Source organism: Phyllostomus hastatus, unplaced genomic scaffold, assembly GCF_019186645.2.
Source record: "Phyllostomus hastatus isolate PE091 unplaced genomic scaffold, TTU_PhHast_1.1 phas_contig_17, whole genome shotgun sequence".
NCBI lineage: Eukaryota > Metazoa > Chordata > Mammalia > Chiroptera > Phyllostomidae > Phyllostomus > Phyllostomus hastatus.
The window spans coordinates 16,834,666-16,967,160 of NW_025333664.1; the positions used below are offsets into that span (position 1 = coordinate 16,834,666).

Below are 132,495 nucleotides of genomic sequence, written 5' to 3' on the forward strand. Positions count from 1 at the left end.
TGGGCCTCCTGGACCAAATGCTCTTATTTAACTCTCTCAATAGCGCCATGGGGAACCAGGTTCCTCCACTCACCCCATTTTACAGAAAAAAAGACTGAGGGGGAGAGGAGTGGCCTAGGATGTTTGGGGGGAAAGGACGAGGGCCCTGTGGGAACCCCTTTTCTTCAGCCCTACGCCCACACCTCCTTTGCGTGCACTCTCTCTCTCATATCTTCCTCTGTCCAAACAGACCTCTTGAAACCTCCTCTCTTGAAACCTTCCTACAGCTGCTGCTCGCTGCTGGCAGTGTCTCCCACTTCTGGTCACTTCTTGTCCCCCTCCAGCTGCCATCTTCCCTTCCTCTAAAAGAGGACCCAGGGAGCTGGATACAGGCCCAGGCTCTGCCCAGCTCTGCCATTCACTAGTTGGGGGCCTCATTTGCCATCTGCAAAGTGGGGGCGATCGTACCACGACCTAGGGGTGTTGTACAGAATAGCAGAGCTAGTCCAAGCAGAGTAGACACTGTCAAGGCCTACCCCAGACCCTTTTAACTCCTTATGTGTGTTCGGGCCCCACCGCCTTTGGGTTGTTGCTAATAAGCAACCCTAATTCAGACGCCTGAACTCAGCCTACAGCGTACCTGAAGTGCCTGGAAGCTTCTGTGCCCTGGAGTCACCCATAGCCAATGACTGACAGGTACAGGCGTGTGGGAGTCCAGCTCATTTGCTTCCAGGTAGGACAAACTCTGAGCCCCGTGGCATCATCTGGCTCGTTTAGCAGTGCCCTTACCTGGGCACACCTTAGTACATCTCCGGCTCAGGTATCTTGATCTCCAGGTCTGCTTCTGGGGACCCCAACCTAACCAACAAGTCAAGCTGTTTAGCATGAGCCTGGCTCAGAGTAAAGGCTCACTTCATGTTAGCTACTACCGCTTTATTTCTGGGCAACTGAAAAGAAGCCTGTGCCTTTCTAGGTCTCAACGTCCTCATCTGTAAAATGGGTACAATGAGACTTGCTCTGCATATATCTTCACTGAATAATGGAGTGAAGAAATAAGCAAATGAAGCCCTGGCTGGCGTAGCTCAGTGGATTGAGCGCAGGCTGTGAACCAAGTGTCGCAGGTTCGATTCCCAGTCAGGGCACACGCCTGGTTTGCAGGCCATGACCCCCAGCAACCGCACATTGATGTTTCTCTCTCTCTCTCTTTCTCCCTCCCTTCCCTCTCTAGAAATAAATAAATAAGATCTTAAAAAAATAATAATAATAAAGAAATAAGCAAATGCCCCACCTTAGCTGAGGGGTGGCCCTGGATGAAAGGACAGTTTCTGCCTTTCCTCACCCTCCCCACATCCAGCTGCCCTCCCAGTCTCAGCAGCTGTGAGTCCCCGCCTCTGCCGCCTCCACGATCCTCTGGCCCAGGGGAGGGAGGGCAGCCCTTAGGCTCCAGACACAAACGTTGACTTTGACGTTGATGTCAGCACAGCTCTCTTCCAACTCCAACAAAGGCCCTCCCAGCCCCAGCCCCTGCAACCTGTCCGCGTTCCAGAGGCCTGGGCCACCGCCCCGCCCCACCCCGCCCAGGGTGTGCTGGCCCCAGTGCTCACTGTGTCCTAAGAGGCAACTGTTAAATTTTCAGGAATTTGAAGCCCCTGGTTGTCAAACAGTCGGCAGCTGGAAAGCCGCTCTGGTGGAAATAACTGACGCCTGGAAACGGGCAGATGCTACCAAGGAGGCTTTTCTCCACAGAGCTGGCTCATCAGCACACGGCTGACCGCGTCTCTTCACTGGGTGCCTGCCTGGGCCTGTGCGGGCTGGGCTCAGAGAATTTATATATATGAAATATATATATATATATATTTCATTATCCCCTCCAGGACTGCCAGAGAATATATTCTTTTAACATGTATAATTAAGTTTAAAAAGGAAAATTACTTTGTTTTCTAAATGTGGTCTTTTCAAAGAGTTCTTTTCTGTGGGTAGTCACCTTAGGAACAACAACAAAAAAATGATTTCACATCCACCCCTTAGCACCTCTACCCCAAACTCCTCCATACAAAGACCCATCTTGACTTTCCTTTAAAAAACGTCTAGATAGCCCTGGCTGGTGTGGCTCAGTGGGTTGAGCGCTGGCCTGTGAACCAAAGGGGCGATGATTTGATTCCCGGTTGGGGCACATGCTGGGTTGCGGGCCAAGTCCCCAGTTGGGGGTTCACAAGAGGTAACCCACACTGATGTTTCTCTCACTCACTTTCCCCCTCCCTTCCCCTCTTTAAAAATAAATAAACAAAATCTTTTTTAAAAATTCCTAGATTCATAGGATCTTAGAAATGCAGAATCCCCGAAACTTCAAGGTCTGGATTCTGGAACCCCGAAACCTCTCACTCCTAGACGTTAGATTTGGGACACCCCAGTCAGTGGAGTCGCGTCTTATTCGGGGGTTTGACTCCAGACTTAGTGGGGAGCAGATACTCGACCTGGTGCAAACTTCTCCTCATAATCCTTCAGAGAGACCACCCGTCATCACCCAGCAAGTCCAGGGACGAGACGCATCTCTGCCTTTTCAATGGAGAGGAAGACCGGTTATATAAATGAGTAATTGCATAACAGTATGTACAATATTATAAATTATTTAAATACATACCTTATAGTTATAGAATTTAAATATATGAATTAGTAAGTATGTAATTAGTAAAATATGTATCTTTAACCCTGGAATTTTACTCAAGGTGGCGAGATAATACCCACGCTACCGTGAACAATACCTAGAGGGCAAGGCCAGTACCATTTCGTATTCTCATGGTAGATACAGAAACCACAGACCTCTCTCCCCACCCCCACCCCCCACCCCCAATCATAGCTGAAGTTGTGTATAGCCTTCAATCATGGTAAATTAAAATAATAGAAACTTGAGGTTGGACGAGACCTCACAGCCAGGGCCTTTCAGATGCTGAAATCTCCTTTGTGGCATCTTCCCCCGCCCCACCGCAGAAAAAAGGTCATGCAGCCTGTTTGAATTCCTTCAGTGGCAGGGAGCTCACCACCTTGCAAGACAGACTGGATCACTCCTGATGACCTTTGACTATACTGCGGGAAGAGCATGTGCCTTCCCTTACTTCAGACTGTCAGCAAACACCTCCGAGCCCCGCCCCCACAGGAGCTGGGACGCAGAGGAACTCGGGCATCGCTGGCTGGGGAGCCCTAGAGCGGCAGCGCTGAGACAGAAGTCGTGCTCTGGACATTCAGACAAGGACCAGTCACTGACGGACCTAGTGACCCCACGGACCACAGCCCAATTCTGCACATAATTTCTAGGTACTCGTGGACCCCTAAAGTCCCATGATCCCGCCCAAATCTGTTACAGGATAGATGACAACTTTGGAGCCAGGGGACAGAAGAGACTTCCCAAGATGAAGCTCACACAGGACCTAAGGGACAGGGTCAGGATTCAAACCTACATTTTCTGCCTCAGGTCCCGCGAACTCCCCCACCTGACTCCCACGTCAGGCCCTTTGTCCCAGCGAAGCCTAGAACCTAAACCCGTGCAGAGTGTGAGATCTGAGGCAGAGCCCCCCGCCCCCACCCCATCCATCCTTCCAGGCCGGCCCCACCCCCAGCACCGGGGTTGGAAAGTTGTTAGATCTTCCCAGCAAACCCCCCGCCGAGGTGCTTACCCAGGCCACTGAGGGGGCGGACAGCTGGGCTGGGTGATGGGTGGTTTTAATATTTAAACACAGTTTGCCGCTGCACAGCCAAAGGCGAAAGCAGCTGCCTCCTTTTTCTTCTCCTTCCTCTTTTTCCTTCCTTCCCTTTTTTTAAATCTTTAATGTCTCCCGCCAGCCGCCAGTGGGGGAGGCGTTGTTTGAGTGCCATATTTCAAAGGGTTGCCACAGCTGGAGGGGTATTCAGAGCACTTCGAGCCAATCCATTGTGTATAAATATATAGATATATATATATAGGTTTCATTATCCCCTTCAGGGCTGCCAGAGAATATATTCTTTTAATATGTATAATATATTTGAGCTGCTGCATGACTCGCAGCAGGGGAGGGCGGGCGGGTGGCCCAGGCCGACATTTCCGAGGCGTTTCCCGAGACAGGGAACGGCCGACTTCGGGGAAGGGCAGGGCTCCGCTCGGGCTCGGCCAAGGTGGGTCTCGGTGCCCGCCCGCAGGGCAAGGGGTTTGAGGCGCAATCCCCGCCCCGAGCCTGGGCCCGGCACTGGCATTTATTTGGTCCTTTGGGAGCGGTTCATCTGATCCGTTTGGTTATCCGCAGCTTTCCGCTGTGAAGTGGTCTTCGGCTATAACAAAGGATGAGGGGCAACGTTTACCCGGTCTGTGGCCGGCCTGGGAAGCTGGAGGCTGTGCGCTGGCTGTGTGGTCCTGGGCAAGCTGCTTCGACTGCCTGAACCTCAGTGCCTTCGGCCGCGAGGGAGAGAGCGGGCCTGCCTTGCAGAGGGAAAGCGGAGTGTGCGTGTGCATACGGAAAGGGAGTGTCACGGGGGTGCTCACGACGGGGGGCGTGACCCAGTTACATGCCCCTGGAGAAGGGACACCTGTGCTGAGACCGGAAAGATGACCCCAGATGAAGAGGGTCAGGGAGGGAGAGGGAGAGTGTTCCTTTGCCGCTGCTCAAGCCTGCTAAAGCAAGGGATGGGTCCAGAGTGAATTGGGCTGCCCCCTGCTGGCAGGCACAGCTTAAAGTGAGCCGAGGGTCCCTGTGGCCCTCAGGGCCTCAGCCCTGCCAGCCTTCACCTCGGCAAGTGCGCGGTGCCAGGACTGCAGCCTTGGGGCCCCGCCTTGCGTGCCAGGTGCTCTCAGGTGCTCCCGCAGCAACCTCCCGGGAAGGACATCATGTCTTCCTTGGTAGCGAGGCTTACTGATAAATGAGGTCAAAATGAAAAGGTGACTTGTTTTCTCCCTGGCATTTCTCAGCATCTCTGACTCTCCAGCAGCCTCTGCTCATTTGTCTCTCTCCGGTTCCCTCCTGACCCTCCTAACCCCGGCTCTTCCCTCACATGGGCCTGGCCACCTGGAAGAGGAGGACAGCGGTCACCAGGGACCTGGTGGGGACAGAAACCCTCCTCTGGGGCAGAAGGGGCTATGCAGGGTCCTCCTGAATCAGCACCACCAGGAGCTTCTGAGTCAGTAGATTTGGGGCTGGGGAATCCTATTTCCCAAGGTCCAGGGCGAGGCTGAGACAAGGCTGGGTTCAGGGGCCTTGATCCTGGAGCTCAGAACCACGACCCACCAGCAAAGGAAGGTGAATACAGAGCGGGGAGGCGGGGCCCTGTTGTGGGATCCCTAAACCTCTGCCAGGAGCTCAGTTCCGTGGCCTGCCTTCCTCACACTTTCCCCATCTCGGTAAAGGATGCTTCCAACGATCAAGTTTTTTAAGGCATCATCCCAGACTCCTCCCTGTCTCCTCCCTCTCATCTACCAGTGCAACCCATCACCCTCACTTTAAAACATATTCAGAACCCTTCACGTCCACAGCTACCACCCCGGTCTGAGCTACCAGCATCTTTCCCCTGAATTATTGCAACAATTACTATTGTCTGGTCGTCTGACTCCCCTCCATGCCCCGCGCCAGCCCATTCTCCACCCAGCAGCCAGAAGGATCTTTTAAAAATATAAATCCGATCATTTTCCTTGCCCTGGTTCACCCTCTCCACTTGCCTCGCCTCTGCATGGCTGGCTCCAGCTCATCTTTCAGCGCCCGGTTTCAGTGCGGCCTTATCAGAGAGCCCCCCCCTCCCCGCCCCCGCCGGCCCCCGTAGCTCCTGCTGGGAACGCCTCCCCTCCTCAGTTATTCGTCATCCCTGCGCTCTCTGGGCTTCCTTCACAGCACCATTGCAATCGGCAATTGTTTGTTTGTTGTTTACTTGTCCGACAAGCTGTCTCCCCCCTCTGGGTGGTGAGGTCCCTGGGGGCAGGCTTCATTTTTTTGCTTACTGCTCACCCGCCCTGACCCAAGGCAAGGCCTGGCGCACAGCTGGTGCGTGCCGGAAGCTTCCCAGAAGGGTGGGAGGGTGCTGTTTGGTGGAGGGGACTCACCATTTGACTCAGGCTGCTTAGGTAATGAAAGTGCATACTCTTTGGTTAGATGGCCATCTCATTATCCAAGGGAGCAGTGTCCAGGAATGAGTGGGGGTCTCTTCTGGAAGCAGCCGTGCCTGGGTGGTGCAAGAAGGGAGTCCTGAGGACACTGGCCCAGCCACCTCTTAAGCCTCCAGCCTGAACTAGGATGGAGCAGAAAGGAAGAGAAAGAACCAGAGGTGTCGCTTCCCTACATACCCGTTTTACGGTGAATAAACATTCTTTCAGAGCCCCCTCCTCACACTGGGAAACCTCCGGAGGGGCCAAGTCCCCAGGGTTGCCCTCTAGACCTCAGCCCGGCGCTCTCAGACTTCCCAGCAGCCGACGGAAGTCTTTGAGGGACTGAGAGGCCACGGAGTCCGTCCCTCCGGCCTAGAAGCACGTCTGAGCAGCCCAGTTAGAGAACACTACTCCCACCCTCTTTCCTACAGACCCCTCCATTAAAACTGGAGGTGGCGTGGCACGCTGGGTTGGGACGGAGATCTCAGTAGCATTCCTAACCCTTTCTAAACAACCAAAGGATCTTGAGGCTACGAGAGTCTCAAAACCGGCTGAGCGTGCTCTCTCGCAGTCCCGGTCAGCCCTCCGCCCCGCACCGGTGGCGAGTGCGGCGCTCCTCCATGGAGCACTGGCGCCACCTGCTGGACAATAGCGGGAGAGCAGCCCTGGTTCTCGCCGAGGCGGGTGCTGTCTTCAGATGTGGTTGGCTGTACCACCGGACTGGAGCCACAGATGGCGAGATTGACAAACACACAAATACCCGCCAGCCTCAGACGCTCCAGGCCCACCCTAAAACATGGACACAATACCACCCGGGCCCTTCTCAGGAGCCCAGAGGGGCATGGAAGGGGTGGCTGGTGGTGGAAGACCTGGGCAGACTTTGGACCCGAGGACGGCGACCCTCGTGGTGTGGGGCGGAGCGGTAAGAGACAGGCCTGCATAAACACTCCAGGAGGGAAAGGCACACCCAGTCACCCAGCGGCGGGAAAAGTGCCACTCGAAAGGGACAGGTCATGTCCTAAGGGAGAGGAGAGGAGGCCGACTCCCCTGTCACATGTCAGCGTCACAGGAAATCCCTCTCCTGTGGATTATTTCCTTCAAGGTTCAGAGTTTCCAGTCTCACAGGAGCCACAGCGGGAACCTGAGGCTGGGGAGGAGCGCCCGGGGGTCTCAGACCCCTGGCTTGGAGCTCCACCCTTCGGAAGTCAGCCTTGCTGGCATTTCACTCGCTCAGTGTGGACTTGCTGAGCGCCGCCTACAGGCCAGGTGCTTGCTGGGACCTGAGCCTCCAGTGGGGGGCAAAGTTCCCCCTTCTTGAAGGTTGGTGGGAAAGGTAGACCATTAATTTAAAAAAAAGGCAAATAGGAAATATGATGCCAGTTGATAATCTAGCAATTCCACTGCTGGGTGTACTCGAGAGAAGTGGAAGCGTATGTCCATCTGTCCACAGAAAGCCTTGCCCGTGGACATTCACAGCAGCTTTAGTCCTCACAGCTGAAAACTGGGAACAGCTCAGGTGCCCAGACAGCAGAGTGAAGAAACAATTCAAGATATGTCCGCACGACAGAACACAGCTCAGCAATAAGGCTGCATGATAACCAATACCCCCGACAACATGTATGATTCTAGGAAACACGAAGCTGAGCAAAAGAAATCAAACACCAAAGAGTACATGGCAAATTAATTATCCCATGGTGTGCAATTCTAGGAGAGGAAAAGCTAAGCTGCAGTGACAGCAAGCAGACCAGTGAATGCCTGGAGCAGGGCGGGAGCTCTCCAACTGAACCTTTCAGTGGCCAGAGGACACAGGGTGTGGCAGACACTGACAGTGCCACGGCCATCAGCCCCCACACACCACGGTGGCTTCCCGAGTCTCTCCGCCTAAGGGAGCCACCTGCCCACAGCCCTGAGCTTGGCTGGATGCAGAGGACAAGCCAGGAGTGTTCCACCTCAGGGGTGACCCTCAATCAATGAGGACCCGAAGTTAGAGGGTAAATACCCCATCTTCCTCCAGGGCCAGGGTGGCGGTGTAGAAGGGAGGTGCCGAGAGCTCAAAATTTGAGATCCTCACTCTCAGGGTTGTGCAAACGGAGAATCAGCACCTGAGAGTGGAGGCCTTCTGACATGTTTTTGTAACAGCTTTATTGAGATATAATTCACACATCATCAAGTTCACCCTCTTCAAGTGTACAATTCAATGGTTTTCAGTATATTCATAAAATTGTGCAACCATCACCGCTAATTCCAGAACATTTTCATCACCCCCACGTAAACCCTGTACCCCTTCCTTAACCAGCTACCATCTCACATTCCACCCCACCCCTGCCCCCAGCCCTAGATAACCACTAACCCACTTGCTGTCTCTATGGACTTGCCCAGTCCAGACATTGTTAGGCCGGGATCGCTCAAGAAACCAGGTGGACGCAGCGAGCTAAGGAGCAGGGTTTATTCGTGGGGAACAACAGGGAAAATGGAGCCAACCTGGGGAGGTTGGGGAGCCAACCAAGGGAGGATGGGACTCGCTCAGTTCTTAGGGCAGGGTTTTTAGGCTCGGAATCCCGCGAAGGGTAACTGGTTGGGGTGTCAGAGTCTGACTGCTAGAGCTGGTTGCTGGGTGCCATTTCTGCTGACCATTGTTCTCGATACCTCTTGTCAGGCTCGGGTTAAAGCTGCATCCTGTTGTGCCGGATCGGCTGGCCGACCCCAGGCCCCAGGCTTAGCCGGGCATCTGTTTGTCCTGGGCAGCGTTGGCAGGCAGTGTCCCAGGCTACAGTTTCCCACAGCACAGTTTTCCTGTTTGGTGACTTTCCATGACTCCCAGGCCTACCCAGGTCTGTCAGACATTCCACGGAAGTAGAATCATACACTTTGTGGTCTTTCGTGTCTGGCTTCTTTCACTTGGCATGTGCAGCCTGTATCAGCGCTTCGTTCCCTGATACAGCTGAGTAATAAATACTCCATTGTATGGAAAAGGCACATTTTTGTTTATCCGTTCTTCAGTTCATGGACATGTGGGTTGTCTCCACGTTTTGCCAGTTGTGAAAATGTTGCTATGAACATTTCTGTACAATCTGGTGAAGAAGTATGTTCATTTCTCTTGGGTGTGTACCTAGGAGCGGATTACTGGGTCACGTGGCAAGTCAACGTGTAACTTTTGGAGGAACTGCCAAACTGTCTTCACAGCCGCTGCTGACGGTCTATGAAGGCTTCAGTTTCTCCACATCCTCGCCAGCATTTGGCATTCTCTGTCTTTTTGATTACAGCCACCCAGAAGGTGCAAAGTGGTATCTCGTTGTGGTTTCTCCTTGGCTTCGCCGCCCTGGGCAGCACACTCGCCTCCCCCTCGTCCTGGCTCTGGCTGCCTCACCCCGCCGTGGGGCCTTTTTGACACGTCTCCACCTAGTTCCTCCGAGGGTTCCGTGGGGCCCGAGGCAGTGACGCCCCCACCATCCCCTGTGTTGGCTCTCTCTCCCCCGTCTCACTTCCCAGCTCCCACACAAGCTTCCTGTGATCGCTTTCTATACCAAATCCTGGTCTCGGAACCCAAGCTAAGGCACATTGCCTGAAGGGTCACAGTATGGAATTAAGAAACTCTTCGAGGAGCCGAGAGAGGGGCTTGAAGAATTTCAAGCAGAGGGCGATGGAGCCTGATCTCTCTTCTAGAAGATCACGCCGGCTTCCCTGCGGGAACAAGCTGTGGGGCACAGGGAGCAGGAGAGGGGAGCAGGGAGGCGCCGTTGCCACGGCCTGGCTGGACCGAACAGGGCCGCGAGGAGCGAATGGGCCAGCATAGCCTCTGCGACAAGGACCCGGTGTCTGCGAGCTGCTTGTGGGACCACATGGAACTGAGAAGGGGTGGGAAAACCTCTGGGTCATGGTGGCGCCTGGGACAGAATTTGACGGCGTGGTGAGATTTCAAGAGACAGAGTGGCACCCAGCGGGAGGGCAGAGTGTGAGCGAACACCCCGGGGCGGGATTCTAAAAGGAAAGAAAGGATGTGCGTTTGCCCCAGAGCCTTGGGGGCTGGGGGGCGGGGCAGAAAGAGGCAAACTGAAATGGTCAGGACGGGGAGTCCCTGCTTCCTGCAAACTTCTTGGAAGTTGCAATTACCAGACAGACCTTAGGTAATGGAAATGAGGCAGGGGCAGGAGCATGCACTTCAAGTCTCAGGACAGGGGAGGGTCAGGGTGAGGGGTAAGGTTGGAGCGGGACAGGGCTCGTCTTCTCACCATTTCAGGTGGTCTTTCACGGAGCGCAGTTTGTGATGGGGGCCAAACAGATGAGGCCGGATTTTCCTCCACGGGTCATGCTTTTGCTGCCCAATCTAAGATCTTTCTAGATCCTAAATATTTTCTCCTATTTTTTTCCTAAAAATCTTACAGTTTTCCATTTAAGTCCACAACACATTTTGAGTTAATTTTTGTGTAGTATGTGGGATTTAAGTTGATGGGCATGTTTGCATGCGTGTTTGCCTGTGGATCGCCAACCGTTCCAGCAACCGAGTTACCTTTCCTCCATTGAATTGCTTTTGCACCTTTGTCAAAAATCATTTGGGCACATTTATGTAGGTCAGGTTTTGGCTTCTCTATTCTCCTACATTGATCTATGTAGAAGGGTAGATTGCCCTTCTGCCAGTACCAAACAAGCCTAAATTTCTGTAGCTATATAGTAAATTTCATTATCAGGTAGAGTAATTCCTCCCATTTTATTTTTCTTATTCATAATTGTTTTACTGTTCTAGGGCTTATGCAAAACATATATTTATATTTTGCTAATGTGGTGGATATTACATTGATCGATTTTATGTCAAACCATCCTTGTACTACCTGGGCACAGTGTATAATCATTTAAAATGCTGCTTTTAATACTTGATTTGCTAGTATTTTGTTGAAGGTTTTTACGTCAGTGTTCATAAGGAAGGATGGTCTTTAGTTTTCTTTTGCTGTGTCCTCATCTGGCTTTGGTGTCAAGATGATGTATGGAATGAGTTTGAAGTGTCCCTTCTTCTTCAGTCCTGCTGGGTTTTATCGAATGCTTTTCTGCATCTGTTGATACAATCATGTGGTTATCATCTTTCATTTTGTTTATGTGGTGACCACAATTATTGATTTGTAGAGATTGTGCCAACCTTGCATCCCCAGAATAAATCCCACTTGACCCCAGTGTATGGCCTTTGCAGTGTATTGTGGGGTCCAGTTTGCTAATAAATTGTTGAGGAATTTAGCATCTATGTTCATTAGGGATATCAGCCTATAATTTTCTTTCTTTGCAGTGTCTTTATCTGGTTTTGGAGTTAGGATGATGCTGGCCTCAGAAAATGAGCTTGGGAGCCTTCCCTCCTCTTGAATTTTTTGTAATCATCTGGGAAGGATAGGTGTTAGTTCTTTGAATGTTTGGTAAAATTCACCTGTGAAGCCACCTGGTCCAGGACTTTTGTTTGTTGGAGTTTTTTTAAAAAATTACTAGTTCAGCCCTGGCTGGTGTGGCTCAGTGGATTGAGCGCTGGCCCAGGAACCCAGGGATTGCTGGTTCAATTCCCAGTCAGGGCACATGCCTGGGTTGCAGGCCAGGCCCCCGGTGTGGGGCACGCAGGAGTCAACCACACATTGATATTTCTCTCCCCCTCACCTCTCCCTTCTCGTCTAAAAATAAATAAAATCTTTAAAAAATTACTCCTTCAATTTTACTACTTGTAATATGTCTATTCAAATTCTCTGATTCTTCCTGAAATAGTTTTGGAAGATCATGTGTTTATCCATTTTGTCCAGATGGTCCAATTTGTTGGCATGTAGTTGTTCACAATATTTTGTTACAGTCCTTTGTATTTCTTTGGTGTCAGTTGCCACTTCTCCTCTTTCATGTCTGCTTTTATTTGAGTCCTCTTTTTCTTTCTTGATGAGTCTGGTTGAAGGTTTGTCAATCTTGTTAATCTTTTAGAAGAACCAGCTCTTGGTTTCATTGATCTTTTGTATTTATTTAGATTCTATTTCATTTATTTCTTTTCTGGTCTTTATTATTTCCTTCCTTCTACTCACTGTGGGTTGTTTGCTCTTCCTTTTCTTTTTTTTTTTTTAAAGATTTATTTATTTATTTTTATAGAGGGAAGGGAGAGAGAAAGAGAGAGAGAGAGAGAAACATCGATGTGCGGTTGCTGGGGGCCATGGCCTGCAACCCAGGCATGTACCCTGACTGGGAATCGAACCTGCGACACTTTGGTTCACAGCCCGCGCTCAATCCACTGAGCTATGCCAGCCAGGGCTGTTCTTCCTTTTCAAGTTCCTTTAAGTGTGGAGTTAAACTGTTTATTTGAGATTTTTCTTATTTTTGGGATAGGCCTGTAATGCTGAGAATTCCCCATTTAGACTTCTTTCCCTGTGTCCCACAGATTTGGGGTTGGTGTGTGTGTATGAGTGTGTGTGCGCACGCGCACATGTGTATTTTAATCAATGAATGAGTTGAAACAGGTAAGAACGAGTCCCCGGGCAGAACTTCAGGTTGCCGATCAAGAAACCATCCACTGTTTTTAAAAAACCTTTTCTCATATAAAAATAGGGTGAAACGATATTTTCACTGTCATTCTCCAGAGGCCAAAGATTGGTTATTTGTTGTTTTGTTTTGTTTTGTTTTAAGTATATTTTATTGATTATGGTATTAGTTTTCCCAATTGTCCCCCTTTAGCCCCCTCTGCCCTGCACCCCGCAACCCTCCATCATTCCCCCCACCCTTAGTTCATGTCCCTGGGCTGTACATAGAAGTTCTTTGAATTCTGTTTCCTATACCATTTTTGACCTCTCCTTGTCTATATTATGCCTACCAATTAAGCTTCTTCTTCCCTGTACCTTTTCCCTCCTATTCTTCCTTCCCCCTCCCCACTTAAAACCCTCCATGTGATCTCCATTTCTCTGATTCTGTTCCTGTTCTAGTCGTTTGCTTAGTTTTTGTTTTCATTGTTTTTTTTTTAGGTTCGTTTGTTCATAGTTTTTTATTTTCTTCCACTTCTTAGATAAGTCCCTTTAACATTTCATATAATGAGGGATTGGTAATGATGAACTCCTTTAAGTTGACCTTATCTGGGAAGCATTTTATCTGCCCTTCCATTGTAAATGAAAGCTTTGCTGGATAGAGGAACCTTGGATGTAGGTCCTTGCCTTTCATGACTTCAAATACTTCTTTCCAGTCCCTTCTTGCCTGCAAGATTTCTTTTGAGAAATAGGCTGATAGCCTTATGGGCACTCCTTTGTAAGTACCTGTCTCCTATTCTCTTGCTGCTTTTAAGATTCTGTCCTTATCTTTAATCTTGAGTAACTTAATGATGATGTGCCTTGGTGTATTCCTCTTTGGGTCCAACTTCCTTGAGAGTCTCTGGGCTTCCTGGACTTCCTGGAAGTCTATTTCCCTTGCCAGATTGGGGAAGTTTTCCTTCATTATTTGTTCAAATAAGCTTTCAACTTCTTGCTCTTGTTCTTCTTCTGGCACCCCTATAATTCGGATATTGGAACATTTAAAGTTGTCCCAGAGATTCCTCAGCCTCTCTTCATTTTTTTGAATTCTTGTTTCTTCATTCTGTTCCAGTTGAATATTTATTTCTTCCTTTTGTTCCATATTTGTTGATTTGAGTCTTGGTCTCCTTCCTGTCACTGTTGGTTTCCTGAATATTTTGCTTTATTTCACTTTGGGTATCTTTCCTTTGTTCTTTCATTTTTGACCAAGCTCAATCAGTTCCATGAACATTTTGATTAGCAGGCCTTTAAGCTCTCCATCAAAGAGGTTGGCACTCTCCTTATTGCTTAGCTCTCCTTCTGGAGTGTTGGTCAGTTCTTTCATTTGGGCCCTATTTCTTTGTCTCAGCACCCCTGTTAAGCTGTAAGGGGGTGGAGCCTTAGATATTGATCAGGGCACAGCAACCCTCCTTGCTGCATTGGGGTGCTGCCTGTGGGGGAGGGGTCAGAGATGGAACAATGCAGCTGGCCTGCTTGGCTCTAGCTCCAGTTTCCAATTAACTCTGTGTGAGACTGGGAGTCTCTCCCACTGTGGCAACCCCCACCACAGTCCACAGCCAGCTCTGAGTCTGTTTCCCCTTCAGTCAGCCCCACTCTCATGGTTGGCCGCCTTGCTGTGGGTTCTCTCCGTCTGCCTGTCTAACTGGTCTGGTTGGTCTGGTTGACTTTCCTTTAATTCCTTGGTTGTCAGAGTTCCATGCAGTTTGACACTTTCAGTTGTTTATTTATTTTCTATTGGTTTTATCCTCCTTTTAATTGTGCCAAGAAGTGAAGGGTTTCTACCTATGCCTCCAAAGATTAGTTATTTGACCTCAAGAATTTTTGAAATTGTATTCATCAGGTGAAGTAAATTTTCTGAAAGTCATTGTTCACATCCATGGGTCATATGTGTTGTGTTCTCCTTTTCATTTGTTTCGAGGTATCTTTTGATTTCTGCCTTGATCTCATTGTGAACCTATTCATTGTTTAGTAACATGTTCTTGAGTCTCCCTGTCATTGTGTATTTTTCAGTTCATTTCCTTGTGACTGATTTCTAGTTTCATACCATTATGGCCAGAGCAGATGCCTGATATGAGTTCAATCTTCTTAAATTTATTGAGACTTGTTTTGTATCCTACCATGTAAGCTAACCTAGAAAATGTTCCATGTGCACTTGAAGAGAATGTACATTCTGCTGCTTTGGAATGAAATGCTCTTAAGACATCAATTAAATCCATCTGATCTAGCATGTCATCTAAGGCTGCCATTTTCTTACTGATTTTCTGTCTGGAAGATTTATCCATTGATGTCAATAGGGTGTGAAAGTCCCCAACTATTACTGCATTACTGTCAGTGTCTCCCTTTATGTCTGGCAGGATTTGCTTTACACATTTAGGTGCTCTTATACCAGGTACATAAATGTTTACAAGGGTTACATCCTCTTGTTGGATTGCTCCCTTTACCATTATGTAGTGTCCTTCTTTGTCTCTTATTATGGCCTTTGTTTTTAAAGTCTATTTTGTCAGATATAATCATTGCTGCCCCAGCTTTTTTAAAATTTCCATTTTCATGAAATATCTACTCCCATCACTTTACTTTTAGTCTGTGTGTATCTTGTCCTAAAGTGGATCTCTTATAGACAGCATCAAGGTCTGTTGGGAAAAAGCCCAGCCATTGGTAATATAACAGGAATGGTTTGCATGACATGAATGTAATCTGGCAGCCAAGGAGAGTGGACTGGAATGCACATGCCAGAGCAATGACGACTTCACTGTTCTAGTCAGTGGGGGAGGCAGATGCCACTGAGTGAGCACATGAACCATGTGGCCATCCTATTCAAAATGACCGAGTACAGCAAAAAATCTGCATCAAATTTTGCATTAAGCTTGAACATTCCGCTACAGAAATTCTTCAGATGATTCAGAAGGCTCTCAGGGATAATGCCATGAGTGCAGCACAATCAAAGTGTGGCACAAACACTCCAAAGGTGGTCGAGAATCTGTTGAAAGTGATCCACTTTCTGGAAGATCTGCAACAAGCAGAACCCCTTAGAATGTTGAATGTGTAGGATCTGCAATCAACAAAGACTCCTGGATTTTCCCAAAACTAAAATCACCTTTGAAAGGGAAGAGATTTCAGACTGTTGATGAGATTCAGGAAAATACAACAGGGCAGCTTATGGCAATTCTAACAAAGGATATTGCAGTGTTTTGAACAGTGGAAGAAATGCTGGGAGAACTGTATGAGGTCCCAAAGGTGTCTACTTTGAAGGGGAATGAGGTGTCATTGTCCTACATACAATGTGCCTTGTGTATTCTTCAATAAATGTCTCTATTTGTCATAGTGCATCGCTGGCTGGATACTTTCTGGAAAATCCTCATCTATATGGGTCTTGTTTGTTTTTTTTGTAATCCATTCACTACCCTGTATCTTTTCATTGAAGCATTTAAGCTATTTACATTGAAAGTGATTACTGATAGGTATGTATTTATTGCCATTTTATTCCTTTCATTGTGTTCCTGTTTTTTGTTTATTTTTCTCCTTCTTCTAGCAGGCCCTTCAACATTTCCTGCAATACTGGTTTGGTGGTAAAAACTCATTTAGCTTTTTCTTGTCTAGGAAACTCTCTATTTCTCCTTTAATTTAAATGACAGCCCTGCTAGACAAAGTAGTCTTGGTTGTAGGTACTTGCTTTACTTCATTTTGAATATTTCATACCAATCCCTTCAGGCCTGAAATGTTCTGTTGAGAAAGCAGCTGATGGTCTTATGAAAGCACCCTTTGTAAGTAACTATCTTTCTCTTGCAGCTTTTAACATTCTCTTTGTCTTTAACCTTTGCCATTTTAATTATGATATGCCTTGGTGTGGGCTTCCTTGGGTTCATCTGGTTTGGGACTCTCTGCACTTCCTGTATTTGTGTCTGTCTTTCTCTCTTCTTCCTTCCTTCCTTCCTTCCTTCCTTCCTTCCTTCCTTCCTTCCTTCCTCTTTCTTTTAATCCTCAGCTGAGGATATGTTTATTGATTTTAGAGATGAAGGGGAAGGTGGAGGGAGAGAGACATTGGTGTAAGAAACATTGATCAGTTGCTCCTGTAAATGCCTCAACCAGGGCTTAGTCATTATTTCTTCAAATAGGTCCTGTCTCTTGCTCTATCTCTTCTTCTCCTGGTATCCCCATGACATGCATGTTGTTGTGCTTCATGTTGTCCCCAATACTGGGGCCATGGACTGGTTCTAGACCATGGCCTGTTAGGAACCAGGCCACACAGCAGGAGGCGAGCATGGGGTAAGCAAGTGAAGCATCACTTACATTACCTCCTGAGCACTGCCTCCTCTTTTACCCCTCCCCAACCTTCACCCCATCGTCCATGGAAAAACTGTCTTCCACAAAACCAGTCTCTGGTGCCAAGTAGGTTGGGACTGCTCCCCTAAAGTGTCCTCATTTATTCCCCTGGCTGGTGTGGCTCGATGGATTGAGTGGCTGTCCTGCAAATCAAAGGGCTGCAGGTTCAATTCCCAGTCAGGGCACATGCCTCAGTTGCAGGCCAGGTCCCCAGTAGGGGGCATATGTGAGGCAACCACACATTGATGTTTCTCTCCCTCTCTTCCTCCCTCCCTTCCCCCTCTCTAAAAATAAATAAGAAAAAAGTGTCCTCATTTTTAAAAATGCCTTTTTATTTTTGCTGTTCTGATTGGGTGTTTTTTTTTTTTTCAACCTTATTTTCTAAATCACTGATTCCATCCTCTGCTACATCTAATCTATGGTTTATTACTTCCAATGTATTCTTCATTCCTGACTGGTTCTTTTTCATGGTTTCTATGTCCTTTTTCATGGTCTTGAGCATCCTTACAACCATTGCTTTGAACTCAATCTGATAAACTTAATTTAGCTCTTTTTCTGGAGATTTCTCCAGTTCTTTTATCTGGGGCCTGTTTCTTTGTCTCTCCATTTTGGCTGCCTCTTTGTGTTTGTTTCTGTGTATCATCAGATAGATTTACTATGACTCCCAGTCTTCACGGGGTGGTCTCATATAGTAGATATCCTGTGGGGTCTAGTTTTGCAGTCTCCTTGGTTACCTGAGGTGTGTGCTCCAGGAATGTCCTTTGTGTGGGTTATGTGGACCCTCCTGTTGTAATTGAGAATTGATTGCTATGGGCACTCAATGTTCATGTGTAGGATCGACCCCCAGGCTGGCTGACTGTAAGGCTCAACCTTGACCACAGTGAGTGAGCTGCTGTGCAGGTGCAGACCACACAAAGTGGAATATGCCTCAGTATAGGGAACCGGTCTGCCTGCCAGTGGAGAATATAGCCCAGCCTCTGACTCAGGAAACTGGCTGGGGAGCAAGTTGGCACACAGGCCCCGGGCCCATGGATCGGTTTTCCCATTGGGAATCAGGTCTGCATTGTACCTAGGCTGCTATGAGGCTTGTTTTTTGCTAAAACTTCCTCACCCTGAATTGAGGCAGCAAATGTTTACTGCATATCTTTAAAGTAAATTCCTAAGGTCTGTGCTAAACCTCCCAAGCATGGAGTGCAACCAGTTCAACCACTTTCCCCCTTGCATCTGCCACATCCTTTTCTTTGAAGTAATGAGCAACATTCTTTCCTTTGTTATCTGTAAAAGGTAATCATCTAAAGCAAACCTGTGCATAGTAAATGAGGACCATCCTTCAAGTAATGTACCCAGAAAATCAATAAAAGCCTGTCCAGGCAGGGGTCGGGGACCCCTCTTAGAGAAAGGCCATGCTGTCCCTTTTCCTCCACAGGTCTTCTGTAGTCCATGTGAATTTGTTCATCACAGCTGCAACACACAGGCCACACAGGCCGGAGTGCGCATCACCTCAGCAGGGTTCGGTGCCTGCCAAGGACTCCCTTTAAATATGCTGCTTGTGAAGCTTATTGGAGCCCACTCTGTTGTCTGAAGTTGACCACTGGGTATATTGGTTCTGGGCCTCGTGGAAGGGACTCTGGTGCAGACCAGTGTCAGACCTGTTTGTCATGAGCCCTAGGTAACTTCTTTGGAGCTATCAGTGACCCACAGTTTGTGGCTGCCTCTGCTGGGCCTGAGTGCAAATGGGAAGAACCAAGCTGTGCTCCAAGGCCAGCTTTTACCAGCACCAGGCCCTGGGGCAGGTCAGCAAAAGTCCCAATCCATCTCAAGATCTACCTCCACCTACCTCTGCCTCCCAGCTGCATGTTAGGTTCAGTCACTGAAAGATCCTCTGGCTGTACTCCTCAGCAGAGCATAAGCACCACAGGTTGGAGAGGATACCAGAGCCTGGAGCTATTGCTTTCCCCCAGGCTGATGCCCCACAGAGGGGCTTGCTCCACCCAAGAATGACGGAGTCTGCAGTGCAGTAGAGTGACTCAGTACATGGTTGCTGGCAGCTGTCTCTTCAGCTCCATCCCCAGAGCCACAAACCCCAGAATCTCTTCACGTGACTCCAGTGTGCTCCACCATCCCTCTGGCAGAGCCCAGAGTGAGTGGCTGGAAATAAAATTTTGTGCAGTGGCTCTTTTTAAATAGAGTGTCTTTGTCTCTAGTAAGCTCCTACCTCTCCCAGGCAGATAGAAACTTCACTGCTTTTCACAGCCAGATGTTATGTGAGCACCTCTTCCTAGCTCTGGTGCTGTGGACTGGGGAGCCTGGCTTGAGGTTTAGACCCCATGCTTCTTGGAGGGAAGCCCCTCCATCTACAGCTGAGATAGCCCTCCAGAACCTCAGCCACTACCCACAGGATTGGGGCCAGTCCTTTTCACATCTCCACTCTTCCTACCAGTCTCCATGTGGCTTCTTCTGTAAATCCTTTGTTATAAGACTTTTTTTCATTTTGTTATTGATTATGCCATTACAGTTTTCCCAATTTTCCCTCTTTATCCCCTCTCCCCACATGCACTCCGCAACTCTCTAGCATTCCTCCCCCGCCCTTAGTTCATGTCCATGGGTTGTACATATAAGGTCTTTGAATTCTGTTTCCTACACCATTTTTTACTTCTGCCCCTCTATTTCTATGCCTACCAATTATGCTTCTTCTTCCCTGTACCTTCCCTCCCTTCCTCCTCTCCCCCTCCCCACTGAAAACCCTCCATGTGATCTCCATTTCTCTGATTCTGTTCCTATTCTAGTTGTTTGCTTAGTTTTTATTTTCATTGTTTTTCTTTATTTTTTAGATTCATTTGTTGATAGTTGTGAGTTTGTAGTTGTTTTACTGTTCATAGGTTTTGGTCTTGCATTTCTTAGATAAATCCCTTTAACATTTCATATAATTAGGGCTTGGTGACGATGAACTCCTTTAAGTTGACCTTATCTGAAAAGCACTTTATCTGCCCTTCCATTCTAAATGAAAGCTTTGCTGGATAGAGGAATCTTAGATGTAGGTCCTTGCCTTTCATGACTTCAAATACTTCTTTCCAGTCCCTTCTTGCCTGCAAGATTTCTTTTAAGAAATAGGCTGATAGCCTTATGGGCACTCCTTTGTAAGTACCTGTCTCCTATTCTCTTGCTGCTTTTAAGATTCTGTCCTTATCTTTAATCTTGAGTAACTTAATGATGATGTGCCTTGGTGTATTCCTCTTTGGGTCCAACTTCCTTGAGAGTCTCTGGGCTTCCTGGACTTCCTGGAAGTCTATTTCCCTTGCCAGATTGGGGAAGTTTTCCTTCATTATTTGTTCAAATAAGCTTTCAACTTCTTGCTCTTGTTCTTCTCCTTCTGGCACCCCTGTAATTTGGATATTGGAACATTTAAAGTTGTCCCAGAGGTTCCTCAGCCTCTCTTCATTTTTTTGAATTGTTTCTTCATTCTGTTCCAGTTGGATGTTTATTTCTTCTTTTTGTTCCAATTTGTTGATTTGAATCCTGGTTTCCTTCCTGTCACTGTTGGTTCCCTGAATATTTTGCTTTATTTCACTTTGGGTATCTTTTATTTGTTCTTTCATTTTTGACCAAGCTCAATCAGTTCCATGAACATTTTGATTAGCAGGCCTTTAAGCTCTCCATCAAAGAGGTTGGCACTCTCCTTATTGCTTAGCTCTCCTGGAGTGTTGGTCAGTTCTTTCATTTGGGCCCTATTTCTTTGTCTCAGCACCCCTGTTAAGTTGTAAGGGGGCAGAGCCTTAGGTATTGATCAGGGCAGGGCAACCCTCCTTGCTGCATTGGGGTGCTGCCTGTGGGGGAGGGGTCAGAGATGGAACAATGTAGCTGGCCTGCTGGGCTCTAGCCCCACTTTCCAATGAACCCTTGTGTGAGACTGGGAGCTTCTCCCACTGTGGCAAACCCTACCATAGTCCACAATCAGTTCTGAGTCTCAGCTGCCCGTTCAATCAGCCCCGCTGGTGGGGTCCGAGGCCTCGCTGCAGCCTGCCCCACCTGCACGGGAGTTCTCTCATCCAGCCCCACCCACATGGTCAGCTGCCTTGTCTTGGGTTCTCTCTATCCACCTGTCTTACTGGTCTGGTTGGTCTTGTTGACTGTTTCTCTAATTCCTTGGTTGTCGGAGTTCCATGCAGTTTGATTTTCTGGCACTTCTGGTTGTTTTAGATTGGTTGTTATCCTCCTTTTAGTTGTGCAAGGAAGCAAAGGGTTTCTCCCTACTCCTCCATCTTGGCTGCAACTCATAAGACTTTTCTTTAGCAAGTCTTCATTTGATTATTTCAGATGACTGTGTTATAATTTAGTTATAATTGCAGTTTGATCCTGGGAAAATGTGAGAGCAGCTTCTACTTACTCTGCCACCATCTTGGATCTTTGAAATTTCACCTTGTTGAAATCTAATGTATTTTTTTTTAATTCAGCAAAATCCCTAGTCAAAGTTTAGCTTCTAAAGTTCATTTTCAGTTTCAAAATTACAGAAAAGTCTAGACCCTCTGCCTCAGCAGTCTAAGCACAAGATATATTTCTAGGGGGGAAATTCGATTCTTATACAAAATAGACTACTTAATTGATAGGAAATTTCACAAAATATTCATATCTTCTCTTTGTAACTATCATGTCCAACCTCTCAATTTATTACTTTTTTTTACTTTTTATTGAATTTATTTTTGTGACATTGGTTAATATAATTATTAGGTTTCAGTTGTACAATTCTATAGTACTTCATCTTTATATTGTATTGTGTTCACCACTCTGAGTCAAGTCTCTTTCCATCACCATTTATCTCCCCCGTACCCTCTCTACCTCCCCCACCCCCTTTCCCTCTGGCAATCACCTTAGTGTTGTCTGTGTCTATGAGTTTTTCTTTTGCTTGCTTAATTCCTTCACCTTTTCACCCAGCTTCACAACCAACCCCCCTGCCCTCTGATAGTCTTTTCTCTATCTATGAGTCTGTTTCTATTTTATTAGTCTCTTCTGTTCATTAGATTCCACATGTGAGGGAAATCATACAACACTTGTCTTTCTCTGACTGGCTTATTTCACTTAGCATAATGCTCTCCAGGTCCATTCATGCCACAGCAAAGGGTAAGATTTCCTTTTTATTTATTTTTTATTTTTATTTTTTTACTACTGAGTAGTACTCCATTGTATAAATGCACCACAGTAAATGTATCAACTCATTTACTGATGAACACTTGGGCTGCATCCAAATCATGCCTATTATAAATAATGCTGCAATGAACACAGGGGAATATATATTCTTTTTTTTTTTAAAGATTTTATTTATTTATTTTTAGAGAGGGGAGGGAGGGAGGGAGGGAGGGAGGGAGGGAGAGAGAGAGAGAAAGAGAAAGACAGAGAGAGAGAAACATTAATGTATGGTTGCTGGGGGCCGTGGCCTGCAACCCAGGCATGTTTCCTGACTGGGAATTGAACCTGCGACACTTTGGTTCACAGCCCGTGCTCAATCCACTGAGCTATGCCAGCCAGGGCCGGGAATATATATTCTTTCGAATTAGTGTTTTGGATTTCTTCAGATAAATTCCCAGAAGTGGAATTGCAGGGGGTCATAAGGCAGTTTTATTTTTAATTTTTTGAGGTAACTCCATACTGCTGCCCACAGTGGCTGTACCAATCTGTATTCACACCAAGAGTACATGAGGATTCCCTTTTCTCCACACCCTTGCTGACACTTGTTGGTCGATTTATTAATGATGGCCATTCTAACAGGTGTGAGGTGATATCTCATTGTGGTTTTAATTTGCATTTCTCTGATAATTAGTGACACTGAGCATCTTTTCCTATTGGCCATCTGTATGTCCTGTTTGGAGAAGTGTCTGTTTGAAGTCCTTTGCCCAGTTTTTAATTGTGGTGTTTTTGTTTGTTTTTTTCTTTTTGGTATTGAGTTTTATAAGGTCTTTACACGTATCATTGGCAAATATGATCTCCCACTCAGTGTCTTGTCTTTTCATTTTGTTGATGTTTTCCTTTGCTGTACAAAAACTTTTTAGTTTGATGTAGTTCCATTTATTTTTTTCTTTTGTTTCCCTTTTCTAAGGAGATATAGCGTAAAAAGTATTGCTACAAGAAATGTTCAAGATATTACTGTCTATGCTTTCTTCTAGGATTTTTATGGTTTTGAGTCTTACATGTAAGCCTTTAATCCATTTTGAGTTTATTCTTTTGTATGATGTAAGAAGGTGGTCATTTTTTTTTCTTTGCATGTATCTGTCCAATATTCTCAACACCGTTTATTGAATAGACTGTCTTTACCCTAGTGTATGTTTTTGTGTCCTTTGTCAAAATTGACCATAAAGGCACGGGTTTATTTTTGGGCTATCTGTTCCATTGATCCATATGTGTTTTTATGCCAGTACCATGCTCTTTTGTGATTACTATGGCCTCATAGTATAGTTTGATATTGGGTAGCATGATTCCTCCAAATTTGTTCTTATTTGTCAAGATTGATGTGCCTATTCAGGGTCTTTTATGTTTCCATATACATTTTTGGAATAGTTGTTCTAGTTCTGTGAAATATGTCATTGGTATCTTGATGGGAATTGCACTGACTCTATAGATTGCTTTGGGTAGTATGAACATTTTAATGATGGTAATTTTCCCTATCTATGAACATGATATATGCTTCCACTTATTTGTATCTTCTTCAATTTTTCATGTCTTCTAATTTTCTGAGTATGGGTCTTTTATATCCTTGGTTAAATGTATTCCTAGTTTTGGGTTTGTTTGGTTTTTTTGATACAATTGTACGTGGAATTGTTTTCTTAGTTTCCCTTCCTGATAGTTCAGTATTGGTGTATAAAAATGCAGCTGATTTCTGAATATTTATTTTATATCCTGCTACTTTACTAAATTCAGTTGTCAGTTTTAATAGTTTCTTGGTGGATTTTTTAGGTCTCTCTATATACAGTATCATATCATATGCAAATAATGACAGTTTTACTTCTTCCTTTCTAATTTGAATGACTTTTATTTCTTCTTCTTGTCTGATTGCTGTGGATAGAACTTCCAATACTATGTTGAACAAGAGTGGTGAGACTGGACATCCTTGTCTTGTTCCCAGTCTTAAGGGAAGCACTTTTTGCCTGTTGAGTATGATGTTAGCTGTGGATTTGTCATAACATGGCCTTAATTATGTTGAGGTATGTTCCTTCCATTGCCACTTTGCTGAGAGTTTTTATCTTATTATAAATAGGTGCTGGATTTTATCAAATGCCTTTCCTGCATCTGTTCATATGACTGTGCTTTTTATCCTTCATTATGTTTATGTGGTGTATCATAATTATTGATTTGTGGATATTGTACCAAGCTTGCATCTCTGGAATAAATCCTACTTGTTCATGGTGTATGATCTTTTTAATGTATTGCTGGGTCCAGTTTGCTAATATTTTGTTGAGGATTTTAGCACCTATGTTCATCAGGGATGTTGACTTATAAGTTTCTTTCTTTGTAGTCTTCATCTGGTTTTGGAATTAAGATAATGCTAGCCTTGTAAAATAAGTTTGATAGTCTTCCCTCCTCTTGAATCTTTTGGAATAGTCTGGGGATAGGTGTTAGTTCTTTTAAGAATGAATTTTAGTCAGCCAGATGAGGTATCCTGGCAGTGGAAACAGAAGGTGCAAAGGCCCAGGGGCAGAAAGGGAGCCTCCTAGGTTCCTGCACTTGTCAAGCTTGCTTCTTCTATAGCCTCTCAATTCTGTGTGCCCCAAGATCCTGAAGATACATTTCCTTTTACACTTAAATTAGATGAAATTCCACTGCTTCCACCAATGGGATACTGTCTAAATACTCTTTGCATTTTAGACGGATTTTTGGCCACAGTCTGCACTCTTTTCTCAGGGTCACGTTAACCTGAATCTCTCAAATAAATTCCCACCTCAGTGGACCCGTTGGCTAGAAAGAAGTTTCTGTGCTAACGTATATGTGGACCCATCTGGTTTTTCTAAGGAAAGGTAAAGAGTGTCCTTTTGTACAACTAAGTATTGAAAAGCAATCTGGTTTCCTTTTTTCCTTTCGTTGGTTCTTCAGAATGAGTCATTGGCACTATTCTATCCACTGCCAGGGCAGCAAAGCCCAGCACTCTCTCTCAGCAACACTTCTGGCACTCACTCATCACCTCCTCCCCTCCCTGTGACAGCAGTAATCTCCCAGCATCATCTATGCTAAACAAAACAAAACAAAACAAAACAAAAAGACTTTCTGCCCTCCGAGGTAGATCTGAACTCAAGATAATCTCCCCAAGTTTGCTCTTCCCTCATTCTAATCCATTTCAGTAAATGCATCCATTTTCCAAGCCAATATCCCAAGAATCATCCTTGATTTCTTTCCTTAGCCCGTCACATTTAAGCAGTCGGGAAGTCCTGACAGCCCTGCCTCCACAACATGTCACACACTAGCCCACCTCCCTCTATCATCGCTGCCTCCACCCTCTACCAAGCCACTACCACCCAGACACTTGCCTTGGCCTCCTGTCTCCCCACTTCCTTGTCCTGCTCTTCAATGCATTTACTTCAGCTAGAACAATATTTTAAAAATTCAAATCTTCTGCTTAAAGCCTTCCAACGGCTCCCCAAACTCCTCAACTTGGCCGATAAGACCCCGTGTGGTATGTTCACAACAGAGGCCACTCCTCTCTCACCTTCAGACCCAGTCACACTGACCTGCCTGTGGTCTCTGGAACAGCCCTGGTCTCTCACCTCTGAGCTGTCTCAAATTCTATTCTCTGCCTATAATGCCGTCACCCATTCTCATGATCCAGAAAGTTTCCTTCTTCCTTTTCAGGGTTCAGGTTAAATGTCACCACCTTCAGGAAGCCTTCCTTGATGACCCCCAGACTAACTTAGGTCCCCTTGTTTATAGTTCTTGGCCATACAGTGACATGCTTATAATCTTGTGTTTCACGTCTGGCTCCTCTGCCATCAGTCTGTGAGCTCAGGGAAATCGCTCTCTTTCTTGCTCACCACTGTATCCCTAGAGCCTGACACGATGGCCAGCTTATATTTGGCACTCAGGAAGCGTCAGCTATGGAGATGATGAATGAGTGACAGCTGGGATTCTGGAATTGAGCTTCATCACGAGTCCTTGGCAGGATCCCATAATCTTCTCTAGGGACTTGGCCCTTGGAAGGAAAAGCTCCCTAGGTCCTAAATTTTCTAAGAGATACTGTGGAGTCATTCTATAGTTTATCTAAGCATGGGCTCTAATCCTTATTTATTCTAAAATAGCTATTAATTATAGGTATGTATGAGGCTGGAATTTAATCTTTGTGTTTCCCCAGTATGCATCCAGAAACCTGGCATAGAGGGGTTAAAAATGCAGATTTCTGGGGATTTAAACCCAGCTCTCTCACCTAGGCAAGTGACTTGTCTTCCTGATTCTTCAATAGAATCTGTTCTTTACAGAGTGAAATGGAAAGTTAACTAACAGCGTCCATGTAACACTCAGTGCCTGGCACACAGGAAGACCTTAATATACCATTATTGTCCATGTCAATAATAGGTTGATGACAGTTTAGTAAGAATTTTAGGCATTTCTTCATATTCCCACTAGGTGTCGGCACAGACTTGGTTAAAATGAGTCTACAAGCCCTAAGAACCCTGGAACAAAAGGGCCCTGGCGCTGGAGAAATTGAAGACAGAGTAGGGCAGAGACCTTACAAAGTCAAAAAAAGATCTGAACCCACTTGTCCTGCCTCCTTAGGATAGCAAACTCCAAAGCCATGGTCGGGAGGCCCTGGGCTAGGCTATTTTACTCACTCATAGTAATAAGTAGTTGTGAGTGCCAACTATGTGACGGGTGCTGTTTGAAGACCTGTGAAACAGGAACTCACTAACTTCCCAGAAACAACCATATGGGGTCGATCCTCATGTCTTTCTCATTTTACAAATGGGAAAAGCAAGGCACAGGGGAGTTAAGTAACTTGTTCGACGACACATAGAGGAGACAGAAAAGTCCTGAGGGGGATTTAGAAGGGATGGACGAGACGAGGAACGTGTGGAGTGGGAGAGCAGGATCCTAGCTAAGTTCAGATGGCAGGTGGGAGAGGCCTTGGCAGGAAGTCGAGATCGGCTGAGCAAAATTTTAGGGCAGAAAGACCTTCCAGGTCCCTGAAGTCAGAGCCCAGCTTTGGTGTCATTTCTACCACCTGAAAGTGGGCTTGCAGGGTGAAGCGGTCTTGAGGGCACAGAGGAAGGGAACCAGCAGGGCAAGAGTCAGCCTCATGTTAAAAGGCCCTGTCTCAGCCCTGGCTGGCATAGCTCAGTGGATTGAGTGTGGGCTGCAAACCAAAATGTCGCAGGTTCGATTCCCAGTCAGGGTACATGCCTGGGTTATAGGCCATGACCCCCAGCAACCGCACATTGATGTTTCTTTCTCTCTCTCTCTCTTTCTCCCTCCCTTCCCTCTCTAAAAATAAGTAAATAAAATCTTAAAAAAAAAAAAAAAAGGCCCTGTCTCATCTTTTCCAGTTTTCTGGGGCCCCAAAGAGGAGAGGGTTGGCCACTGAGGCCTTCTCAGTGCCCACACCTGGCTTTAAGGTTATAGGAAGGCAGAGTCCCTCCAAAACAGACCTTCTGATTCTTGCTCAACAGCCAAGGTCACAGGGCATAGGCTTGCAGAATCCCTTTCTCGCTTTTCTTACATTTTATTTTTCTTAAGAGTAGAACATACATAAAGTCCCTCAGCTTATGGTAGAGCTTGATGAATTTTTGCCCATTAATCTCCAACCAGATTAAGATACAGACCTTTTCCGGCACCCCAGAAAAGTTCCCCTTGCTCCTTTCCCATTTCTACTCCACCTCCAACCCAGATAACTATTCTGATGTCTATCATCGGAAATTAGTTTTGCATGCCCTTGAGCTTTATATGAATGAAATCATACAATAAGTACTATTTTCATGTTTGGATTCTTTTAGTCTACATACTGTACATGCGATTAGTCTGCGGTGTCACATATGTCAGTATTTTGTACTTTTAGATGCAAAGTATAGCCGTTGAATAAAAATGCCATAATTTGTTTATTAATTCCCCTGGTGGTGAACATGGAGCTATTTCCAGTTCGAGCTATGAATACATCTGCTGTGAAAATTCTTGCACAAGTCATTTTGTAGACATAGGCACTCATTTCTCTTGGAATGAATTCCTAGGAGTGGAAATTCTAGGTTATAGCATAGGTGTATGTTTAGATTTAGTACAAACTGCCAGTTTTCTCAAGTGGTTGTACCAATTTTCTCTCTCACTAGCAGTGTGCAAGAATTTCAGTTGTTCCACTTCCATGCCAACACTTAGCCCCTTCTCTTTTTCTAAACAAGAGTTTTCACTTGAAGACCCCTGTTCTCCTCCAGAGTTGAATATCGGGTGTGCGCAGCATAGGTACACTGATCCCTCAGCCCATAAGCATCAAGATAGTGAGAGGCCACATGCAGTTTGTTTGAGTCTCTGCTAGAGAAGAAATGGGCATCTTCTTGACATGGATGTAACCCTAGGAACTGCGATGGCCATCTTGTGGCCATGAACATGAAAACAACACGAAGACAGTAGAACAGAGATGGAATGGACCTGAGAGATAACATGGCCTTGATGACTTTGCCGAGCCACTCAATTAACCTGCCATTGAGTGGTAGGCTACTTTTTTTTTTTAGGCCAGTTCAGCTAGGATCTTTTTTTTCTTTTAGGAACTTGCAATATCAAGGAACTTGCGATTGTCAAGTCCATAAACCTTCCTTGTAACCAAACCCAGTGATGCCATTTCTGTCCTCACATAGTCAGCCCCACTGAGCACTCTCTTTCTTGAAACCTTCTCCCCGGGACCCCATGCTCCCCTGGTCTTCCTCCTCCTCCTCCACTGGTCACTATTCTCCGCCTCCTTTCTTAACTCCTCCTCTTCTGCCTACCATCCCATCTACCTTCCCTCCCTTCGGATGTCACGCAGCACCGCGATGTATCACTTGTGAGCAGATGTTACCCACATACATATTTCCAGTCCGGGTCTCTCTTCTGAGCCAGCCCCAATCTCATACAAAACTGCCCCTCTCCACCTAGATGCCACACAGGCACTTCAAACTTACCTTCTCAAAGCCAAACTCTTGACCTTCCCCCTCAATCTGATCCTTCTTCAGGCTTCACCACTTTAGTCAAGGGCTCTTTCACTCCTTCATACTCAAAACAAAAACCCAGGTGTTACTGCCAATACCTCAGTACCCAACCACATCCCATTTTACATCCTTTACATCTCTACCTTCCCAAGCCAACGCCCGGTCTGAGTCACCATTACTTTGCACCTGGATAGCTGCACAACAGCCTTCTAACTGGTCTCTACACGCCCACTTCCAGGCGCCTTTAGAAACCCAAACTTGGTATCATTCCCCTGAAGAAAATGGCCTCTCATTACTCTCTAGATAAAGCCCAAATTCATTAGGGAGCTCTGCCTGCACTACTCCTTGCTCACCTCTCCCTCTGCTTCCTCCCTCCTTCACCTCTAGGACAACTGGTTCTTTCTGCCCCAAACATTTCCCCTCTCACTTTGGTGCTGTACAACTCCTAATTGTCCTTGGTCTCTCGGCCTAAATGCCAGCTTCCCAACACCTCACATTAGGACTCCACTAATTTTTTATACTATCCCCCACAGTACTTCCCGTGATGCATTGGTTCAATTACAATTATTAACATACAGTATATGATGATTGTTCTTCTTCTCCCTTCCCCCAAGTCTTCCTCACTAGATTGGCAAGGCTTTGAGGTTAGATCAGCGCCTATCCTACCCTCCATTCTACCTCTTTGCCTTTAGCACTGCATTTACACATAGTAAGTACTTAAGAAATGTGCTTAATTACCTAATAATTGAATACACTGACTAATTCAACCTCCATAACAACCCTGTGAGGTAGGTATTTCATCAGACAAGGGGAAGCTGAGAGTCTGGGCAAGTGGTTTGCCCAAAGTACAGGGCAAGGGGAGGAGTCAGGTCTTGACGTCAAGTCCGGTGCTAAGTCCGGAGCCCGGATTTTTCCGCTCCCGAGCCTTGGCTCATTGGAGAAAGGGCCAGGAACCGAGCGGACTTTGAGCCCTGGTCATCCACGTGGACCAGAGGAGATAGGGGCTCACTTACTGAGACAGAGTTACGCCTCCGCTGATCTCACGAGTAAAAATCACAATCTGCTGCATATGCATGAGGGGACCATGGGTCCGTGATTCTGGACTGCCCAGGATGCGCCTGACTAAAAATTCTTCTGGCTTGAAGACTTTAGCGCCCCCAGAGTTCCGCACACGTACAAAAACACTCCTCAAAAGGTCATTTGGGGTGGATATTTGAGGGATATCGGGCAAGGGCGTCCTCAATTTGGATCTTATGATCAGGCATCTTTTATAGACAGCCAAGTCCCAAAAGGGGTCCTCGGCCGGCTGGACTAGAAGACGAAGGGGGCGTCTCCTCTGCTTCCTGAGACGTCTGTGGCGAGCTGAGGTGGAAGCAGGCTGCGACCGCGCAGGCGACAGTGGCGGCGGCGCCTAATGGCAGGGCTCTCAGGTACCGTGGTGTCGGCCTCCTGGGGGAGGGGTGAGAGGCCCCCAATGCGTCCGCGCCGCCATGTTGCCCCTTCGGGGTCACCTTAGGCGTCTCCTGTCCCTCTTTGGGGTTTTCTTTCCGCGCACCCTTTAGCCACCTATGTCGGGTGTCACGTGATTGCCCTGTCTGGCCCCAGCCGGGGCCTTGGGAGGTCCTTTTCCTGCCCGAGGGCGGGTTACGGGACTCCTGGGTTCTCATGGTGGCCTCCAAGGTCAGCACTTGCCTGTCCGCTCCCGGGATGGGGCAGGCAGAACGGAGGGAGCACAGGGTTGGGGGCGCGACCACCCCTCTTCAACCCCGGGTCCCATGGCAGGGGACCCGACATCTGGGAGGCCTGTCACTCTGTCCCCGCCACTTCAGTTGCATTTTTATGCCAGAAGGGTTGTGGGGTAGAGGATAAAAGGGTCTCCTGCCCTGGGCCCCTGCTTCAGTGTCTGGGGTGAGAGGTTGACTTAACTTCGAGTCTCGGGTCCTTTTTTTACACCCTTTAGCTTTATGTCGTCTGGACACCCGTTCCTTTTCCTCCATTATATATGGGGAGTGGCCCTCAAGGGCAGACGAAGGAACGGAATGCCTGGCACACTTACAGCCTGGAAAGAAGAATGGGGGATGGGGGACAGTTGCTTTTTCCTTACCTCTTCCAAATCTTTGCTTTTCTTCCAGGCCTCCGTGTCCCTTTTCAGTGCTAAATGTTGGGACAGATTGGGGTCTGTCCTAGGAAAGAAATGGTCTTTCTTATTTATAGGTTTGGATCGTGTTTTATCCCTTTCAGGGAACTGGTGTGTTGGGGACAGCTTCTGTTTGCCCTGCCTGACATGGTCCAACCATCCCCTCAGCCTTCTGGACAGCAACACCAAAGCCAGGACCAAAAAAAGTTCCAGCCTAAGTGCTAATGTCAAGTGTTAGATCGTGTTTATTTGTTTTAAATAAGAGACTAATTAACGTCAAGCAAATGTGTTAAAAGATTCAGAGCCCTTGCCGATTTCCAGTGACCATATCAATTCTGTATCTGAAACTGGTCTTGTTATAATTCCTGCCAAAAATAATTTAACCTTTTATGTGAAATATGTTGTTTCGAGGAGGAATCTGGAAGTCTGGGTTTGGCCACCTTTTTGTTGTTGTTCTCGAATATTTGAAACATTGAAACATATGCCTTCCATTTAAACCTGTGCTGTGTGATATACCAAGGACCACGTGTTGCCTGCCTCTCTGACTTGTGTCTGGGAATGCTCAGGAATCTGGGTCCTGCTGGGGTGTGGGCCCTGTGGGAAGGACAAGGGGATGAGGGGAGGGTGACATGTCTCTGGGGCGTATAGATGAAGTAAAAGGTCACCAGGGGGAAAAAAGAGACTTGTCAGATTAACCTTGCCTGTGTGTGCATGTATGCACCTGTGCTTATTTAAGTCCCTGGGGGGGGAACTAACTGCAAATTCAGACTCTCACTTTAGGGTGCTGGCTCCTGAGCAGGTACACGTTTGAAAGTAGATGTCTAGCAAACGGCTCACAGCTTCTCCCTCATCCAACACATGTGTAATAAACTGTTGCTGTTCCACAGCGGAAGCTCAAGAAACTTGTCCTCCCTGTCCCTTCCTTCAGTCACAATTCAAATACTCCACAGATAGAGGTAACAGTGTCACATAACGCCCCTGAGAGTCAGGGTACCCGAACTCCCCTGTGGCTTAACTGAAATTGGTTGGGTTAAGAAACTAACATTCTTCTTGGGGCAGTCTCACCTGTTGCTGCAGCTCCACACAGCCATCCCAGTTCTCTCCTGACTCATCTCCTCTATCCTTGGCCTTGTGGGGGTAACAGATAGTTTAGGGAAAGGGGAGGTCTGTGGACTTTTAGCCTTGTGCACTAAGGAATTTGCAATAAAACTCTAGTCATTTTCAATTCCTCCCATTGCTCTCTATCAGAATACAGTGTTTTAATGGTGTCACTGCTGGGGGGAAAATTATAAATAAGATGTGTTCAGATCAGACCTCTAGGCCTAGCACTGGAATAGAAAGTGAGCACACTCCTCCTGTCTTCTCTGTTGGGTTGTGTTTGCTGTCAAAGCATGAGGGTTTGGGAATGGGGGACCAAAGGAGGGCGTGGACATGTACATTCAAGCCCGCCCATGCGGGTGTAGGTCATCACAGCAGCACTTGTCTGGAAGTCTGTCATCTCACCATGCTCTGAGCCCTGCTGATGATGTATGGGTGGAGGAAGCCCCACAGGTGGGCTTTGCCAAGATCCTCTGGGAAGCCCTGGGGCTCCCAGCAGCCGCCTGCCTTTTAAAGATAGCGCAGGCGACTTAAGAGAGACCTGCTGTGTCCAGAGCAGCCAGACCCTTCCTTGCTGCTGCAGCCTGTCTCTCTGAACCCAGCTACCCTAAAACTGGGCTGAGGTTAGAGTATCTGGGGCAGTGGGCACACCCCTGGAAGGCTCTGAGGGGAGGGGCACCCTTCATTGAGAACACATGTTGAAATATGTTCATGGTTCTGGGTGTTTAGTGTGGAAAACTGCAGAAACTCCAGTCTTCAGACTTGCCAAGGGATGGGCTTCAGAAGGGAGGTGTGGGCATTGCCTACTCATGAGGCAAGAGGAGACCTGTTTTACCTTCAGGCTATGGTAAGAGCTGGAGCCACCCAGCCTAAGGAAGATGGAGTCTCAGATTGCACGTCCCCATTCCAGTCCCGTGAGTCTTGATTGCTATTTTGATAACAGAATGTCTCTAGTGTGTGAGAGTTCATTGGGATCTTAGCAGCCCTTTTACAGACAGGAACTAAAGATGAGGGTAAAGAAGTGACCTGGCCAGGTTCCCTGGGCTGATTAATGGCAAAGCCAATATCAGAACTGAGGTCTGCATCCTCCACCCCCATAATCCTGTGATGCTGGGCTGGTAGTTGGGTTGAGAAACACAAGGTACTTGCTGAGAGGAGGGAAACATTAGGCTCAAGAGAGCAGAGCGCTTTCTGTTCCAGAGTGTGTGTGACAACTCTGACTAAGCAATTTGAGGAAGTGGCAGAGAGAGAGACTTATGGCCCTCCAACTCCCTCCCTTTGGTGTTGACCCAGGAACAGGTGTGTGGTGACAGGGACATGTAAAGCTACAGACAAAGCGGAACAGACAGCAGGGCCAGTTGGTGAGGCAGTCAGCTGACCCCATGTGGAAGGAGTCCTGATTCACTGAGGAGTGGGAGAGGGGAGAGAAGTCAAGCTCAGCAGCCCACCCACCCACCCACCCTGACTTGATGGCAGGGGAGAGCCCAGGACCAGGGACCTGGTAAGCACCCCTAAAAATATGGAGGCTACTGCTAGAAGCATAGAACCCAGTACTGGGGAGAGTGAACTGGAGAGAGTTTGCGAGGGGTAGTGGAAGAGACCCTGGAGAGTAGCAAGACCAGGCAGGATACCTTTGTCGTGGTCCTGGTAGAGGTTGTAAGCTTGCAGGGGTGAGCTGGGTCAGGGAGGCACCGCAGCACACTGCTTATCCTGTGCCCATTGCCTGAGCCAGCGCCCACCCTGCCCAATTCTCATTTCCTTGGGGCTCCTGGATGGAGATAGGGCTTTGTGTTCTGAAGTTCTGATTACCCCCCCCATCTCCCCACTGGTTACCAGTACCCCATTTTGAAGGCCACTCCCACCATTTGCCTCCGCCCATCTTTCCCAGTGACTACCTGCCAAAACCAAGTTCCGATCACCCTCCCATTGGTCACTAGTACCCCATTTTGAAGGCCACTCCCACCATTTGCCTCCGCCCATCTTTCCCAGTGATCACCTGCCAAAACCAAGTTCTGATCACCCTCCCACTGGTTACCAGTACCCCATTTTGAAGGCCACTCCCACCATTTGCCTCCGCCCATCTTTCCCAGTGATCACCTGCCAAAACCAAGTTCTGATCACCCTCCCATTGGTCACTAGTACCCCATTTTGAAGGCCACTCCCACCATTTGCCTCCGCCCATCTTTCCCAGTGATCACCTGCCAAAACCAAGTTCTGATCACCCTCCCATTGGTCACTAGTACCCCATTTTGAAGGCCACTCCCACCATTTGCCTCCGCCCATCTATCCCAGTGATCACCTGCCAAAACCAAGTTCCGATCACCCTCCCATTGGTCACTAGTACCCCATTTTGAAGGCCACTCCCACCATTTGCCTCCGCCCATCTTTCCCGGTGATTACCTGCCAAGGCCCCTTTCCCAGGACAGGTGAAGGCACCCACTCCTCTGGGAGGGGGTAGTGATCTCTTATTCCGAGACCACTAGTGAGGACTTCTCTTAGGGGAAGGGGGTATGATCCTTCATCTCAGGACAGTGTTGAGATGGAACTGGCTGTGTGAGGGTCCCAATTTGTTACTGTTTTGTTGCCTCCCCCTCCTGCCCTCCCTCTCTGAAGGAGCCTGCTCACTCCACAATGGGCACCTAAACCCAGTCTTAAGATATATATATGGCGGCCACAAAAGAAACCACAAGAGAGAACTTTTTGGTGCACCTGCACCGCCCCGCAGGGTCCGAGGACACTGTGCGAGACGGGGGAGGTACTTTTTTTATTTTTTGTAGAGGTGGTCCCTGTCCTCCAGGAGCTTACAATCTAGCTGGGGAAACACAACTAATGCACACTTACACAATCATTACAATTAGCAATTACCACAATATTGACCACAATTGCGTGAGACCAGGGAAAAAGATCAGTGACAGGCTGGGGGATCGGAGAAGGTGTTTTAGTCAAGTTGGGATTCTTTTACTGGTTGAATAGGTCCGAATTGAGTGACACATTTTTTTAGGGTGGGGTGGGCTTGGGAGGCAGTGAGGGAGAATTGAGGGAGCAAAGGCAGCAGGGCTGGAATGCACATGCCATAGGCAAGGGACAGTGAGAGGGCCCCACTCTGTTTCTTAACCATCATCCTCCCTCACCCACGCCCTACAGTCCCGCCACACAGGCATGTAGTTGGCTCCTTGTCTGCTGCTCAGAGATTCAGGGCTTCAGCTGGTGGTGTTGGAAGGTCCATTCTGCTGGCCGGCGTGGTTGTCTGGATCTCTGTGGTGGGCCTGCTGGCATGGCCATGGCTGTGGGGCTGGATATCGCTGTTCCAGCTTGGTCCAGATCAGAATGCCTGTGCCCAAATCTCGGAGGTCTGCTCCCTCCATCCCCCCTCCTCCCTCTCCCCCGCCCCGCAGTGGGACGGGTGCAAAGGGGGCTCGGAAGGGATCTGGTATTGTCGTCATAGCGGTACTGCTTCTCCGGAGGCCTGCCAGCCCCTCACTGACCTTGGCAAGTGCTCCTCTGGCGCGAGAGCACAGGGGACCCCCCATCCCCGGGCAGCACTGGCTCCCATGCTGGGTGAGATGCACAGGAGCACCTGGTGACAAGGCCGCCCAGGGCTGGGGGCTGGGGCCTCAGTTGGGGGCCCGCCGGCGCTCTCCCAGCACCTGCCGCCCGGTCCTCGACACGGTGTACGCCAGCTTCTGCAGGGAGTACCTGAACACCTGTAGTGAGAGACCCAGGACCTGCCCTTAGTGGCCGGCACCCGCAGCCTATCTGCAGCGCTGCTGTGCCCGCCCCCGCCCCCCCCCCCGCGCTGCCCCGCCCGCCTGCCCTACTGGGAAAGGCGGCAGGGGCGCAGCCTGCCCACAAGTCGGGGCAGCTGGAGCTTTTCCAGCTGTGCTGAAGGCTGCATGGCGGCAAGCTGATTGGACCTACAACTTATGTATACCTCACTTCTTGCAATGGGCTGGGTCCCTGGATGATTTCGAAAAGGGAATCCTACCCAGTAAATGCAGCATTCCAGGAACACCTTGAAGGAAATATGCAATTCCTTTGGCAAAGAATTCCTTAGCAGGGAATTCTTCCTACAAAGGGTGTTTTTAGAGTAAATGATTTTATGGCAAAGTGCTTTCTTCTGGTTTTTTTCTTTTTAAACAAATCGCTTTGCCTCAATTTGATTTTTTTTAATAAAGCGAAATTGGATTTTTAGGAAGCGCTTTTTTCTTCCATTTTTCTGCAAAGAGCCTTTTCTTCTATTTTCCTCAAAGCGCTTTTATCTGATTCACTTTCTTGTTTGCTCCTTTGTCTAATTTTTTTCTGCAGTGCGCTTTTTATCTAATGTAATTTTTCTAAGTGTTTTTGTCTATTTTTCCTGCAATGCGCATTTTCTCAAATTCATTTTTTTCCCGTGAATTCCTTTTTTCTAATTTGTTGTGGGTTGGTTTTCGCTAAGTGCTTTGCATTTGTTTTTGAGAAGTGCCTTTTTCTAACTTATTTTTTGTCCCAACCCCGCAATCACTTTATTTTTTTAATGCAATTTCCCCGCAATGCGCAATTCTTTAAGGCAGAAAATTTTTGCTCTGCGAGTTGTAAAGTCTGTTTTCGCGAAACAGACGTGCCCCGCCTCCCTCCTGGGGTCGAGTCTGGGTATAGCGGGTTTTTCTTACCACGTTGGTCGCTAAGAGCCTCGGCGTTCCGTGGCGGCTGGCGCCCGCCGCGCCCCAACTCTTTGTTCCCGGCCGGGCGCGGGCGCACTGAGAAGGGTCTGCGCTAGGAGGAGGGCGCAGGGAACGGGTGGGGGCGCGTGGTGCCGGCCGCGGCACTCGGGCAGGCAGGGATCGCGGCAATCAGGATAGGACGGGTCGGGGAGGCGGCAATTACAACGTGGGCTTGCCGGTTTGGGGGCGCGTATCAGGACCCCTCTCCCACCCAGAACCGGGGCCCATTTACCTGCAGCAGCACGCGAAAAATGTACCAGCCGATGATGAGCAGTTCAGCCGATGCTACTGCCACTGCCGCCATGGTTCCGAGAGTGGGGCGTCGAGAGTGAGTGTGCCGAAGGCTGCGGGTTCGCCGAGGGCCGCTGGTCTGTCGGAGTCCGCTGTTGGGCGCACTGCCGCAGCCGCGGTGGCCGCGCCTTAAGTACCCGCCCGCCACCCAAGTGCGCATGTGCGTTTTCAGGGGTCTAATAGGGGGGGTAAGCCGGAGGCGCTCCTCATTCGCTACGAGAGGAAAAAATAATCCATCTGCTTTTTCCACACCGACCCCCGCCTCCCGAGTTTCATTTTAGCCCCTTTCCAGAAGATTCCGCCGTCCCCGCTTTTGAATTTTAGTGTAAAATGGAGGGGAACTGCAACTCTGTAGCACATAGCAGAAGGGTAGGGGGTGTGTGTCTCTTGGTGCGGACCTCCTCTCTTCGAGCCCAGTGTCCCGTGCCGTACGAGAACCCACCTTCGGCACAGATGGAATCCTAATTTAGAGGGACCGTTTACCCCACAGAGTAAAAAGGATGCCCCTTCCCGGAGTTTTAGCTTCACAGGCCCCTGTTCAGCACTCTTTTTCTAGTATTGGATGTGTTGTGAGCCAGGGTCCCCTGTTTCACAAGAGTGGGAGCGTGTAATCTTTCTGTGATCCAAGGAGTCTTCTTACGGTTGCCAGACCTACGGCGGTGGCGATTGTAGGAATCCTACAGTGCACTAAACTGTAGGCGGGAAAGTGGTAGTTACCAGGTATCTTTCCTTTACGGGAGGGATTGGCGCCTTTGTACGCACGGAAGGGATAGGATGAGCTCTCCCGTGGTGTGGTCAAATGCGCCCTGGGATAGCTGGCTTTTGCACAGGTCATTTCAACCTCTGTTTTCTGCTCCCCTCCCCCCCCATTCCCACCCCAGACCCCGGTAGGTCTTCCTCAGCCAGCAAGGTTCTTTGTACCCGTTGCGCTGGGCGGCTGGAGCGAGGTTTTGCTATCGCCACCAGAGGGTTGTGGCTACTGCAGCTCCGTTTCCAGGCGCAGCAGTTAGACCTTGCTGACCGCGGTCTGCGAGCGCAGTCACGGGGCACCAGTGGCCCACCTCTGGAAAGCACCTCTCTCCAGCACGCTGCCTGGCACAGGGGCCAACTGCCATTTGTCCCTATGTGGACAGAAAATAATTTTGATTAAAAACTCACAGAGATCAGGCTCTATACCGTGCCAGCAGCAGTTGGAGAGTGTAAATCATCCAAGCGAGGTCAGTTTGGATGAAGTAGCATTTTTTTTTCTATATTGACTTTCGAAGAAGTTGGCTGGTTTTGGCAAAATTATGCCAGGCTGTTTGAAAAAGGCAAGCTCGTCCCAGGCTGCCATCTTAAAACAAAATATTTGATGGTGCCGCCGCCGCTGCAGCTTCCCGAAGCTTGCGAGGATCCATTGCTTGCGATCTCCTCCGTGGGCAGTGCGTGCGCCGCTAACTGCTTTAACTCTACTCAGCACCTGCTGTGAGAGAGAACCCTGTGCTAATCCTGTGGGGCATGACCCTCCGGTGGCAACCACAGGGCGGTATTGTGAGGTCTGGACCCCTTGAGGACGGGCCGCAGCCCCAGGAGGCGATACATGATCTCTGCTGGGCAGGGCCCAGGCAAAGCCAGTCCACTGTTCGGGACCTGCGGGAAGAGCCCCGAAGAAGCCCAGGGGAGACACCCCAGGAGGCTTCCAGAAATGGTGACTCGGAGATGAATAGACTTCCACGGGTGGGCAGGGAGGCAAGGGCATTCACATTTATTGTTGTTAACCATGATCCATTTTCCCAAATAAGTATACATTCTGTTCCTGTTTTTTTTTTTTTTTTGTCTGTCTGTCTGTCTGTTTTTTGTCTGTTTGTCTGTTATGTTGACTTTTCTCTTCAGGATCCCTGCTGCCTTGGTGATCCCAGGCTGACAGCCAGAGAGCACAGCGGCTCAGCTCCTGGAGAGTGAGGGTTGAAGAAAGCGGAGGGCAGCCGCCCACGCCCGCTGGCTCCCATTAGGTCGGTTCCTGCAGCGGTGCCCAGCGGCCTTGGCGAAGGCCCTGCCTGACAGAGATCATGTATTGCCTCCAGTGGCTGCTGCCTGTCCTCCTCATCCCCAAGCCCCTCAACCCCGCCCTGTGGTTCAGCCACTCCATGTTCATGGGCTTCTACCTGCTCAGCTTCCTCCTGGAGCGGAAACCTTGCACAATTTGTGCCTTGGTTTTCCTGGCAGCCCTCTTCCTCATCTGCTATAGCTGCTGGGGAAATTGTTTCCTGTACCACTGCTCCGATTCCCCGCTTCCAGAATCGGCGCACGACCCCAGCGTTGTGGGCACCTAACGGCCTGCCTGTTTAGCTTTCCAAGGAAGCAGAAGACGGGAGGGGAGGCATTGACATAGGTCATAAAGCATTGGAGTTTCAAATCCCGCAGCCCGCGGGTTCCACATTCCTGACGGCGCCTTTTTGGCCTGTGATGTTTTATCCTTATAATGTGAATAATGGCACTGACCGGTGCTTTTATTGTAGAATCCTATAGTCGTGGGTGGTCTTGTGGTTGTGTGTTCTGTCCCCATCTTGGTCCCAGCTGGCAGGATGGCCACCCCCCTCGCCTCATTCCTGCGAGGAGTCTGCACCCATCCTGATTAACCACCCCAGCATGACCTGGGCTGATAAAATGCCAAGTCTCATTGTCACCTCTGTGACCCCTCATCAGGGTCTCCTCCTTTTCCAATATGTTCCCAACTCCTCAGTCCCTCCCTTTAGTTATCTTCTACCCCTTTCCTTTTTGGGGGGAGCATCTGTCAAAGACAGTGCTCATTTTTGCACTTATCTCGAATTTAAAGAGATTGCTGACGCCCGAGAGCCTCGCTTTTTTGCCCTTCTTTCCCTGGTCAGCAGGCTAGACAGAAACATGTCTTGACTGTTCGTTCACAAAATCTCCAGTATTTTTTCAACTTCATTTTTAAGAAAGAAGTAACAAATACACGTTACTCTTTCACCGGGGGGTTTGAGCTCATGCCCAGCCTCACTTCCTTTGCCCTTTCTCCTGCTTTCCTCAGCTGTCTCCAGGAGGGGGCGGGGGTGCCTCATTGTGTCCCCTGTGCATGCTCCGCAGGATTGAGGTGTAGCGTGTTCGTGTAGATCTAGACCTAGCAGTCCCCAGCCGAGTGAATGGAAGAATACTGTGTGTTTCGTAACAGCCACGATCCCCTTGATAGGTGTTTGGATATTTTTTGGTGTGCTGTACGTGTGTGTGTATGTGTACAAATACATGTGTATATTCCTTTTCAAGAAGCTTTATTGAACGTGTTCTGATTTTGAGATTTAGCAATAGCTAGCTATAGTGGGTGCGCTACAGTGTTTATTTAGCATGGGTATTGCAGAGTGACCAGCACACTGGACTCCGAGGTGGTTCAAACATGACAGAGAGGAGCAGTGGCCACCGTCCTCATGCCTGGAGCTCCTTCAGTCCTGCACACAGAGACTGTATATTTTGAAGAATACACAGGAAGACTTTGTGACTGTCACTTGCTTTTTTTTCTGTTTCTGCACTTCTGTAACAAGTGTCGGCAACAAGACTTTCTCCTGGCCCTTGCCCACTGGGGATCAGCATGGTTGTCCCTCCAGTCTGCACCATCTTTCTCTTGCCTGAGCAGTGAGGGAGGTGGGCCAGGCAGAGGACAGAACTGGAAGCAATCCATCTAGGGAATGGGACCGCAAGGCCACACTTGTGGAACATTTGGACTGCATCCTGGAGCTTTTACTTCTGGTGTGTTCGTTGCACAGCTGTTTGAAATGTTTAATAAAGCTTTATAAACTTTACTTTGTGGTTTTATGTGGCTGCAGTCCATTTGGGTCGTGGTGTTGGATTTCTGAGTTGGTGGGGGCCAAGGGTAGCATGGAGGGGCTGAGTCCTTGGCGCCAGAGTACCTTAGCCCGAAAATTTGATCTGCTCTCTGGAGAGCAGATGGTGGGGTTGGGGGTTATGGGGGGGAGCGGGGGGCAGGGGGGCAGGCCAGGCGGTGAACAGGAGGGAGTCTGAAAGTTTTCAGAGATGAGACACTTGAGTTTCTCGGCTCCCATGGCTTCTCGCCTGAAACTGTTTCCCTCCATAGGAGATTTGAGTAACCGATCCCCTGACAACTTAAGACAGCTGGAACCCTAATCATCAAGGATTTTTATGGTGCTGCTTTTGAAGTAAAAATAAAGTGAAACCCCTTATGGCATCTGAACTGGAAAAACAAATAAGGCTGGCTGTCCAACCAGGGGCCTTAGCTTAAAGCAATGGGTAGAAGCGCAACAGAGGTGTGCATTGGTGTCGACGTGCATGTACTCCCGTGGCTGTGACCTTTGAGACAACGCAGGACAGCTTGCCAGGGCCCTGTGCTGGGTGTCCACTTCTCGGTGTCTTCTAGAAGACCTAGCAGGAGCACTATGTGTCCAAGACGCCACTATTGTGAGGGTTTGCTGAGATAACAGTTGCGAAAGGTCTTTGGTAATTTCATAGTTCACCTGTTTTACCTAGGTTTTTAGTTTCTCGCTGTAGTTCTGTGTAGTTTTCTCCTGCCCTTTCAAATCTCCCTATTGTCAGTTTTCCTTTTTTTCTTTCCTACTGTTGCTTGTCAGTGTTTTCTCTTGATCAAAACTTGCCAAAGCCGTGGCTGGTGTGACTCATTTGGTTGGAGTGTCGTCCCGTAACTGAAAAGTTGTGGGTTCGATTCTCTGTCAAAGCATGTACCTAGGGTGCAGGTTTGATCCCTGGTCCAGGTGCAAGAGATAGTGGGTCTGGGCACAGAGGCAACCAATCGATACTCTTCTGTCTCTAAAAGCAATTTTTTAAAAAATATCCTCAGGTAAGGATTATAAATTTAAAAAAAAACTTGAAAAGATTTGTCCATTTTAAAGGTATTTTCAAAGAACCAAACTTTTATTGATTATATCTGCTGAGTAGTTTTCCTGAGTGATTTTCCAGTGCTTTTCTGTCTGAATTCTGGGTTTCAGGATATATTTCTTGGTTCAGAAAAGTCTTAAGCTGAGGAGCACACGTGTGGAAAGGAACGTTTGTTCAGCAAACATTGAGTCCCTGTATTATGCTTGCTGGGGATTTCAGGGGCAAGACCGGGGCCTGACTCCACAGGACCACATGATTCTAGCCTAGTGGGAAGACTAAGAAAATAGACAATTGCAAATTCCAAAAACAAAACAAACAAACAAAAAAGGCTTTTGTGGCCCCACTCTCCTGTGGAGGCACCTGGATGATAAATGAAGCCAAGATTATTGCTTATTTTGCTCTCCCTTAGAACCAGCTTTCTGTCATAGGTCAGGCTTGCTTAAAAGTCACAAATAGGCCTCCCTCTGAAAGATCTCTGACCCTTCCCAGCAGGGAGCCTGTAGCCCAGCCCCTCCCAAGGTGACTGCCAAATCAGCATTCTCTGCCCAACAGTACTCGCCACCTTACCACGGCAGCACCGGCAGCACCCTGCCCTCTCTTCCTGAAACACCTTTCAGGAAAAGGAAAAGTAGATGCCTCTTCTGGAACACAGCAGGAGCATGCTCTCCAGTTCTGCTGGTCTCTGGGCTCCTAGTGTGACATGGTACCTGCTGGACCCCATGGGGCCTAGGTCTGGGCTTCTTTAGGAACGTAGTCTGTGTCCTGCTCTGGGCCTTCGTGTCCTTATAGGTAAAGTGTAGTCTTTGGAGCAAACACAACCTTCCTAGCCCTAATATACAGGGAATCTTTTTTCCTAGGATCTTAGGATCCTCCTGGATACATTTGAGGAAGGTGACTAAGCTCTGGGAAGGTGGCAGTGCCCTTGCAGGGTAGCCTGCATATGCTTTATGCTTTAGCCAGTGAGCCCTGCTATGCCTCTGTCAGGAAGCCTTCCTGGATTTCTTCCCTCACCCTGGAGATCCACTTGCCTAAAGCACTTTGCCTAGCCCTCTGTTTAATGCTGGTGTCAGGGCTAGGCAACTTTCTTTTGTAATGATTGGGCTCCTCTTACCTTCTGAGGGGGCTTGAGTTGTTAGTATTCAATCATCAGGTCCTTATCAGACTCCCATGTAGGAAAGCAGGACTTTGGGCCACATAGTGGACAAGGTGGATAGTCCGTGACATCAAGGAATCGTCTGGATGTGTGTGTGTGTGTGTGTGTGTAAATAAATATATATGTATTGTGGTGGGTGCCGTAGGAGGAGTCTAAGAGGGAGCTAATGTAGGCTGGGGAGGACTGATGTTTGGGCTGAATAAATGTTTGAAACAGTGAAATAATAAATGAGATGCTAATTCCCACCATTTGATCAAGCACCTGACTGGGCTGAAAGTAAAATGAAGGACCACCAGTAGTACGTGGCTACTCTGCAGTCAGAACCCCAAAAGGCCTTTTGGCTTAGAGATCAGTCTACTTAAAGCTGGAGGACTGTGCTGGGAGGCACAGGAGGTGTCTAAGGCTGACGTGGTGGTGGCAGTCCCCAAAACTCAGCCCCAAGAACTCTTCAGTTTCCAACTGATTGGGACTATCACAGACAAGTATCTGATGGGAGTAAGGGTGACCCAGTCAGAACAGCATTCGAGGTGGGGTAGGTTTTTTGTTTGTTTGTTTGTTTTTTGTTTTTTGTTTTTCAGTAGGGAACAGGCTAGTGTTTGAGCAGTGAAAGCAGCAGGGCCATCAAGAAGGCCATTGCCCTTTCTAAGTCATTGGGAATGGGGAGACGTGGGGAAGGCAGAAGGCAGGCTGGGGAGGGAGGGGACAGAGAAAGATGAGAGCAGGAAAGCTGACTCCCATGGAATAGCTGCAGGAAAGGAGGCCAGAGGAGGACTGTGGGAACCCCGTCTCCGGCACCCAGTGCAGAGCTCACCCCTCACTCCCACCGCTCACCCCTCACTCCCACCGCCCCCCCCCATACTGGTGAAAAGGTCACTGCTCTGAAAAGAGGGAAAACTAAGGGGTGCTCACCTCAGCAAGTGATGGAAGCTGATTCTGACCGTGAGGGGCTTATCTGATCTCAGCCCAGGACAGCCCCCCTTCCCAGTGCCTTCCTGAAAGCCAGAGAGGGGGTAGGACTTGGTCTACCAGGCTTCTAAGGGAGAATTCCATATCTTGAGAAAAACTTCAATTAGGGAGTGGGCTCAAGGTGAAGGGAAGAAGCTGCCTAAGCAGCAGCTAGAGAGGCTTCAGGGAGAAGTCCTTGATCTCCTTTTGGGTTATCAGGGCTCAGACAGTGAGTCGGGGTGAACTTGGAAACGGTTTAGGACTAATGAACCTTGAGAGAAGAGGCCTCTGGGAGTCCCAGGCCCTATGCCCTTGCCTTTGTGCCTATGCCCCGCTGAGCCTCAGTTTCCTTACCTGTAGCATGGGTATCATAACATGCACCATGGCCTTGCTCAAGGTGAAGTCTTCACAATGTTATTTCCTCTCTTCGGTGGTCCCCCACCACCAACCATTCTTGAACTCAGGCACGGATGTGATCTGATCATCAGCTTTCCCATTCATTCATTCATGTAGGGAGGACTGAGCCTGATGCAGAATGAGTCCAGCCCCTCCTTGAGGGGCTCACCTCAGCAGGAGGGAGGGCAGCGGAAAGTCCTGTAAGCAGGTAATTTCAATGCCGTGTCTTTCAGGCTGTGGCAGAGTTAGCCGAGAGAAATTGTTTGAGAGACCATATGTCTCAGCATGAATTTCCTTATTTTTTACAAGCCCCCAGAGGACAGTATCCTAAAAGGGAGAGGATATCAAGGCATAGCTCTTTCCTGAGAGGCCAAAATCCCGGCTTTGCATCTCTGCTTGGCCGCCAGCTTGCTCAGGACCTTCGTGGATTTTCCCCACTCTTGGAGAGAAATCACTGCCTGTCCAGCCTCTTCCTCATGAGGAACCAGTGCCAGATGTGTTTGGGTGCTGTCAGAAGTGGGTTGCACATGACCCTTCTCCAAAGACTAATCCTTTGAGTGGTTCTAGCCTCTCACCACTTTTCTTCGGCAGTTTGGCAGTTTGTGGGAAGTCAGCACTTACATAGCTCACCACGTCTTCCAAACGTAAGCCCTCTGCCAATTCCCAGCCCCTGCACTGATAGTGGCTGCCCCAGGGGTGGGAGTGGGTGGGGAGAAACAGGGAGCTTAGGCTCTGGGCCCGATCCTCACTCACTGCCCATGCGGCCTTGCTCTGCTCTGCTCTGCGCACCCTTCTTCAGGGTGCTGGACCAGGAAGCTTAACATTTCTAAAGCCATCTTCTGTAAAACATGAGTGAACTTTACCCTTGCTACTTCAATCTTGGACATACTGTGTAAAAGAAAGTGTGTTAAGACAAGCAAGTGTTTAATCAAAAGATCTTTTGTGTTAAAGAATCAACTTTAAATCTCTTGGGTGCAGAACTGTCAAGAATCTTAGCTTAAAGTCAAGGCAGACTTGAAAGGATCTCTGAGGGAGGAAGACAAATAGCCCTTCAGTGGTTCCCTGTTACCTGTGGTCCCAACTTCTTAGCTTGGCCATCAAGACCCTGCACAGCCCTCGAGGGTATGGTGTAGTCTTTGTCCCTTGACCAGGCACAGTACCTGCCTGACCAGGCCTGGCACGGAACCTGTTGGTTGTCTGGCTGGCGGGGGGTGCAGGGGTAGATGGACAGATGGCTCAACCAATGCCTAGACTCCCCAAGGAATTAAGTACCTCATTCTTTCCTTTGGGTTTGTCTCCCAAGTCTCCTCTTGACATCTCCAAAGTGGAAGTATTTTCCAGTCTGCAGACTAATATTTTGCACACAGCTATCACGGACACTAATATCTCCCAAAAATACATGAGAAGAACCTCGTAAAAGGCTCCATAGCTTGGCGTCCTCCCTGTGGCAACAGCGGGCTGCGAGTCCCCTCCCCTCACTGGATCTCAGTTTCCCCACTTGTCAGATAAGGTGGTTGGACTAGGTAATTCTCGAGTTCCTTTCTAGCTCTAGCATCGCCCTCAGATGCCTTGGTACCTAGGGCAGCAATTGGACAGAGGCATGATGGCCCCAGGATCTGGGTCAAGTCCACCTCTTAGAGCATGGAGGAATCATGGTGATGGTTACAGCACCCTTGAAGATGAACTTGGCAGTAACTGGTGGAGAGGTTTTTCTGCTGATGGTGAAATGTCCTGGCAGAGTCTGTACAGGTAGGTTGACGCAGGTGAGGAGTGGGTATGGGCTCTCCTCTTATAATCCCTAAGTAATGTTTCCTTGCAAAATCAGAAACCTCAAGACTGGTCGCTACCAACTAGATTCAGCCATTAGTATTGGCAAAGTAGTGAACCATCTCTTCATACACTGTCCTGGCAGGGCTTCCAGAAAGGCTTTCTTCTCCTACCTCTTGAACGCCTCCCTGTATTCCATTGTCACTGTGCCTGAAAGCATACCTTCCCACAGCCTTGCAGTTGCCTGTCCAGGTGGTGTGTTCTCTGGGAAGGCCGTGGCCCCGATGCCATATCAGCAAGAAGTAGCTTAGCTCAGAGTCAGAGCCACAAGGGGAAGCCTTGTCCAATATTGGGGCCCTCACTATTGAAGGAAAAATAATAATTTATTTCCAATCTCACCTGAGAACACGTACCCAGATTCAAAAACTATTTTAAAAGATCAGTAAGGAACTATGTATCCACTAAAAACCAGGGAGGGAAGGAATTAGATATTTAACAAGTGTCTTAATGGGGGGTATCCACTAAGCTGAAAAGCAACAAAGTGACATCAAGAGAGTGAAGACCAACCAGTCTGACTACGTGAAAACTAAATATTTCCAAAGTCAACATCACCAGCAGAACCAAAAAGCAGAGAGGGTAAACTATTTGCAGATCCATAATGTATGGAAGGACACGCAAAAACATTAATAGTAAAAATGCAACAGATAAGTATGTAATTCACCTACAGAGTCCACAGAAGAAATAGAATTGACTAAAATTTTTTTCAAAAAAATATTTAATTTTATTAATAACTGAAGATCAACAATGAAGAATATTAAGGAAATAAAAGTTTTTATCAACAAACTAGGAAAAAAAGTTTAAGAATACCCATTGCTGATGCTGATGAGGATACAGTGGAACGGGCACTATTACTCAGTGCTAAGGCAAATGTGAATGGGTGTAAACTTTTTGGAAGGTAATGTGATGGTCGAAGGGATGGAGAGATGACAGTTTCACAAAGGGCAAATGGTCTGTGTATTTATACAACATTTATTGAATGTCTATTTGGTGTCAGGCATGGTGCTGGGCATTAAAATCGGAAGGTAAGATGTGGTGCCTGCTCAAAGAGCTAAGAAAGACACAGATACTAAAACGATACGTAGTAAGAAGATGGCCGGAGATATGCTTGGGACGTGGGCAAAGCATGGAGCCACTGGGGTGGGTGGTGCAAGTGTGAAGTTTTGTGGGAGCATCCAGGGGCGTTCCCAGAAGAGGCACCTGGATGAGTCGTTTCCAGGTATAGAGCAGAGACAAAAGTAAGAAGCATCATGGGTGAGCTTGTAGATAGTTCGGGCTTGCCAAAGCATGAAATAAGAGGCGGGGATGGAGAAGGCAGGACCAGATCACACAGTGCCACGTCTGTCCAACTGAAGGAAGAATGGGGTCTTTTTTCTTTTGACAAGGGAACCATGGGAGCATTTTGAGCAGGCAAGTGTTGTGGTGAGAAATCTGTTTTAGCTTGATTATTCTGGTTGCTTAAAGACATTTGGAAGTGCAAAAAGGCCAATGAGGAAATGATTGCCTTGGTCCAGGTAGAGAGGGTAAGGCCTGAATTAGGGTGGAGGCCAAGAGGATGGCAAGAAGGTAAAATTAGGAGAACCTGCAGACCAAGAGTGCCTTCTATGTTACGGGGTAGATGGGTTACAGGGTAGATGGGAGAATACCCAGGAGAAAGAACAGACTTTGGGGAATGGCTGGAGGAAGATTGTTCAACTCGATTTTGGACAAGTTGAGTAGAACATGGGTGTCCAGGTGGAGGTAAGTAGAGGGTTTGGATCCAACAGGAAATTTGAACAAAAGATTGGGGTGTGGTTAATGGCAATTATAGCCATGAGCTTTGGTGAGGTGGCCCTAGGAGAACGTGGCGGCGGAGAAGAGAAAGGGGGTCAGGGCAGAGGACCTATTCCCCTGTTTAAGGGGTGGATAGAAAGAAAGAGCCCATGAGGCAGAAAAGGAAGCTCGAGATGGGAAAGCACCTGGAGCCAGTGTTGGCATGGAAACCCCAGGGATGTGGAGCACTTCCAGGAAAGAATAATAGGCAGACAAAAGAGAAAAGCCAGTTAGATAAAGACTGAGAGCCCACTGGATGGAGCAATTAGGGGGGCCCTGAATCATCATGGAACACAAGGTGGGCAGAGGAGAATGAGAGGGGAAGGGGAAGCAGGCAGCATGGCTGCCTGTCCTGGGAGTTTGGAATCCTGGGGAGATCTGCTAGAGTTACGATTTGGGTCAGGGAGAATTTCTGAGCTGGCTTGAAAGGAAATAGGGAGAGACATGATAGAAGAGAGGGTGACAGAGCTGTCACATGAAGTCCTCCTGTCTGCATAAGTCAGAGGCAAGACCAGAGGACAAGGGTGGTAAGGAGGGAAAATGTTCACGGGTGACCTTGACTAGAGCTGTTGTCAAGTTGGAAAGTATATACACCAGTTTGGCGCTTGCAGAGGAAGTGCGGGCATGTCCCAAGGAAGATAGATGGAGAACTAGGGATAAGCTTAAAAGAGAAGGTGCAGGGTTCCTGGAGTAGGGCCAGACACTGAGCTGTCACTGGCATTTTTAGGGATGGATACAGGAAGAAGATCCTACTGAGGAGACTGAGCAGGAGGGGCCAGAGGAAAAGACCAAAAACCCAGGGAAGAGAGCATTTCCAGAGGTCAGAGTGGACACTGGTGGGTCAGATGCACAGGAGTCAGGGAGGTGAGGGCTTCTCCTGGGTCTGGTCTTTGGGGACCTTTCCCATGGCAACTTTGAGGGAGGGAGAAGCCCACCTGAGTGGTGAATGATCTGGCTAAGAAAGCAGAAGGGCAAAGGAGGAAGACCTTTGGGGGACAGTGGGGCCAGGGAAGGCGCTGTTTCTCACACGCTGCCATCTGAAGGGAGGAGGGCCATGTAAGCCTGGGTTTGAAGAGCAAGGACAGGTAATGAAAGGGGCCCTGGAGCACTGGGATTAAGTGCAGAGGTGAAGGGATTAGTTGTGTTGGCGGAAATGGACAAAATTGATTTATGTACATTTTACCAAGTCACCTGATCCTCATGTTCTTCTGGAGGCTTTTCCTCTGCCCTCTGGGTACTTAACGAGAGCTCTAATTAGCAGGAGTTTCATCCTGCCTGTGTCTGGGGCCATGTCTTATTCATTCTCTGTACCTTTAGGCACCTAGCAACAGGCAGCCAGCTAGGTAGGGGCAGAATAATTACTTTCTGCTTGAAATCAGATGTCTGAAATAGAGGTTCAGAATTTGTTTTACCACGGAGATTTTGTGACAATTCCCAGGTAATCAATGAACAAGGGGGATAAAAGGTCAAGGTTGAGGCTGTCTGGGTGTGAAGCTATCTGGATCTCAGGAAATACACTCTGCATTCCAGTTTGGATATAGCCCTTTCTAGTTTATGTGGTGGGGTCATGACCGTTGTCTCCTCTGGTCATCCCAACCCTGTCCTCCCACACCTAGTGGGCCACCTTAGTTCCATTTCACAGGTTAGGAAGCTGAGACCCAGAGAAGCAGGTCAGAGGAGCAGTGATGGGCAGTGAAGTGGGTGAGGACTTGGGACACAGTCTTAAATGCTACGTCTTAACCTCCACTACCTGGCAGTGGCTCCTAGACATCCAGTAATTCTACTTCTTTCACATTCGGACAGCAGTCAAGGTCAAGAGAGAGCCTTGGTCTGACTGGCTGAGCTCAGGCTTCATGCCACCCCCCAACAGGACCTGGAGGATGAAAGGCAGAACCTGGAGGATGCCCTCGCTGCTGTGGCTCAGTGGATTGAGCACCAGCCTGTGAACTGAAAGGTCGCTGGTTCGATTCTCAGTCAGGACACATGCCTGGCTTTCAGGCCAGGTCCCCGACTGGGGGTGTGTGAGAGGCAACTGGTATGTATCACACACTGCTGTTTCTCTCCCTCTGTCTGTCCCTACTTCCCCTCTCTCTAAAAGTAAATAAATAAAATCTTAAAAAAAGAGAGAGAGAACCTGGAGGAAGGGCCTCTGTGGCTTCTATGTGAGAAAGCAGTCCGGGTCCCACCACAACCAACCACATAAAATGGGGAAAAGTAGGGAGAAGGCAATTTCTCTAAGTGTAAGAAGAGGCACTAGGGAAGAGTGAGGGGTGCTGGGAAGCCCAAACCCAGAGACATCCATTACAAGAAGTAACGAGAGGCAGGGAGGAAGCCACGTCCGGAAAAGTGAGAGGCCTGACCTGGGCCAGTGGAGATGGAGAGAAATAGGTTAGAAACTTGTAGTAGAAAAAAAGACAGAAATAATTGGTGAATGACTAGCCATTAGGGTGCGAGATTAGCCATTGGGTGAAGTTGGGTGTTGGGGTGAATGGTGGGGAGGCCCCTGGGGTGGGGAACACTGCGTGGGGAGCCACTACGAGGGGCAGAACTGTGGATTCAGATACAGCCAGAGGGGTCAGGGTCACAGCCAGGTGGCACCCAGCAGGCACTTGGATCCAGATGTGGGGGTCAGGAAGAGATTTGACTGGAGTACCAACCCAGAGCCATGGCCATTGGAAGAGTAATGGGAACCCTGAGAATGAGTTGAGCTCACCAGAGAGAATGGGACAGGACCCAGGGCAGAATCATGAGTTACAGTGACATTTGAGGAACCAATCAAGGTGTGGGCAGGCAATAAGAAAGAAAGAGAAGCAAGGACCTGAAAGATGCAACAAACAACTAGGAGAGTGGGTTGCCATAACAACCAAGGTAGTGAAGAGTTTCAAGGAGAAAGTAATCAACACTGTTGAATGCAGCCGAGAATTCCAATAAGATAAAAACAGAATTTTTTCTTTGGATTTGATGATTAGTAAGCCTTTGGTGACCTTCATAAGTGCATTTTAGGGGAGTGACGAGGGCCATAAGCTGGAATAATGTCAAGATGTGAGGGGGCGGTGAATCCATCACAAAGAGCCCTTTGAAGAGTCCGGAAGGAGGACTTCTAGGTGTGAGGGGTAGGGGTGGGAGGCTGAACACAGGAAAGGCGTGAGGCGTTTTCTAGGCGGACATTAACTCCCAAATGCGATACACATTTTTTAGTGACTGAAGTTCACTCGCTCCACATTTTCTAATTCAGCACCTACTGTGTGCCTGGCAGTGTGCCTAGCACGATGGATACTCGGGTGGATGAACTGAAGGAGACAAAGTCCCTGTTCTCACGGCGCTTGTCTGGGGTAGGGGGAGACACATGCCGGAGATAATCACACAAACGTACAACTCCCAGCATTGACAGGCGCTCTGAAGGAAAGGCGATCAGTACTGGAGGGTGTACAAGGGGACCTGCCCTGGGCCGACTCCAGGAGGCGTCCCTGAGGAGGTGACACTTGAACCAGGCCATTAGAAAGGGGAAGGAAGTTAATAGGACAGAGCGAGTTGGGGAAAAGCATTCTGGGCAGGCCGAACAGCCTGTGCCAAGGAGGTGAGGTGAGACCAGAGAGGCAGGCAGTGCTGGCACTGTGGAGCTTCGGCAGCCGGGGCTGAGCTCCTGAGTACATCCTTAGACACAAGGGAAGCCGAGTGAGACCTGCCCTCGTATGCCACGATAGCCTGAGACTGTTCTGTGGGGAACTCAAAGGCAGCACGGGTAGACTCGGAAACCGGTTAAGAAGCTGTTGTTGTCGTGGCGGCCAGGATCTGGGCACATCAGCATGTTCTGGTTAGACTGGGTGCTGGGTGGGATGAAGAGGAGCAGGGAGGGCAGGAGGTTTTCAGGATGACCTGGGTTTCTGGCTCGCCTTACCGGTGTGACGTGGCAGTGCTGTTGTCAGAACTGGAGAGCCCTAGAAAGGCCCTGGGTCTGTGAGGCAGCTCCCAAGTCTTGAGGTATGAGCTGAGACTCACCCAAATGGACAGATGCGGAGTACAGGGTGGGAAATGGCAGAGACCGGTTCACAGCTCCTGAGGAACCCTGGGCGGAATGTGAACCGAACTGATACCAGGTTTCTGGAGCATTCTGGGGCTGTGAGGACTGCAGAGGAAGAAGCCAGAAACCTAACCCAGGAAGCACCCACATTTGGGGACTGTAAAGAAAGGGCCAGAGTGGTCTTTCGGAAGAAAGCTGGAGCAGACAGCTACTCCAGAGAAGTCAGGGGACAAGGGCATGTGTAGAGAGGTCAGGGGACAAGGGCTGGTCCGTGAGCCCCTCCAGTGTGCAACCACGCAGTCAACATGGCGCCCCGGAACTAAGTGCCTATGGCCGTGCAGATCGATAGCGCAGATCGATAGCCCCAGGGCCCATGAGAGCCCTCTGGGGACTTTTACCAAAGGCAGTTTGCGGGGGGTGGGGGGGGTGGGGGAGGATGTTAACTAAGGAGACAAAAGAGGAAGGAGCAAAGTCTAGGGCTTTTTAATTTTAATCTTAAAGGAAAGAGCAATGCTGGCCCATGAATATTCCAAGGGAAGTGAGCCTGAGTGATGAAGCAATTGAGGATGGAGACAATTACTGGAATGAGCTCCCCAAGGGCTGGGATCAAGTGTTGAGGTGGATAAATTAGTTTGGGGCAATAATGTGGATTTGACTGGAAGGGGTAAAATTGAATTATTTACCTTTTAGAGAGTAACTTGATCTCCATGTTCTTTTGGGAGCTTTCCTGTGACCTGTGTGCTCACTGCAGTGCTAATTAGCACTGGTTTCGCCCTGCCTCATGGCAGGGATGTGTCTTCCTATTTTTTGGGTTTCTCTGCACCTAGCAACAGGCAGTATGCTCTTCAGGTGCCAAATCGGTACTTTCTGCCCTGGAATCAAATATCTGAAGTCAACATTCACACTTTTGACCAAAACGAATTGTCATCCTTCAGAAGTTCGAATGCAGGAAAGAAGAAAGAGTTGGGGTACTAAGTCGTGGGTGGCAGGGGTGCGGGTGGGTGGTGGAAAGTAGGAGTCGGTTCCCCTCATCCTTGTAAGTTCTGTGCCATTTCTGCATTCTGTTTACATTCACCGTCTGGACGAACTTCCCATCCCCCTACCAGACACGGAGCATTACCCCATTTCACAGAGGAGGAAGTGGAAGCCAGAGGAGGAAGTGCCTTGCTGACACACAGCGCAAGTAGCAGGAGCTGGGTTCAGCCCTCCGTCTGTCCAGTCCAGTATCGTGGTCCTTCCCAGGACCAGGCTGACTTGAGGGGAAGGGGGTTCTGCCAGGCCCAGGTGAGGATATTCCGCAGGCACTTGCAGAAGGTTGGCAGTCCGGTCCAGCTGGAGACCCACCAGATAGTCAGGCATCCTGTCAATCTACAATGATGGAATCAGCAGTGCTGGCATTAGAGCAGGAAGTGCTCTGGTTCAGAAGCCTCCCCACCAAGGGAATGATATAGATATTCTATATTTGCATCTAAAAATGCCTAGATTTCGACACAGTGTTTCAGTCTTTAACCTATCTGAAATGGTTTTCATGTATGGTGTGACACGGATCTAACTTGATTTCTTTCCAAATGGATAACCGGTACGCACTATTCATTGTGCCTACGCCATCTTTTCTCCTGGTTCCCTATGTCTAGACTCTGTTCCAATCTGTTGATCTATTTGTCTACTTCTAGGCCAATACCAGATATTAATGAGCAAAGCTTTATCTGGCTACCTGATACGGTAAGTACCTCTTTCTTCCTGGTCCTTTATTCTTTTTTTAAAATTACCTTGGTCATATTACACATTTACTTTTTCACATACATTTTAGAATCAGATTGTCAAAGTTACATGAAAAAAAGTCCTGTTGGAGTTTGGAGTGGGACTGCATTGTAGGGAGAAATAGCATCGTTAGGATATCAGTTCTTCCCACCTGTGAACATGGTGTCTGTCTCCATTTAATCAGTCTTATTTGTTTGGGTTGGTTTTTAATGACTTTTAATAAAGCCTGGTTGCTTTTGTCATAAAGGTTTTTCACACTTCTTAATAGGTTTAATCCTGAGTACCTTATCAGTTCTGTTGCTTTTGTGAGCAGAAAAAGTTGTTTTTTTTTCTTTCCAAATTTTAATCAATTTATTCATCATGATGCTGTATTCACAGACACACTCAGAGTAAATGTACTTTGTCCCTGGGCACACAAATGAGAACGCAGCACACATGTAAAGTAGAGCTAATTGGCTGGAAATGAATTAGAACTTTTGAATTAAATTTTAATTACACAAATAAAACATGAATATATTTTCTTTTAAATAAAATTAGATGGTTACAGATAAAGAGGTTTCTACTAACCCGCCCCACCTCCTCCTCAGGCCCCTTCCCCCATTCAGAAGTTGCTTTTAGGCTTTTGCTGTTTGCCCAAAATGTTTTCCTGTTCCCACTGAAACACATCTTTTATGCTTCTTGTGTGTGTGCTTGCACAGACATGGTGTGTAAGCACTGGAGGTGTTGCTGTCAACTCAGTGCACCATGCTGAACAGTCCAGTGCTCCTCACAGCTGGCGGTGGGCGGCCGTGACCGATTCTGCCACGTCTGGACTCCTCGTTTCCTACTGATTGACTATTAAAATGTTCCCAGTGTCACTCCATGAAGACAAAGTCATAAGAGCTTCCTTGGACATTGCCCAGTGGCATACATTCAAGTGTTTCTCTGAGAAATTCTTAGAAAAGGAATTTATGGGTCATAGGGTACACACATCTTAAATTCTAATAGAAACTGCTAACGTGTTCTGCAAAGCGCCACACTAATGGAATCTCCTGCCAGCGATGTGTGCGAGCATCCATTTGCCCAGACTGCCTCCAAGTTCTACATTTTTAACCAGTCTGATGAGTGAAAAATAGCATCTTGCTTTGGCTTGCATTTTGCTGAATTTTCCTGCAAGGCTGAAGTCTTCGTGTGTTTACTATCCATTTGTATTTCCTCCTCTGGATTGCTTGTTCATACCCTTTGCCTATTTTTAAAGTTTCTTTTTTTGGTCTTTTTACTATTGACTTTTAGGAGTTCTTTGTGCCTCTCGAATACTAATCCCTTGCTCTATATATTGCAAATGTTTTCTACATTCTTGTCATTTAATTGTATCTTTTGTCTTGGATAAATTTTACTTTTTGATACAAATTTATCAATCTTTTATGACTTCTTTACAGTCTTATACAAGAAAGCCTTCCTTTTGACCTATATCAAGGTCAAAAGCACTTTCCGTATTTTATTTTCTCAAATTTATAGTTTACATATATGTATATATGTAAGCCTTTATATTATACAAAAAATAAATTCTATGTGCATGAATCTTAGAATCTAACTTTAATCCCTTCTTACCACCAATGGATTATTTAGTAATTGTTTCAACATCATTTATGGAATAATACATCATTTCTCCACTGATTTCAAACTGCTACCTTGGCCCAACACTAAATTCCGATGCAGCCCTATGTCAGAGCTCTTTCTGGCCCTCTAATCTGTTTGTCCACTCCTGAGCTTGATAATATGCTTTGTTAACAAATGAGACAAATCCCACCCTCTTTGTTGTTTTTTTTGCAAATTGCCCAGGTCATCCCTGCATGTCTGTCCCACCACATGAATTTTCAAATCAGCCTGTCAAGTTTCTGAAAAATTTCTGCTGGGATTGTAATTGGGATCACATTAAGTTTATGGAGAAGTCTGAAGAAAATTGGCATCTTTATTATACAGAGTCTTCCTACCAGTGCACATTGCTCTATTTCTCAGTTCTGGTCATCTTTTATGTCCTTCAGGGACATTTTACGATTTTCTGTGATCCAAGTCTTGACATTTCCTGGTAAATGTAATCCCAGATTGATGATAGGTTTTGCTGTCAACTGAGAATAGGACCCTCCTCCTCCTATTTGTTTGTTTCTTGCTCTTTCCTATTTCATCACAACCCATTCACTAATCACCGTGCCTGATTTGCAGACACACACACAAAGTAAATGTTCTTCCTCCCTGAGCGTAAACATTCGGGCGCAGCCAGACACACAGAGCCGGCATAGTTGGCTGGGAACAAATTAGAATCTTCCCCAATTATACTCTAATCAAACAAGTGAAGCATGAGTGCATTCTCCTTATTAAAAGTAGAACCGTATGAATACAGCTCGTTTCCTTTGGCCACCGGAGATCCTGGTCCCTTCCCCTTCCACAGAGGTGGCCCGTTCAGTTTTGTGCACTGCCCTCCGTATAGTGTTGACAGAAGCATTTTCAGTAAATCATGCCACATCATGAGTACTGTGCTGTTCCCTACTTTCTTCCCACTCAGCCTTATATTTTCGAGGTCTACTACTGACGGTGGTTGATAAAGGAGGAGCTCTTGCTGTCCCAGGCAGCAGCTGTTCGGGCCCTTCACAGGCCTGCACCACGTTCCCCTTCTCTAGGACCCGCAGGCCCTGGGGTTTTGCCCCCTGTTGCAAAGCATGCCACCAGGGACGTGCTCCTAGATGTTTCTGTGCGGTGGGTTCCTAAAGCAAAGTCCAGCACCCTGGGGTCCGTGCTCTCAGATTTAACAGGCATGGCCCAGGCTGGCTTCTAAAGTGGCTGTGCCAGTTTAAATTCCTTCCTTAAGTAAATGTAAATACATATTTTCCTAGATCATCACCAGCTTTTAAAATGTACAGATCTAATGGATAAAAATACGGGTTTTCCTGATTTATGTTTTCCTAGTGACTGGTCATATTCTGTTCTCCTCACAGGTTTCTGGCCATTTATATTCCCTCCTGTTGGGATCATCTGTGCATGTCCTTTGTCCACCTTTCTTTTGGGTTGTCTTTTTTTTTTTAATTGACTCATGGGAGTTCTTTATATTTTCTTGATATTAATTCCGTGTTCATTCTATGCACTGAACCCAACCCTACCATTCTGGTCCTTGTCTGCTAACTGAATTGTATCTTTTATTATAGAACTTTTCATTTTTATGTCAAATTTAGAATGTTATCTTGCCTTAAAAAAGCCCTCTGTCAACTAAGATCACAGCTATTTTTCCTATGTTTTTTCTAAAGCTTTCGTAGTTCTCTTTGTTGCATTTATATTTTGCATTATTTTACAATTTTCACATTTAAGTCTTTACTGCATGTAAAGCTTATTTTCACTGTGATATTGGTGTTTAATTTTAATAAATTTCAAAATTGATAAGCAATATTTTTCAGTACCACTTATTAGATAATCTGTCATTTCTCCATTGATTTCAAACTGCTACCTTGGCCCAACACTAAATTCCGATGCAGCCCTATGTCAGAGCTCTTTCTGGCCCTCTAATCTGTTTGTCCACTCCTGAGCTTGATAATATGCTTTGTTAACAAATGAGACAAATCCCACCCTCTTTGTTGTTTTTTTGCAAATTGCCCAGGTCATCCCTGCATGTCTGTCCCACCACATGAATTTTCAAATCAGCCTGTCAAGTTTCTGAAAAATTTCTGCTGGGATTGTAATTGGGATCACATTAAGTTTATGGAGAAGTCTGAAGAAAATTGGCATCTTTATTATACAGAGTCTTCCTACCAGTGCACATTGCTCTATTTCTCAGTTCTGGTCATCTTTTATGTCCTTCAGGGACATTTTACGATTTTCTGTGATCCAAGTCTTGACATTTCCTGGTAAATGTAATCCCAGATTGATGATAGGTTTTGCTGTCAACTGAGAATAGGACCCTCCTCCTCCTGTTTGTTTGTTTCTTGCTCTTTCCTATTTCATCACAACCCATTCACTAATCACCGTGCCTGATTTGCAGACACACACACGAAGTAAATGTTCTTCCTCCCTGAGCGTAAACATTCGGGCGCAGCCAGACACACAGAGCCGGCATAGTTGGCTGGGAACAAATTAGAATCTTCCCCAATTATACTCTAATCAAACAAGTGAAGCATGAGTGCATTCTCCTTATTAAAAGTAGAACAATATGATTATAGCTAAAGTTTACCTTGGCCACCCTCTGAAGTCTTAGTTTTCCACCCCATCTACAGTTTTGTGTCTTCTTCCATAGAAATGTACAGTATTAATGCAGGTATGTTGAATGAATCATTCCACTTGGTAGGAATTTCACTTCTTATATCGTGTTTTTCTCACTTCTTATCCTTTAAGATATATTCATATTGATACAAATGGCTCTTGCCCACTCCTTTTAATAGCTGTATTGTGTTCATTCCCACGAATGTATCACATTTTCTCTTGCAGAAGCAAGATCTTTAGATGTTTGGTTGCTTTTCCCTTCACTGTAAGCAGCGCTGCAGGAGAACAGCCTCGCACGGGCCTATACCGTAGTGATTGGGAAGTGGAATTTGGGGTCTCAAGGTTTTCACATTTTTAGTTTTAATGATATTACTAAAGTGACCCCCCACAATTTATGTCCCATTTAAATTTCCAACCAGAAGGAATGAGAGGACTCTGAGCCCCATCCCATAAAGAGTTGTTGTAAATATTTGCCAATCTGATGGATGAAAAAATTGCATCATTTAAAAAATTCATATATACCTGTTTGCTAGTAAGATTTTAATGTGTTTGGCATTTGTATTTTCTCTTTTATGAATTACCTGTTTATTTTTCCTCATTTAAAAATTAGATTGTTTATCCAATTGATTTGTGGAATTTCCTACTATAATCTGGATATTAATCTTTTGTTTCTATATGGGAAACATTGTTTCCAGCTTGTTGCCTTTAACTCTTTGTAGGATCTTTTGTTAGACAAGCTGTCAATTTTGACATAATCAAAAGTATCCATCTTTTTCAATATTTCTTTCATTTAAATATTATATTTCAGGCTTTCCTTACCCCTAAGGTTTAAATATATTCTGTATTTTTTTTTCAAATAATTTTGTTTTTACTTGGGTCTTTAATGTAGCTGGAGTTTATTTTTATGATTGAAATGCGTTATGACCGGACCTTTCTCCAACCATGCAGCTGCAGCACAACAGCTCAACCCGCACGTCCCTTCTCCACCAAGCGGAAGTGAGACTCCCTCGTGCCCTGCATCGCGGTGTCAGGGAGACCCGAGGCCCCTGTTCTGTTTCTTTGGTCCATATATTCCTGTCTGTGCCAGACTGTTTATCTGCCATAGCTTTAGACCATTTTGATATCGTTAAATAAAATGCCCCATTTCATTGAGCGTCCTTTCCAATGATCTAATCTGTTACTGCACATTAAGTCCTCCACATGACTTTTAAAGCCTGCCTGTCAAGTTCCGTGAATTTAAAGATCAATCTGGGGAAAACTGACGTTAATACAACACTCAGCCTTTTGACCTGTGGATACGGTAGAGCCCTACCTAATTCCGACCATCTTGGATAGCCTTCGGCCACATATCACAGTGTTCTCCATAAGGAAGCTGCGGGTTCCTCCCTACAGTTTGCATTGTGGTTGTGAATGAGTTCTCTCCTCCGCACCCCTTTCTTGTTTTGCTTTTGCTTGCTACATTTTTCTAAGTCCGCTTACTAATCACTGTATTTCATTCAGACACACACACGAAGTAAATGTTCTTTCTCCCTGGGCACAAACATGCGAGTACTGCCAAACACACAGAGCTGGCATAATTGGCCAAAAATGAGTGGGGATTTTTTTCAAATTAAAGTTTAATGACACCAGCAAAACATGAATGCATTCTCCTTTTTAAAAAACTAGAACATTGCAGATGAAGCTCGAGTCCCTTCTGGCCACCCACCGCCATCCCGTTTCCTTCCCTCTCCCCAGAGGTAACCACCGTAATGGGCTCAGTGTCTGCTTTTCTAGACTTTCTACAAACTTGTACATACCTGGACAGGTGCCCATGGGACATATATGGAATAGTTGTCTCAAACAATGATAATTTTGTCTTTTCCTTTCCAGTTTTCATTTACCATATTTCACCATCTATAATGTGCACCTATTTCTAGCACAAACTTTCAGGGAAAAAAATCTTTCATTTTAATTTTTAATTTGATTATTTATTTATTTATTTATTTATATTTAGAAACAAAACTAATTATCATGCCCTGGCTGGTTTGGTTCAGTGGATTGAGCACCAGCCTGCAAACCAATGGGTCGCTGGTTCGAGTCCCAGTCAGGGCACATGCCTGGGTTGTGGACCAGGTCCCCAGTAGGGACCAAGCAAGAGGCAGCCACACATTGAAGTTTCTCTTCCTCTCTTTTTCCCTCCCTTCCCCTCTTTCTAAAAAAATAAATAAAATCTTTTAAAAAAACAATGACCATATTTCAGGGTATTATTTTGCATATAGATATCATTATTGCTTTCTAGAGTGATACTTTTAACACATAAGCATAAATAAAAGAATTAAAAACATTTATATAAATATAGATTAGTACTACTCATGTATAATGTGCATCCTTATTTTTCCCTCAAAAATTTGGGCAAAAAAGTGTGCATTATATATGGCAAACTTTGATGTATTTGATTTTTGTGTTGACCTGGGTTTGATTACAGCGTAGGGTGTTAATATTATCATCCATTACAACATGAAAGTAATGATACAGAAGTTGGGAGACACCAGTGCAGGGGGTGGGGAGGAGGGCTAACAGGAACGGGAGTGGGGAGGCAAGAGCCTCTGTGAACATACAGTGGGACAGCAGTGAAGGGGCAAGAAGATTTCTAAAAACTTAAAAGGTAACAGTAGAGGTACTTTAAACTGTGTTGGGAGAAGCACGGATGGAGGGGAGTAGTTTCCAAGTGACCTAAAGTGTAATCTGTCATATGGGACATCAGTGGGTCTGATGAACTAGAAATAGGGTGTAGCAGATGCTGCTCGGAGAGCTTCTGCGACCCAGTTTGACTAGGGTCTTACAAGGGGACATCTTCAGGCAGCTTCAAGGAAGCACTTTCCTCACTGATTAAGGAGACAACCCAGAGAGTTTTCTTGGCCCTGCCCATTCCTTTCTGCGTAGGTGAAAACGTGATGCTTGGAGCTCTGACAGCCATCTTGTGACCAGGAGGGGAAGGCCAGGAGGTGCAGCTCTCTGCTCACTCAGAAGGTGGACACCTGAAACCACTGACTTCTAGACTTACCACTCTTTGAAATAAATAAATGTTCTTACTGTTTAAGCCACTGAGAGGTGTTTTGTTAGGTACTGGTGAAATCCTCCTAACTAATACAAGGAATCTAAGAGCTTTTTTAAGCTGGGGAGGTGACCTCAGGAGAAGGTTACACACTCTAGGGTGAGAGTCTGGGGGTGAGGAGAAGGCAGAGAAGACTGGTCTTCATAAAGCCTCTACTATCCTCTAGATTTTTAAAAACTACACGTGCGGGGCTTTCAGTCAGGATGGTGGCATAGTTAAATGCAGTACTCCGAGACCACATCAAAATTACAACTAAACTACAGAACCATCATTCAGAACCACCTGAAATCTAGCTGAATGGAAGTCCTACAACTACCGACTTAGAGAAAAAGCCACATGATGCTGGTAGGATGGCCAGAGATGTGGAGCATGCTGGTCCCACACCCAAGTGTGACAGATAGAAATTGAGAGGGATATCTTCATTGCAGGGGTTCCCCCTGAGAATTGAGGAGCCGCAACCCCACACCAGGTTCCCCAGCCCAGGGTTCCAGTGGCAGGAAGAGAAGTCCTGGCTGAAACTTCTGGCTGCAAAAACCAAGATTGTGGCCAAGTGGGATGAAGGGCTTCTGGAGCCCCAGGCTTTCCTTTTAAAGGGCCTGCACAAGGACTTACTTGGACTCACTCCCTCTGAGCTCTAGCACTGGAGTAGCAACTCAAAAGACACCAGGAACATATGAGAAGGAGCTGAATTGTCCAGCATCAGGGCAAAAGCTGGTGGGGGAGCAGCTTCCTCCCAGAGAAGTACTGCCAGAGGCCATTGTTCCTCCTCTGAGACCCACCACCACCACAGCCAGCAGGTGGGCACCGTATCTGAGTTTCCATCAACCTAGCTAACACTGTTTGCCCCACCCTGGTGATTCCCTGACAACCTGCTCCACTCAGTTTGCGGGCCCACCCATGCTGTTCCCAGTGGCTTTTCCACATAAATTACCTGTCTTGGCTCATGCTTCAGACTTTCCTATAATCTCTCAAACAAGCCGCATCGGGCCTCAGTATACCCCATACCTCTTGTAGGCAGCATATCCCATACCAGCAGGCAGCCTTGGTTCACAGCCTAGCCTTGCCTGGGCACCTCCAAGCTGAGCACAAGTAGCAGCAGCCATCTGCAGATCATTGTGTAGTTTATGCTGGGTGGCCCCAGGCAGAACACAGGAGGCAGCTGATCTTGGCCTGCACCCTCTGGGAGGCCCCAGAGCCAGTGCACCCTGTGGACAGCTTCAGACCACACTGAAGCACCACCCCACCACCCCACAAGTGGCACAACTTAAGGGAAGGATTCAGTGGGCACCAGAGCTCCACTGAAGTAAGTCCTGCTCTGTGGGGTGGTCCCCACAGCTGATTTTCCATAACGGTCTATGATCACGGGCAGTCCTTGTAGCCAATTGGCCCGGGAGGCCATTGATGTCCCAACAGCAATCAAGGCTCACCTACAACAGAAAGGCATACATAGCTCACACACAGAGGGGGGGTGCACTGGGAGTGCCCATCTTGGATGATTAGGGAGGCTGTGCCACTGGACCCTACAAAACACCTACTACATAAGGCCACTCTACCAACCCAGGGAGACATAGCAGCTCTATATAATATATATATAAAAAAAAACAGGTTATCAAAATGAGGAGACAAAGAAACCTGTCCCAAGTGAAAAAAAAATACAGAAGAAAACTCCAGAAAAAGAACTAAATAAAACGGAGACAAGCAATCCACTAGACTGAGTAGATTACAGAGTCCAAAACACTGGCTTTAAGGATGCTCAGTGAACTTAGTGAGAACTTCAGCCGCATGGAAAAGAGCATGAAAACTATGGAAAAAGAACCAGTTACAAATGGAGGATACACTAAGTGCAATGAACGATAATATACAAGGAATGAACAGTAGAATAGATAAAGCCAAGAATCAAATCAGTGATTTGGAATGTAAGGAAGCAAAAAAACCCCACCAAATCAGTATAGTGAGGAAAAAAAAAATAGAATCCACAAAATGAAGAGAGTGCAAGGAGCCTTGGAGCTAACCTAAAGTGTATCAACATTTGCATCACAGGGGTGTTAGAAGGAGAAGAAAGAGAAGAAGTTGAAAACCTATTTGAAAAAATAATGACAGAAGAAGGTCCAAGATGGTGGTGGAATAGGTAGAAGCTACACTCACCTCCTCCTAGGACCAAATCGGAATTACAGGAAAATTATAGAACAGTCATCCTGAATAACCAACTAAAGACTAGCTTAAGAGGAGCCTTATAAGCAAGGGTTTTCAGAAAAGCCCCACTGAGACTCGTAGGAAGGACAGAGACACAGAAAGGGTTGGCTGGCTCCCACAGGCAGCAGCTGAGGTTATGGAGAGAGTGCTCAGCTGTGGGAGGGATCCCCCTGAGTAACATGGGGTCGAAATCCCAACCCAGGCTCTTCAGCATGTGAGCCGGAAGAGATGCCCACATAACATCTGGCTGTGAAAAGCAGCAAGGTTTCTGTCTGCCAAGCAGAGACAGCTAGAGACACAGGCACCCTCTTAAAGGGTCAATGCACAAAATTTTGTTCACAGTCACTCACTCTGGGCTCTGGCAGAGGGAGGGCAGAGTGGACTAGAGATGTGTGAGGAGAGTTCAGTGTTTGTGGCTCTGGGGAGAGAGCTGAAGGGTCAGCTGCCAGGATACCCATGCTGAGTCATTTTCCCATACCTCAGGCGTCATCTTTCTTGAGAGGAGCACTCCCCTCCATGAGGCATCTGTCTCGGGAAACCAACAGCCCCACCCTCTAGAATCCCTCTCGTCCCAGCCTCTGGTGCTTAGGTCCTGCTAAGGCATACAGCCAGAGACTCTTTCAGTGATTGAGCCTAACAGGCAGCCAGCAGGCAGAGGCAGGCGGAGGTGGATCTTGGGGTGCTTCGGGACGTTTGCTGACTTGTCCCAGGGCCCAGTGCTGGTAAAAGCCAGCTTTGGGGAACAGCTTGGTCCTTTCCACATGTACATAGGCTCAGTGGAGGCAGCCATAAACTATGGATTGCTGATAGCTCAAAACATGTTGCCCAGGGCTAATCACAAGCAGTGTGATGTTGCTCTGCACCACAGTCCCACCCAAGAGGCCCAGAATCAACTCACCTAGTGCCCAGCAACAGAACAGGGTCCAATAAGCCTCACAAGCAGCATATCCAAAGGAAGTCCATGGCAGGCACCAAGCCCTGTTGAGGCGAATTCTGCTCCATGCGGTCAGCAGATGCACAGCAGCTCACACACAGTGATCAGATTTGAGCCTCACAGTTACCCAGCCTGACAGTTGATCCCATGCATGAATGGGCCAATAGCAATCAAGACTCAGTTATAACAGGAGGGCCCACATGACACACAGAAGGGACATTCTTGGAGCTCCCCGCTCAGGTGATGAAGGAGACTGTACCACTAGGCCCCACAGAACACCTACTACATAAGGCCCCTCTACCAACACTGGGGGTCATAGCAGACTTACCTAATACATGGAAACAAACACAAAGAGGCAGCCAAAATGGGGAGACAAAGAAATAGGCCTCAAATGAAAGAATAGGAGAATTCTTCAGAAAAAGAGTTGAATAAAAAGCAGGCATGCAACTTATCAGATACAGAGTTCAAAGTGATGGTCATAAGGATACTCAACAGCATAAAAAAGGATATATTGGTAGAAACCATTAAAATGGACTTCCAGCCAAGATGGAGGTGTAGGTAAATATACTTTGCCTCTTTGTACAACCAGAAGAAAGACAACACATTTAAAGCAAAAACAAAAACAAACAAACAAACAAACAAACAGAACTGCCAGAAAATCAAATTGTATGGAAGTCCAACAAAGAAGTTAAAGAAGAAACATTCATCCAGACTGGTAAGAGAAGCTAAGAGGATGGACAGCAAGATGGCGGCTGGCAGTCCCACATTTGTGTACAGATAAACTGGGAGGAACAACTGGGGAGCAAGACAGACTGCACAACCCAGGGTTCCAGTGTGGGAAAAGAAAGCCTCAAAACCTCTGGCTATAAACACCTTTGGGGGTTAAGGCAGCAATGGAAGAAACTCCCAGCCACACAGAAGAGTTTGCTGGAGAGACCCACAGAGTCCTAGAATGTACACAAACCCAACCACCCGGGAATCAGCACCAGAAGGGCCCAATTTGCTTGTGGGTAGCAGGGGAAGTGACTGAAAAGGCAGGGCAAGAGCTGAGCAAACAGCATTGTTTCCTCTCTGACCCCTCCCCCACATACAGTGCCACAATGAAATGAGATGAGTTGCCCCACCCTGGTGATTACCTAAGGCTCTACCCCTTACAATGTTGCAGCTGGATTGAGACAAAAATAAATAAATAAATAAATAAATAAATAAATTATATATGGCTCTAATGAAAGAACAAATCAAAGCTCCAGAAATAGAATAAAATGATGAAGAGATAGCCAACCTATCATATGCAGAGTTCAAAACACTAGTAATCAGGATGCTCACAGAAATAGTTGAGTATGGTTGCAAAATGGAGAAAAAAAAGTGAAGGCCATGCAAAGTGAAATGAAGAGAAATGAACAGGGAACCAACAGTGAGGATAAGGAAACTGGGACTCAAATCAATGATTTGAAGCAGAAAGAAGAAAAACATTCAAACAGAACAGAATGAAGAAACAAGAATTCAAAAAAATAAGGAGAGGCTTAGGAACCTCTGGGACAACCTTAAACATTCCAAATCATAGGGGTGCCAGAAGGAGAAGAGGAAGAGCAAGAAATCAAAAACTTATTTGAAAAAATAATGAAAGAGAACTTCCCCATTCTGGCAAAGGAAATAGACTTCTAGGAAGTCCAGGAAGCTCAGAGAGTCCCAAAGAAGTTGGGACCCAAAGAGGAACACACCAAAGCATATTATAATTACAATATCCAAGATTAAAGATAAGGACAGAATCTTAAAAGCAGCAAGAGAAAAGGAGACAGTTACCTACAAAGGAGTTCCCATAAGACTATTAGCTGATTTCTCAAAAGAAAACTTGTAGATAAGGAGGAGCTGGAAAGAAGTATTTGAAGTCATGAAAGGCAAGGACCTATATCCAAGATTGCTCTATCCAGCAAAGCTATCATTTTGAATGGAAGGACAGATAAAGTGCTTCCCAGAGAAGGTCAAGCTAAAGGAGTTCATCATCACCAAGCCCTTATTATATGAAATGTTAAAGGGACTTATCTATGAAAAAGAAGACCAAAACTATGAACAGTAAAATGACAACAAACTCACAACTATCAACAACTGAACCTAAAACAAAAACAAAAACAAAAAACAAACTAACAAACAACTAGAACAGGAACAGAATCATAGAAATGGAGATCACATGGAGGGTTATCAGTGGGAAGGTGGAGGGAGGAGAATGGGGGAAAAGGTACAGGGAATAAGAAACATAAAGGGTGGGTGCAAAATAGGCAGGCGGAAGTTAAGAATAGTATAGGAAATGGAGAAGCCAAAGAACTTACATGTACAACCCATGGACATGAACTAAGGGAACAGGGGGGATGCTGGAGGGAGGGGGATGCAGGGTGGAGGGGAATAAAGGGGAGGAAAAAATGGGACAACTGTAATAGCATATTCACTAAAATATATTTAAAAAAGAAGAAAACATTAAAATGGACCAATCATAAATGAAAACTACAAAATCTGAAATAAAGGACACACTGGAAGAAATAAACAGTTTGGATGAAGCAGAGGATGGAATCAGCAGTTGGTAGTACAAGGTAGGAAAAAACACCCAATTATAGCAGCAAAAAGAAAAAAAGAGTTTTTAAAAAATGAGGACAGTTTAAAGGGCCTTTAGGGAAACAGGAAGTGTAACAATATCTGCATCATAGGGGCACCATAATGAGAAGAGAAAGAGCGCGAGATCAAATGCTTATTTGAAGAAATAATGACCGAAGTCCTAACTTGGTGAAGGAAAAAGACACACACATTGAGGAAGCACAGAGAACACTAAACAAATAGAGCCAAGGAGGCCCACACCAAGACATATCATAATAAAAATGACAAAGATTAAAGACAAAGAGGGAATCTTAAGAGCTGTAAGAGAAAGACAGTCACTTACAAAGGAGCTTTCATAAGACTTTCAGCTGACTTCCAATCATTGCAGGCCAGAAGGGATAGGCACCCTACATTCAAAGGGATGAAAAGCAAGGACCTATAACGAAGACGATCCAGCAAGGCTGTAAGTTAAAATTGAAGGAGAAATAGAGAGCTTCCTAGACAAGAAAAAGCTATTTGTTACCACCAAGCCAGTATTCCAAGACATGTCAAAGGGCCTGCAAGAAGAAAAAGGAGGAGTGGAAAAGAGGAGGTGGGGGGAGAGGAAGAGGAGAAAGAAAAAAACAAAACCAGAGGAACATAGTTAAAAGAATAAATGGCAAAAACACATACCTATCAATAATCACTTTAAATGTAAATGGCTTAAATGCTCCAGTCAAAAAACATAAGGTAGCTGAACGGACTGGAATACAAGACCCATACATATGCTGTCTACAAGAGACGCACCTCAGAACAAAAGATACACAGAGACTGAAAGTAAAGGGATAGAAAAGATATTTCATGCAAATAGAACTTTAAAAAAAAGCTTGGGTAGCAATACTTAATATCTGACAACATAGGCTTTAACACAAGAGCTGTGGTAAGAGACAAAGAAGGACACTACAGTCAAACTTCAGTTCTTGAACGTCTCCCGTCTTGAAAAAAGTTGGTTCTAGACCAACTTGTTCACAGAAAAAAATGTTTTAGTTGTTGAACAAAACTTTGGTTCTCGGTTCCCAGCCTGACAAGACTTGCATGCTGATACCTGTATGATCAGTCACAGGTCTCAAGCGCCAAACAAAGGATAATGAATGGGTTTTTTAACAAACTGCTTCTCAAACAGCCTTCCAGACTGAATTATGTTTGAGAACCGGGGTCCCACTGCATATAATGATAAAGGGAGCAATCCAATGAGAGGATGTAACCCTTGTAAAGTTTTATGCACCGACATAGGAGCGCTGAAATATGTAAAGCAAATCCTGCTGGACATAAAGGGAGACAGTGATACAATCATAGTCGGGGATTTTAACACCCTATTGCCATCAATGGATAGATCTTTCAGAAGATCATCAGGGATATGGTGGCCTTAAATGACACACTAGATTGGATGGATTTAATTGATATCTTCAGAGCATTTCACTCCAAAGCAGCAGAATATACATTCTCTTCAAGTGCACATGAGACATAGTCTACAACAGACCACATGCCAGGACACAAAACAAGTCTCAATAAATTTAAGAAGACTGAACTCATATCAAGCATCTTCTCTTAGCGCAATGGTATGAAACTGGAAATCAGTCACGAGAACACGGAAAAACACACAACATGGAGGCTGAGTAACGTGTTACTAAACAATGAATAGGTTCACAGTGAGATCAAGGAAGCAATCAAAAGATGCCTTGAAACAAATGGAAATGAGAACACAACCACCCTAAATCTACAAGACACAGAGAAAGCCATCTAAGAGGGAAACCCATGGATTTAAAAACAAAGCCACCCCCAAATGGGCCCAGGGCTAAAAGCAGGCTGGCCCAGCAAAACCCAGATAGACCATCCAAGCCCCAGCCAACCTGGAGATTCAGGAGCCGAGTGGGTGCTTTCTGGTATCTGCTGCAAGACATGTGGTTGCTTTTCACGCAGCATTATCAGGCTCTGTGTTTGACCAACGTTTGGAGGGCTGCAAACTTGAGTTGTAGTTAAGAGATCAGAGATTACATTTTTAAACAACTTTAGTCCAATAACAAGGTATCTAAGTTATTAGGGCAAAAAAAGGTTTTGTCAGAGAGCCAAAGGTCATTGTAAAGGAAGAGACTCCTCTCTCTGCTTTCAAGGGGTGCCTTTATCTGTTTAGTTACAAACTCACAGCTCTGGGAGGATTTCTTTTTCATTCTACCCAGTAATGATTATGAGAGAAGATAGTCTCTATATAGCTGGATACACATTGAAGGAAAGTTTGGTTACAAATAAGTGTGTTAAAAAATAAATAGGTCAAATCAATAAATTGTTGAAAAACAAAAATTAAAATAAGAAAGAACTATATGTATTACAGGGAGAGAAACAGAAAATCAGTCTTTTTAAAAGCAGTTCTGATAAATATATTAAGATGTGGACAGTGGTTGCCTCTAGGTACTTTGGATACTTAGCAACTTTCTAAGATGTCCACAAATTGTTTCTGTAATTAAAGAAGAAGTCAGAGACCCAGATTCTCAGGAGAAGACATATGAGAGAGGTCAGTTTGGCGCCCAGAGCTCAGAAGAGACGGCCCAGGTGAAATCGTAGGTAGACTTGGATCCAAAGGACTTGAGAGCCGAGAGTGGGGAGGGCTGCAGGAAGAGGAGGCACAGATCTCACTTCTCGCCTGGTCCCCATGAGGCCAGCACATGCAGAGGGTGTTTGGGGACAACAGTGAGTCCGAAATGCATGAGGCATACAGGCTTGGGGGCATGGATGCAGCAGGAGGGACAGCGGTGACAAATTGGTCTGGCCAGCTCATGCAGGACCTGTGTGTGCATCATGCCCAGGACTTTCCTAAGGGCAATGAGGAGCCAGTGGATGTGCTTAAGCAGGGAAACAGGTGTGATCACGTTCTCCTAGTCACACTTCTTTTCTTTGTCAGTAACTGAGGCTCAGCTCAGCCCAGCTCAGTCAAAAAGAGAATTTGGTTGGCTTCCATCATCAAACCACAGGCCAGGCTACCTGGGCCCCCTGGTCAGTCAGACCCACTCTCCCTCATCTGCATGCCTCCACGTCCCACTGCACGCCCGTCTCACGCTCAGGTTTGTGATCAAACAGAGACCAAGGTGGGAGTGCCAGAGCTGAGTAACAGAGCTGAATTACAGAGCCTCGCTGAAGTCAGTACTACTTGCTACACACTATTTTATCCAATTTCTCTACCCTCAGTGTCCTTACCTGTGAAATGGGAGAGTAACAACTGCTCCAGCCTTGGAGTGTTGCCACAACCAAAGGAGACAATGTCTGTAACACGCTCAAGCTGGGGCCTGGTGTGCCGTCAGTGCTCCAGAAATGTTAGTTGTAAGCTCTCTCTGTTCCCAAGTCAAAACATCTGGGACAGGGCTCTGACTGGCTCAGCCTAAGTCAGGGGCACAATCAGTGATGGCCATTATGATGGGTTATTTAATAAAACAAACTCCATTTAAAACAGGTAGGTTGAAGCACAGCAAGAATTCTCAGGGGAGTTGGCACTGGTCTAGGTAAAGAAAACAACAGATGTATCGCGTTATCCCTCTGGCTGCCTGCAAAGAAGGGTTTGAAGAGGGCCTCACAAGCCTGGAGGTGGGGAAGTACCGAAGAGAGTGCCACCGTTGTCCAGGTGAAAATGAGGCACGCCTGAGCTCAGCAACAGTGTGGATGGAGAGGAGATGGACTCGAGAGAAGTTCGAGAGGGAGACGCAGGGGATGTGAGAGATGAGAGAGAAGGAAAGGCTGAAGCCGGCCCCAGGTTGCTGGCCCAGAAAGTGCCACAAACAGGGACGCGCCAAAATATAGCTTCTTTGTTCCTGCATGACTCAAGTTCACGCTCACCACCACTGCCACCCCTTTCTCTTCAGTAGCACAAACTGAATCTGTCAGCTCGAGGTAAATGCAGCCACACCTGGACTTTTCCTAAGTAGGTTCTTGGTTCACTTCCTGCTTCTCCACTTCCCGCTGAGCCTTCTTTTCTCCCTGAGGGTGGTCTGGGTTCTGGGCTCTCCTATTTTGCCCTGGTACCAGGGGGTAGATGGAATCCTCATCACCGGGGTCTACCCACTGAGCTGAGACACTTCAGCTGGTCCTTGTCCTCACTACAAAGTATTGGGTTGGCCAAAAAGTTCGTTTAGTTTTTTCTATAAACTAAAAGATACATTTTTCATTTTCACCAATAACTTTATTGATTTGGATATTTTTAGCATGGTGGCTATCTCCCACGTGGTAGAACATTGATTGTTCTCAATGTCTCAATTTGATCACTATCAATTTCAGCTGGTCTGCCCAACCACGAGCATTATTCAGTGAGAAATCTCCAGCAGCACAAAACTTCGCAAACCACTTTTGACACATTCGATCACTCTCAGCACCTTCTCTATACACTGCAAAAATCTTTATTTTTTTCATTTTTACCTTTCTTGAATTAATAAAGCATAATATGCTGGAAACGTTGCAAACTTTCTTCCATCTTCAATATCAAAATGGCTGCGCCAAAATTCACCACTTGGTACGTTTTTAAAAAATTCACACTGATATGACAACTGTCACAATACAACCTAAGAAAATTGTTTTGAATGAAGTTAAAGACAACTAAATGCCACTAGAGCCATTGTGCAGAAAAAAAGCCTAATGAACTTTTTGACCAACCTAATATTTCCAGCTCCACCAGCTCCACTCAACCACTTCCATATACCATCAACATCAGCACCTTGATATGGGTGCACACGGGACACCCACAGGCACCTCCTCCCAGCAGGGCTCTCAGCCTCTCCAGCCCAAGCTGGGAGGTTTTGGTCTCCTGGGGAACACCATCAGATGCCAGGCAACAGTCCCTTCTACTCTGGGACACCCCAAATTGCTTTGGGGAGATCTAGTATCTACTATTACTTATGTCTCCATGGGACTCCCCTCCTCCCAGCGGCTGGTCAAACATTTATTTCCTCTCGGGCAGAAAGACAGCTTCTGCATTCTTCCTTATTTACTGCTTGCGGCATCCAGTTCAAGTTTGGGGTTCCCTGGGTTCTTTTCTCTTTACAAAAGGCCAGCAACCACAACCGAAAACCCCATCTCTGCCATAGGTTTCAGGAGACTGTTTGAAACCATGGCTGTCTTCCTCATTGCACTCCTGCTGCGGCAACGCCGACCCTTCCCCGGGGCTCTGACTTACCCAGAGGAAAGTGACCACCGCCATCTCCAAAGACGATCACCACCAATTCCTCTCCCACCCCCCACCTTCTCGTACACGTACTGCTCCTCACATTGAGAGGTGGGGTTCACTCACCCTTGTCAGGAATCTGGGCTGGCCGTACTGATGTTCTTAGCCGTAGAATGTAGCAGAAGAGACCTCTGGGGCTTGTGAGACTAGGTGATCAGCAGCCTTGTAGCTTCGGCACAGGCCTCCTAAACACTTGGTGTCGGGACACTCGTTGCGACGCAGCCGCCGTGCTCCGAGAAGTCCAGCCCGTGTGGTGGGTGGATCCCCGTGCGGCTCTCCCACAGCACGCCCACCTGAGCTCCCCGCCGACGGCCCGGCCAGCGACGTGCGCGGGCCTTCCTGTGGAGGAAGCCCAGCTGAGCCTTCGCTGAGTCGAGCACAGCTGTCGTCTGACTGCAGTCGTCTGAGAGAGTTTGAGCAAGAACCACCCAGCTGAGCCCTATCAACCCCCCAGAATCACGAGAAGTAATAAATTGTGTTTTTAAGCCACGAACGTTTGGGGTCATTTATTACACAAAACAGTGATGGTCAAGGAAGTGTGGGGGTGGGGGGAAGCGCATTGAATAATATATAAAATATTATCCCACCCCACGACATTTAAGTGGAGCACATAACATAGTCTGGTAGGTGCCATAATGGGACATGGGCATGCACAGAGCTTTCCAAGGGAGGCGAGCACTGGTCTGGCCCCTGAAGGATAAGTAGGGGTGAGCGAGGTGGAGGGACTGGAAGGACATTCCAAGCACAGGAAGCAGCACGAGCAAGGCCCAGGAAGTGAGGAGCAGCAAGAGTGCACTCAAGGGCACCAGGCATTCTTGGGATGTCAGAGAAGGAGGGGACAGGAAGCGTGTCGCCGAGGAACAGGGCGGAGATCAGGCCGGTAGAGCCTTGAACGCCCCCCACCCCCCACACACATCAAGCAGTTTGGACACCATTCTACGGTCGGTGGGCCTAGTGCAAGCTTTTACACCAGTGACATTTCCAATGTGTGGTTGAGAAAATCACCGTGGTAGCCAGTGCGATGGCTTGGCTTGGGAAGTTAGAGTCTCTAGGGAGGGAGACCACCTAAGATACTATCCAGGTCATGATCCAGGTGAGAGAGGATTAGGCCTGACCCAGAACAGTGAAGGGGGAATGGACAGAACCCAGACATCTTTAGAAAATAAAGTCAGAAATGTTTGTTGATTGTGGGCTCTTGGAGCGAGAGTGAGGACAGAGCCAAGGGCGAGTCCCTTGTGTCTGGGGTGTGGGGCGGGGTGGGGCGGGGTGAGGCAGTGGATGGTGGGGAAGTGTTTGGGATTGAGCACAGCATGGGGGCCAGTTGGAGGCAGTAACAATGGACCCAGTCTCAGACAGAGGAAGCTGAGGGGTCAGGGGCACAGCCAGGTGGGGCCCAGCAGGAAGCTGGATCCCACAGCCCCAGGCTCAGGAAGGGATTAGACTGGAAGGGCCAACCCAGGGATAGAGTAATGGGAACCCCAGAGAGAGGGTAGAGAGAGAGTGGGAAAAGGCCCAGGGCAGAATGGTGAATTACTGCGACATTTGAGGGGCTGATTGAGGTGTGGGCGGTTGACCAAGGAGAGAGAGAGGGAAGGACCTGAGAGAGGAGACAAACAACTTGGAGAGGGGGTTGCCACGGCAACCAAGGTAGTGAAGAGTTTCAAGGAGAAAGTAATCAACGTTGCTATATGGCCCGAATCTCAGAAAAATACAAAGCAAAGTCCTTTCAATTTAGCAATCAGGAGGCTATTATGAACCTTGGCGAGAACTGTTGAGGAGGGAGGGAGTAAAAGCTAGCTTTCAGGGGGCGATAAAGTGCATGGCGTGGGAGAGAGGGTTGGGTGACTAGCAGAGGAATTGGGTGGCAGGGAGAAAAATGTGGGGGTGATCAAGGGAGGTTTTTTGAAAACAAGAGACCCTCGAATTTTCTCGTCTTGAAAGAAGGCTCAGGCAGAGAGGGAAAGGATGAAAAGAGGAACAATTTGTGAGCTTGGATCCATCCTCTGAGCCCAGTTGAAAGGAACACGTGGCTGTGATTGGAGGTGTCTCGAGGGAAGAGGGTGGGACATGGAAAAGATTCCCCTGTGATGCCCTTTCCAATCGGGAACCCGTGTGCAGAAGGTTGTACACACGGTCACGTTCTGCAGGGTGGCGGAGACCGATAAGTGAGGGAAGAGGTACACGGGACTGAGTAGCTGGAAGGTCATTTGATGCCTGTTCACATTGAATTGACCAGCTGGAAGGTCATTTGATGCCTGTTCAGATATTCTTCACTGGCCCCTTCAAAGCCATTTTCTACCTTTCTCCACCCTGTTCTGTGCCCTGGATGGCCAACCTTGACGCGACCCAGGCACCGTGCCCTCTGGCTTTCAGTGGAGTTGACCAGCGGAGGAACCAGCAGGACAACGAAGCAGGGGAGGGGAGCGAGGTTCCTTGACTGCCTGCCTAGGGGCTGAGGGTTGGTGCTGACTGTGTTCGTTACCAGGGCCACAGGTGGGGTCCCTTTCTTAAAGCCACAGCTCTCTCCCCAGTTTCTGAAAACCCACACCCGCTCTTCAGTCCTGGAAGGGGCAGTGGCTTCCAACTGTTGCTCATCCTGGGTCCTTTATTGTTTCTGGAACCCCTAGCTCTGCCACAGTCTGTGCATAGTTCTTTCATTAAATTAGTTTCAGTCAAAATCTTGCCTGTACACCGCCCTCTTACCTACCAGGACCCTGACTGAATCAGTGAGCTTGTTCCGTCTAAGCCACAGGGGGCAAACACAAGGCCCGAGGGCCGAATCCAGCCCTCCACCTTGTTTTATCTGGCAGCAGCGCCGAGCTCTCACTTAACTGTTAAGGAGCAGTTACATTTATACAGTCCTGTAATTACATTCGGCCCTTCAAAGGCAACCGTGAGGCTGGTGAGTGTGACATCCCTGAAAATGAGTGTGACACCCCGGTCTGAGCACCGGGACAGATGGGTAGGAGGGCACATAATGGTGAGCATAGACAGACCTGGTCTCTGCCCGTGAAAGCAGCCAGTCCAGTGAAGCAGCCAGATAGCAATCAAGTGAGTAAGGGAATCCACAGTTTGACACTGACAGGTGCCAGGGGGAAATCGTCCTAGATCAGTTTGTGGAGTTAACCAGGGATGAGGAGAGCCTTGCACACAAGGAAACAGCCCATGTGAAACTCCGTGGTGGGAGGGAGGTGCCTGCCAGTAACCGGAAGTCCATCGTGGCTGCAGCACTTACTGGTAAGGATGATTTCGAGGCAAGTGACAGAGAATTCAACTCAAACACACTTAGTACGAAATTGATTATCACACATAATGAGGAGTCTCAAAGGAGGCAGCTCTAATGCTATCCAGGGCCCAGTTTCTGCTCGTCTTTCGTTTCTCCCAGGCTCAGCATATGGACTTCGTCCCCACGGTCACAGGATGGCTGGAGACACCCCAGGCATTGTATCCACCACGTGACGATGGGTCCAGAGACGGATCAAAGGAAGTGGTTCTTCCTTATGCTTTTTTTTAAGAGCTAAGAAACCTTTCATACAAGACCCCACCACTACCACCTCTCATTGGTCAGATGTGTACCCAGTGTCCACTCATTAAACCAATCACTGGCAAGAGAAGTGTGCCTGACCACCGAGACTCAGAGACGTCAGTCTACGCCACATGGAGAGTGGCTTCTGTTAGCAAGAACGAAGCAGAAAAGACTGTTGGCAGGAACCACGTCTGGTGGAGGGGGAACGTGGCTCATGATGAGGCTGGGCGAATCAAAGTTGATTTTATTCTAAGAGCCACTGAATGGGTTTAAATAGGATGTGGGCCTAAAACAAGATACATATTCTGATAAAACCACTCTGGCTGCTCTGTAGGGCTTGGATTATTGGTGGGGAGAGTGAATTTAAGGAGACCAAATAGCAGGTAACAGCAGTGCACCAATCACGAGAGGATGGCTCGGCCTAAGCGACTGATGATGATGGAGACTGTTAGGAGGTAGGTCAACCAGCCTCACAGTGGATGTGGCAGGTGAGTTAGGGGGAGGTGCTAGGGGGACTGTCAATTGTTTCTCACTGTAGCGGTATTGTCATTCCCCAAAATAGGAAACACCTGGTGAACACAAATTTGGGAAGAAAAGTTAGACATTTGAGTAAAAAGAGGTAAACTAGCGCAAAGAGAAAAAGAGCCCGGGAGTGCCGTGTGGGGCCTGTAGCTGAGATCTCTGCGACGTTGCTGGTAGGTCGTCGACCATCTGGTTCTGGAGCTCAGAGCAGAGCTCTGGGCTGCAAACAGAAGGAAGACCGGTCATTAGAGAAAGATGGGTGTGTTGGCCTGGAGCTCATAGGCAGCTTGCACTGGACTCTCAGCTTGGGGAATCAGCCCCAGGGAGCAGGCAAAGCTTTAGGGGAAAGGTGCACAGTGAAAGAGAAGGCCCAAGACCAATGGACCAGGGAAGGGGAATCTGAGAAAGAGGAGAAGGAAAGGGAAGGGGGATCTGAGAAGTCCATGAAGGAGCATTTCCAGAGGCCAGAGTGGACACTGGTGGGTCAGATGCACAGGAGTCAGGGAGGTGAGGGCTTCTCCTGGGTCTGGTCTTTGGGGACCTTTCCCATGGCAACTTTGAGGGAGGGAGAAGCCCACCTGAGTGGTGAATGATCTGGTTAAGAAAGCAGAAGGGCAAAGGGGGAAGACCTTTAGGGGGACAGTGGGGCCAGGGAAGGCGCTGTTTCTCACACACTGCCATCTGAAGGGAGGAGGGCCATGTAAGCCTGGGTTTGAAGAGCAAGGACAGGTAATGAAAGGGGCCCTGGAGCACTGGGATTAAGTGCAGAGGTGAAGGGATTAGTTGTGTTGGCGGAAATGGACAAAATTGATTTATGTACATTTTACCAAGTCACCTGATCCTCATGTTCTTCTGGAGGCTTTTCCTCTGCCCTCTGGGTACTTAACGAGAGCTCTAATTAGCAGGAGTTTCATCCTGCCTGTGTCTGGGGCCATGTCTTATTCATTCTCTGTACCTTTAGGCACCTAGCAACAGGCAGCCAGCTAGGTAGGGGCAGAATAATTACTTTCTGCTGGAAACCGAATGTCTGAAAGGGAGGTTCAGAAAATTTTCTTTTAACTGAAAGCATAATGCGGGAACTCTGAAAGGCTGAGATAGATTATAGGCAAAAGAAGCCGTTAGGGTAGCCAAGGAGGGAAGGGTTGTGGGTGCGGAAACATCACCAGGAAGTTCCACGGCGGACCACCAGGAGAGGTGCTGGAGGGCTGTGTGCAGGAGGAAGGGTAGGACTTGTCCTACCCACAGGGACCTAGCTCTTCACAGTGGTGCCCACTGGCCTGCCGTCACCCCCACCTGGTCACCGCTGCCATTTTTTCAACAACCCCCACTGCCCAACCCACTGCCCAATCCAAAGGGTGCTTTTCTCTCCTTAAACTCACTCGGCCTTAGGACAGCATCTGACACGGCGGACCACTCCCTCCTGAAAGCAGCTCTCCTTGGCCTCCAGGATGCCACCATGGCCCCAAGGTCTCCCAGTTAACCCCCACCCTCGGCGGCCCCTCCCCCCCCACCATGTAGGTGCTGGGTTCCCTCAGCACAAGACTCGTGCCTGAGCCCTTTCCATCTTCCTCTGCTTCTCCCTCTGGATGTCACTAATGACTCCAACTGTGTGTCCTGCCCTGCTCTCTCGAGACTGGCCTGCCCAACTGTCCAGCTAACAGCTCTACTTGGATGTCTTTCACAGACACCCCAAAATTGCCGCAGCCGATCGGAATGCTCACTTCTCCCCAAAACTTTTGCTCCCCTCTTATCTTCCCCTTCTCCACAAGAGGCCTAACCTTCCATTCAGGTTCCCAAACTCGGCCCTGGAGAGCCATCTTTGATCCTTTCCTGCCCTCACCCCTCCCACCCAATTCCAGCCAGTCCTCGCACTCCTGTCTCCGGCATCTGGCCCTCCCCTCCCCTCACTGCTGCTGCCTGGTGGCAGCCACCTCCTGTCTCCCACCGGGGCCCCCCCGACTTTCACAGAGCAGTACACACAGACTTCCTCACACACAAATAGGACCGAGTCACTCTCATCCATATTCCCAGCCTTTGGTGACTCCCTATTGCTCTGAGAACAAAATCCAGTCTCGCTGTTTTTCTAAGCTCCCCTGATCTGCCTGTGTGTTCCAATCCCCCCGCCCCCATGCTCCATCTCCTGTTCCCCATGAGCTAATGCTTCCAGCGCCTCAGGGCCCCGAGCTCCTGCTGTTCCTCACCCCGGGGAAGCTTTCCCACCCTGTCCCCTCGCTGGTTAGGCTTTGACGTCCCTCAGCTAGGCTCTCCCCAGACACCTGTCCTGAGCAGGGGCCCTGCCCCATTCCTTCCTCAGCATTCTGTTCCTCTCCCCCAGGGCCCTTGTAACAATGTCTCTGGAGTTGCCTTGTCTCTCTGTTTTGAAGCCCCCACCCAAGAGGAGGCCCTTCTTCAGAGGCCATTTCTTCAGAGACGGTTTCTTCCCTGACCACTCTGGTACACCTGCGCCTCCCACACATGAGCTGCAAGGAGAATAAAGCTGCGTCGATGGTCTCTACCTCACTCGGTCATGGAAACCCCATTTTACAGAGAGGGAAACTGAGGCATACGGCTGGCGGGGACAGCGGTCAGACCCAGATCTCCCAACACGGCCTCCTGATTTCAAGGCCGTACCCTCCACTCACATGCCACTACGGAACACAGTGATGCGTTTGACTTCCTGGGAGAAGAAATAGCTAGAAAAGCGTGTGTGTGTGTGTGTGTGTGTGTGTGTGTGTGTGTGTGCGCGCGCGCGCGCACGCGAGGAAGTAGAGCTGCGGGAAACCCGGGCTGGATGCAGGAGACAGACACTCGAGCAACTGATCTGACACTGGAGATTTCAAGGGTTCCAATCCTAACAGATATTGCATTTCAATATAAAACAAAATAAGATTTTTTTGCAAAAAAAAAAAGAAAAGAAAGAAATGAAAGAGAGAAAGAGAGACGTCGCAATGGAATAGAACAGGCAGCCCAGATGCAGAACCGCAGGGTGCCCGCCGCCGCGAGCAGGCATCTATGAGAGCGGAGCCACCACAGGTGACGGGCCAGTGGAAGGCTTTGTCACCAAGTGGGGCTGGCAAATGCTGTTTGTCTATTTGGGAAACAAAAAGCAATTTTTACCTCCTTTTATACTCACCACCAAAATCAATGCCAGATGATGTTCAAAGAGCCCAATGCAAAAATAAACAAACAGCAAAACAAGCAGACCACTAACGAGAGAAAAAAAAATGGAAATGATTTATTATCCAAACTGTGATTGGGAGAGGCCATTGTAGCCTTCACAGCAATAGAGAGGATTAAAATGGTAAATACAAATATAATTGACTATGGGAAATATAAAGCTTCTCCGTGTAGAAAATTCTCATAAATAAAACATTCTCCGAGGCACTAAGCATTTTCATAATGAAATGTTGAGGCAATAAAAAGAGGTAAGAGTCCATTTGTGAAAGATGAAGTTCAAAAGGCAACTTCAGTTGCGAATGTTGAACTTGTCGTAATAAATGCAATGTAAATTAGGATGGAGAGCGAGCACTCCGGGCCCATCGAAAGCGCGCTCCAAAAGGAGAGGCTCGCAGAGCCGCCGGTCCTGGTGGCGTGGGACCTCTCTCGCACAGCTGGCAGGGCTGTCAAGTGGCAAAACCCTTCTAGAAGGCAATTTGGGTAAGACGCATGAAGGGCCTCGAAAAGGTTCATACTGTTTCACTCGGAAATTCCATTCACAAGAAGCTCATCCCAAGAAAACGATCTAAAACCTATCCGAAGAAGGGTGCAGAAAAATCTGGACTGTAGCTTTATTTATAATAGCTAAAAAGAGAGAAAAAACCCAGGAAGCTATCAACACCTCCAACTCCAGAAGCGTGGTTAACCGATTTAAGCGAATTATGTTTCCTCCATTAAATGGATTATTAGGTAACTATTAAACATAACCATTACAACGAATCTGACTAACACAGGGACATGTTGAGCATATAATCAGTGTAAAAAGATGGTGCAAAATTATACATATAATGCAAGCATTCGTTGTAAACAAATGCACAAAAAAGACTGAGACGGAATGTGCTTCTCAGAGGTATTTTCACATAACTCGACAGTGGGTGCTGGGATTCTTGTCAAGATTTGTCTGTGCTTCGTGCTGTAGCTGCTCTCCAGATTTTCTGCAGTGTTCAGGTATTGCTGTGTTTAGGATAATAGATTTCAAGAAGACAAGGGGACAAGAACAAAATATGCAGTACACGTACCACCCAAGATCATGTGTTGCTTTTATAAAGGAAAAACCAAGCAAAGAGAAAAACAAGAAGAAATAAAGAGCCAGATCGTAAAAGAATGACATGTAGGGCAAGTTTTGAAGGGAGGAAAAAGGATGGGCAAGAAAGACAACGGTCTATGGAGCAAGACACAGGCCTTTCAGATTGCTGAGGAGTGGCGGGGGGTGGGAGCGGGGGGCGGGTTGGGCACCAGGAGACTAATGCTCCTCATTTGAAATGCCATGCCTAGAATAGAGCAGGTTCCCTCTGGACGTGGATGTGATCCTGAACTCTTCGGTTCTGCAGCCAGTGTGTCAGTTTCTGACCACTCTGTTTCAGCCGAGGCTTTCTCAGAGGCTACCTCCTAGGGCCGATCAGTCTTTTTCCTCCTACTGCGTTCCCACCACTTGTTTTTCCTTCTCAAAATTATCTTGGCTATTCTTGCCCATCTCCTCTTCTGTATGACCTTTAGAATCAGCTTATTAAGTCCCATTACAAAATCCTGGTGGGATTTTGATTAGGAAGGCATTGAATTTGTACATTAATTTGGAGAGATTTGACATCTTCACAATATCAAGGCTTTGGTACCCTAACATTTCAAGGGTGGTTGAGTCAGAGGCTCTGATTAATGAGACTGAGAAGGAAAAGTCGTCATAGAGATGGGTTAAAAACAAGGAGAGGGTGTTGTCATGGAAACCAAGAGAGCCGAGCGTTTCAGGAAGGCGAGAATGATCAACAATATCAGACCCTGCGGAGAATTCCAATAAGACAGGGATGGAAAAACACCCACTGAAGTTGGTAATTAGGAGATTATCAGAACCCTCAGCAAGAGCCGTTTCAGGGGCGAGATGGAGCAGAACCCCGACCGCAGCGCCTGGGGACACTAGCCAGTCAGCAAAGACACCCCCTTTGACGGAAGTTTAGATAGTTAAGTTCAGATAATTAGAAAAGTTTCAGGAAGGGTTGTCTGGAAGCTAGAGTGAATTGTGGAGTCAAGAGAAAAATTTCAACTCAATTCAAGAAATATTTTTTGAGCACCTCCTACGGGCTGACCGCCGGGGAGGCCGTGTGAACGAGACGGACACATCCCTGCCCACACGGAGCTTACTAGTAGAAGGGGGAAGCCGACGCTAGCAGGCGCCCGAGGGACAAGTGTGTGATCATGGACAAAGATCATCACTCAGGAGAGGCCTGTGGTGCTGAGAGCAGCGAGGGGGCCCGGAGCCGAGGATGGGAGGCTCTGCTAACATTCCCCAGATGAGATCTTGAAGAGACAGGGCTAGGCAGCAATCCGGCCAAGAGGGACAGAAAGGGCATTTCAGGCTAGGAAGCCGCACGGGCAAAGGCCCTGCGGTGGGAAGAGCAGAGCGTGACCTGAGAAGGGCAGAAGCCCAGTGAGGCTGCGGCGGGTGCACGAGGAGAAGCGGAGTGAGAAAAAGCTGGAGGGTTGGGCAGGCTGGAAAGGTTGGGGGCTTTCTCCCAAGAATGAGGCCGGGGAGGGGTTTTTTGCAGGAGTAAAAAAAAATGGCAATGACATGTCCCCGTTTGCGTGTTGAAAGTATCACTCTGACAGGAACAAATTTAAAGGACACATGGACAAAAACTTGGGGGAGGGTGGTAATGGGAGGGACATGGGGAGGGTTGGGTGGGTGGGCTGGAATGGGAGTAAAAGGGAGAAAACTGTTCTTGAACAATGATTAAAATAAAATTTAAAAAAAAAAGAAAAGAAAGTATCACTCTGGCTTTGAGAAGGAAAGGACTGCAGGGCTGTGGGAGGGCTGCCCAGAGACCCAGGGGAAGGCAACTTCCCATCTGTCTCCAGACCAGGGCTTGGAGTGGCTTGGACTAGCACCTTGGCCGTGAACCAAAAGGATCCAAGAGCCATTGGGAAGTCAGGTCTCCAAGGTCTGGGCTCCAACTGTGGAGGAAGGGCGGGAGTGCTGGTGAGCTGAGGAGGAAGACCCTGGGCATCCATGTGGCTGGTAGTGTCTTTCCATTAGACATAAGACTCTGGTAAAGGACCAGATTTTGGACAAGAGTGGTCTGTTGAGTGTGTTGAGGATGAAGCACATCTGGACTTCTGGTTCTGGAGCCCGGAGGGAAAGCTCTGGCTGGAGATGGGGACTAGGGAGGCCTCAGGCACAACTGGGGGTGCAGGCAGTGTGGAAGCCACTCAGAGGATGGTGGTAGCAAGGAATAGAACGTGAAGGGGCACAAGCAGAGGGACAGAGGCCAAGTCCAGGGGCGGGGGACACCAGCATTTAGTGGGCTGGTTGTGGGAGACAGAGGCTGAGAAGGAGGAACCCAAGGGGAAAGGGGGTCCCCAGGAGCCCAGCGAGGAGAGTTGCCATATTCAGAGTGGCCACTGGTGAGCCACGGGCAGGGGGTTCAGTGGAGGGCTAAGGCTCATTGGACACTCTGACGCTAGCCTTTGGGGACCTTTGCCAGTTTTTTACAGGGGGGAGCATAGACCAGGAGTGGGGTGAAAGGAAGAAGGTAGATACAGGATGCAGCTGTTTTCATTTGGTTTGGGTTTTAGTAAAAGAGCAATATTAGCATATTAATTTTCCCTAGAGGAAGGCACCTGTGGGTTTTAAGCCATCACGGAACAGAGGCAATTAGCGAAATGAGGCCTCCAAGGAAATGAGGCCGCGTGGTGAGGGGGATCATCCTGGGCAGTGACGTGCGTCCAGCTCCCCAGAGGGCAACCAGACCTTGGCCTTTTACTGAGTGACTTGCGTCCCACTTCCTTTCGGGAATTTGTATGTGACCTTTGCGCCTTAACCATGTCTCACTGTAGTAGGAATCTCACCCTGCCCATGGCCGGGACACCCTCTCATTCATTTTGGAGTCACCCCTACCTGGGGCAGCCAACCAGGGATGGCTGAATAAAACATTTTCTGACTTGGAATAAAATGTTTGAGATGGAAGGTCACAATTTTTTAGCCAAAAACAGTTGATGATCAATAGTACAATCAAACACCTTTTTTTTTTTTGGTGCTGATTTCTGCATGGGAGAGTGAATGAGGACTTAGGAGAGTTTGAGGGGAGGCGGCGGATTAGATGGCGGGCACCTCTGCCACTCAAGACCGACAGGACGTGGGGAACCAGGACAACCCACCCTAGTGTGGGCACAGGTGTCTCTGTAGTGTGTCATAGCCTTTGTCTCGTGTGGTCATTTCAAAACCCATGAGGCAGGTGGAGATGGAAAGCCCATTTTACAGACAAGCAGAGAAGGAAGCTGAGACCAGCCTGGGGCGAAGGCTCTGGAAGCCCTCGGAGCATCTTCATGGCCCATCCTCCTTGGAGACCTCATTTCATTAATTGCCTCTGTTCCGGGATGGCTTATAACCCACAGGTGCCTTCCTCTAGGGAAAATTAATATGCTAATATTGCTCTTTTACTAAAACCCAAACCAAATGAAAACAGCTGCATCCTGTATCTACCTTCTTCCTTTCACCCCACTCCTGGTCTATGCTCCCCCCCTGTAAAAAAACTGGCAAAGGTCCCCAAAGGCTAGCGTCAGAGTGTCCAATGAGCCTTAGCCCTCCACTGAACCCCCTGTCCGTGGCTCACCAGTGGCCACTCTGAATGTGGCAACTCTCCTCGCTGGGCTCCTGGGGACCCCCTTTCCCCTCGGGTTCCTTCTGACTTCAGCAGCCCAGCCCCCCTACATCCCAGGACAAGCTCCAGCAGGAGCCTCCTGGTTCAAAGCTGACTGCTGGGAGTCGCGAGTCGGAAGTAAAAGTAATGAGAGATGACAGTAGAGTTTGCGGGTCTTCGAGAGAAGACATTTGCCAGGACTTCCTGGAAACCAAGGTTTGATCAGCCATCTCGAACATCAAAATATAACTCAAAACCACATCAGCGAGGCCACGGTGACACAGTGGCTGGCTGCAAGCCCAGGCTCCAAGCCTCGGGGACTGTCCCGCGGACACAGCCATACCGGGCAGGATGCCTCCTCTGCTGGGCCTGTCCTCACAGGCCGGCAGCCACGGACACGGTCTCCATGAGCCCTAGCTGCCCGGGCCTGCCAGCTCCCTCAGCCCACCAGGCCCCTGGGGGTGCCCCTGACACTCCTGGACACTCCGCAGCCCCCACCCGGTTGCTCCGGGCAATTTTCCTGTGCTGTCTTTGATACATCAAGTTCCTCTCTGGGTCCCCCAAACCCGTCTGGATCCCCATCATACTCCTCTATAGGATTCAGCTCATGGGCTGGCACCTGAGCCTCTCCTGGGGACCCAGGCGGTGCCAAAGCTCTGGTGAACCTCTTTGGATGACCTGCTTTCCGCGCACAGGTTGAACTCATAGTCCCCTCATCAGGCCCAAGCTCTGAAATCACTGTGAACTGTTGTTTCAGTCTATTGTCTGTGCATAAACTCTTTGCCTCTTCCGATAACTTTGCGGTCAGGTCCTCCAAGCTTTGTGGAATCCAGAATCTTTTCTTTCTCAGGCCCCAGAATCTGTGACCCTTATTCTCTACCCTCCCCTGGAGACAAAAGTCTCCCCAAAAGTTGTCGCCTGCACTGAGGACTTACCAGGGCCTGCACAGGCGCTAAAAACCAAGCCAAGGACCCTCCAAAATGTCAGCACCCCAAAAGCAGTGCACCCAGGAAACTTGGACAGTGAGTGGGTGGGCTGCGAATTAGTCACAGCGTAAGAGAAAACTATGACCGCACCCCAGTGACAGAGGGGCACCCCGAAGCGGTGGGGCAGGAAGGGATTACTAGTTAATTAAAGGTGCTAGAATGAGCACTAAGCTGTTTGCAAAAGCAAATCCACTTTATTCTTCATTTCATGTCATACATCAGCATTAAGTTCAGATGGATTAAAGATTCATATTAAAAATCATACCCAACAAAGAAGTGAATATTCATTTTAAACTCTGGATGACTGTTACCGTCTGAGCTGAAAAGCAAAGCCAGCATTCACCAAGAAAAGAAAAAAAGAAACAGTTTTCAAACTTCAGACCTGACTCTATGAAAATTGAAATCGACGTGGAGGATGTCACGCAGAGGGCTAACATCCTTGGTGTTTAAGAATCTATACAAATTGAGTTTTAAAAAATTCAAATCACTGCTGGATAAATGTGAAGGGAGAGGAACACTCAATTAACAGAAGATTAATTTTTTATGGCTCATAGGTTGAACCTATTTTCCAATATCTAATTATTTTTTAAAAAGCAAATTAAAACAACAGTGAGATAACACTTTTGGCCCATCACGGAGTGTAGGGAAACTGTCTAATGAGCATACCCCATGCTGGCTAGGGTGTGGTGAAACAGGCACTACTGCTGATGGGAATGCAAATTACTGCAGCCTTTGACCCAGTAATCACACGTACGGCACCCTGTCAGAAGGAAATCATCTCAAACCGACAAAGATTCATGTACGAAGGGATGTGGCGTGGCCTTGTTCATAACAACAACAATAAAAATAACCAACTATGGGGGAAATGTTAAGCAAATTATTTTATATCCATAAAAATGAGGTATATGAACTAATCGTGACTTTTTTTTAACCAAAATCTCTGGCAAATTCTTATGATATAGAAGTGGAACAGCAACTGAGAAGCCAGGGTACAGATTGTATGCTAGATATTAGCTCAGCTATGGAAACAAACAAACAGATGCGTTTGATAAAAAGACTGGAAAAAAAGGTGCTGGGACCCTGAACCTAAGGGCATGGGACTCAGGACCAGTCAGCTAGGAGGGAGGACGGGAAAGAAGCTGTCAGGCCCCGGAAGGTGCACTCGAGGGGTCCTGGCGTTACCTCGCATTCAGAGAACCTGAGTCTTAAAGCCAGAGCGGTGGAGCCTTCTTCAACCTGGTTATCTGTTCAGCTTCCCTAAAATTCAAAGCCTTGCCTTAGGCATGGAGCTCAAGGAGCTGCCTCCGTTCATGTTCAAGTACATGCAAGAGCTTCAAGTACACCCAAGAGCGAAGACCAGAGGAGGGTGGTGGAAAATTGGTCCAGGTGGTTCACGAAGGCCCTCTGAGACACGCCGGGGAGGCTGGTATTTTATACAGACGGCAACGCGGAGCCACTGAAGAGTTTTAAGCTTTTCCTTCTAGATAGATTGCAGTACGAACAGTGACTCTCCTCTCGGCACTGCCACACCCCGACTTAAACCAACTCAGGCAGAAGGATAAAAGTAAAATTAAAAAGGGTCAAATCTGGAACTATAAAACTTCAGGGAGAAAAACACGAGAAAACCTTTGCGACTTTGGGTCAGGCAAAGCTTCACAAGACACGACACGAAAAGCAGCATCCGTGAAAGAATAAACTGATGAATTAGACGTCATCAAAACTTCACACTTATCTCTGAAAGACACTGGTGAGAGAATGAGAAGAAAAGCCACAGGCTGGGAGAAAGTATTTGCAAGGCATACCTCTGACAAAGGACTTGTCCCTAGAATATATAAAGAAGTCTCAAAACGCAAAAATGAAACAACAAACAACCCACTAAAAAATGAGCAAAAGATCTGAACAGACATTTTGCCAAAAAGATATACAGATAACAACACATAAAGACAGGAAAAGATGCTCAATATCACCAGTCATCGGGGAAATGCAAATTAAAACTAGAAAGGCACACCGTGATGTACCTTTAAAGACTGGTCGTGCCAAGTGGTGGTGAGGTTGTAGAATGTTACATGGTACAAACACTTTGGAAAATAATGGGTGGGGGGTGCACACTGGGGTCACTGGGATCACTGGGTCCAGGAGGGAGTCAGAGTTTGAGGCGTGGGTGACGACACTGTGGGAGGGGCGCAGGGAGAGGTCCGGAATATGCCAGTAGGTATGTATGTTTTTAAAGTTGTTATTTATTTATTTTTAGAGAGAGGGAAGGGAGGGAAAAGAGAGGCAGAGAAACATTCATCGGTTGCCTCTCCTGCGCAACCCAACTGGGATGAAACCCACAAGCCAGACACGGGCCCTCACCGGGAATCAAACCAGCGGCCTTTTGCTTTGCAGGATGGTGCCCAACCAACTAAGCCACCCCGGCCAGCTCCTCGCTGGTATTTAGAGGGGCCCACCAGGAAGATGGGAAAGGCGGGGCCAGAGGGCAGATTCCAGAAGGAGGGCCACCAGAAGGTGGAGTGGCCAGCGTGTCCACAGAGTTCGGGGGAGGTGGCCTGGCCTTGGAGAGGCCTCTGGGGGCCTCTGCCAGAGCAGCCTGTTGGGGGGCATAGGGAGCCCGGGCAGGGAGTCAGTGAGAGTCTGGCTGTGAAAGAAGACGGGACAGGGCTGTGCTAAAAAGGAGCAAAATGTCCAGAATCCACTCTTTTTTCATGGGAATTATTTTTTTTAACTTAAAAAATTTTAATTATAAAACACATCCACACAGTTCAAAATTCAAAACCTACAAAAGAATGCCCAGTGAAAAGTCCACCTCCCGCTGGCCCCCCAAGTCCCCTTCCGAAAGGCAATCTGCGTACCCTTCAAGTGACAGAAAATACGGGTTCACGGTGTGGAATTCTGGAATTCTGTAAAAACACAAAACACAAATTTCAGAGTTGGCGAGCTCCCGGGAAGGAAGCCTGGCAGAGTGAGTGACGGAACGGAGGGCCAGGCACCGGGGGCGTGGGGGTCCCGGATGGCGATGGGAAATGCGCTTTGGGCAAGAACACATGTTTCACTGAATGGAACAAAATTAAATTGTCCTCCTGCTGCCAAACCCCTCGCGGCCCGGGCCCTGGCAGCAGCTGGAATTCTGGGGGTTTGGTCCTGCCCCGCAGCTGGGAGCCAGGCCCTGGCTTTGGAGTCGCCCTCCGCACCTGGCAACCGCCTTAATCCCGGGGTCGAACTAAAGGAATGTTTTCTGACGTGAAGTGAAATGTCTGAAACGCAGCTCGATCTTTTTTTTTTTTTTTTTAATTATTGAAACCAACTGGAGTGTTAAAGGGACATGAATGGAATCCCCAGGGTGGAGGGAAACGTGGCCGAGGCTGCGAGGGGGATTGTGGGGAGAGGGAGGAGACAGGCTGCGCCAGCAAAGCCATCATCAGGAGGCCGGTGATCAGGGGACGCTGCCCGCCCCCCTTACCTCGGCAGTCCCCGACTCCCCGGACTGAGGGAAGCCCGAGGGCTGGGGAATCACTGTGTCCCCCAGGCCTTTCCCCTGCTTCATTCTGTGACTCCTGACCTCTCGCCTGTCTCTCTGGTGCTAAAGCATAGAGGCCGCCCGTGGCCCACTGCTCTCACATCTCTCCCAGCTGTCAGGGGTCTGCTCAGTCTGGCTGATACTTCTCAGACCCGCCCCCTCACCTCCATCCGCACGCCTCCCTGGTCCCGGTGCTAGTTGCACTCTGCCCGTGACTGTGCTAACCTCCCCATCCTCTGCCCAGGTCCACTCTTGCTTAAAACAATACTCACTGCTTGGAACAACCAGTGGCTCCCCACTGCCCTTAGAAAACTGCATACTTCTGACCTCTGCCCCTTTCCAGCCTCATCGCCCACCATTGCCCTCCACTCACTTCACTCCAACCACAGAGGTCATTCGTCCTCCACATATTGTCCTCCCCTTCTGGCCTCAGGGCCTTTGCACAGGCTGTTTCTGCTCTGTGAGCAGACTTCCCCTTTGCACACGCCTCCCTCTACTTCGGCTGGCTAAGGCCTACGGTGGTGCCATCTTAGCCCAAACGTTGCTCCTCAGCACAGTCTTCCTTGATTACTCTCTCATAGCAAGGACCGAGTTGGTCTCCCCCATAGAGTATTCTCTGTGCGATTGCTGGTTTAACACGGGTCTTGTCACCTGCAGGAGGGATGGATGCCCCCGGAGGACAGGGACGGGGACTGTCCTGTCCCCCAGCATAAATCTTCACTAAACATCTGCTGACTGGCTAAGTGTATCCAAGTGGAGATATTGACTGAGAGCCCCCACACCCCAGGCACAGAGACGGGGAGAAGATGAGGAAAAGCCTGCACCGCGTGGAGCTCACCCTAATCCAGTGAAGGAGACAGACGCATGACATCACCCCAGTCTCCACGTTCATCTGCACCTTGTTCTTCTTGTGTTCATATCTGTGTCCAAATTCCTCCTTAGGGGACACCAGTTATACTGGGTTAGAGGCCCACCCGCCTCCAGGATGACCTCATCTCAACGAATTACAACCGCAGCGACCCCATTCCCAAGTAAAGCCGCATTCAGCGGTAGTGGGGGTTAGGACTTCAACATATAGATCTGCGGGGGACCTAATTCAACCTGTAACAGGGAGCCTCTGGGGCAAGAGCCTATAGTAGGAAGAAGGCTGGTGCGTTCCAGAAACAGCAAAGAGGCCAGTGTGGCTGCAACGCTGAGTAAGGCGCAGGGCACGGTAGGACGGTGAGGACAGTCGGGCACCTCACGCAGGGCCTTGGAGTTTATTCCAAGTGCGGTAGGGCGCACCGAGGGTCTGAAGTATGACTTCCACTTTTCAAAATCCTCTGGCTGCCATGTGGAAGGTGACTGGCACAGAGCAGTTCTGGGTGTGGGAGTCCTTTGAGCCAGAGAGGAGGATGAGGCCCAGCAAGGATGTGATGGGAGGAAAAAAACCCCAAAACCCCACAATGTTACGGAAAGGAAATACTCCAAACGTGAGGTGCATGAGCCAGAAGGCCAGCAGGATTTCCAGAGCCAACCCCTCTGCAGACCAAGAAGGAGACAAGTGAGAAGGCCTGAGCCACCTGTGTGCACCCAAGTGAGAAGGGGGCTGAGAAGTGTCCTCCGTGGTTGGGGACTGAGAGACTTTGGGGGCCTGGTCTACAGCTCAGAGAGCAAAGCTAACCCAGAACTCATGGCTGGAAAGGAGGAGGCAGTCCATGAAGCTGAGGACTAAAGGAGGAGAGGAATCCGGGGGCCTCACCCTGAGTGTCCCCAGAATGGGGTGCTGGAATCAGGAAGAGAAGCCCGACAGGGAGACTGGGGAAGGTCCACGTGGGGGTTGGGGGGCAGCAGAAGATGGTCTGCCACGCAAGGGAGGAGGGCGTTTCCGGAAGGTGGGAGTGGTCACCCTGGTGCTGAGAGCAGAAAGATTGGAATGAAGGGTGAGGAAAGAGTGATGTCCCCTGGGTTTGGCTACTGGGAAGCTTTGGGGGACCCATGTGAGGGGAGCCGGTCAGGAGAGGAGATGGGTGCACAATGGGGTCGGAAACCACCCGAAAAAGGAAGGGAAGGAGAGAGAGGAGGGGAGGCAGGGGCCAGTGAGACTCATTTCCCAGCATGAGATTTGGGATTGTCGTTTTTCTGAGAGGACACGGCAAGGACATTAAGCATGGAATGATGCAACAACTAGTGGCCAGATGGTTCCAAGCAGGGCTGGAAGCAGAGGGATTAGATATGCATTACATTACACAGACCTCATTAAACTGCCCACCTTCCCTGGGCAGCCTGACCTCATCTGTGTTCTCTTCCAGGGGCAATGGGGCCCCACAGAAGCACCAGTTCCATCTTGCTTTGTGGCTGGGATTATGTATTCCTCACCTTCTATCACCACTGACCACTCGCAAATTCTGGCTGTTGCTCGGCAAAACCAATGGGTGCAGAATATATTTCATTTTATATTAAAGCCTAGTATACAAGCAGTATAGTACAGAGAGCTGGAGTGTGCAGTTCAATGAATTTTAACTGTGCACATACCCATGTATCCCCCCCAGATCAAGATACAGAATAATTTCAACCCCTACAAGGCTCCCTTGCACCCCTTCCCACCTAATATCCACCTTCCAGTAGTAGTTACTATCCTGACTTCTATCACCCAAGAAAGAAAAGTAAATTGTTCTTAAACTTCACATGAATGGAATTTGTGTGTTCTCTGTGTCCGGCTTCTTCCGCTAAATATTTGTGAGATTCGCCCATGTTACTGTGTATAGGTGGGCTCTGTTTTTTCTTATTGCCTAGGAATGTTCCTTCCTACAGAGAGACCACCAACGGATCTATTTATCCATTCTCCGGTTGATGGACATTTGAGTTGTTCCCCGTTTTTCCTGATGACAGAGAAAGCTGCCGTGAATGTTCTCTGTACCTCTCTAGGTGAACCTGTGTGCTCATTGCCACTGGGCGTAGCTCTAGGGGTGGAATTGCTGAGTCAGAAGGCAGGTGTGTGCTTTGTTTTTGCAGACATTGCCAGTTTTCCAAAGTAATTGTACCAATTTACACTCAAAAAGTAGGGTATTGAGTCAGGTTTATTGAGGCACAATTTACATACAGGGATATTTACTCTTTCTTGCGTACGATTTTGACAAATGCATACAGTTGTATAACTCCCATAATAAGATATAAAACATTTCTATCACCACCCCCCAAATTTCCTCATGTGCCACCAAACCCTAGTCACCTCTGATCTGTTCTCTGTCCCTATACGTTCACCTTTTCCGGAATGTCACAGACATGGAATCGCAGGGTAGGTAGCCTTTGGGTCTGGCTTCTTTCACTTTTCTAACACGTTTGAGATTCATCCACGTTGTGTGTTTCCATATTTGCTCCTTCTTGCCGAGAACTGTTCTGTTGCATAGGTGTGCCACAGCTTGTTGTTGTCATTATTGTTGTTTTTGTCATTTCTTTATCAGTGGAAGGATATTTGGATTGTTTCCAGTTTGGGGCAATTGTAGATAAAATTGGTGTAAACACCTATGCAGAGGTGTTTATGTAGACCAGTTTTGTTTCTCTAGAGTAAATGCCCAAGAGGAATCAGAAAGGATCTAAATGGAGCACCCACATTACCTACCATTACCATTACCTAGATGTTGCATTGCAGCACCTAGAACAGGGCCTGGTGCCTAGTGGATGCTCAGTAAATCCTTGTTGACTCAGTGAGTGACAGAAGCCACTGAGATGGGACAGTGAGGAAGAGCTGGTTCAGGAGGAAAGATGAAGAGTTTGGTTTGGGGCCTGATGACTCTGAGATGATGATGGGTAATGCGCGGTTGTAACTAAGGGTCCAGCACGCAGGGCTCAGGAAGCGAGAGTGCAGAGAGGGGAGAGGAGTGGGCTGGAGGGGCCTCAGAGACTGAGAGTGCAAGGGAAGGGCAAGGAGAAAGAGGCCAGAGGGAGGAGCGGGCAACCAGGAGAGACTTTGGTGTTGGGGAAACCCAGGAGCCACGCATTTGAGGAAGAAGGTGGTCAGCGATCTCGGATGCTGCCAAGCTAAAGCCACTGGCTTTGACCCCATGCAACACCCTGATGGCTTTGGCTGGAGGAGTTTCCATTGCCCAGAGGGCCTGGAGCAAGACCAGAAAGGGCAGCCAGACACAGGCCTGGGGAGGGGGGACTTGGGCAGAAGGGGCTGGAGGAGGAAGGGAGGGTGTTTCCAGAAGGAAGAAACAGGCGGGGGCAGAGGGTGGGGAGTGCCCGTGTAGACGGGATCCGGGCCAGGTGGGAGGATTAGATTTAAACAATACGTCAGTGTTGGGCTAAGCTGCCATTAATTAAGTGCTGAATTAATTAAGTCCTCAGCGGGTAACTTTATCCCCGTGTCCTGGATGAACCTTGTGGGCTTCCGATCGAAGGCTGCCAGGAAGGGTGGGCACATCCTGCCTGGGGTCTCCAGCTGTTGTCCCACTAAACTGCAGCCCGTGTTGAAAGCCCCCAGGAGGGTGAGTGGGCAGGTGATCTCCTGGGAGCACCTCGGAAGACCACCTTGGGGGGTAAAGGTGAAGATGGGGGTGCAAGGATGGAAAAGCTTGCCCAGGAAGGAGAGGAGGGGGATCTGGTGGAGGCAGAAGCCACGGGATGGAGCAGTCGAGAATTTTTACGGGTAGAGAGGAAGGAGCTGCGGGGGGGTGGGGGGGGTGGAATCGCAGGAAGGAGAAGAAGGAGGGCGTGAGGCCCAGGGGGAGATGGGAAGGGACAGCTGGCCTTAGACATGCAGAAGGGCTGGCAGATCCCTGCGGAGTCATGAGGGAGGCGAGTGGCAGGAGCTGGTGCCCCCACAAAGGCCTCTGTTTTCTCGGCTGAGCAGGAGCCCCGGTTGACTGAGGGGCCCAGGGGAACTGGGGTGCAGGGTGGGAGTGGGAGGGCTCGGGCAGAACCGTTACTGCAAGAAAGGAAAGGAAAAGTTTGGGGACCACTTTAGGGGTTGCTGAGCTGCACTTAAGACCCAGCTGAAGCTGAAGAAAATTAATCTGTGTTGGCGCCCATCAGCGTGGTGATGTGATTTTCACCGGCCGCACTTGGCAGCCCGGAGGTGGAATGGAGAAAACAGATGGTTTTCTTAGCTCCCGCTCATCCGCCCGCCTTCTTGTTGAGTCTGCCCAGCAGCCCTGGCCAACTCTGATTTACAAATGAGGAAACTGAGGCCCAGGGAGAGGTGACCACATGCCCAGAGTGTTGCAATAAGTAAGTAAGGTAGGTAGGGCCCAGCCCAGGAACCTGGACCCCCTGCTTGGGGCAGCCCCCTGCCCCCTAACCCAAATACTCGCCTAGCCAACTTTCTGATACGCCAAGAATTTCTTAGTTCAGCTTTGGCCTGCTCACTAAAACCTCTCCAAGAGGGAACAGGAGGAAACAGAGGCTCAGAGATGACACATAAGTGATCCAGGGTCACACAGCATGTGAATCAGCATTGTTAAGGTGTCAATTCTCCCCAAATTGGGGTACAGATTCAACACAATTGCAATCAAAATCCTAGATGCCTTTTTGTAGAAATTGACAAGCTGATTCTAAATAGATATAGAAATGCAAAGAACCTAGAATAGTCTAACCAATTTTGAGGAAAAAGAGCAAAGTAGGAGACCTGGCAGGACCTAATTTCAACACTTACTATAGCCTACAATAATCACAATGTGGCATTGGTCTACAGACAAACACAACATAATATAGAGTCCAGAAATAGACCCACACATATATAGGCAATCAACTTTTGACAAGGCAATGGGGAAAGGATAAGAACTTTTACAACTCAATAATATAATAAGATACTCAAACTGAATCTTTTGGATTGACAAAGATTTGAACAGATCTTCACCAGAGAAGATATGGGAATGGCAGATAAGTACATGAAAAGGTGTTCAACGCCATTAGTTTTTTTTAAAAAATGCAAATTAAAACCACAATGAGATACCACCACACACTCACTAGAATGGCTAAAATTAAAACGACTGACAATATCAAATGTTGACAAGAACACAGCACAACTGGAACTCTCACACATTACTAGTGGGAGTATATAATGACACAATCATTTTGGAAAACATTTTGGCACTGTCTTATAAAGTTAAATATGCACTAACCATTCAACCCAGCAATTCTACTATTGGTCCACACAAAGACCATGTCTCAAACATCTACCACTTCTTACAGGGAGACAACAAAAATCCAGACCAATACCCAGCCTCCAATCAAAAATGCCTAGCCAGGTCAAGGAACTGAAAAATGTCTCCCAAAACTAGCAGAAAAATCAGTAAATAAACACAAAAACAATGGAGCTGGTGGAACTAGCAGGCAAGAATGTTAATGGGCTTTTCTATCTATGGAGTTAAAGGAAAAAGGCGATCTTTCTTCTAAACAGAGGCAACCCCAAACCAGGGCTCATGGCCTGAAGAACAGAATAAGGGCTGGGTTTTAGCCTCCCCTCACACTCTCAGCCAGACGTCCTCATGCGGGGTGCATCCCCCACAACCACGTGTGACAGCCCTGGGGTCCATCTTTTCAAGGAGCACCACGGAAGCCAGTGTGGCCGCAACAGCATGAGCAAGGCAGAAAGGAGTGGGATATGAAGGCAGCGAGGTAACAGGGAGACAGACTCTGAAGCCTGTGGGCCAAGGTGAGGACATTAGGTTTTGTTCTGAGTGACTTGGAAGCCATGGGGAAGGTTCCAGCAAAGAACTTTCATGTTATTTCTCTAGAAGTGAATGGAGAATGAAGAGAAGGAGGTGAGAGTGGAAGCTGGAGGACCACAGAGGAGACCTCTTCAGCTGGGGCCAGGGCAGAGGCGGGGCCAGGAGGGGCTGGGGTTAGAAGAGTCTCAGAGCAGCAAGGAGGGAGCAGCCCAGGAGCAGGGACAGATGGCCAATGTGAGAGGAGTGGGAGGAGTCAGAGATGAGGGGCTCCTAGCGCAGCCCCAGGCCCGCAGTGACACTCGGCGCTGGTGAGAATGAGTAGAGAAACACATTTGGGGCTGCAAAGAAGATGCAGTGGGTTTGAGGTACCTGTGGAAGGATCCTGCCAACGTTGGCTCTAAGTCTACGACTTGAGAGAAAGGAAACAGAGGAGGGGGTCTTAGCTTCAGGAGCAGTTGGGGGGTGTCGGCACAGGGGGCAGGGGGTGAGCTCAGCTGGGGAGTGTGTGGGGCATGAGAGAAGAAGAAGGAAAGAGAGACAGGACAGACAGACTCTACCCAGAGCTAATAAAGCATGCTGCGGACAGATGGACAGATGCACAGAGTGATCGAGAGGAAAGCCAGCCCCAGCCATTCCCCAGAGAAATGCAACACACTTGCGTGTATACACACAGGCACACACACCCCCTGTGGGACAGAGAGTGAGAGCCGAAGCCCACAAGCACACAGACCCAGCAAGCCGGACAAAAGTTCATCCTCTCCACCCCTCACCCACACCGTCTCTTCCGTCTCTGGGGACAGGAGTCCCCACATCACTCTCTCTGCCTCAACCCTCTGAGTCTGTGCTACCTTCCCCTTCAAAATCTCTCATCATCTCCTTTGCTCCTCTTAATTCTGGTGGCCGGGATGGTTGCCCTGGCAACAGCCATCCTTTTCTATCCTCTGGGGTCCACCGGTGGTTTGACTGAGTGGGGCTGAGCAGGGTACAGTGGATGCACAGGTCTGGGGCTTGAGCTGAAGGGTCGGGAGGCGGGGAGGCCAGCACAGAAACAAGGGTCACTTGTGTGGAGAGGGCCTCAGAAGCCCTGAGCGGACAGAGCGGGCCAGGAGGGCCCGGGGAGGGGGAGGGACAGAGGAGTGAGGACACAGCCCTGGGGAGCTTGGCTGGGCATGATCAGGAGGGAGGAAGAGGGTCTGGAGAGGTGTCCAGGACGGATCACACACATCACATGTGCATGCACACACAGTGATGCTGAGAGTGACTTAGAGACTTGGGAAGTCCCTGTCACCCCATCTTCTCATGGTGACTGAACACTGGTCTTTCTTCCCCCTGGTCTCCTTAGAGCTCAGCCTGGGGCTCTGGCACTCCTGTCCTTAGCAGAGCACCCAGGTGCCCGATGAATGTCTGTTTGGTGGATGGACAAACGGATGGTGCAGTCATCCACTCATCCATCCATGTGATGCTGTGTTAAGGGCATGGGGTGGGGTGCTCTAGCAGCCCCTTGGAGGAAGAGTTAGCACAGAGCGTGGTGGGCCATGGGTGGCTAAACAGGAGTCGTCAGAGATCACTCAGGGCTCCTGGCTGCGGGACCACACGGGAGAAGGCAGCGACATTCTGTGTTAATGAGAATAGGAAAGGGGCTTTTTCTGGGAAGGAAGGGGTGCAGACGATGAAGTAAGTTTGAGGCACCTGTGGAGAGGCCCAGTCAACACTGATTGGCCCCAGTCTGTGGCTTGAGAGAGAGAGAATGAGGGTTGGGGGATTCTAGGGTGCAAAGGAGATCGGCATGTCCTCCCGGAGGGCAGCAGCTGCGTGTGCAGAGGGCAGGTGCTGTGTGAGAGGACAGGCATCAGGGAAGGAGAACAGAGACACGGGACAGACACACAGACCCTGTCCCGGGCATTCTGTGGGCAGATGAAGGGATGAACCAGCCGATGAAGGGTCCAAGAGAGTGATGGAAAGAGTGGGCACCAGCCCTGACCATGCCCTGGAGAGAGGCAACCCACACACATTTACACACACACATGCACACACACACACGCACACACACACACACAGAGCAAGAGTAAAGCTCCACCAGCCCCAGAAAAAGAGAAGAAGTTGGAAGAGAACGCGGCAGGCACACACACACAGCAGGAATGACGCACACACTCAAAGCAAAATTCAATAAGACTCCTCAGGAGAGAGGAGCCAGCGCGTCGGAGTGAGATGAAGACAGAGGCGGGGGTGAGGGGGTACATCAATAATAAAGTTAGAAAAGAAAATGAAGAGGGAGGTAGGACCCTCGAGGAGACAGGGAGGAAGGCAGATGCGGAGACACAGACACAGGCGGCAGCTGAGTGGGCGAGGGAGCAAGGAGTGGGGAGAAGAAACCTGGAGAAGAGCCTGTGGGGAGGGGCACGCTGTGACCCACACCTCCGCCCGGAAGCAGACGCCAGCTGGGACCCCTGGGGCAAGGGCCCACACTGGAGAGCAGAAGTGAGGATGAAGATGAGGCAGAAGGGAGGAAGGGGGGAGAGAGACCGATTCACAGAGCTCTGGACAGACAGTGTGATTGCTCAGACAGACTAATAGACAGACAGGACCACATACTGCAGGCTAATGCCGGGGGAGATGTCCCAACACTGGGGGAGGTTGGCAAAGACTCCTCTGAGGAAGATGTGGGCTTCCTGGAGAGTGCTCGGAGAGTGCCCGTGACCTTGCTCAGCAGAGCTCTGGCGTGGGGTGGGGGTCGGGGGGCGCACTCAGGGTAGCAGATTGAGTAGCAGGAAGAGGGGAGATGAGACCCTGGGAGCAGAGACACAGAGGGGTGGGTGAAGCAGAGGAGGCCGCAAAGGAAACAGAAGAGGGATAGCCCAAGAAGCAGGAGTCAAGGAAGTAAAGAGCTCCCAGGCCCCAGGATAGACCCCAGCATCGGAGCCCCGGGCTGGATAAGGGGGGTGAGGGGGAAATGGGCCAGGGTGGCTGGAAGCTGGAAGCTTTGCCAGCCACCCTGGTGGGCACAGAGTGGCTGCTGTGGGAAGCTGCAGAGAACAATGGGCTGGGGAAGGAGCGGGGCGAACACAGCCGGAGTCCAGGGTCCCTCCCCAGCTGCTCAGAGGATGGAAAGAGAGAGGACAAGAGGGAGGCAAGAACAAAAGGTCAAGGGATTCTTCAGGTGGGCATGTCCACCTGCTAAGAGAGCCCAGGGGAGGAAGGAAGGGAACATCTGTTGCCAGGGCAACCACTGAGAGGCTGGAGAAAGAAGATGGGACTTCGGAGAAAGAATCAGTCATAGGTGGAAAGTGGGAGGCAGGCAGAAGGGAAGGGGCTAATCTGTGTTTTCAGTCCTAGGTTTGAGAAATGGGGGGCACACAGTGCTGGTCGTGGACTTGGTAAGTCTGCGATGCTGAAGGGGTCCTCAGTGGGGCACGTGGTTAGATGCACAGTGCTTCAGCAGAGGGGCCTAGAGCAGACACAGAGATGTGGGGGCATCTTTCTCTTTCACATGCACAACCACACACACTGTTCAAAGTGACATAAAACAGGGGATGCACTTACCCCTGTACCCTCATCACAGACAACAGCTTCCCCATGGGCTCAACTCTACCAGAAAGCAGCCTGGGCTTTGGGGTCTGTCTGGATGCCACTGGAAACCTACTGGGTGCTGCTGTCCTCAGCACAGCACCCAATAGGTGTCCAGTGCATACTTGTTGGATGGATGGATGGATGGATGGATGGATAGATGATGGATGGAGGATGATGAATAATGGATGGTGGATGGATGGATGGATGGATGGATGGATGATGGATGATGGATGATGGACAATGGATGGTGGATGGATGGATGGATGGGTAAATGGATGGATGAGTGAATCAGTGGCTGTATGGATGGTTGAGTGGCTGAAATAAGGGAAGAAAGGGAAGATACCAGATGGATGGACGAGTGAAAGAGTGAATAGAGGGGTTGGCACAGGCCTGTAGTTCAGGCATGAGATGTCGAGGCCGGGGCCATGCAAGAGCTGAGGAGTTGGGCCAGGGTCTTGTCTAATCCCTTGGAGGGAGATTCAGCAGGAGATTCAGCATGGTGGCAGGAGGGGGAGGAGTCAGAGATGACTCCCTGTTGCTGAGCCTCAGTGGGGTGGTGGTTCCATGCTTGTGAGACAAGGATGCATTTGGGTTGACCCAGGGAGGTGATCGCTTGGGGATAGGACGATGCCTTGAGACACTCTAGGTCTATATTAGTTTCAAATCTGAGGCTGTGGTTGGGGGTGTCAGCCAGAGGAGCAGGGCCAGGGCAAGAAACAGAGGCCTGATCTGAGGGCATGGGAGGAGATGGTAGAGACAGACCCCACCTGGATCTCAGGGAGCGCTGTGTGTGCAGATGGGAGGATGGATGGGCAGGTGAAGAGTGTACGAGAGGGACCCTGAAGATGCTGACCCTGCCTTGTTTTCTCTGCTGGGGCTGAGGGTGGCACCTCGAACACACAAATCTACTGGTGCCTTGGTGGGGCACGGGGTGAATACAGAAATGAGGCTGTCTTCCACATCGGGGGCCTCTCAAGTCCCGGGCCAGGGTGACCTGGCCCCCAAAAGAGAGGAGAGGGGAGGACACAGCTCTGGGGACCACTGATGCCAAAGTAACAGACGGGTGAGGAGACATGCAGAGCAAAAGGGGCCAAGATAAAAAATAGGCATGTTCCCACCCTCAGTCATTCTCGCTCTCTTTCCCTCTCCTCTGTCCCCACGCACACACACATTCACAAAGCCTAATGCTCAAAGTGACCAGATCCGGGACTCTGCTCTCACTATGTATCACTGTCTTCTCCCGATGTGCTGATTTACCTGTCTCCCTCCCGGATTCTGAGTTTCTGTAGGACCAGCCTGGGCTCTGAAGTCTGGGTCCACAGCAAAGAGTGTAGTGGATGCTCAGTTAGCTCAGAAGGATGAACAGTGGATGCATGAGTATGACCCAAGCATAAGACTCATATCTGAGCTGAGGCAGGTGCTCAGGGCCCCTTGACCTACAGCTTGGAGGGAGATTGGGCAGAAAGCAGGCAGCAAATGGGCCCTGGAGGCAAGAATAGGAAGCCTCAGAGATGATCTGAGGCTCCTGGCTCTGGGTGGCAGTGGAGCCCATTGTCGATGAGAATGGAGACAGAAACACATCTAGTGGGTACAGACACTGTGCAGTGGGATTGAGGAGCTGGATAAGGGCTTCCTCGAGCTCAAGGCTGTGGCTGGCGGGAAAGAGAAAGGGTGTGGGCTGCAGGCAGCATGGGGAGGTGGATACGAATGCGGAGGACAGTGGACAAGTGCACCAGGGAATGTGTGTGGAGCGAGAAGAGAACCTGGGACAGGGCTTTGGAGGCACTGGAGTGTGAGGACAAGAGGAGGAGCTGGGGAAGGAGAGGGGAGACGGGACAAGAGATACTGAATTAACTGAGCAGCTTATGGGCATATAGAAAAGCAGGCAGATAAACAGGCAAGGAGAGTGACAGAGGGGGCAGGAGTAACTCCAGTCATGCCGCAGAAGAAAAGATGTGACCCCAACGTGTTCACACGTGGTGCGATGGGGCAGAGCAAGGTCGTGGGTCCTGGCCCTCGGTAGCTGGTGTGCGTCTGTGGATGACAGGTTGATGAATGGAGTAACTTACGGAGTAAGAATAAAATCAGATAACAGAACCAGAAAGAGAAAAACTCATGTATGAAATCCCTTTGCCAGTCACCTTCCCAATAACTGAGATTTCCTGTGGGGAGGAGCGGGTAGGAACCAGGATCAGGGGGATCAAAGAGAATTGCAAGGCTTTCAAGCAAAACCACATAGCTCCCCGAAAAGAGGGAGCTGTGGGAGAAAGGCAGCCAGCCCAGGCACACACACTCACTCATAACACACACAGACACAGCACGAATGACGCACGGCCTCAGAGCAAAATTCAATAACTCTCCTCCGGAGAGAGGGCGAGAGCAGAGATGAGCGAGATGCAGTCAGATACCGGGAGAGCAGAGGGATTAAATGTCAATAAAAAAAGTTGAAAAGAAGCGGGGGAGGCAGGACGGGCTGGCAGACAGTCGGAGGCAGGCGGAGACCCTGGCTCGGGGTACCTGGGAGGGGCTCCGTGAGGTTCGCTGGGTAGATGGATGTGTGGGGGAGGGCGGGTGGACAGATGGATGGATGGACGGACGGATGGATGGATGGAGTCACCCAGAGACTGGAAACAAGACCTCACAAAGGGCCCAGGCAGAGAAAGTGATAGATGTTTTCCATTTGCTCCTGAGATTTTCCTCTCCACGCTTCTGCTCTGCCCCCAGAGGCTGATAGTGCCGACTGCCACCAGTGGGCTTCCTGCCCACGGGCTTCTGGTTGGGTTTGGCCCATGAGATGCAGCAGACAGGTTGGGGGAAAGAGAGATGTCTCCGGGTCACCTCAAGCTGGGTGGTCACAGCCTCTCTCGAAGCAACCTCTCTGTGCATCTCGTTGCTTCTGGTTCTGGTAATTATGGCCACGTCTCATCCTCTACGTAGTAGAGGTGGTTACAACCTCACCACTATCAGCCCCGGGTTTCTGCAAAATCCCTCCGGTTTTTCTACCCACACACCTTGCAGTATAGAGAGCCATTGTAAACACCCTCAAATGCCCCTCGGTTTGTTCTGTCTGTTTCCTGTCGGGACCCTCTAACACAAACCCACATGACAACGGCAGACGATACACACGCAAGAGCGCACACACACACGTAGCGGGACACCGCGTGACAACCACATCCAGGAAGAACAGGGCACGCGAGGGACAGTGACTCAGAGACCCAGGAGGCAGAAGGGAGAATCAGACAGAGAGAAAGAGGCAGCAGGGACGCAGATGCCCACAGCAGCCCTGTGTTGACGGCAAACAAGTAGAAATCATCCAAACGTCCATGGGCAGAAGAAAGGCTAAATAAACCACGGTGGTCCTGCCCCGAGGAAGGCTAGGCAGCTGATAAAAAGACGATGCACAGCTTCATGGACCGGGGTGAAAAGAGATGCCCGGAAATGAGTTTAGTCAAAAATCCCACTGAACAATGCAATAACGTAATTTCTGGGGGAAATAACACCCTAAGCCAACACCTACCAAAAGCACTTTATGTTATATATACACGCATGTTTTATTTGACATACATATGCATATATGTGTTATGCGTATGACCTAGTAGGAACGATTCCGGCTAAAGCATTCACTGCGGTTTCCCCCAAGGAAGTGACTGGAGAACAACCTGGGAGGAACGTCAAAGGAAACCCTTCCATCTTATCCATGATATTTTGCCTTTTACACAAAGGTGATGTGTTCATGTGCCGCTTAGGTAATTAAATATTGATCTTGAAAAGGAGAGAAAGCAGCGAGGAAGACAGGAACAAGGGAGCTGAAGGGCACAACCTTCATCCGCCTGTCCCTCCGTGGTCCCCTCCAGCCACAGCTGCTGGTCAGTCCCTCCGTGGCCAACGCTCTGTGTGCTGAGACCCGGACAAGCAGACCCTGTTCCGAGAAGCTCGAAGAAAGATATCCCAACCCAAATATGCCTGGGCGCTCCGGACATCCTCAGGGCTGTGTCCCTCAGGGAAGGGTCAGCAAGCATTTCTGTGGGGAGGATACGGGCCATCTTGGGGACAGACAACAAGAGAGGAAGCGAGGAGGCCCGGGATGGCCATGCCCAGGGGAGCCACAGCCTCAGGCCAACGGATGTGAGTGTCCCAGCTCAACAGGAAGAGGCTGGATTACAGACACAATAGGATGTGGCCAAGGTGTGATGGCCCCCAGGCCCTGGGAGGTATGGGAGAGGGCAGGTAGAGCAGAGGAGGGAGGTGAGGAATGGCCCTGGAGAACACGGAGATGCCACAGATCGTGGAGCCAGAGAACCCTCCACAGGAAACAGGAGACACGGCCCTAGAGGTGGGAGGGAACCCAGGACCCTCATTGTCTCTGGAAATGTGGGGGGAGCAGGGGTCCAGAGGGCAGACCAGTCCCCAGACGCAGGGGCCCCATGGACAAGGGATGGGAGGAGAGAAAAGACCTCATTCCAGTTGGCAAACAGGAGGTCAGTAGAGGCCTCCGCTGAGCACCCTGGTGGGCTCACGGTCAGGGGCAGGCGGTCACAGAGGGCTGGGGGAGGATTAGGAAAAGAGTCAGGGCCTAGTGTTCCCTCCCAAGTTCTCCTGTGGGCTGAAGGAGAGAGCAGACAGGAGGGAGATGGGAACAAAAGGTCAGTGGAGGGAGGTGAACATGTTCATCTCTAAAAAAACCCAGGAGAGGGGAACATGCTGTTGCCAGGGCAACCACACTGCCCAGGGGTGATAGAGAGAAGTAAAGGGGAAGATGGGGGCGTAGGGAGATGGGGATGGCAGTTTGGAAGCAGAATCACAAACACTTAAAGGTAGGAGGCGGGAGAGAGGAAGGAAGCCTGGGTTTCTGTGCCCCAAGATGGGAAATGAGGAGCATGGGATAATGCATGGGAACTCAAGGATTTGCTCTCAGACTCAGTGAGTTTGCAAAGCTGGTAGGTCATGCAAGAGGAGAGGAAAGACATTTAGCCACGTGGCCTGTGGGGTAAATAGGAAGGCCTAGGTGGACACCAGCATGAGTGAAGGGAGTCTCCGAAGCCCCAAATGCGGGTAGCATGGCCCAGGGAGAGTCTGTGGATAGGAGAAGCAGGTAGAGGAGAGTGTGGCCTAGAGCACACTGATGCTGGAGGGACAGGGTGGGAGGTCTGGAGAAGTGGGCAACGCAGGAAACTCACACACACCCTGGGTGGATGCTCAGAGACCACGACTTAGGGAGGCTTTACCACCCCTCCTTTTCTCATGGTGTCATAACTGGTCTGTCTTACCCTAGACTCAGTTTCTTCAGAACATAGCACGGGCTGTTGGGCTCTTTCCCCTCAGCAGAGCACATACTGCTGTGTGCTCCACTGACATTGTTTGACCATCTACCAGACAGGTGGATGGATGGATGGGTGGGTAGGTGGATGGACAGATGGGTGGATGGATGGATGGGTGGATGGGTGGATGGATGGACGGATGGGTGGATGGGTGGATGAATAAATGGATGGATATTGTCCAGGTACAATATTCTGGATCCTTGCTGAGGAATTAGGCAGGGGTTCTGAGCTGGTTCTTTGAGGGGCACTTGGCAAGAAGCAGGGACAGATGGGTCATGGGGGACAGAAGAAAGAGTCAGAGATGACTCTGGGCTTCAAGCAGGGAAGTGACATTCAGCACTAGTAAGAAAGGAAGAGATGGTCGCCTGGATGCAGAGATGAGGTGGCGGCGCTGCGATGCTCTGATTTAAGATGCCCGAGGAGGGTCCCCTTCAGCGTGGTCTCCAAGAGCACAGTGGGGGACATGCACAGGGGGAGCACATGCAAGGCGGCCCAGAGGACACAAGCAGAGCAGGCAGAGTGGGGACGGGAGAGGAGCAGAGCCCCTCACCCCCTGCATGCGTGACGGTGGGCAGGAGAGGAACCACTGTTGGAGAAGAACATGGAGAGAGGCAGGAAAGACAGACAGACCCTGGCCCAGAACTTCCTACGCACTCCCTGAATAGACAGGCGGGTGGGTGGATGGGTGGAAGGGTGATGGACGGTCAGACGGACTGACAGAAAGACAGATGAAGCAGGACAGAAAATGTGGGCACCGACCGTGATCACACACACACGCACACACAGTGAGATGCAGAGCAAGAAGAACTCCATGAGCCTCGAACACAAGAGAGGAAGTGGAGGGGAAGGCAGCAGCTACACACGCACACACAGCAGAGGTGACGCACAGACAGAGAGAAATTCAATAAGGCTCCTCCGCGGCTGGGGGAAATGAAAACAGAGACAGCGAGAAGGCGGAGGGCGGTAGGTTGAGGAAAAGTTTTAAAAGTCGAAGAAGGGGAGCAGAGTCCTCAGGGGGCAGGAGGTGGACGTGAGACGCCGGCACAGGTCGCCAGACGTGCCAGCCCGGCCCCCAGCGCTGAGAGGGGCTCATGGGTGTCTGCAGGGGGATGGCGGGCCGGCGAAGGGGCTGAGCCCACACCCAGAGAGGAAGACCCCAGGGTGCCACAGGGTGCTGATAACTCCTGTGGCCCTGCAGCTCCACCTCCACCCTCCCCCTGCTCCCTGCTCTAGGCGCCCATGAGGCTGAATTGTGCAGACCGAGGCAACGGCCCCCGCAGCCTGAGCCCCACCACTGCCACCCCAGCTTGTGTCAGGGGGACCCTGAGGGAGTGAAGAGGGAGGTCAGCTAATTCAATGCCCTGAAGCTCAGGCTGCCGTGTCCCTCTACACAGTTCTGGAAACTTCTCCCAGGGGTGACAATTCCCTACCACTGCCCCTGGGTTCCAGCACCAGCCCTCATGGGTCCCTATGCCCCTCAGTCCCTTTGCAAACAGACGCCTCTCAAATTCCCTCCCTTTGAGGAGACATCTGCTTTCTGCTGGGACCTGGCTGAGGCTGGGACAGGCCAGGGGTCCGAGGGGACCTCCATGGTAGATGTAGGCCCTTCCCTTTTTGTGTTTGTGTAAACAAACACAATAGGTCCTTATATCATTTGTGTAATTGAAAATTAATAAAAAAAAAAGATGAAGCAAGAAGGGGAGAAAGAGCAAGAGAGAGGAAGGGAGGAGACCCACAGACACTCTGTCCCAACCCCTTCCGTGCGGACCCCAAAGGCAGGTTCAGGCCCCAGGCTCCCAGTGGCTGCAGGACAGAAAGATGACCACACACAGCGCTCGGTCCGCCTGAGGCCCCGCAGGCCCTCGGGGAAGGTGAGCGGGGACTCTCTGGGGAGGACCCGCAGCCCAGGCCTATTTCTCTGCACATGCTGGGGGTTGAGGGGAGGGGGGCAACCACTGCAAAGGGAGCCTTCCTCATGCCACGCGCATCGGGTACAGGCTCAGCAGAGCGGCCGGAGCCAGGGCTGGAGCTCAGTGGGGTCAGGGGAAGCCCCCGAGGGAGGGCGGGGCGAGGCAGGGGTCAGAACGGGGCCCAGGGGGCACCGAGACACTGGAGGCTGGTGGACAAAATCCCTCCCAGAGGGGCAGAGGGGCAGAGTCTGCGGTGGGGGCTGAAACCAAGAGCCCCAGGTGTTCACAACACTGGTCCCCAGCATCCGGGGCCCGAAGGGGTCATGCGGGAGCTCAGAGCATGAGGAGTGAAATGGACCGGCCAGGATTGTCAACGGGCAGGTGGGGAGGCCTTTCTGAGTGCCCCAGGGGGTTAGGGCAGGGCTCCTCAGCTGCAGAGGAAGTGCTGGAGGGGGAGGGGAGAAACGAGCATGCCTGAGATTCCCTCCCCCTATGTGTCGGTAGGCAGACAGAGAGAGAAGACATGAAGGAGACGGGAACATCTCTTCTCGGGTGGGAGGGAGATGACCAACTCACCTCCTGAGAGGACCCAGGAAAAGTGGAGAGGACAGCTGTTGCCAGGGCAACGACACTGGCCATGAGGATGGGGAAGAGGGCGAGGCGAGGGAGAGGAAGGTGGGTGAAAGACTCTGGGGAGGGAGATGTAAAGAACTGGGCATGAGGTGGGGGCTGGGGGCCGTGACCAGATTTGTGGTTCTGGAAATAGGGAACGGCTCTGATCAGGGGAGGGGGTGGAGAGTTTGGTACTGATGTGATAAGTCAGTGATGCTGGTGACCTCTAAGTATAGCCAAGGAGGAAACAGCAGATCTGTACGTTCTGGCGCCTGAGCCTAAGGGCCCGAGGTGAGGTGCCATCTTGCTGAGGGAGCCCTTGCAGAGGGCGGTGACAGGGACGGAAAAGCCAGGAGGGAGAGAAGCAGACAAGCGGGGTGCAGCTGTGAGGAGCGTCAAGGCTGGAAAACCAGGAAGAAGCAGGTGGCTCCGGGGAAGTGGCCCAGACAGAGACAGACAGACAGTCACACACCAACGCTCAGAGTGACACGAAGTCTCGGGAAGCCCAGAGCGTGCATCTTGCAGTGTAGCAAGACTGGCCTGCCTCCCCCGGTCCCTGAGCTCCTGCAGGACTCGGGCTGGGGCCTTGGGGCCCGTGCCCTCAGCAGAGACCCAGTGGGTGCTCAGGGCAAGTTTGCTGGGTGGACGGATGGTCCAGGAAGCAAGAAGCTGATGGCTGAGCTGCGGCAGGGCTGCTGGGATCAGGGTGGGGCGGGGACTGCTGAGCAGCCCGTCCAGGGGAGACTTGACAGGAAAGGGGGACAGCTGGGGGCAGGCAGCTGGAGTGGAGGTGAAGATGACTCGGGCTCCTGGCGGCAAGGCCCCAGGTGGTGGTGATGCTGAGAGCTAATGAGAAGTGGGAGAGAGATAGGTTTGGGTCTGGGGAGATGACGCGTGGGGTCTCAGGGCAGGGTCCCAGCCTGTGCGAGCTGACTCGGTGGCAGGAGGAGAGAGAATAATGAGTGGGGCCTGGGCTGCAGGAGCACTGTGGGGTGTCACCGCAAAGCAGGGCCCTGTGACCTCAATCAGGGAGCAGGTGAAAAGGAGGAGCAGGAAAGATCCAGAACAGGAATGTGGGGACCCCGTGTGAGGGTCCGTGAAGCAGAGGAATTAAGGGGAAAACAGGTCAGGACAGACAGACTTACAGACCCTCACAGCAAATGTGCTTTGGGTGGAAGGACAGACGGGTGAAGAGTCACTTCAATGACAGGAAGGGTGGCCCCTGACTGGGACACTGCCTCAGAGAAAGAAACGCGACCCAGACATGCGTGTACGCATGCCCAGGGCATACGCATGGACTAAACTTCACAGGAAAGAGTGAAAAACTTTCCGAGCTTGACAGAAAGAGAGACGGAGCTGAGGGGGCGAGCTGCACGCACAGACACACACACACTCAGAGCAGGAGTGACGCACATGCTCAGCGCAAAATTGAATAAGGCTTCTCAGGAGAGCAGGAAAGAGCACAGCTGAGCGAGAGAGATCAAGACAGAGCAAGAGGAACGAGATGATGTGTAAATTAAAAAGTTGGGAAGTAATAAAGCAGCAACGCAGGTGGGGGCTTCAGGGACAGGCAGGCAGGCAGAAGAAGAGACAGACTCATGCGCGGGCACACACACTCTCTGACACACACAACAAGCCGGAGCCCTGCTCACAGAATGCAGAGGCTCCATGCATCTTGGTGGGTGGGTGCGTGGGGGGGGGGGAAGGTGGGTGGATGGAGGAGAAGATGAGAACGAAGCCTGAGAAAGGCCCCAGGGAGAGGAAAGCACCTCAAATTATCCAATATCCTGATGGGATCTTTTTTTTAAAAAAAAAATTGATTGGAGCCCCAGCTGGTATAGCTCAGTGGATTGAGTGCAGGCCAGTGAACCCAAAAGGTCACTGGTTCGATTCCCAGTCAGGGCATATGCCTGGGTTGCAGGCCAGGTCCCCAGTTGGGGGCTCAAGAGAGGCAACCACACATTGATTATTATCTCTCTCTTTCTCCATCCCTTCCCATCTCTCTAGAAATAAATAAATAAAATCTTTTTAAAAAAATTATTTGAGAGAGAGAAAGAGAAACACCCACTTGTTGTTCCACTTATTTATGCATTTGTTGGTTGCTTCTGGTATGTGCCTCACCCAGAGATTGAACGCACAACCTTGGTGTATCAGGGTGACATTCTAACCAGCTGAACTACCTGGCTGGGGCTCCTGCTGGGGTCTTTACAGACAGGCATAAAAAGCAGGGAACAGAACTGGGAAAGATGAGGGAGAAATAATGAGGCAGGGAAGGACGTAAGAGTTCTCAGAGACCCCAAGAGACAGATGAATGCGCAGATGAGGTTTGGGTGACCCTAGACCCTAGAGGAGAGGGGGATGTTAGGAGACGAGCATATGGCAAGTACAGCCGTACCTGTGTCGGCGAAAACATGCAAACAACCAAATGCCCATGCTCGGAGGGGGAAGGGCTCCGTTACAGTTCACGCAACCCTTTCTGGAATCTTGCGCAGCAGAGGAGAAGAATTGACTGCTATCGTGTTCTAATAGGGAAAGGGGCCCTCGGAGAACTGTTGAGAGTAAAAGCCCACCAGAGAAAAATACACACAGCATGAGGCAATTTCTTTTAAAAACAAGAACAACAGCATTCTGAATACTGTTTACCAAACCATACTCAGCATTTTCTGGAGGAATAGACATGCTTTCATTTCCCACCGTTCACTCATTTTTGTCCATCAGCTTTGTATCTCATGTCCTTGCTAAATTCCTTATACAGTTCTAGGAGCTTTGGACATGGGTTCTTTAGAAGCTTTCACGTAGATAATAAAATTGTCTGCTATTGAGACGGTTTTGTTTCTACCTTTCCAATCTATATGCTCTTTGACTGCTTTTTCTTGCCGTATCGCACTGGCTAGATCTTCCCACCATCAGAATGATGAAAGCAAAGGCCCTTCCTTGTTCCCGATCTCAGGGGGGAAGCAGTCTTTCACCATCAAGTAGGATTTTAGCTCCTTTTTAGGAGTGTGTGTGTGTGTGTGTGTGTGTGTGTGTGTGTTTGGTGAATTTTTTCCCATTAATCTGATAACCCTGGGTTCCTCTTAGGAAAGAGACTGGGGATCAAATGAAGAATGAGTGGGGACTGGGGGAGACACTTTCATTTCAGATGTAATGTTTTTAATCTTTCAAGAAAATCCTTCAAACCAGCTTATTTGCTTAGCACTGCTGAGACCAAAAAGTAATTTTATTTTTATAATTTTGGGTGTTCTTTTTTTTCTAAGATTTTATTTATTTATTTTTAGAGAGGGGAAAGGAGGGAGAGAAATATCAATGTGTGGTTGCCTCTCATGCGCCCCCTACTGGGGACCTGGCCCATAACCCAGGCGTGTGCCCTGACTGGGGATGGAACCAGCAAGGGACCCTTTAGTTTACAGGCTAGTGCTCAATCCACTGAGCCACACCAGCCATGGCAGTAATTTTTATTTAAAAAAAAAATTAAGGAGGGGTGGCAGAAAAAGGAGAAAGGGACTACTGATAAAGTACTAGGAAGAAGAGGAAACCCACAGACCTTCCATCTGTCTGTCCATCCTCCTCCCTGCTCCAGCCCCAAATATTCCCTAGGCCCTCCTATGTGCTGACATCCAGAGAAGAAACCAGACACAGTGTTCCATGTGCTGGGGAGAAGGGCACCAAACCCAGAGATGAGCTTCTGGGATATGACGGGTATGTGATGAAATATGGGGAGAGAGAGCCGATCGGGAGCTTCACTGAAGAGGACATGGTGCCTTGTCTTGAAAAACGGGTTTGGAAGGAAAAATGAAGGAAACTGTTGCAACTTTGCTGACAGTGAGGAGGAGCCCATGGGACATGAGTCGGACAGATGGATGTGCAGAGGAAAAGACGCCACAGACCTGGCAAACAGGAGGTGGGTGGAGAGCTCTGCCCAAGCCTCGTGGTTGGCACAGAGGAAGTGGGGGTGGCAGTGCTACAGACAAGGGTTAATCTCCCCAGATCATCTGAAGACGGAAGAGAGGAGCGGACAGGAATAAGAAAGGGCACGATGGAGTGTTTCTCCACAAGTTAGAGAGAAGCGAGCACGTGCCCCAGCTGAGAGGGGCCTGGAGAGAAGGCAGAGGATGGCCGTTGCCAGGGCAACCATGTTGGCCATGAGGATGGAGAGGAACAAGGGGGAAGACTGGAGAGAGATGTCAGAGGAAGAATCGACAAAAAAAGGAATTACATTGGAGATGCAGGGCAAGGGAGTAGACAAGGTGATGTCTGGACTTCTGGTCTTGGAGCTGGGAGGCAGAAACAGAGACAGTGGCAGGGGTAACGAGGAGTTGTATTCCATCTTGGTAGGTCTGTGGTACTGCTGGGGTGTTCGAGTGGGTCTGAGGAAGGAACGGTGGATATCCACGAGGGAGCTTCTGCATGGAGGGGTCTCTCTGAAGCCCTGGGCAGGGGCGCCATGGTGCAGGGAGCCCCTGGAAGGAGAGGAGCAGATTGCAGCCCTGGGGAGGACCAGTTTTGGAGGGCTGGAAGGAAGAAGAAGGTGTGAGGAAGGGACCAGAGAAAGTAAGACAGATGTCACCCCCCAAAACACGCACAGTGTAGTGACCACAGTGATATAAATTCTTGGGATGACCCTGGCTGTCTCAGTGGCTTAGCTGGTTGGAGGGTCGTCCCATAGACCAAAAGGTTGCAAGTTTGATCCCCAATCAGGGCACATACAACAAGGCAACCAATCTATGTTTCTCTCACATGGATGTTTCTCTCTCTCTAAAAGCAATAAAAAATGTCCTCAGGTGAGGACTTAAAAAAAAGTCTTAGGAAGCTCGTAGTATACATCCTGTACATGGCTGACTATTCTCTCTCCCCCGGGTCTCAGAGCTCCTGCAAGACACGGGCTGGGGATTTGGGGCCCATGTCCTCAGCAGAGACCCAGTGGGTGCTCAGTGCAAGTTTGTTGGGTGGACGGATGGATGGAAAAATGGATGGATGGATGATGGATGCACTGGTCCAAGCTTCGATTTTCTGGGCCTGGGACCTGGGGTGAGGCAGGGACTTATAAGACAGTGAAGGGGGAGGGGGTGAGCAGGTTTGGAAGGAAGATTCTACAGGAAGAACAGATGGGCTATGTGCGGCAGGAGAGTGAAGATTCAGAGATGACTCGGGGCTCCTGGCTGTGGACCCAGGCAGGCAATGACACTCAGCGCTAATGAGAACAGGGAGAAAAACCCATTAGAGGTGCGGAAATTATGTGGTGAGCTTGTCATATGCTGGGTTTGAAGTACCAAAGCCAGCTGGGGATTGGCTTTGAGTTTGCAACTTGTGAACAAAAAGGGAGTCTGGCCTACAGGGCTGTCATCACAGGGGGCAGGATGAGCATATGCAGAGAAGGAGGGTGGGCCCCCGACACACACACTGGGGGCCCCAAGGTATGAAGGCAGGTGGAGGGAGAGGAGAGGAAGGGACAGGCAGTGGGCAGCAGACAGTGGTGCACAGCATGCACGTTCTCTATGGACGAGCCCGGGTCTTGGCGTGAAGCTGGTGTTTAATAAACCTCTTGTGGATGAATCAACAAATAGATGGGCAAAGTGTGAATGACAGTGACCCAGAGACGGGTAACCACCTCAGCCCAAGGTTCAGAGGGAAAGACATGAGACACTGACAGATGTCCTCTCTCTCTCTCTCTCTCTCTCTCTCTCTCTCTTTTTCTCCCTCTTTCTCTCACACACACTGCACAAATGGCTCACAGACTCAGAGCAAATATTCAACAAGACCACTCTATAGAGAAAAAAGGAATGGAATGTGGCTCAGGAGAGAGATTAAAACAGAGGCAGTGAGGGAGGGGGAAAGGGACCTCGGACAGAGAGCAGGGACACAGACGCCGGCACCCCGAACACACACACTAACATCCTCTCTGGCTGGCACAGGCTCTGGCGCTCCTTAGAGGATGTAGAGGATGAATGAATGGACGGATGACGGAGTAATCCAGAGATGAGAACAAACACTGATGAAGGCCCCAAAATACGAGTGATTCACATGCTTTCACACACACACGTCACACACCTACACTGTCTAGCATAGCTCTACTACAAGGTATCTAAAGATGGAATGAAGTAATAAATTAACAAAGGAATGAATGAATGAACAAATCCAAATTCAATCAAAACCCAAAAGGGGACAGAGAGACAGAAATATGACCCACTGTGAGACAGACAGACACAGATGCTCACACTCAAGCATGGGTGTTAATTCACACACACCCACACACAAGATGGCCCATTCACAAAGGGAGGACTAACCCTGTGAGGGCTCAGTGGGAGAACTCAGCAGCTGGGAGAGAATGAAGAAGAGAGCACCGCAGGGCAGGGCAGGGAAGCAGAGGGCCAGAGTGGAGGGTACAGGGTGAGAGTTAGGAAGGAACGCACTTGGCCCCTAATTGGATTTATGCATGAATTCCATGAGTATTTATAGAGCACCTACTATGTGCCAAGACACTGTTGAATGAGCAAATTACAACAGGAAGCACAGCAAACTCAGGCCCTACTGCCTCAAAACTGGTCTTCCAGTACAGAAGACAGAAAAAACTAAGAGAAGGAATAAGCAAGTGGTGAGCCAGAGCCTGGGGCTTGGGGAGGAAAAATTTCAGAAAAGATGATCAGGAAAGGCCTCCCTGTGGAGGCCGCATCGGAGCTGAGAACTGAGTGAGAGGAAGGACTGAGGCGGCCTTGGGAATTTCTGGAAGAGGATTCTTCCAGGTTGACAGAACTTGCAAGGGCTAAGGCCCTAAGACAGGAGTGAGCCTGGTGTTTTTAAGGGATAGCACAGAGGCCAGTGGGGCTGGGGCTGAGGGACAAAGGGAGAACGCGGATGGAGCTGGAGACACGCTCGGGGCCAGATCATGTCAGACGTTGTAGGGAGTGACTCCAAGCCCAGGCTTTATGCTCCACGCAATGGGAAGCCACTGGAGGGCTTGAAGGTGGTGGCCTGATTTGATTTGCAAGATCCCTCTGGTTCTGGATGGAGAACGAATTGGACACAGGAGGAGAAGCAGGGAGATCAGGGAGGAGGCTGGGCTATTGTCTCAAAGAAATATCAGGAGCTTGAGTGAGGATGGAGCAGTGGGGGTGAGGAAGACAGAATGGATGCGGGATGCTTTGGGAGTTAAGTCAGTGGGACTTACCAGACGATTAAATATGGGCATGTGTGAATGATAAAGGCTATGAGAGACTCCAGGATGGCTTTAGGGCTTTAGGGGTGTCATTTACTAATACGGGGAAGAGTGGAGAGGAGATGGAATGCTTTCAGCTTTGAACATAGGGAGTCTGAGATGCCCGGCAAACGTCTAAGAAGAGATGTTGAACAGACAGTACACGCTGGACTTCAGGGAGAGGTGGAGTTTGGGAGTCCTCAGCCAACAGAGGGTAGGTCAAACCATTGAACTAGATGTGATCACCTAAGGAGAGTGTGTAGATGAAGAGGTGAAGGAAGCCATTCAGAGGTTGGGAAAATGGGAGGGTCCAACAGAAGAGACCAAGAAGGACAATCAGAAGAATGTCGTATCGTGAAAACCAAGAAAAGTGAATGTTCCCAAATTTAGGACATGCTCAACCACATGCGACATTGCTGATGGGTCAAGGGAGATGGGGACCGAGCACTGACTGTTGGATCTGACAAGATGGAGGTCACTGGTGATCTTGCCAAGAGGGGTGTCGGTAGCAAGGTGGTGATTTAATCAGGGGGTTAAAGAAAGAATGGTGGGGGGCTGACTTCCAACGCTTTGTTGAGGTCAAAGACATGCTTGGGTAACTGAGATGGGATGACAGCAGAGGATGGATGGGAGTGGGATGGCCTGACCCTGGGATTCCAGAGTCATTGTGTGGCAAGGCCAACGATGTTACCATGGCTGAGGTCGAGATTATCATGGAGGATGAGATTGTTAGCACTTGAGAGGTCAAGACCACGGTGTTGGCTATACCATCCATGGGGGTGGTGCGGTCATCAAGGACAGCCGCAGGACTAGGAGTAGAGAGAAGGCAGAGCCAGGAAACACAGTCCTCAGTAGTGGAAGGGACACAAGGAGAGGTTGCCGATGGCCACCCCAATGAGCAGTATTGGTGGACTGAGCAAAGCCGAGTGAGGAATGATATGGGGGTACCACCCTCTGTGACACAGCACACGATGGTCTCATTTACCAGCCCAGGGAGCCCAGCAGGAGGAATACACGTCAGAAAAGATGCTGGGCCCACCTTGAGGCCCAGGGAGTGGCAGGTGCCTGAGGGACAATCCAAATAGAAGCACTGAGGAAATGGCTGATTATACAGATCCGAGGTTCAAAATCATGATTAGGCAGGAGATAAAACTCAAGAGTCATCAGTACTGGAGTGGTTACTAAAAACAGGGCTGGGACCAGGTGGAAGGAGAAATGAGGAGGGCCAGGTACCAGTCCGAGGAGTGAGGGAGGGGGGCATGTCAGGAGCGAGGCCCTTGTTTTAGTTTTGGGTGGCGGTCGTGCCAGGTACTGAGGTGAAGGAGGCGAGGCAGGGGCCAGGCTGGCGGGTGGAAGTCGAGGGCTCATTTGGAGCACATTCCAGCTGAGTTACCAGTAGACTTCCACGTGGAGATGTCCATGGGGCGGTCACACACAGAGGTCTGGAGGTCAGCCCCTGGCTGGAAGTCAGAAAAAGGTGTGCTGGGTTTTCAAGCCATAGCACTGAATGAATCAGGATTCTCGAGGAAGTCAGGGAGAGAGAAACAGACAGCGGGAGACAGACAGAGAGATGTACAGACAGACAGGCATGCAAAGACTAGGCCATGGGCTCACCAATGTTTCACTAACATCTACACGGGCTTCTCCAGCTCTTCTCCAGTGGCCGGTCGTAGGAGGGCAGAAGGAGAGAGTGCAGTGGATGCTGAAAACGGCAGTGAAATGCTGCCGACAGTTCGAGCAGGGCCACGACTGAGATTTAAATGTCCATTACATGTGGCAGCATAGAGGCCTCGCCGATGGCCCCAGGGGAGCTGACCGCAGTGGGTGAAGGAGAAGGGCTGGTTGGGGGGCAACTCTCACCCCCAGCTTTTCTGAGAAAGGAGGAGAGAGATGGGGCTGTAGTTGGGGGAGAGGTGGGGTCAAGGGAGGGATCTTTTCCTAGGATGGGCGCGATCTGCATGCGGGCTGGAAGAACCCAACAATTTTTCAAAAGGTAGCCATCCTTCCAACGCGTTAAAAAGTGCTGCCTTAGAGACAGGGTGGGGCGGGAGGGGGACAGACAGGTGCAGAGAGGAGGACAAGGAGGAGAAGAACGGCGTGCCCACTGGGTCATTCATTCATTCATTCATTCAGAAAACCTCTAATAACAGCTGCCCATTTAATCTTTAATAACAGCTACGGATCACAGGCCTGGTGCTGCCATAACAGCTTTTCAGAATTCACCTAATCCTCGCGGTGCCCCATGAGGAACACGCTGTCAGTGGCTCCGTTTACAGAGGAGAGGACTTGCGGAGGCGGCAGGTGTTTGAGTAGGAAGCGGAAGGGCGAGCGGCAGAGGTGGGGGACAGGGAGGGGGCTCTGCTGCAGGGAAGGCTGAAGCAGGGGCTGCCGAGGGGCCCTGGGGGGAAAGTCGGCAGGAAGCAGGACAGATGGCTGTGGGTGGTAGGAGCCGAGGAGGACGCAGAGATGACTCTGGGCCTCTGGCAGCAGCCCCAGTGGGCGCTAATGAGAACAGAGGAAAAACATGTCTGCGGGCTGCGAAGACAAGGTGGCGGGTTTGAGGCACCCGTGGGGAGGCCCAGCCAGGGCTGGCGTAGTGTCTTCGCCCCTGTGGTCTGCAGGGAGGGGTGGGGGCTTCAGCGCAGCGGGCAGCGGATGTACTGCCCAGGGAGATGGTGCAGGGGAGGAGTTGCGGGCTCAGGGCAGAACAGGAGAGACAGAAAAGAGGAAGACTCCAGGGCCCTTTACCCTTCGCAATAAAAATGCTTAACACGTATCACCTTATATCGCTCAGACAGTGACTCTGGAGCTAGACAGGCTGGTTCAGATCCCACCTCCTCTGCTTGCTGTGTGACCTGGGACAAGTCACTTAACCTCTCTGAGCCTTGGCTTTCCCATCTGTAAAATGGGAATAATAATAGTATCTATAATCGTATACTATAAGGATTAAATGAAACACACCCATAAACCCGTAGGACAGTTTCTGGCAGGTGGCACACACTATTTAGCTGTTGTTACATTTTTCCTGCTCTGCCCTTGAGCGCCTGCAGCCTATAGGGAGGCAGACTTTTAAAAAGAAAAAACGGTGATGTGACCTGAGATTTTTCATTGTTCCATTTATGAGACAGCTTAGGGAGGGAGACACTACTAACGGGGCTCAGGAAAGGCACTGGCGAGGAGCACTCATTGGAGCTGGGCCTGGAAGGGTGCCAACAAGCCAGCGAGGTGGAGGAGGAAGGTGGTTCGTTGTTCCAGACACTCTCCACGTCCCTTCCCTCTCCAGGGCCTCACTTGTGCCAGGCCCCGGCCGGAGGGGTGAGGCCACAGCTCCAGGGGGAACTGAGCACCAGGCTGGTCCTCCTGTCCCTCTCCAGATAACTTCGGGAACTTCAGGGCCTATTAGGCAGGGATGGGGGAGGGAGCTAGGGAAGAGCCCTTCCTGGGACTTGGCGAAACTGTAGTGGCCATGCCCAAACTTGTGTGTGCACACACCTGGGCCCAGCACACGGCCTGGAGCTGTGTCCGGTGTTGTGTGTGGAAGGAGAGGATGGACGGACAGAGGGAGGAGACGAAAGGGGCCTACAGAGGTCAGGGGGCTGCGATTCAGCCAGCGAGAAGGAAGGAGCGGCAACACGGTGGCACAGAGGTAACCAGCGTGCAGTGACGCCCTGTTGCGCGCCGGCACTGGGCTAAACATGCTTCACATGGACCGTCACACTGGGACCTCAGCGCCCTTCTCCCCGCTTTGCAGGCGAGGACACTGAGGACCACAGGAAGACGGGAACAGGCGCCAGGCCTCCTCCAGTGCGTCACGGTGCCAGGCAGAGGCAGACGAGAGGGAGAAGATGGCCCCAAGAGGCAGCACAGAGAGAGACAGACAGTAAGACTCGGAGGGACCAGCCAGAGCCAAGTCAGTTCTCCGAGTGGGCGGCGACCTAGGCCACGGGGAGAGGCTGGGAGAGTCAGACCGGCCCCTCCTGCTGCCTGTGACGTGTCCCACTTCCCAGGCCCCAGCCCCTGCAAGGCCAGAACGAGAGGGACAGATGCCCCTCCATGCCCAGGCCCCTGGTCCTCTCCCACCCTCATCTCCTGGCGCCACCAGGCACCTTCCAGAGACGCTGCGCAGTGTCCTGCTTCCACTCGCTGGAGGCAGCTGTGCTCTCCACCTGTGCCATCCGTGTCCCCCCCACCCACCCTCCACCAAGTTCTCTTCATTCTTAAGGGACCTGAGGACAAGGGGACAGGGGCAGGAGAAGGGATGGAGGGACACAGGCAGCACCCAGGACAGGTGGTCACTGAATTCAGAGGGAGGTGGCAGGAGAGAGGGAAGCGGGCGGGTGGGGAGGGAGTGCAGGTTGTTTTTGGTCCATGTCTCTCTTTCTGCAGCTACTTCTTCCTGCTCATTTCCTCTGTCTAGCTTCTTCTCTCTCTCTCTACACACACACACACACACACACACACACACACACGCCTGATAAACCCCAGAGGAAATGAGGGAGGAAAGGAGAGAGGCAGGAAACTGTCAGACAGACCAAGACATTGAGACAGGTTGACAAAGACACATGGGAGTGTCCCAAGAGGGGACCCCAAGACGCTTTTGAAGGAAGGAATACGTGAGAATAGAGTGAAATTCAATCTGCAGAGAGAAACGGTTCGCAGATACAAGGAAAAGATTCTGAAAAGACCCCCCAAATGCTAACAGAGGCTCCCCTCCCTGGGAAGCGGCATTACAGGAGATTTCGTCTCATATCCTCCCGCACCTTCTTTCTGGGATTTTCCACTTTCTCCGCAGTGAACACGTTATTACTTCTGAAATCAAAGGAAAATAATAAATGTCATTTCTAAAGGGAAGAAAACACCCACGGAGCCTGCCAAAGCTCCGGAGAAGCGGTGAGTGGTGGGGAGGTGAGCGAGCGTGTCTGCACACTCACACACACTCAAACAGTCACTCGCACATGCCGACACACCTCCACACACACACCCACACACACTCACACTTACGCCCACACGTAGACACACACACACAATCCCATTCTTTAGGCTGAAAGCCACAGCAGCCAGAGTGAAATTCCAGAAATCTCCAAGGAAGGAGGACATGGGCGGAGAGGAGACGAGGAGAGAGGGGAGGCAGGCGGGAAAGGCCAGGGCTGAGCAGACGGACACCCTCACGCCGCCCCAGCGCCGGGCGTGACTCAGCAGGCTGCTCCCCGCGAGCTCTAACACCCTCATGACTCTTACGGCGGTTGTGGTTACAGCTTTAATGGGTGTTTCTAGCTACAAAGGTAATAATGCAATCTGTGTGCCTGGCAGCCAAATTGAGAACATATGAGCTTCTATTTTTTGAATGAGCCAAAAAACTTATGAATGGGAGTGACCCATGGAGACAGAGGGAGAGTAAACTGAGAGGAAACCAAAGAAAGGAGTCTGGTGAACACACACACACACACACACACACACACACACACACTTCGGAACGCTGCAGAGAGGAAGGTGGCAAGCAGACAGACGGGTGTCCAGGGAGCCAGACACACAGACACACGCCCCGACAGGCACCCCAGGAGCTCCCAGGACGGGGGCAAGTTCAGTGAGACCTGAGCCACGGGAGGGGGCACGTTCTCCCACAGACACACACACTCCGGGTCCGTCGCCTTTGGGGCGGGTTTTATGAATGAATGGGCGAAAGCGAACGTGCGTGGGAGCCCCCGGGGGGGGGAGCAGGGCCCGAGCAGGCAGAGGCAGGCGCCCAGACTCAGGGCAGTCAGAGACAGACCAGGGCGCTGGTGGCAGGGACGGAGAGGGGCAGGCTGTGCAAGACGAAGAAGGAGGCAGGAGAGGGTTTGGGTGGACGCCTGCGCTCTGCAATCCAGCACGCCCCCCCCCCCGCCCCGGCATGCTGCCAGTGTCCCCTCCTCTTGGGAGTGAGACCAGCGGGGGATGTCCAGTGCCCTCTCCCTGCTTCTCTGTGTTTTCTACATGTCATTCCGTAAAGATGGACGTGTCACTTTTGGGGTCGGGGGGGAGGAAAAAGAAAAGGAAGAAAAATGGTACAGAGAGTGGAGATGAAGCCACAGAGAGCAAGGGGGGTAGTGATCAGACACACTTGCGCACACACACACACACGCACACGCACACGCATGGGCCCTAGGGCTGAGGGGAGACTCAGGGAGGCAGGAGGCGGGGGAAGCGGGCTGACGGAGGCACGGAGCCCAGGGCCTCCAAACGCACCCCGCCCCTCCGGGAGAGCGGACCCCGACGGAGCCTGGAAGCCCTTTTGGGTCCCCTGCCTGTATGGGCTACCAGGGGCAGGTCAGGGCGCCGCCAGGAGCCTACCGCAGTGTTGAGTGGCAAGTTGGGGCTGACTCAGAGGCCGAGGCTGAGGTGGGGTCTCCCAGAGGAGGCTCCCAGGGTCCGGGAGCTCAAAGCAGGGCCCTGGGGTGGAAGGGGACTTCGCCAAGCAGATGCGCAGGGGAGAAGTGTGGGCCTCCTCACCAGGCAGGGATGAGGCTTGAGGACAAAGGTCTGGAGAAGCAGAAGTGCATGAGACAGACAGACAGACAGACAGGGAGAGAAGCAGAGCCTGAGTGGAGAGCCTGGGAGACTCTGGAAGGTGGCCGTGTTGTTTATACAACAGGAGTTGTCCAGGTTAGGGTTTAGGGAGGGAGTTGACCTGTGATGGGGAGCAGAAGCCTGGGGAGCATAGACCACGCCATGGAGACTCCCTCCTTCCAGGGAGGGACGGGGCGGCCTGACCCCAGAGGGAGAGTGGAGTGGGGATCAGGAACTGCTTAGGGGAGAGTCCAGGCATCTTCTTGGCAGTTCTCTGTGCGGGGAAAGGACCAGGCTAACCTGGGCAACCAGGGGAATGATCCAGGTCCCCAGCTCGGGAACCCTGGGGACCAGGTCACAGGAAGGGCTTAATGGGGTCTGCCAGATGTGGGGGTGTGAGGATCCCTCAGCATGACACCCAGGAGGGGGCGAGGCCACAGCTGGGGGTACCAGTGGAAAGACAGGGCCCCCAGGTAGTACCCCCGGGAGCCCCAGCAGGTTAGGGGCAGGCAGAGAGACCCGAGTGTGGAGATACACAGAGACGCACAGACTCACGGAGGCAGAGGAAGGGGGAGAAGACAGCCTGAGAGAGGAGGAGGGAGGGAGGGAAATACGTGGCATGGGACACGGAGTCAGACATGGGCACATCTGGAAAAATAGAGGAGGAAGGAGAAGGAGGCCAAGAAAAGGAGAAAGAGCAGAGAGTGGCAGGAGCAGAGATGGAGGCAGAGACAGTGATGGGGAGAGAGGGTCAGAGAGCTGGAGAGCCAGAGACCGCAAGAGGGAAGGGGAGCTGGGAGCAGCGAGCAAAGGGGGCCACCCCCCACTCCCCTACCTCTCCGGCTCACCCAGAGCCAGGGCAGCTTTCAGTTCCGCCTTGGAGACAGAGAATGGGCCAAGGGAGGGGCCGAGGGAGAGAGCCGCACGCCCCAGCGCAGGAGACACTTGAGGGGCGCCGGCCGAAGGGAGGGTTAAGTGCCAGTGACTCAGAATGAGCACAAAAGCAAGAACCCACGGAGAGGGGTCCAGGCAGGGGGCCCTGGCTCTCTCTCATTGTGTGTGTGCAGCGCACTCGGAGAATGGCAATGACCTTTGGGGCTGGAGCAGAGAGAAAGCCAAGAATATAATGTGGTGGGACAGTCAGCTGGACAGACAGGCACAAACACACACACAAGGCAAAGCACGTGATGCTCAAAGGGGGCATGAAGCCACCTAATGCTCCAGAGAGAGGCTGTGACAGACACCAGATGGACAAAAGCCACCCTCGCACAGGGTGAGAGAAAACCGGGGCAGGAAGTCCTCAAAGGAGGAAGGGAGACAAGGGAGGGGACAAGGAGACCACAGGGCCAGGCCACCCGGCCCCTCGCCCACAAGCCCCTCTCCCTCCGTGCCTGGAGGGAGGCACCATCCCAGGCATAGGTGACCCTGGAGCAGGGACCAGGCTTAACAGGCAAAGGGGGCTGAGGCCTGGAGGTGGCGGGGACCGGGGGTGTGACCACAGCAGGTAGGACAGATGTGGTCAGTCGTGTGTTTGGAGAGGTGATCTGGGCGGAAACAGGGATGGCCGGCCAGTCCAGGGGCAACAGCAGGGAGGCTGGCAAAGGGGAAACTGGCAGTGAGATCAAAGAGGTGGCCATAGTAGGCGGCTCAGGAGGGAGGAAGAAAGACCCAGCTTTGGGCACCAAGGCACACAACTGGCGCAGGGTGGCCCAACTGTCCCAGGAATAGGAGGGCCAGCAGAAGGGAAGTTCAGCCTTCCCAAGATGGGGGGAACCCTTTGAGACTCAAAAGGGAGCACCGTGGACGAAGAGTGGTCTAGCCACGCAATGGAATACTATTCGGCCAGGAAAAAGAGTGGGCCCAGACATGTGCTCCAACGTGAATGAACCTCAGAAACTGCATGCTAAGCGAAAGCCAGACTCAAAAGGTCGCATGACCTCTGACACCATTTACACGAAATATCCAGAACAGACAAATCCACAGAGACGGGAAGCAGACTGGTAGTTGCCCGGGACAGGAAGGGCTCAGGGGAAACGGGGACTAGCTACTCAGTAAGTATGGGGCTTTTATTTTGGGGTGGTAAAAAAGTTTTGGAACTAGATAGAGGCTGCATAACATTGTGAATGTACCAAATGCCACCCAATCGTTTCCTTTAAAATAGCTAATTTAATTTATATGAATTTCATCTCAATAAAAACAAATTTTTAATTAAGAAAAAGTAGGAGTTCGCCAAGCAGGCAAGTGAGGAAAGGGAGTTCCAGGTGCAGGGACCGGCACATGCGAAGGTGCAGAGGTTCAAAGGCAGGTGGTGAGGGACGGGTGCGGGTCATGGGGAGGGACTGGGAAGCAAGGGGAAAGGAGGGCAGAGGAAGGTGGGCTTGAACGCGGGAGGAGGTGGAGCCTGGGGGGCCACGAGGTGGGAGCGTGCGTGGCTGGTGCTGCCGTGCAGAGCGGTCACTGGCGCTATGTGGAGAACGGGTGACAGGGTAAGACCAGAGACAGAGGGACCGGAAGGAGGCAGGCACCTGAGCCACTCAGGTGGGGGCTGGTGAGGTGGAGGGGAACAGTTGTGGGGGGAGCAGATGGGGAAGGGCAGGGTGAAATCAGGCGACCAGGTGGGCAAGAAGAGGCACCGCCTGCACCCTGGCCAGGCGGGACTTAATAAATAGCTGGGTCACTCAACAGACAGGTACCAGGTGCCTCCTACCTGCCGGGCGCTGCTCTAGAAGCTGCGGACATGGTGCTGAGCAGAGAGACTCTCCTTGCCCTCCTGGGGCCGACAGCAAAGTGGCAGAGAGGGTGGCGTGAGAGACCAAAAGTAACCAATAAGTCGATGTATGTGGTGATGGCCACGAGTGACAGGTGCTCTGCAGACAAACACAGCAGGGAAGGTGGTAGGAGGGAGACGGAGGGTGCTGCTTTAGACTGAGTGGTCAGAAGGCCTCTCTGAAGAGGAGACTTTGCAGCAGAGGCTGGAAAAGGCTGAGCGAGCGCACAGATCTCTGGGAAGAGCACCCCCAGCAGCGGGGGCAGCCATGCAAAGGCCTGGAGAGGAGAGCAGCGCGCCCCATTAAAGCAGAGGCCGAGGGCAGGGTGGCTGGGGCGGAGGGAGTGGCGGGTGGGGGCGGAGGGGAGGGCCTGCTGTGGACGGGTGCTGAGTGCTTTTTCTGTTCTCCACTGGGCGCTCCTGGAGGGAGATGGACCCCCGTGGGGACAGGGCGGTGGAGGGAGGAAAGGAGGCCTATCCAACCCCCAGCCATGCCCTGCCCACCTCCAGGGTTTGTTGATCGAAGACCGAGTGAACCCGGAAAGTTTCTCCAGCGCACCCACTCCGCAGCAGAGAGGCCACGGGAGGGGCCGAGTGAGGAGCTGACAGACGCACACAGACGCAGGCCTGACGCAGGAAGGAAAGAGAAGAAAGCTCGAGAAGGGCTCAGAGGGAGAGAGGGAGGGGGCCAGGGAGAGCGGGAGCAGCGAGGCGAGACCCCCACACTGCCTGATGACGCACTTGCCCGCACAGGGAGAGGGGTCCCCGGTCAGGGCGCCGCGCATGCGAGGTGTGACGGCACGCCGCCTGATGGCAGGCTTGTGAGGCCGCCAGGCACAGGCAGGGATGTGAGGTCCGGACAAAGCCCCCAGGAAAGGGTACGCGGAGAGGGGGGTGGGGGGAGGTGAGATGTGAGCTGGATGGCAGGGGGCAGGTGATGCGCGGCCACGAGACCGACAGGGAGCCCCCAGAGAGAGAAGAACACTGGGACAAAATAGGTAGACACAGCCAGAGACACTGTGACCTTCACAACACATGGGGAGCCAGCCAGGAGGCCCCCCAAAAAGCACAGACATCCCCGCAGATGCTCATCACCGCACAGACAGACACACGGAGACACACAGACAGATGGCTGCCGCAGAGCAGGAGACGTGCAGGCAGCAGCTGACGCTCCCATTCACACAGACAGAACCAGAAACCCAGGTAAGGACATGCAGACTGTCAGGTACGCACAGGCGCACACGGTGGGCACAGAGAGAAACAGACACACACGTGTACAAGCATGGACACATCCATGGACACACAGACAGACAGGAGGACCAGGGGCTCATACACACTGGTGCACAGGGACAGAAGGACGAGCCTCAAACCAGCTGACAGGGACAGGCACATGCAGACCCTCCCTCCAAGACAGATGGAAACACACACCCCGACATGTGGAGAGCCGAGGGGCGGACCCAGGGGTCGGCAGAAGGGAGAGTATGAGGATGAGGAGAAGTACCTGAGGCCACGTGCCACACCCAGCCCACCGGGCTCGGGGTCCCCGCTCCCCGCCAGGGTGCCAGGCCACAGAGACATTTCTGGCCCTAAAGCCTGCCCCACAGGGGGCGCGTGGTCACTGTGTATTGACTGAATGCACAACCAAGTTTGCCTGATGTAGGAGGGTCCCTCTGGAAGGTCAGGTGCGGGCTGGGGCACTGCAACAGGTGACAAATGACAGGAAGCCAGTGGGGGGACTGGAGCATCAGCCAGGTGGGAAGGCAGGGCCCAGACCAGGGCAAGGCGCTGGGTGAGCAGGATGTGGGCAGGGAGGCACAGGGGGCGTGGCCCGAGCCCGGGGTCAGTCCTGGTGCAGGAGGTGGGTGGGCAGGGAGCTCTGCAGCCCGGGGTGGTCCACGCAGAGGGCCAGGAGAGGCCCAGAGCGGGCGAGGGCTCCAGGCTCGGTGGGAAGAGGGGGGTTTGGATGTGAAGACAGCCCCTGGGATGGGGAGGGGAGAGGACAGGTTGGGGCTGGGGGGCGGGGGGGTCCTGCAGGAAGAGAGGTGGACCTTGGTGGGTGGATGGGTCTGGGGTTCAGCTCCGAGATCTCAGCCAGAGACCCCCGTGGCAGCTGGTTGTCTCGGGAGCAGAGAGAGTTGGAAGAGGGGTACAGGAGGTGTGAGGGCAGGAGGAGGGGGACCAGACCAGGGCTGCAGCTGAGGGGGACCGAGCTCTCAGGACCTCTCAGAGAGAGTGAAGGAAGGGAGGAGAGGGGGAGAGAGGGAGAAGTAGAGCCAGGCTCCCCTGGAAAAATCTAGATGGAGCCCCCAGGAGCGGGAGAGAGAGGGAGGGAGGCAGAGGTGGGGGAGGCAGGGAGTGAGCGGGAGGTGGTGGGCGAGCGGGACATGCGCACGCGCACACACACACACACACACGCACGCACACACACACTCACTCCTGCAGGGCCGCGCAGAATAGAGGCAGAATTCAATAATGACTCGGAGACAGAGCAGAGGGAGCAGGAGAGAAGCGGCCGGGGAGGGAGGGAGGGAAGGAGGGGAGAGAAGCACACCCCGCGCGTCCCGGGAGGTACTCAGTAACTGTTGCCTGAACCAGGGGACAAAGACAGGCAACTCCCAGACGGGGTGCAACCACTGAGAAACTTCCAGGACAGACAGACAGTCGCACGTGTGCACGGTGGGAATGAAAACCACGTCGACGGTTGGAGTTCAAACACTGAAAGGAAACGGTAGTCGAGTCAGGGCAGCAGTTCCCTGGAGGGTGATGGGGGGGGGGGTGAGCGAGGCGGCCGTGGGGGGCCAGGATGGTCTGTTCTGGCTCAGGGACATGGATGCACAGGTGCAGAGGTGTGCATTCTATGGCATGTAAGTTACGCCTCAATTTTTTTTTTAAATGAGAGGGAGAGGATAAGAGAGGAAAGAAAGGTGGACGTGACAGGCAGGGGGACAGGAAAGGACAGACACACACACGTACTCTATTCCCAGGTAAGAACAAACCCTGACAAAGTCTGATGAAAAAGGAAATAAAAAGGCAATGAGACGGAAAAGGTAATAAAAAGGACAATGAGAGAGATCCCAGGGGAGACCTGAATTGGGAGGGTGTCCACGGGGCAAGAGGGAAATCTCCAGCCCTGGCCCTTGACCTGGGGGTGGGGGCTGGTGGGGGTTCCTGGGGCAGGTGGCCTGGCCAGGGTAACCTGTTGGAGGTGGGGTGAAGCAGGCACATGGGGGGAGAAGGGGCGGGGAAGGTGCCGAGTCTAGGGTGGGCCTAGAGGGGTGCAGGGGTGAGGTGGAGGCTGGGCATGCCCGCCGAGAGGACCCCCGCAGCAGCATACGTGGGGGGGAGAGGGAGGGACAACAGTGGACCCTGGAAGGGGCGGTTAGAAAAGGGCCCAGAAATAACTCTCGGACAGACAGATACACGGATGGATGGCTAGAAGGATGGACAGACGGACAGACCAACAGAGCTTAGCCATGGAGTGCAAGCAAGCACTGGACAGACCTCAGAGAGGGGTGTGGAGGGAGACCCTGGGAGAAGCGGGGAGAGACAGGTACCAGAGCATCTGGAAAAACCAAGATGGAGCCAGAGAGGAGGCGAGCAGGGGGCACGAGTGAGAGGAGGTTTGTCTCGCACACACACACACACACACACACACAGTCACACTTACACGCACACACGAGGTGTTCGATGGGTGTCAACTGCCCCCAGAGGGGGAGCAGAGGGCCAGCTGAAGGGGCAGAGACGACGCACTGACAGCTTGCCACCCCGAGCTCCCCCCCCACACACGCCGCCCTCCCGTGAGCACCGCACGCAGAGCCGCGGCAGGTGTCCGAGACTCGGGGCGCTGACCGAATGCAAGTGTCTCCGAATGAACACGTAGGCCTCAGACCCCGCAGAGAAGGGGGCCGGGCAGGGGCCTCCTCTGTCCCTGTCTGCCTCTTTGTGTGTCACTCACACACACACACACACACACACACACACACACACACACCCCTCAGCCAGCAGGAGCAGCTGCTGCTGGGACGACTGTTCTAGGAAAAGCTGATGGAGTGAAAGGAAACAAAACCCCCAGCCCATGGCAGTGACCCCCGGAGTAGAGCGGGAGGCGGGGGTGGCAGCTGCCTACCCTGGAAACCCACAGGCCAGCAGAGACTGGGAGGGCCGAGGCTCGGGGACAGCCAGGAGCCAGACCCTGGCTCGGCCACACAGACACACGCACACGCCTGACAGGCCCTGTACACCTGTTGGCGGGGGCCAGAGGGACAGACAGGCACACACGCACGCACAAGCACACCTATGACAGCCGTCACATCCTGATGGGGAAAAAGCTAATTAATGTCAGGCGACGTTAAGCTAACACTTAGAGGCAGAGAGAGGCGAGAGAGGATGAAACTAAAGGAGGAAGACAGCAGGACACAGAGAGGAAGGGAGGCGGTGGGAGGCTCGCCGACGGGGCAGAGGTGCGGGCACAATGCCAGAGGCTCGCCGACGTCTGAACAGAGTGGGCCGGAGAGCAGGGTTCCGAAAGAGAAAAAGAGAAAACCGAGGCCGGGCAGAGCAGCCGGAGCAGGGGGCGGGGGGGGGGGGGACGGGACGGAAACACCGTGCGCCCCTGCCGCCCTGGGCCCCCCTCTGAAGAGCAGCCCACTGGGATTTTCAGACAGAAAGAGCAAATGAAAGAGTGATGCCCCAGGGGTGGGAGGGACCCTCTGCTCAGCCCCTGCAGGATTCAGGCGACAGGGAGGGAGCCAGCAAGGGACCAATCACTCACCACACACACCACACACACCACACCACGCACACCACACATAAGTCACATATGACACACACACCCCACACACACACATGCCACATCCACACCATGCATGTACCGCACACGCACACAGGAACCAACTCAGCAAGGCCAGAGCATGCGGACATGTACATCGGCCCTGGAGAGAAGGAGAAGGCGAGAGAGAGACATGGGAGGTAAACAGGAAGGGCAGGAGCCTTCTGCGTGCCTCTCTCGCCCTCTCCCGGTGTCTGTCTGTATGTTTGTCTGTCTCTCGGGCTCCCTCACACGGATCTCGACCCCTAGAAAAGGGGAGGAGGAGGAGGCAGAGAGAGGGGCACTGACTCCGTGGCAGCCGGCCCGGGCCCTGCCCAGCTGCCCCCTCAGGGCCTTGCACGGCTGTCCCGCTGCCGGGGGTGCCCCTTCGCCCCCTTCCACTCCTGGGACTCCCACTCACTCCCAGGCCTCCCTCAGCTCCTCATTAGAGGAGCTTCCCTGACCCTCTGTCCAAGCTCGGGGCCCCATCTGTACACCCTGGGACCGTGGGCCTTTCTGCATCTGCTCTGTCCGTCTGTCCTTCTAGACAGTAAGTGTGAGTCCAGGGCTCCTGCCCAGCAGATTTCCTCGCCCATGACCCCTCAGCCCCCACCCAGGGCCGGGCACTCAGCGGGTGCTCGACGGAAACCTGCTAGAGGAGGGAAGGAGTGAACCAGGGAGCAGCCACGAGCTCACGCAGGGACTGACAGCCGAGGTGGAGAGCGTAAGTGAGAGAGGGGGCAGAGAGGGGAAGGGAGAGACCCAGAGGGGGATGGGAAGACAGGGGCGGGCACATCTGGAATAATCGAGGGGAAGGCCTGGCGGGTAGGGGAAACACACACAGGCGGACGGACAGGAACAGCTGCTCCGTAATGAGTGTTTTCAGGGGAGTCTGAAGGCCTGAGGGACGGAAGGAAGCTCCGACCCGTCCCCAGCCATGGCGGGGTGTGGGGGCCGCAGGGAGCACAGCCCATGCTGGAAGTTCGACCAGCCCGCAGATGCACGAGCACAGAAGGCCTAGGGGACAGACAGGAGCCAAGACCCCTGTTCCCTGGCAGACACGCAGACACCAGCTGTTGGTCAGGGGAAGTGAATGCACAAACGAGTGCACTCGTGAGCAAGGGACCCCGGAGAGAGAGACGAACCTGCCAGGGTGAGAGGGGTGGACAGGGGTCGTGGCGGGGAGTGGCCTGGCACATACATTGTCTGGCTTTGATGTACTGGAACAGAAGTCAAGGGCAAACCACCGCAGGGGGCAGGATGGAGCAATGGAAAAATGCAGAGAGGTAGAAGGCACCAAGGATGCTCAGCCCTACATGGAACAGCATTGGCCCGGGCCTGGCACAGAAGAGCAGCTCAGTAAATCAACAGGCCACAGTACATTTAGGGGGCCATGAAACTGTTTTAATGAAACACAAGGCCTGGGAATCGGCCCTCCACCTTGTTTCCACCCGGCGGCAGCTCTGAGCTCCTTGCCCCTAGTTAAGGAGCAGTTACAATTTATACAGTCCTAAAATTACATTCAGCCCTTTGAAGGCAACCGCAAGGCTGATGTGGTTGCCGGTGAAAATGAGTTTGACACCCATTTTAATAGATAAGATTAAATATACCAATATTGTCATGAAATACAATTTTTAATAGTGTTGATAAAGGAAGGGGCCCACAAAGGCAAAGCTAACCGGGGCCCACAAAAATCATAACCGGGTCCTGGTTGGGTGTCCAGCGTGGGACTGGGCAACTCAAGGCTAAGTTTAGGATAGACCCTCATGCAGGGGGTGCCAGAGCCAAGGAAACCCAGGGAAGGGGCAATCAGGAAGCCTTCTCAGAGGAGGTGAGATTCCCAGGCTGAAGGCAGAAGAAGCGATGCTGGCAAGGCCTCCATCAGGGAATCAGCATGCCATGGGTAGCTGGGTCCAGCCTGGAAAGGCCTGGAACAGCAGGAGGAGGGGGCTTCCTCCACCAGAGACAGAGGGCTGTGAGCAGGGCCGGGGCCAGGGGTGAGGAAATGAAGGGCCCCAGAAGAGTGAGGTGAGTGACGGCTGAGCCTCCCAGGACAGGTGGCCCCGTGCTGGAGGCTGGATGGAGGGTGGGAATGACAGATGAGTCTGTGGGGCTGAGGATAAGGTGTCCAGGGAAGGGTCACCAGGGAAACCACCCATGAGGGGGGCCTTGAGACCAAGGCTGGAGGGAGCGAGAGGGGCCAAGATGAGGAGTGAGCAGAAAGTCGCCCCAGAGGCCAAGGCCAATTCCAGGAGCCCTGGGAAGGGGGAAGCGGGTGGGCGAGAGGTTCTGGGCAGACGCACGCACTCGCTAGGGCACACGCACAGGAGGGCGGCAGGAAAGAGCAGGAGGAGGAGGATATTGAACGAGGCTGCAGGGAAGTGGGCACGGGAGGGGCAGAAAGACCCGCTGGCACTGGGTCGCAGCCACAGACACACGGACACGCGGGCACACACACGCTCTCCCCTGGGGATGGGCAATCAGAGAAAGAGACGGGACATTGAATGAGACCACAGCAAAGGGGGGACAGTGAGGGGGCTGGGCAGAGGCAGACACAGATGAAAGCACAGGCAGAGCCTGGCAGGGCACACAGACCCAGGGGCCCCTGGGTCACCCTCTGAGGGAGGCACAGATCGGGGTACTGGGTGGGAAGACCGCTGGAGGGCGGGCGGGGGAGGCTGGGGGGAGGAGAGCAGGAAGGAGGGCAGATGCCCCTTCCCCACCCCCAAACACCCTGTGGGTGCCCCCTCCCCCAGCTGTTCCACCTCTAGCTCTGTGTTTGCTCCCGTTTTTCTCTGTGCAAACCGAAGCGTTTTGGAGCCCCCAAGAGAAGAATGGGCAAGAAGACAGATGAAAGAAAATGCAGACGACGCATCGTGTGTGTGGCTGTGTGTGTTCACCCCCGTGCGCTCGAATGCACCTCCAGCACAAGGTCCGGGGCAGAATTCTACGAGAAAGAGCCGGGGGGTGGGTGTGGTGAGAGGGGCAGAGGATGAAGGGAGAAGTGGGCGGCAGCAGGGGGTGCAGCCTGGAAGACGGGGGAGCAGGGCAGGACACACAGGGCGCGTGCCACACACTATTCTCAAACACACGTAACAGGTGCTGCACACACCGCACACACCGGAAGTGCAACAGTGGGAGGGAGCTCGATGAGTCGAGGGAGAAAGGGAGGGAGGGAAGGGGCCGAGAACCACAGACACACCCGGCACGGACACACGCACAAACATGCGCATCACACGTCCGCACGGACCCACGGCGGAACTGACTGGGCCCCAGGTCACTCTCCAACACGAGGTGGACACACGAACGTAGGGAAGAGTAAACAGGCCAGCCCTGACTGGTGTGGCTCCATTGGTGGGGCACCATACCACAAAGCGAAGGGTCGCCGGTTCGATTCCCAGTCAGGGCACATGCCTGGGTTGCAGGTTCGGTCCCCGGTCGCAGTGTGTACGAGACTCGACTGGCCCATGTCTCTCCCTCCTGTCGATGTCTCTCTCCCTCTCTTTCTCCCTCTCTCCCCCTCTCCCTAAAAATAAATAGATAGAGAGATAAATAAAATCAAGGAAGGAAGGAGCCAGCAGCCTGGAGTAAGAGGCAGTACGTGTGGACCAGAGGCGAGAGAGGCAGAGACACGTTCGGAGACAGACAAGGAGGCAGAGGCGGACGTGCAGAGAACAGGTGACGGGACCAGGTGACAGGAACAGGCGCACACCCAGAAGCCTGTCCCGTGCTTCTAGATGGGAGGGATGGGGAAGGGAGGGCAAAGTATGGCCTCTTTTTGTGCTTTTCAGTATTTGTCCTCTGCTGTAAGGAGTATTTTCCCCCCTTGGGGTAAACATCTTATTTTCCCAAAAAGAAAAAAAAAACTGCATGCAGAATAAGAGAAAACCTCTAAAATCAGGAAGAGAGGAGGAGGGGACGTGGGGTCCCAGGTCTCCAATCCTCTGACGTGAGCTGGAAACCAGGCAGGGCTGAGTGGGGAGGACCAGGCAGGGGTGCAGCGAAACGGTGCTCCCAACAGAGTGGAGTCTCTTGCCTCTCCACAACCTGCCTCTCTCTCGGAGAGTCGAGCAAAAGCAAACTGAACAGAGGCCCAGAGTGAGGGAGTCAAAACCAGAGGAGCCGAAGACAAGTGGACCAGACGGAAGGAGCTTTCCTGCCACCCCTCCCCTGTGGGCCACACGTGGGCGCGTCGGCGAGAACTGCCCCGTCCCTCCAGGTTCTCATTCTGGATGGCGAAGCGCCTAAACCACCGCGGCCACCCTGCAAGTTCCGGCAGGCCAGGGAAAGCTCCCAGAGGCAGTCATGGCCCCAGAGATGGGTTGTGAAGGATGAATAGGAGTTTGCCAGGTTGCAGAGAGGACAGAAGCATTCCCAGTCGTGGAAACAGCCTGGGCGAAGGGTTGGTGGTGTAAGTGCCT

General features: G+C 50.3%; 2 protein-coding genes and 1 long non-coding RNA gene across 6 annotated transcripts; 1 reads left to right on the forward strand and 2 right to left on the reverse strand.

Moving 5' to 3' along the window:
* Positions 1 to 6,033: 6,033 nt before the first annotated feature.
* Positions 6,034 to 29,839, reverse strand: LOC123814845. Of its 2 annotated transcripts, none has more exons than XR_006784999.1 (3): positions 29,775 to 29,839; positions 29,010 to 29,100; positions 6,034 to 6,153 (listed from the first exon to the last, which is right to left on the reverse strand). It is a non-coding gene; the product is annotated as an uncharacterized LOC123814845 (long non-coding RNA). The 2 variants fall into 2 exon arrangements; XR_006785000.1 differs by lacking the exon at positions 6,034 to 6,153 and adding an exon at positions 27,951 to 28,084.
* A 484-nt stretch (positions 29,840 to 30,323) lies between these two features.
* Positions 30,324 to 41,056, forward strand: LOC123814844 (BLCAP apoptosis inducing factor). Its single transcript, XM_045832933.1, has 2 exons — positions 30,324 to 30,466; positions 39,135 to 41,056. Exon 2 carries the CDS (start codon positions 39,311 to 39,313, stop codon positions 39,572 to 39,574), a length of 264 nt encoding a protein of 87 aa, XP_045688889.1. The 5' UTR covers positions 30,324 to 30,466; positions 39,135 to 39,310; the 3' UTR covers positions 39,575 to 41,056.
* Positions 34,312 to 38,139, reverse strand: NNAT (neuronatin). 3 transcript variants are annotated; one of them, XM_045832931.1, is made up of 3 exons: positions 37,204 to 38,139; positions 36,208 to 36,283; positions 34,312 to 35,975 (listed from the first exon to the last, which is right to left on the reverse strand). In XM_045832931.1, the coding sequence occupies exons 1-3, from the start codon at positions 37,420 to 37,422 to the stop codon at positions 35,749 to 35,751; spliced, it is 522 nt and encodes a 173-aa protein (XP_045688887.1). In that variant the 5' UTR covers positions 37,423 to 38,139; the 3' UTR covers positions 34,312 to 35,748. The 3 variants fall into 3 exon arrangements, with proteins under 3 accessions (XP_045688887.1, XP_045688885.1, XP_045688886.1); XM_045832929.1 differs by having other exon boundaries at positions 34,315 to 35,975; positions 36,203 to 36,283; XM_045832930.1 differs by lacking the exon at positions 36,208 to 36,283 and having other exon boundaries at positions 34,322 to 35,975.
* Positions 41,057 to 132,495: the final 91,439 nt, after the last annotated feature.

Excerpts from the sequence above, each read along its gene's own strand:
- NNAT (XM_045832931.1), bottom strand. The coding sequence starts at position 37,422 with ATGCGCACTTGGGTGGCGGGCGGGTACTTAAGGCGCGGCCACCGCGGC. Across the intron at positions 36,284-37,203 it reads TTTTTCGCGTGCTGCTGCAG|GTGTTCCTGGAATGCTGCAT; the intron begins GTAAATGGGCCC and ends ATTTCCTTCAAG. Across the intron at positions 35,976-36,207 it reads GACCCAGCCCATTGCAAGAA|GTGTTCAGGTACTCCCTGCA; the intron begins GTGAGGTATACA and ends CTCTCACTACAG.
- LOC123814844 (XM_045832933.1), top strand. The coding sequence starts at position 39,311 with ATGTATTGCCTCCAGTGGCTGCTGCCTGTCCTCCTCATCCCCAAGCCC.